The sequence below is a fragment of the Tursiops truncatus genome, chromosome 1 (genome assembly GCF_011762595.2).
Source record: "Tursiops truncatus isolate mTurTru1 chromosome 1, mTurTru1.mat.Y, whole genome shotgun sequence".
Classification (NCBI taxonomy): Eukaryota; Metazoa; Chordata; class Mammalia; order Artiodactyla; family Delphinidae; genus Tursiops; species Tursiops truncatus.
Genome location: NC_047034.1, coordinates 154,374,219 through 154,517,944, shown reverse-complemented (window position 1 = coordinate 154,517,944; position 143,726 = coordinate 154,374,219). Strand labels below are relative to the sequence as shown.

The window sequence follows — 143,726 nt, the reverse complement described above, 5'->3', positions numbered from 1 at the left end:
GGTGGGTAGGCCAGCAGGTCAGCCACCATGCCCCTAGCCTGCTGACTCCTGCAAAGCAGAGGTCAGGCAATGGACTCAGACCTAGGAGGAGCAGCCATAGGCCACGTGTCCTCCAATCCCTAGCCCAGTGTGGCCAGGAGGTTTTGCCACATTCAACAGTAGTATATTCCCTCCTGCTGCATATATTAATTTGGGGGTTTATAGAAAAATCCATACTTTGTGAGTTATCCAGGGAGGCGGTGAGAGGGAGAGGCATGAAATCAATAGTGAGAGATTGTCCTATTTCACAGCTTCTGTAAACAGGGCTGGCCGGGCCACTTCAGGGTAGGTGCAGGCAGGTGAAGGTCAGTGGGCTGCTTCACCCTGTGTGGCCAGCACCTCTGGCTGCCAGCCTGGGAGGCCCATTCCAGCACCTGCTGGGGCTGATCTGTATTCTCCCTCAGCACTGTCAAAGGGCACGGTAAATATTTATTACCACTTCTCTGCAGACGAGAGCGCCTTCTTGGCCGCAGCTCCTTGGGCATCAGACTGTGGCAGCGATGCTCCATCCCACACCCTGTGGCTTGTCTGTGTTAAACAGCAAGGGGGCCCCAGGCAGACCAGGAAATGAGGTCCCCGTGCAGGGGTGGAGCAGTGGCTTCATCATCAGGGAGTGCTGGTGAGGTTTCATAAAGAAGCGAAAGTTGTGGCTGGACCACTGCACCTGCTGGCTCCCTCCTTCCTCCTCAGCTCCCTTCCCTCCCATGGCTGGGCCACTTGACTTCATTTGCAGGCTCAGTCCTGCTTTGGGCCATATCTAGAATCAGAGGTTCTAGAGCAGTGCTGGCCAAGAGAAATATAATGCGAGACACAAATGCCAGCCACATATGTAATTAAAAATTTTCTAGTAGCCACATTAAAAAAGGTAAAAAGAAAGAGGTGAAATTAAGTTTGATAATCTTTTATTTAACCCAAATGGCATCATTTCAATACATAATCAAAATTAAAAATTATTCATGAGACATTTAAAATTCTTTCCATCACGCAGGTCTTTGAAACTGGGAGTGTACTTTACACTTGGTGCACATCTAAATCTGGACTAATCACAATTCAAGTGCTTGACAGTCGCATGCGTGCATCATATTCGACAGCTCAGTGTCTGGGATTCATGTCTCCGCCCAGCACCAGCATAAGGCCAAGCCCAGGGCGGCATCAGGGACTGAGCGGATGGCGTGGCAGTCATTAGGTGTTGCCCATCAAATGTTTCCAGTTCTCTTGGGCACAGGATAGGATTGTATTTGCCCAGCCCCAGAGGGTAGAGGTGAATGCTTGACTCACTTTGACCAGTGAAGGTGAGTGGATGTGGAATGTGTGATTGCAGGGAGAAGCTTTACAAGTCAATGAGATAGTCACCATGCTCTCTTTTCCTCTGCCACAGAGACCGGCAATGCTCCAACGGTGGCGCTCTGCCAGCCTGAGTCTTAGAGTGAGAGGTCCACGACCCAGATGGTCGGTGATGAACCCATGGCATAAGCAAGAGTTAGATCTTTGTTATTTTAAGCCCCTGAAATCCTGGAGTTGTTTGTTGCTGCAGTGCAATGTGGCCAGTTCTCGCTGGCGTAGGTGGATGGTGGGACTTCGTTCTCCATCGTTCAGTAATATCGAGTGAGTGCTTCCTACAGCCAAGAGCCTGGGGGTACCATGGAGAAGTAGCCAGATAAGGACCTTCCCCTCAGGGCACTTCCCCTGTAATGGGGACCCAGACATTAACAACAGCTTCTCAATTATGTGCCTAACTGGAATTGTGATGAGTGATCTGAAGAAGAGTGAGCTGTGAGAGCACCTTACAAGGAAGCAGGGAAGGCTCCTCTGAGCAAGAGATGCCTGAGCCGGGCATTCAGGATGAGGGGAATTAGGTAGGTAAAGGGTCAGGGCGGAAGCACATTGAAGGCTGTGGGAACAACATGTGTGAGGTCCTTGAGGTGGGAAACATGTCAGGGAGAACCCTAGTCCCCTGTCTTCATGTTTCCAGGAGGAAGTGTCTACTGCAGGGAAGGTAACCTTGTTTTTCTGTCCCCTTGCTCCTCCCTGACCCTCCCTGAGGGAAGAGGAGAGACTCGTGTCTCTGGTGAGTTTAGGAGAGTGACTTTGCTCAATTCTGGCCTTTCCTTTCACCAGACTCACACGGGAGTCTGAGACTGAACACAGAAGGAAAGAGGGCGCTATTTATCCTTCCCTCAAGCCTCAGCTGGCCCAGTGTTGGGGGTGGGTGATGGAGATGAAGGTGGAGGGGTGGGCATGGGGAATCCGCAGCGATGTAGAGAAGCAGCAAAGCTGAGCGATGTTAGGAAGTGGAATTAGCAGGACCTGGTGGTGGACTGGGTGGAGGTAAGGGACAGAGAGGGGTCCAGGAGGCTCAGGGCCCTTGGCATCTTGACGTTTCTCTGAAACTGGGCGCACCTCTGAAAACCTGGGCCCTGCTTTCTTCCTTGGGTAGCCTCAGAATCGTTCTTAACGCAGCTTCCGAGCAGCCAACACAATGGACTGTTAGCTCTTGAGCTGTGTCAGGCTTGTGTCTGAGCCTAGCGTATAGGGTGGGTGTCAGGCATCTGTTTTCCATATATACTGGGTGTGCCTTTGCTCTGTCCACCTCTGGGCTTCTAAGATGCCAACCCCAGGGTCCCAGGACCTCACAGCAGGTTGTAGATGTATGAAGTGATACCTAACAAATGAGAAGACTCCAGAGTCGCTCTTGAACTACACTGGGGCCTGCATAGGTGCTAACGCTCAACCACCTTCTGCCTAGTGGGGCTCTAGCCCCTGCTCACTAATGACCGCTATTTGCTAAGACCCCAGATGAGTGCACACCTGGAAAAGCCACATCTGTCCCTGGAACTTTAAGGGGATGGGATTTCCTTGAGTTCTTCAGCTACTTCCCAACCAAAGGCATGCTGGGACTTGTGGGAGTCTGGGTGGTTAGCACACCCGGGGAGAACATCTGAGGCCAGGCTAAAAGCTCAGTATTTACCGTGAGCTATTTGCAACGCCCCTTCTGGAAGCAGCCCCTGGCCCATCAGTGAGGAGGGGAGGGTGCTTCAATGGTGGGCTTCTACCCCATGGAAACTCTCCCAGCCAATGGACGTGGCTGTGGTGATTCTGAGCAGCCCTGGTAACCCCCGTGATAGCTGGCACTGAAGTGGCCCGGATGTGCCCAGTGACTGCAGTCATGTGAAAAGTGCAGAGTGGTCAAGGGAACTTGCAAAACAGAAGGTCTGGAGAGGGGGGATTAGAAACGCTTTTCACTCTCTTTACCTTTATTGTTTGGGGGTGAGGGGTGGGAGGAGCGATCACTTACCACCACTTGGGATTCCAGGTAGAGGCGTTTCTGTTGGAACAACCCTCAGGACCTAGCTCTGCGCTTGCTCAGCCTCTGATCCCTTTGCGAAGAGGAGGAACCCCTTCGATTGGTGGTTTGGGAGGAGGCACTGAGCGTGCTCAGCTCAGGCCCCTGCTCCCTGGGCTCCCCTTGCCTGCAGGGAGGTTTCTCCTGCTTATGGTGGGTGGGCTCTGCCCACAGAGGCAGGTCTGCAGTTGAGGGGAGGAAGTGCAGTGCAGGGAGCTCATCTTGACGGGGCCACGTGGCTCTCACACCTAAACCATGTTCTCCTGTGTATCCGTATTGAGGCTGGTACTCTGATCTCCACTTGTCTAATTCTGGTGGGAAGAGAAGGACGCCATTTATTGGGTTTTCTTAAGCATTGTCAGTGTCAAAAAACGCATCTCGTTAAAAAAAATTTAAAAGGAAATGGCTAATTTTTTTGTAAGTCAGGGATTTTTTCAAAACATTTGGCCTCAGATCGAGTGCCCACTGGGCATTGCCCTTGACATTTCACTTAGGACACCCCACTGAATGCCAAGGATGCCTGGACCACCTTACAGTATGACTGGGCATAATAAAAGACGGCTGAATGTGGTCAGGCCAGACCTGTCACCCAGCCAGCAGGGTGCCAGTCTGCATTCACTGCCACATGACCTGGGACAAGTCACCCCCACAAAAGTGTGGAGTGTGGGCTTTGGAGTCGCACAGACCTGCCGCTGGAGTGTGGCTTTCCCACTTACTGTGTGATCTTAGGAAAATCACTTGACCTCTCTGAGCCTCAGGTTCCTCATCTATCAAATGACAGTAACAAGAATTTCTCCTTCAAGGGATCCCAGCATGCATCTCGTGGTGCTGCGCATGCTGCATGATGGGTGGTGACCTTCACCACTGTACCAGAGGGGTCAGATGGATGGAGGTAACCCAGAGACATGGGCCGAGGGCAGTTCTGGAAGCTCCGGAAATGGGCTGCCTCCTCCTCCCCTGTCCTTTCTCTTCCTCATCTGCCTAACATTCTTTCAAAAACCCACCCCACCACCCACCAGAGAGACACAGGATATGCTCCACGAATAGCGTTCAACCTCCATACTCGGTGTTTTGGGCGAATTTCACACCAACATGTCTTAGCATTTTGACACCACCAGACTGAGTCTCTTTATTTCGTTGCAGAATTGTGGATTTTTCTCATAAAGTGTTTACTGGGTATGTAAAATGTAATCACAGCCTTATGAATAAGAACTAGATTATTTTAATGATTGCAGGTAATTTAAAACTTAAGGGCAATCACATTTCCCAGCCACCTTACGGTGCTTAAAAGCTCGAGCGAGCGGTCCTGAAGAGCCGTGGTCTTGCACGTCCGCTCCGCTCCCCGGCCACATCCCTGCTCCAACCTGCTGTTACAGTTTTCTGATTATTGTAATTGATGACATTAGGAATAAGGAATCTGCACAGAATAATACAGGCACCTGTCATGCCAGAGTGGTTTTATTCATTGTTAAAGGAGTTCATAAAATTGAAAGCAAGCATTGATGTGGGATAGAGTAGCGCCAGGCATATTTCAGTCCTTTCTTAATTTGTAAATAAAATGATTATTTCCCAAAGCCTGCTTTCGCTGAGGAATTGCGATAAGCCCTGTATACCCCCTCCCTCCCTCTCTGCAGCCCTGGGAGTTACTTGCTGTCACTTCATCTTGGCCGGAAACACTTGCCCTGCTTATCCACAGCCAGCACCGGGGCCCCTGCCTTTCCCTGTCCTGAGGTCTCCATCCTTCTGCTTTACTTGTCTTTAGTTCTGCGCTCACCCTCTCCCTCGGGGTACCCTCTCCCCAGTTTGGCTACAGAGCCGGTCTCTTTTGGGTCTGACCACTGATAACAGACACAGGGAACTGGAAGCTCTAGCACCCCAGACCCTCTCTTTAGGGGGCAACTGTAATCTCTATGGATTTCTGCTGTCCATTTTATAATGGAATATAACAACCATCGTTTATGAATGTTACAATGTGCAGGTCTGGTGTTCTACGGCACGTGAATGTTTCAATGTAATGCCTTACCTCGTGTTGAAGATTTTATTATTCCCATTCTATAGACAAGGACACGGTGGCTCCGAGAGGCTGGCTTACCTGCCTAAGAAAGTACATTTTAGTTGGTGGCAGGGACAAGATCCAGCCCCACGCGTGGCTCTTCTTTGCTATAAAGTAGCTTTTCCTCAGAGCTGCGAGGGAGGAAGAAAGGAGGGGTGAGCATGCTGGAAGGTATGGGCGCGGGGCGCAGAGGGGTCAGGGTTTGGAGACAGTCCTGACTAATGGCTTTGGTTTTTCTGGGAACTTGGAGGCAGGTCTTTGGCTGAGCGAGAGAGAAGGAGTTAGCTAAGCGGTGGATTGGAGAGTTTTGGAGAGCAGAGGAATTTTGAAATGTGGAGGGAGGGGGAAGGTGGGAGGGTTTATTGATCAGAAGCACTTAGAAGGAATTGAGAACTGAGGTGAAGGTGATGTCTGGGAATGAGGAGAGACTCCAGGTCACACGGTTGTGGGGAGTTGGAACGGGGAGGGGGGATGGATGGTGGGGAGGAGAGGTGTGCAGCCGCCTCTCGTTCATCACCGCAAGGGTGGCAGGAGCACGTGTCTCATGGGTCTAGCCCACTGATCCTAGGGGACCACACCCAGGCAGCTTCCCCTGCCCCTGCACTCCACCTCCCCAGTCCACCCAGGGCCGCGTTCTGCAGGGTGACCGCAGATTCCCAGCTCGGGGACATGGTAAAGGCACGACGACTTTCCTCTCATTCCTGCTAATTTGCTGCTTCTGCTTAAGCTCGTAAAAAGTTTCCTAGCAAAACTGTTCTGGCCTGAGCTCCTGCTGGAGCCCGCTGAGCTGCTGTAATTAAGCTTGGATTAGCTAGCTATATATAAATTCCCTTCTGGAAGCCAGCATTGCCCTTGAAGGCCTCAGCAGAGCATTCGGTGCGTGTGTGCCCCAGAACCTGGGTCAAGTTTCCCAGGGGTGGTGGTCCGTGAGCAGATGGTTGGGGATGAGGGGGTGCTGGTGTTCTGCTCAGGCTGAGATGGGGACATGCAGGAAAAAGACCCAGGCTGGCCCGGCCCCTCCGGAAGTGGGACAGTGGTGAGCTGTGGTTCTGGAAGCAGAGGATGTAAGTTGACACAGCCCCTCCAGAGGGCCTTCCTTGGCTTCCGTTTTAGAACTCCAAACAATAGGGCCTGGCCAAGTATATTTTTCTACCATCACAAGCTCGTTGCAAAGCTGGTTTTATGGATGTCCTAAACCTGCCTTTTAAGTTATTGTCAAGTGTAATAAAACGGTAGAAAAGAATCAATGTTCCTGCAAAAGTGAGTAAAGTGAAAAGTTAGTTACATGTCAGCGTGGGAACTGTGGTCCAGCTGTGTCTGTGATCGGAAATCAGCCCTGAAAGGGGAACAGCTGTTTTCCCATGGAACGGCCAGGCTTAGATTTTATTCTGAGGAGGTGAAGAGGTGGAGAGCTGGGGCCCTGCATGTGTAAGCTCACCCAGAGGCCAATGAGGAGGGAACGAGGGGTTCAGAATATTCCCCCGCCAAGGTCCCCAACTCCCAATCCGAATCTCAGCCCACCGACTTCTATCCAGGAGCCAAGACGGTCTAAGATGGTCTGGACTATATAATGGGGACCTGGCAGTGGGGACCTCTAAGTGTTTAGCCACTGGCTCTCAAAAAACCACAATACAACCCAACAAAACAAACTGTGATATGCAGCGTTTGCCGGGTAACACGATGTAAATACTCCCACTTTCCAATTACCAAGGTGACGTCATTGGAAATATGGTATTTCCAGATTCAATAGATGTAAATACTCTCTGGATCATAGATAATAGTAAAATAATCAAGATGCGGTGGGTTTTGAGCACTTATTACACTAGTTTATAATAAAGTTTATTTAGTTGTACGTTCACATCATTTAATTTTTCACAGTGCCTATGTTTATCAGCCAGCTTGAAAATTCTTGAAAAATTAACGATCTGCTCTCACGAGCAGGTTTGAGCCTGTGCCAGCACCCCACTGGGAACAGGTCTGGACAGTCCTGCTAGGTTGCAAGGTCTACGAGGCAGGGCCACTGCTGCCTCGTTCACTGCTGGACCCTTGCCACCGAGCTCAGCATTCGGCACTCAGTAAGTGTTTCTAGAATTTATGAATAACAGGTGGCAGGAAATGTCCCTTGCAATGCTTTTCCTGTGGCAGGACTGAGTCAAAGCCAAAGAGCCCTTGCCTCCTACCGCTCAGAGCTGCTGGGATGCCACACCCATCCCCTCCGCTGTCCCCTCACTCACATCCTTGGCTGGGGTCTGCTCCCCCCAGGGTAGCTAATGCCGTGGAGAGAGAGTGGACTTTGGAGTCGGACCATCTGGCCTCAGATCCTGACCCCAGCTCCTCCCTGCTGTGTGACCTTGAGCAGCTTATTGAAATCTGGCCCCCCAGACACATCAGATAAGTAGAAATAATCTCTGCCTCCTTCAACAAATATTTATTGAGCACCTACTAGGTGCCAGGCACTGTCATAAATGCTGCAGACACTCCAGAGAACAGAGCCCAAAAGAAGGCAGGCACGCATGTTTAACAAGCATTTAGGAAGCATCATAAATTGTGATGCGTCCTCTAATGAGGAAATGCTGTGTAGGATGGGAGGAGTTTGTCCAAAGGCAAAGGGGAGAAAGAACATTCTAGGCACAGTGAGCAACCAAGACCCAGGTGGGAAAGAGTCCTTGGGAGGTGTAAAGGGGTGAGAAAGTGCCTGGCATACAGTAGGAGCTCAATAAATGTGCCTTCCTTTCCCTCCTCCCCCCTCTGATTCTCCGTGGGTCTGAGGGAGAAGGACTGCAACTCTCCTGGAGGAGAGGCACCCACCCAGTCGCTGGGCACCAGCTGGAAGGGCCACAGAGGGCGGCGGTCCCTGTGGGCTCAGGTCCCTCGGGCTGGGATGCAGAGCCTGGATCCCTGCCATCTGTCCACCCAGGGGGTCAGGCTGCAGCCCCAGAGAGCACCGCCAACTCACAGGCCCTGGGCAGGCTTTTACGGTGGGATTTTTAAGTCACCTGTCAATAGGGGCATTCGTATGGCTCTGTGGTCTCTAGACCAAGAACATGTTTGCAGCCTGTTTGCTTTTATCCTGTGGACACCCCAGATCCAGCGACAGATCCCAGTTCCTCCTGCTTTGGCCTGGAACCAAATTCCTTCTAGTAACTTTTGGTTTGTATTTTCTATCCCGACCCCATGCTCTGAATATCCTTGTTTTCATTTCCCCTTCCCTTGATGTTTGTTTAATGTATCTATGGTTTTAAGGTGCCTTGGATTCTTGACTTGAATGTGGTAGGAGAAACTAGGTAAGGAAGGAAGGAAGGGAGGGAGGGAGGGAAGAAGGAAAGAAGGAAGGAAGAAGGGAAGAAAAAAAGGAGGGAGGGGAGGAAAGGAGAAGAGGAGGGAGAGAGACTGAGACATGGAGACACAGGGAAAGAAGAGAGTTTATTGCGGTTCAGCTCAAGAACTGTCCAAGAAAGCCAAATACCTGGACCACGTGGGCAGCTCCCTCCATCACCTACTGCAGGTGAAGCCTTTTCTGCACACTGGAGACGCTAGGCAGAACAAGAGACAGAAGAGTTCCCAGGTGCACAGACCGTACATCCTACTGTTCAGAGTGTCTTGAAGATACCACCAGTTTGTGGCAGTGAATGAAGCAGAAGGTAGGTGTGTGCTGCCCTCCGACCCACAGGACCATCCCCCTGCACCCCAGCTGGCTGAGCACTCCTGGAACAGCGGCAGATTCTTGAGCAGACTGGCTGTCCCTGGTGCCAGGAGTCGGTGGGTGAGCAGAGACGGAAGCAGCCTAGGCCAGGTGTGGGAGTGATTACCTGTGCGGCCCCGTCCACGCCTGCCCTGTGTCCCCCAAACCCACATCTAATCTCTTGCCTTCTGAGGTTCACTTCCCAGGTCTGACCTGCCCCTGCTCACCCCAACTTCTCCACGCAACTTCTGGTCTTCAGGTGCCGACCGCCAGCCTCTCACCTCCTGAGCTTAGCTGGGACCTCCCCCATCTGGACCTCCCACAGGTGCCCTGTAGTCCAGCACAGCCAGAGAGTGTCAATGGCTCTCAATCCATTCTCCAAGGATGGATCGCGGGAGCAGGTGGAAGGGTCAGTGACTTTGGGGTGGCCCTGCCTTCCCAGGGTTTCCTGTGGTCCAGTGGCTGCATCCACATAACAGCAGAGCAAGTGGCCCAAGAGGGAAAAGTTCAGCATTGTCATCAATCACGAGAAAAGAACTGGCTTATTTTGACTATATACTTGAACGAATTCAACCAAATGGTCAGTAAGTATTGAACTGAATTGACCTGAAAAATCTAATAACCAAAATTACTGTATATGGAGGACTAATGGGTCTGACCTGTCGGTTACATTTTTCATATAATTCCCATAACTATATCTGGGAGAAGTACTATTATTTCTCTCACATTACAGCTGGGAAAATTGAGGTTCAGAGAGGTCAAGGAACTTGTCCAAGGACACACAGCTGGAAGATGGTAAAGACAGGATTTAACCAACCAGTGTGGTCCAGCGCCCACATTATTAACCTCACTCTCAACTAGTTCCTCTCATTTGAGTCTCAGTTTCCCCAGTTGTAGAAGGGGGATAATGACAGTACCAACCTCACGGGCTGCCATGGTGGTGACTGTGGAATTTCTCTGGGGCTCTTGAAGTGTCATGTAGTCAGGGTGATGCTCTCTTGACCTCTGATGCCAGGCCCAAGCCTGGGCTGGGCACCAGTTGCCTCTGGGTCCTCAGTGACACTGCTTGGCTCGTCTTGCCTGGAACACGCCCTTCCCGTCTCCCACGGCCTCCTCTGGGTTTTCTTTCAAGGGCTGCTCTGAGCCTAGATGATGCTCCTTGTGAAATGTTTGTCTCTGAGCTCCGAGGAGCAGGGCTGCCTGCAGAATGAGACGCACGGCCCGCTAACCGCCCTGTGCCCACAGTTCTGTGCACTCCTGCCACCCCTGCACCTTCTCAGAAATGTTCTTTAAGTGGCAGATGCCACTGATGTCTCCCTGGTACCAAAGGGCACCAGGAGTGCTCGTAGCCAACACCAATGGCTGCCCTGAGACTCAGAGGCTGCCTCTCTGGTCCTGGGAAATGCAGATGCTTAGGGCAGAGATCTTGAGGTGGGGTGGAGTCACGTTCTAGGTCAGATAGGGATCCACTGACTGGCTAACATCTATGGACACCGAAGAGCCCCACCTTTTGCCAAAATTCTTCCCCTATCCCTGTCCTGATCCAGTGCCTAACATCCCCATATCAGTGTATTTACAGAGAAGGGCTCAGCTCCTGAAGGCAGATGAGAAAGCAAATGTGGTACTAAAATGTGACGCAATTAGCAAAGCAGGACCTGGCTTCCTCTGGGTCCTCCCAGGACTGAAAATGCCCTGGGCCCCACTGACAGAGGCACTGAGGCAGGGTTCAGAGCATTGACCTTGAGTTAGAAGTAACCAAGGCCTAACCTGACTCTGCTTCCTACCAGCTGGTGACCTTGGGTCAGAGACTTAGCACTGACGTCACCTCTAAGATAGAGCTCATGGTGGAATCCATCCCAAAGAGCATTGAGAGGAAGAAATAAGAGAGTGAGTGAACATCAAGGGCTGAGCACAGTGCCTGCCTCCAGCTAAGTGGCCAATGACAGGCGGAGATGCTGGAGAGCCCTGGTCCAGGGCCCGCAAGTTCTCTCCTGCTGGCCCCAGACCCCCTCGGCTAAGACACGGTGGTCTATCAGCCTCTGCTCATTTCTCTTGGCTCCAACCCCAGCTCAGACCAAACCTTCCCAGTGGGACAGGGGCTTCTCAGTCAATCCAGCCCTTTTCTGAGCTTTCAGGTTGCCCTGTCCTCCTGCTTGGATCCCCCTCTCCTGTGCTTTCTTCATCTTTGGTTCAGCTCGAACCTGTACCCAAACTCCCTGCCCTTGTGCATCAGCTTCTGACTCAGTGCTGGGTTCTCAGCATCTCCTAGTGTTTGCGTCTCCCACGCCCGGGTCCGGGGATGCGGAATTCACATTCTACCTGTCTGAGGCCTGGGAGCCCTGGCCGCTGGTTTTCTTAGATGGAGACCTTGGGCATCGGAGCTAGAGAGCATCCCCATTCCGAGATCTTCAGGCTCAACCCTCTTATTGTGCAGAGGGGCACACCGGGTGCCTGGACAGGGAGGGACATTCCCCAGGCCCTGCAAAGTGCCGGAGCCTTGGCTTCCTCTGTTGAAGGCGGGAGGCATAGCTCTGGGGTTAGACAGGGAGGATACCTGAGTGGGCCTTAGAATTCCTGGAGGAACTTCCCAGGGAACTAAGGGCTCCGTTGACTCTTCGGGGCCCCCGTCTCCAATAACTCGCTCTCCTGGTGATGTAAGTAGGCAGCTCTGCCTTCATTATCCCAGTTAACGTGCAAGGAGATAAAAACACTTCACTCCTTTGACATGGTTTTTGTGCTGTTTCGCTTTTACAATCATTCCCTTTGGTGCGTTTAGTTTTAAGCTCCTCAAATCCTGTTTAAGTACATGGGGACAAGGTGTCCATGAATGAAGCAATAAATAGAGAAGTAGGAAGGGCTGTGAGTTTGCTCTTCTTCCCCGCTTTGCCTCCCTCTCTCCCTAAAGCTCGTCCCAAATGCCCTGACCAAATGCCACACCAGCTATCGGACAGTCCCCCAGGCAGGGGATCAAAGTTCACCTGAGGCCTCATAGCTCAGTGTCTGGGCAGGAGGCCTGTCTCGCTGCTCAGCTGGGGTCAGCCCCAGGTCATGACCAGCTCCAGGCCACCCGGGACCACCTTAGATCGCATTTCTTGGACTCCCACTTGATATCTGTCTTGGTCAGATTCTCTAGAAGCAGAGCTTGAGATGGGGACTTGAGTGCCCATAACGTGTTGAGAGGATGCTCTCCAGAGAAGGGGGATGAGGAAGCAGGATGAAGCAGGGGCAAGGTCATGGTCTCAGCAGGAGTCTAGCTTCATGCTGGTCCTACTGCCAAGCTCTGGAGCATAGATAGCACCATGGAGTCAGTCCCATCTTAAGGAAACAGGGAGGCCTTTTGTACGTCCACATTGCAGATCATTGGTTGTGAGCTGCCCCAGGTGCCAGGAGATGGGAAACATAACCTCACGGGTAAGAAGGCATCTGAGAATGGAGCGGCTGGGAGCCATCACCAGCCAACACTCACAGAGGCAGAGGAATGGGTGTACCATCCAGGCAAAGGCGATCTGGGTGGAGAACCTACTTTGCCCACTATTCTGGCCCAGCATCTCCAGGACGGGCCTTTGTCTCCCTCTATCTAGGCTTCCACCCACCCCTGATGGAGGCCTTGCTGTGGGCCAAGCCCTGTACTGAACATGTCACATCCATCTCACTGCATTTTTACGAAAAGCTCATAGTCAGGGCTTCTGAGCACTTGTTTACCACGGAGGATCAGAGAGGTTGAGCAATTATTCCAAGGTCACACAACTGTCGGGTGGCAGAACCAGGAGTCAAATCTAATTTCCAAAGACTATACTGGCACTGTGTTCTGGCCCCTGGATTTGTCAGGCCTGCTGGATTCCACTTTGGGGAACCTTCATTGTCTCCTGCAGCCCAACAGTTTAGCATCTTTTAACGAGTTTCCCCTCTGGACTGCTGGCTCTACTTCACACATCATCTGCTCACTTCTGGCTTCTGGTTCCCTGCCCTTCACCCCAGGCAGCCTCACATATCTGCCTGCTGATCCTATCTCCACTACCTTCAGAGGCCTGAGTTCTGCCAGGAGCTGGAAGTATCTGACTTGCCCACACTAGAGAGGGATGTGGTTCTGCCACCACTGTCTTTGCTGACACCTCCATCGACGTAGATCTTCCTAAAGACAACAGACATTTATCCCTGGCAGTCAGAGGCACACTTGTAATCAGATGCTGGAGGCCTGAATTCGGGACTGTCAACAAATGGACGAGGGCTCTTCAGTCAGTGGAGAAGGGGCTGGGGAGCGGGTTGGGGAGGGCTTCAGAAATAGCCTGTCCTCTGCAAGAATCATCTCCCCCTGGGCCAGGGCTGGCCTTTGGCCGGAGGGGCACAGGGTGGCCTGAAGCACACATGACAGAAATCAAGGAGGGAAGAGGAAAATCTTGTGGAGTAGGGCTGGCTCTGGGTCTAGGGAAACAAACTTGGATATGGTTGCAGGAAAGGGAGAATAACAATTAAGGATGATAGAAGATATTACTGGAGTTCACCGGTTTCCAGTCCTTTTCTCCATCCTGGGTACATGGGAGACACACTCCAACCCATTATGGCAGTTAGGTAGAATCTAGTTCTGGTTGTTCTAGTCTAGGAAATGTGAGAGGACTTAATACATGTTACTTCTAGGCTGAGGCAGTAAAAGGCACTCATATGATGCTTCAGTCCATTTATTTCTTTGCTGAGGTGATAACAGAGAAGGTCTCACATTGAGATGCTGGAGCCTCACGATGGAAGCAGCCTGGATCACCAATTTTCACCACGAGGGACAGTCATCCCAGGTGGTTGCCAGCCATGGAGAAATAAATGTACATGAGAAATAAACAGAATTGTGTTAAGCCGTCAAGACGTGGGACTGTTTGTTGTTGTAGCTTAACCTAGCCTAGCCTGACTAATTGCAGTTTCTTGTTCACCTACTGTGTGCCAAGGATTGTGGTAAGTGCTTTACATCATCTCACAAAATCCTTGCAACCCCACTTCCAGGAAGGACCTATTATTAACTACATTTTATAGATGAGGAAACTGAGGCTTAGAGGGATTAAGTAACTTCCACAAGTTATCACACAGCTAGTAGGTGGCAGAGTTGGAAGGCAAGCCCAGATCTGTCTGATTCCAGAGCTGGAATTCTTAACACACAAATTCCAGAGAGGTCACCTTAGTTTTTCTGCCCTTATTGGGATCTAGGCACCAGGGCTTGGTAGGACCCAGGGGAGCATTTGAAAGCTGTCTCCAGAGAGTCCCAGACATTGGTGGAGTCCCTAAATGGTCAGTCAAGGGCCACAGGCACACTGTGCTCCCATGGAGCTCACAGCCTGGTGGGAACCAGCCAAGCAAAAGTGTGGACGTTAGAATGAGTGTTGTGTGTGCGTGTGTGTGTGTGTGTATGTGCATGTGTGCGCATGCATGAGGGAGGGATGGGATGGGTTCAGTGAGGAGGCTGGACTGGCTACGGGGACAGTGTGCTGATGGGGAGGGAGGAGATCACATGGAATCCCCCTGGCTCCTACTGGGGAGGTGCTGGGTTTACTGGGGGCTATGAGTCTGCCCTCTACCCATCAATCCTTCCCAAGGGGACCCTGGTCTCCCTGACCTGTTGAGGAGACAGGGGACTGTATCAGTATACCTCTTCCTGCTTCTCAGGTTATAGAGTGGGGCTAGTGACCCCAGGAAGCAGAGTGATGAACCCATTTGTGGATTGCAGTCCTATCTACACTCTCAGAAGGCAGTGAGCAGTGATATTTGGCTCAGTTCTGGCTTTTGCAGGGTCATGAATGGAGTCCTGAGCTGGGGATAGGATGGTAGGTAGAACAGAAAGAGGCTGACAGATGTGGGTTCAAATCCAGCTTTTACCACTTGCTCCTGAGTGACCTGAACACGTCTCTTTACTTCAATATCTTCATCTGATAAATAGGAACCGTCACATTTCCCTTGAAGGCCACTTGTGAGGACTAAACGGCCTGCAATAGGTTTCTTTCCCTCCTTTCCCTCCCACCCTTTCAGAAATGCTTCCCCCAGCAGTCCCTGGATGACAGAGGCCATCTCCCTCTGGCTAGGGAGCTCTCCTCGGACCCTGCTCTGGACCCACGGAGGAGGCCTTCCCGAGAGGGCCGCCTGAGACCCAGCTGTGGGTGGCCCTGCCCTCATCCAGAAAGAAAAGATCAGCTTGAACCAGAAACTCCCCAACTGCTCCCAGCAGCGCGTCCCTGGAGGGAGTTTGCAGGCAGAGTAATGTATGGCCCCATTTTTAGACGTTGCCGCATTCCATTTGCCGGAGATCTGTGTTTTATTGCCGTATCAGTGTTTCTAAATTGCACTATATTTTCTTAGCTTGATGGGAATTTACAGCACCTGGATTGGAGCGAAATTGGGCTCTTCCCGCAGCTCGGAAATCACGGGGTCGATTGCTATGGCTGTTGCCTCCCCCTCGGACTGTTTCTGCTAATTATTCATATTAAGAAGAATCCGAATCTGAGAAAGGACGCCCAGGAGGCCCACTTGGCGAGACGTTCGCGAAGGCTGGGAGGTCTGTGGCTGCTCCCTATGGAGACCCAGGCCGCCCAGGACAAGGCAGGAGGGCTGTGGCGTGGGGCGCTGAGGCAGAGATGAATTCCAGGCTGGGGAGCAGCCAGCCTCGGGCCTGGCGTGTCCTGGGGAGCACTACACGTTAGGTTGACCACCAGAGTAACAGAAGGAATAATGTTGCACTTTTGGATATCCCTTCAGTGGCCTCAAAGTACTTCCATGTCTTCCTAATTCTCCTGTGAGGAAAAGAGAACAGGGACCATCAACCTCATTTTACAGGTGAGAAAACTGAGGGCGTAGGGGACCAAAGCACAAGGTAGAGCTGGGATTAGAACCCAGGACTGTCTGGCTCCAACCTGGTGTTTCCTCCCTCCCCCACACACTTTGTAGGGTTTGGTTCCCTCTCCATTTTCACACTGGCGACCTGGAAGGGGTGCTCTCGTTTACAGAGCCCTCGTTGTGTGACAGTCACTGAGTTGAAGGTTCCCGGCATCGTCTCATTTAACCCTCCTAGAGGTGGGTATGACGTAATCCATTTTACAGAGTAGCTTCAGGATGTTAAGCCACTTGTGCAAGGTCACACCGGGACTCCTAAGTGGCAAAGCTGAGATTCAGTCCCAGGAATATCTAATTCCAAAGCCCCTTCTTAGCCACCTTGTTCCACTGTTCCCAGGAACACCAGCGAATCCAACTTCTGCTGATGCAGGAATGAGCGGCCCCAACCATGGGGTGGGAATCCTGGTGCATTCTGGGAGTCAGATGGTGCCTGTCTGGTGCTGCCATTCAGCAGGGTGCGACTTACACGGGGAAAGCCAGGGTGCTCAGACTGCACCCTGCATTTGAAATTCACGGTTTCCCCAGCTCCAGCCTCCCAGGAGGCTGCAGTCCCACCCAGGGTGCTGGGCAGGGAGAGGAGGCAGTCACGAGGACCCAGCTGGGGACCGCAGGAAGTCCTGGCCTGTCCCTCTGGCAGGTCCTGGCAGTTTATCTCACTTGGCAGTGATCCTCCGTCTAAAAGCACGTCTGACGTTTTTGCAATAAAGTTAATGGACTTCTCCATCTTAGAGCAGCTGAATTCTCTTGCAGCAGATGTTGAGGGTTATGGATGCTCTAATTAGGAAGCTGCCTTTGGCACTGAGGGAAGGAGGGGAGTCTTTGTGACGTTGGCTGCCCCGTGAAGACCCCCTGCCAAACTGCTTTCCCGTAGCTTGCCAGAGCAGACCTGCTGCAGCAGAGAAGAGAGATGTTTCTCTCTGCCCGCACCTCCCACTTCCCTTCCAGCACCAACCTCACCTCCAGAAGGGCTCCCAAGGTTGGGCCATGGACTCCGAAGTCTGAGCCACCACCAACAGGGTTTAGTGTTGCAATCAAATAAAACTTACACCCAAGTTAATCTGACACGTTTATTGATGTGCATAATTGTTATTGGACTGCACTGCAATTAGGCATAAATGGTAGGTCGTTCCTGTGAGTGGCTGTAATTAGTAATTCTCGTTTTTGGCCCAATCAAGTTTGGATTTTTGTTTTTTTCTATAAGCATGGAAGTTCCCCAGTGTCTGTAAACAACATTGATTATTGACAGTGTTCTGATTCACGCATTCATTTAGTCATTCACTCATTTATCAAATCTTTGACATGGAGGTCCCAGCTGGAATGCCTCATTTTCATGCTGATGCTGGGTAATTGTGGGTGAGTTATTCTACTTCTCTTAGCCTCAGTTTCCACATCTGTGAAATGGGGACGATAGCCCCTAGCTCATAGGGTTATGGTGAGAATTCTGTGAGATGAGGTATGCAAAGTGCTAAGCACTGTCCTAGGTCTAGAGTTGTCGCTCAAGTAGCTAGAATGTATTATTATTATTGTTATTATTATTTTATTATTAATGAGAACTTCTCCTGGAAAAGAAAGAGCGGAGCACCAAGAGCTCTTAACCTTTGGTCCTCAGATGAGAGGGTGATTCTGAGGGCAGAGGGGACCTGTCCCTTGGACTTTGCAGGGGACTGGAGGTCAGGGTGATGCAAGAGGTCACAGAGCCAGTGACATTTGGGTTATGGCAACTGCTGTGACCTTCTTCCCCCCACACCCCCTTCAGGTGAGTGGGGCTGGGAAGCTTCTGATTTTTCACATCTTTCATCTCATCGCTGCCCAGCTCTAAGGAAATACGGGGGTGAGTTAGACCACCTCATAGAGGGAAGTGCCCATATAGGGCAGAAGGCTCTTATTAAATGCTTGACCTGCTCCTGTCCCTGAAGATGCCTTATCAGACTTGAGAGAGTTCCAGAGGCTGAATTAGGCAGAAGGAGGGGAAGCTGGCTCTCATAGTATACTAAAAGTAAAGGCTTTGGGCCAGAGGGACTGGACAGAGGACAGACATTCTCGGAGGAAAACCTGTCCACATCTAGGAGCCTTTGGACTCACTGGGGAAGACATGAGCTTCGCCAACACACCTCACTGGGAGGAAATGTGTGAGGGAGGCTCAAAGGGCCAGGAGGTAGTGAGGCACTGGAGGCTCCTTGAGCCGGGGAGGCAGATAGCCCTGGAGCGTGGGCAAGTAATGTGGCTTCTCTGAACCTCAGGCTGTTCATCTCTAAAATGGGGTCATAGCAGATGCTGTCCGTGTCTTACACACTCCTGCCCTTACCACTTCTGCACAAGCCCCCCAGTTTCCTACTGTCACCACCTGCATTGCTTTCCCTGAGGCTTTATCCTACCCCAGAGCCCACCTTGCACCTGTGGCATGCCAGAAGCACGTGGGATTGCCAACCTCCAGAGAGCAGCCTAGACCAAAGCTCTCTCCCCCTTGAATGGGAAACTGAGTTGCTTATTATATGCTGTTCCCAGAAGTCCCTGGGGGGATGGAGTCCCAGTTGCTTCCCATCTTTTCCCTTGCATCCTGCAGGGTACTGGCAACTCTGTCTTCAAGGAGCTCCAGGTACTGAGGAATTGGGGACAGAGGCCTGGGCCAGGCTGAGCTGACACTTAGGTCTTTGGAAATAAAGGACCAGGGCCCTCCTGTGACAGAGGCAGGACCTGGGGGCTTGTCTGGAAGGAAGTCCTGTGCTCCAGGGCGGGGCAGCTGCTCCGGAAGGCATCTCCACAGGGCCTCCTCTTCCCAGATCCCGTCTGGAGGCTGAGGCAGGTGCTAATCCCCTAGGGGGAGCTGGTCCCAGCATAGGCCACCCTGCAGAAAGGCTTCATCAGTGGCCTCATTTGCATAAGATAATGAAACTGCAGTAAAAATAGTAAAAGAAAAAATGGCCTGGCAACTTTGTTTCCATAATGACAGATGCTTTTTAAACACTCAGCTTCTGTTTCCCAAGGAAGCACCATCAGGGCCCCAGGGGAGCCGCGTGCCCTGGCCCAGCCTGATTCTTGGAATGGCAACCTGCAGCTCCAGGCGTGCCCTGATCTCCCGCTGCTCCAAGCTCACTCCAGATAGACTTGGGGGTGGGGGGAGATGAGGGAGCCGGGGAAACTGACAGAAGGGCAGAGAAGGACCCTCCCGAATAGTAGTAAGCCTGATGTCTCACACTTAACTTGTGCTTTCATAGGAAGATTTTTCTTTTATTCTCACATGAGCACCCTGAGGCAGTCAAAATGGGCATCCCCACAGCACAGCTGAGAAGCTAAGTCTTATGAATGATCCAAGGTCACCTGGTTAAATTAGGCGGGCAGAAGGGCCTTGAAGCTTGTCCCTGATTTTTTTTTTTTGGAATTACTCCTTTATTTAGTGCCCTGGAGGTTTTTATACCCCGGGACTTTGCACATATTAAGACTCAGAAGAGGTGAAAAGTATACGTTTCTTTAAAGATGGGGAAGGGCCCAAAGGTGAAGGAGACTTCTTTTTCAGATTCTTTCTCAGGCAGTTCAGACTTAGGGAAGAATACAGATGGAAGTTTAAGATCTTCCAACGGATTCCCTTGAAACTATCACGGCTTCCTTAGTCACTGAAAAATCTTCATGATTCAGGCCAGAGCTTTAAGACCATTGCTCTCTAGCAGTTAGCACATTCCTGTGTTTGCTAATTACTCCAAAAGGAGTAAATGAGTGCCTATATTAACTAGAACCATGGAATGGAAGTGTTACTACTAGAATCCTTGGGTTGGTAAGTCATCGTCATCAGGGTGGGTTGGTTTAACTCAAGCGGTTACTCCGTCCCATTGGATTGCTGTTCCTGATTCTGAAATGAATGATCAGAGGCCCTTGCCACAGGAGATGGCAGGAGAGAGGGCATGTCCCTGACCTGGAGGCTGGTGGGGACCTGTGGGAGGTCAAAGCCAGCTCAACGGCTCTCAGACCTCTGTGCTCTGGAAAGGGTGAGACAGCCAAGGTCAAAGGGAAGGGAGCCCTTGACATTGAGGGTGCAGTTATCGGGGATGGGACTTCCCCAGACCTAGAGGCCAAAAAGGAGCCTAACCAGAATCTGCTCCAGAACCATCTTGGCCTATCAGCTGCAAGCCACCTGGGCTTCATGACTGCCTGGGGAGCAGAAATGACAACCACCACAGTAATGATGGTGATGAATAAAACAAGGGAAAAGGGGCTTGTTCCACAGCTCAGAGGGAAGTCTCTAGTCTAGTCCCACTTGGTTGGAGGTGGGGAGGTGCCTTGACACACCATCACCTTCCCTCTAAGTGTTCAGGACCGAGCCCTGATTTCCTGATTCAATAAAAGAGGGCTTGGCCACGTGGGCTCTGAGCAAATTCTCAGGTTACAGATGGCTCTTCACTCGTGCAAGATGGCCAGGAGGCGTCACCTGGCTGCTAAGGAAGCTGTCCTTATGGAGTTGCTGAGAAGGATGTCTAGTGGGGCGCACATGCCCAGGTCTATACTGGCCTCATGCAGGTAGAGAATGGGGTCCACTCCCTGGAATTGTCTGGGACTGGCAACCTGGGGGTCCCTCCACGTCTGACTCCATTTCTGTCTGGCAATCCCTCCCCAGGTTTCTTCCTCCAGCCTGTGGAATCTTGAGCCTAATTTGGGAAGTGGTGGAGGGAGAATGGGATCCTATGTCCTTCCAGATGCTTTGGGTCTTACACCAGAACCCAGATCTTTGAACTTAAAACCTGAGTATTTGCCCATCTTTGATTTCTCTGTGCCTTTGCCACTCTAACTCTTGGAATATTGGGGAGGGGTCCAGTTATTCGTTACTTTCCCTCCACGATAAAAGCTGCCATCGGTTGAGCTGTACCAGTGCAAGGCAGCTACAGTGTCATTGAATCCCTACAACAGCCCTCTGAGATGGGTCTTAGCCTCTCTTCTGCAGACGAGGAAACTGAAGCTTGAAGAAGACACAGCAACGGACAGAGCCTAGCAAGTTCAGCTCCCACGTCCCTGATTGTACTGCTTGGTGGGGCTTGTCATCAGGCCTAGAGAGGGGCCCTGAGTGATCTGGTGTCCCCTCCAGCCTAGATATTCTAGGGCTTGATGAGAGGGAGGAAGAGGGCGGTGCAGTGGTAGGACTGAATTAATAAGCATTTCCGATGAGGCGAGTGAAGGGTTAAAAGGGGGCGGGTCCAGCTCTGTGCTGCTTTAGAATGGGGTGGGTGGGCCTGGGTCTTCACAGCTTGGAGCAGGAGGGTGTCCTGAGGCCATGCTGCACACTGCTCCCCTCTAGGGCTTGGCTACTCTCTGTGTGGGCGAAGGACCAGCAGCCCAGGCCTCACCAGGGAGCTTGTCAGCAGTGCAAACTCTCAGGCCTGTCCCAGACCCACTGAGCCAGAGCCTTAGGTTTAACAAGATCCCCGGGGCATGTGTATGCTTAAGTGTGAGAAGTGCGGGTCTAGAGCCAGTTCTCAGATACACCCCTTTGCTGAGAATGTCCCCATCCAGCGCCCTCTGCTGAAGGCGTGGCAGGTGATTTGGAATTGGGACATTTTCATACTAGGTCATTGCTGTTGGGCCCTGGAGCAGGGGGGACTTGAAACCAGATCTGGGGTGGCTAGTTACTGCCGTGAACAAGGAAAAGGGTTGGTGGGGGCGGGGAGAAAGAGAGAGAGAGAGAGAGAGAGAGAGAGAAAGGGAGGGAGAAAGAGAGAGAGGAGCTTGGCTGTGCTTCCAGCAGACCCCATATAATGAAGTCTCTTTGCTCTGGTTGGAGAAGTTCTCTGTTCTTGCCGCAATGATCCCTGACTGAGGAACCTTCTTGAAGGTTTTTCTCCTGGGGGCTCAGTGCATTGGAACTAGGAGCCAGTGTCCTGGTGCCTGGAGATGGAAGGAGCACGAAGGGCATTGATCAAGGAGAGGCAGAGGCAGAAATAGCCCTGCTAACAGCAGCTGGGGACCGAGCCACACCAGCCACCTGGCTGCGCTCCCCCATCCCCCTCCCCCGGCCAAGGCCTGGCCTCCTAATTGCCTTCCCCTCCCTTCTTTGCCATCCCTCCTTCAAGAGGCAGCAGAGAAGGGAGGAGCTTCACATCTTGAGGGGGAATGTCCTGGGAGGAGCAGAATGGAGAGTGGAGAGGGTCAAATAGCCCCTTTTTGTATTCCAGCTCTGCATGTGGAAAGCCACGCTGACTAGCTGTGTGACTTTGGGCAAGTCCATTCACTTCTCTGATCCTCTGCTTCCCTAATTGTAAAATGGGATATAACAGTGTCTCCTTCAGAGGGTCGTTGTTCAGTCCGTGGGAAGCGCGTATAAAGTGCTGGCAGTGATGCTTGGCGGGTACTGAGTGCCTGCTGATGTGGGCTCCATTTCCTTCCTTGGGGCAGGAGCAAGGAGCGCCCCCTCTGTGGGCAGAGAGGCAGCACACCCTGCTCTTGGGGGTGGGAGAGAGGCAAGGCCCAGCATCACTTCCTTATCTCCTACAGACAGAGCCGTGGAGAGAGAGAGCTCAGTGCCAGCCAAGTGGAGATGGGCCGAGAGGTAGAGTCGGGGGCTTCCCAGAGAGGCTGCCCGATCCAGAGACAGAGCAGCCCCGCTATCCCAAGAGGCCTGGCTGACCCTGGTCCAGAGGCTGGAGTGTCACAGACAGGCTTCTGGGCCAGGCTCTGTGTCCCCCGAGGGAGGAGTCTTGCCTCACTGCTCACCACTCTACCCCCAGGGAGGGCTCAGCACATAGGTGCTAATTCTCCTTCTCCTCCTCCTTTTTCTTAATAAAAATTGCTGTCACTTGTTGGCTTATGATACGCCCAGCCCTATACTAAGTACTTAACTTGCTTTTTCTCATTTAACCCTTACAACCACTCCACGGGCGGGTGGTTTTCATGATCATGCATTTTAAAGACGAGGAAACTGAGGCTCAGGGATGTGAAGCTGCTTGTTCAAGGTTATACACGTAGTAGGTGGTAGAGCTGGGACTCAGACACAAGTTATTTAAGTCCTCAGATGATGGAATAGGAGGGTGTGTATTTTAGGAGGCCTGCCCAATCCATAGAGCTGTTTTTTGGAATTTTCCAGTCTTCTCAACTCTCTTAAAGCAAAGACCCTGAGTACCATGATGGTATTATGTGACCCCGCCCCCCCACCACAGCTGATTGGACTATGATTATGATGATGTCGTACATAGGGAAGCATGGAAGTTTCTGGATGCAAATTAGTCTCTGCCTATGAAATCTGTTTGCATGAGATTTGGAGGCAGAAGTGAGGCAGAGCCCCTCTTCCCGCCCCCTTACGGGCTGTTTCAGACACGAGGTTTTTCCAGCGGCATCACTACCGTTTCCTGGGTGATGAGAAGCAATTGTGATGGGGATGGTGGTGGCCTCAACTTCTTGATCCAGGCTTTCTGAACCCTGGATTGTAGCTCTGGTGTGTTTTGCCTCCCAGTTCTAGTACCAGTCTCAGAGGGGGCCGCTCCCCTGGTGGGTCACTTCTGTACTGTTCTGGGAGCTACTGGAGGCCCATCTTGCTCCCTCATCTTTCACTGGTTTTGTAAATATCCATATCCAATCCCTTCCTGCTTAAAACGTCCTGCCCTGAACCCTTTACTCTGTGTACGGTTTCCATCTCCTGAGAGTAACTGACCGAGCACTTTCTCATTTCCAGTTTGAAAAAGCTCAGGCAAGAGCTCTGATTGGCCAAGTTTGGATAAGAGGCTCACCCAGCCTCCCCAACTGTTGCCAAAGGGACAGGGTCACACCAGGACCTGGCAGCTTCCAAGGTAGCTATGTGGATGGAGATGAGTTGGAGAGGAATGTGTCCAAGCGAAGGGAAGACAGAGGTCAGATGGTGTCAATATGGATGTCCCATGTCAGTATCTGCAATGGGAACCAGGAGCCTGGGCTGGAGCCATCCACCTGCTCGTCACCAGGGTCCCTTGCCCAGGACACAGTCAGCCCCGGTGAACGGCACAACTCAACTGGCAGCACCCTCTGGTTCTAAAGAGAGAAGAGAAGCAGAAAACACATCTCAAGGGATTCCTGTTTTCTAGAAACATTTCTTTATTTAAAATTTAAAACCATATTACTTCATACAGCAAACTGTGCACTTTGATATATCACAGTGTCTTAAAAAGGAAAATAATCGGATTTGTTTGGAAATTTATTTACATCAGCCTAGAATGATTGGCAAGTAACACAGTTACTATGAAACCCAAATTGTTACAAAATGTTTACAAAAAACTATATTCATAGAAATTCTGCATGTCCACAAAGGGCATCCCCTGAATGGCCCAGAGACCAGTGTGTGGGAACCATGTTGAGTGGTATTGGGAGGGGCGTCCAGGCACTCTGGTCTGGGTGGTGGGACAGTGGTCTCACACGGGGCTGCCTGGGGGCTCAGCTGAGAGGCTGGGAACCCAAGTCCCCATCGTGGGAGGCCCAGCCAGGAAGCTGGCCCAGGCAGAGGTGGGCTGGGGGCTTGGAGCACAGTGGCACAGGGGCCCCTGGAGCCTCTGATTCCTGTCCTGGAGCCAGGACAGACCCTTCCTCAGGGCGCCGGGTTCAGATGTGCTCTGGCCAGGGCCCCAGAGGCAGACCCAGAGTTAAGTGCAGACCAGTCTGGTGCATGGGGCCGAAGCAGAGGGCAGGCCGCTGACCACACGCAAGCCCACTCCAGACCATTTCTCTCCTGCGTGCTCCAGAGATGCTCTGACCTGTGATGCCACAGGACCACTAGCTAAAGGATTGGAATGAGAATAGATGGATCTGAGCGGGGCAGGGGTGGAGGCCTGCGGGTACTGCAGGGGCGGAGGGGGCACAAGCACCCTGCCAACTGCCCTGCAGGGGGAGGTGCAGCAGGGGAGAAGGCAGACAGATGGCATTGGGCTGTGCTCGGAGAGGAGTGCCTTCCTGGCTTCGCCTCTTTCACCCCATGTCACTGTTCTGCTCACATCTCTGGCTCCCCGGTCACTCCCTGACAGCTGACCTTGGGGTCAAATGGGGCTGGGGAGGTTGTCTGAGGTGGGACAAACTCTTGGCTGGAATTGCTGGGTCTATAGCTGCTGGAGGCCTCAGTTTTGATCTGTAAAAAAGAGACACACTGTGGGGTGATCTGAGGTCTGTTCTAGAAGACAGGGGAGGGGGATAAGGTCCATACCTAAGGGCACAGGGACATCAGACTGGCACGCTGGCAATGCCCAGGGGGCCATTCTCTTTAAAAAGGGTTTTCCTTAGCTGTGAGCTGTGCCTTTGCGTGTGGTTGAGAACGTGAGGCAGAGGCCTTTGCCACCTAGAATACTCCAGCCTTCTAGGGTATTTCAGGCAGAGCCTGACGCCTCCCTGGCAGCTGGGCAGGCAGGTACTGAGAGCTGGTCTAGGCAGTGGACCCCTCTTTCCCAGCCCTTCAGCTCCCTGGCAACTGCCCTGGGACCAGAGCTGTCATATCGACTCAGGACCCAAGTACTGGTGTGACGTTGCTCCCCAGACCCAGGTCCAGCTGTTCTGCCTCAGACCCTCTCAAATGCAGCCAAGGCCCCTGGGCCACTCCTGCCCATCCCCAGGAGGCACTGGCTGTGTATGGGCCATCTGCCGGCCCCTCTCCCTCGGGGTCTGCAGCTCTGATGTATGCAGGCCCTTCCCTTCCCCCACGGGGCTCTCCGCAGCCCCTGCCCCAGGTGGCGTCCATCCCACACGCCGCAGCTGCAGCCCCCATCTCTCACCTGGTCCCCACCCATACTGGCTGGGTTATGTACACTCTGTGTGCAGACGTGCGGGGAAGGGTGTGTATACACATGGGCTACAGGTCATATATACACTGTGCATATATATATACATACAGCATATATATATATATATCTTTTTACATTCATATATATAATGTATAGAACATTAACCTTCTATCAAAAACAGTTTTGTGACTTCCACGTATGGCCTCAGCGCTGAACTTCTAACTCCAGGGCAAAGCCAGGACTGGAATGAAGGCTCAACTCAAACTGGCCCGGGGACAGAGGGCAGGGCCCTTCTACTGTGGCAAGCAGCTGGGCCCGCTCCAGATGTGTCCACCCAGGCTGGGACTGTTCCAGATATGTCTATTCCAGAGGCCCGTCTACAGAGCTGGGCTCACTTCCTGCATCTGTCCACGGGGCCGGGCCCATCTCAGATGTTAAAAGTCCATATAGATGTTTGTCCAGACCGCAAGGCCCTTCCCAGCTGGCTATCCACACAGGACCACGGACGTGGGCCAGAGTGGGTCCTACTTCCAGATGTTTGCACAGAGAGCTGGGAAGGGCTCGGGGAGAGGTGGGCTTCACACTGAGTGAGCAGCGTCCAGCCCACCCACACGCAGCAGGCCAGCAAGAAGATGGGGGAGGGAGCTTCCCACTGTTCCGGGTGGGCGCGTGCCTGCGTCTGACTTCTGACTTCCTGGAGTTTAAGGAAGGGAGTGACTTCCAACCATCTGGAGCCTTCACTCACCACTGCCACCCTCCTCCATCCACCACTGCCACCCTCCTCCATCCTGGCCCGGACCTGCCCTCCGCCGGGGCCCGGGGCCTTGCGGGGAGCCTGTGTGCTCAGCTAGCAGGGGCGGAGTCCTGGCTGTGGGGCGGTGGCTCCCACGCTTCAGAGATTCAGCGTCAGCTCCTCAGCCAAAGGGGCCTTACGCCTCTTGAGAGACACTCGAAGACACCTGAATGGTGACAAAACTCTCAGGGTTTTCTTAACTGTCCATAGAAGAGAGACCAATACAGGTCAAGGGGAGAGAGATAAGGAGCCCTCATGGCCCCAACCCTATGATCTCAGCGGGTAGTGTGTGTCTTCACTGCTGCCCCTCAATATGGCCAGTTTGATCAGGCTGAGGGGAGGCACTGGCTTTTTGGGGGAGGGGATGGGGGTAGAAGGTAGGGGAGTCTTTTCTTCAGGGCCGGCATGCGGGGCCAGACAGGGACGGGCCAGCACCTGCTCGGGCCGGTCTCATCTTTGCTCCATCCAAACCAGTGTTGATGCCTCCATCACTCCCAGCCACTGACCTCAGTGCCTCCGTGTGGGCGTGCTCCCCCTGCCCACGTGCACCTGCTGCGGCTCAGATCCTTGTCCGCGGGCAGGTGGGCCTGAACTTTAATTCCACATGACCCGCCTTGCTGGGAATAGCTCCCTGGCCCCCATCCCCAAGATGCAGTGGCACCTTCAGTACCCCGGGAGAGAGAGAGCTCACATGTGGGCAGAAACAGGCTCTGCTGCACTCTGAACGCTGGGCTGGTCTCAGAGACAAACAGGTCATCTGGCAGAGCTTGGACATTATCCACACACACGGACATAAGGCTTGAATGGGAGGCGAGATCAGGCCGCGTGTCCTCCCATCCCTGTGTAGGACTCGAGAAATCATTTCAGTCCCTTTCAGGGGATTTCCCAAATTGAACTGTGCCTCTGATTTCCAGCATTCTCTCCTCCTTCGATGGAGCTCTTCCTACCCACTCCACCTCCTTGTCGCCCTTCCCATCACAGTCTATCTATGTGCATAGCCTCAGAAGAAATGACACATTCATGGCATGTCACACACAAAAGCACACACACGTGTGTGTGATACGAACATGGATGTGGGCACGTGCTATGAAATTAGACCGGATAAAGAGAGCGGTTCATGTTTGTGGTTGGTGAGAAAAAATCGGCAGATGCCTTCATCAGAATCTGGTTATCTGGTAATTGCCAAAAAAATGTCATTTTCCCTTCAAACGGGCCACTCTACCAAGAGCAAAGGAGTCACTGGCCGTGAGTCCCTGCAGCGTTTCGCCTCCACTTGGCCGGTCTCCCCGTGCCCATGCCTATGTCATCTCGGCAAATCTTTGTGACAATGATCTCTCCACGACAGAAGTGTTTGCACACTCTGGTTCCCTGCCTTCCTGATTGTCCGTCTCTGCTCCTGCTGTGAGCTGGAACATATGCGTGCATTCGAACACACGTATGTGAGCGCACTCACACACGAACGCCAGTCCCATGTGACTTCTCACATACAACATGCATTGCCCTGTGCTACGTGTCTGTCTGGTTCCGCCCTCCACTGCACACACACATGCGCACGCACGCTCACACATGGACCCCTTGATGACATGGCTTCTCCGTTTAAACATATTTGGCAATGTTTGCAGGTGTTATTCTGTTCTCCACCCTCTGCCATTTGGTGCACAAACGCACACACACACAAGCGTACACAGTCGTTCACGCATGCATACATATGTATACTCACCAGAACCCCATTATGACATGGCTTCTCCTGTTTTTACATGTATGGGGTCCTGCGGCTTGTCCAGATATTTGTCTCCCTCACCCCCAGTTCACACACATGCACACACACACGTCAGAACCCAAAGGATTCTCCTATTATTGCATGCCTGGACTCTGTCACCTGCCTAGTTTGCCCTTCATGCCCAACCCACAAAGATGAGACATACAAAGATACACATATATGCGCGCACACACACACAGACACACACACACTCCTACACCCAGGAGCTCACAACAGCATGGCTTTTCCTATCATGACGTGTGTTGGCTACATGGTATGTCCAGCCCTCTTCTCCCACCTCCAGTGCACAGAGCCTATTGGAGCCACTGTGATTCTGGGAACCAGTCGGTTTGGCCCTGCAGCTCAGTTTGGAGGAGGGACGGTATTTATCACAGGAGTCCACTGTGCTCTCCTGCTTTGGGAGTCCTGAGGGGAGTCAGAGATTACCCTTCACCCCAGCTGAGAAGGTTCTTGAGACCTAAATGTAGCTCTTCCCTAACCAGGGTCCCCAAGCAGAAACAGGAGAGTGGTGGAGGGGTGTGGCTGGTATCTCCTGGGTCCCTGTCCAGAGTCTCCAGGCCCCTTTCCGTTGCTCAAAACCTGCCCTCTGCCCTTGGCCACGGGCAGCCCTGCTGGCCCCATCGTGTTCTCTTTAAGGACACTTTGTTCCTATTCCCTCCATGTCTCATTCATCTCCCAGAATCTTAGAGTCACAGACCTGTAGGGTATCTGTCACAGCTAGCTGGAACCCACAGATCACCTGGTCAACCCCTCACTGTACCTCATCTCTGCTGAACCCCCAAACCCCACAAGGTCCCAACTACCCCAGACAAGAGACCAGGGGCCATAAGGGCCTTGTGTCTCTGTGTGGGGCCTTTGGTTAATTCTCCAGGAAGCAGCTTCTCCCTCCCCACCATGGGGGCCCCTATCAGGGAGGCTATTTTGCTCCTGAACACTTGCTTTTCCTGGGGAGCATCTTTAGGTTTGGCAAGTCCAGGAGGCCAGGTGTTCGTAAGGGCCCTTCTGGCTTTCCCCATCTACCCCAGAGTTAGCCTGTGCCATTGGACATGGTCCTCTTTGGAGGAGGGGTGATGACGTTCACTTCAATCTAGGCTACTTTCCTCCTTCCATGATGACAGGAGAAGGTCAAGGTCAACTGGTCAGGAATGGGGAGCTGCTGAAGGGTAGATGGCAAAGAGCTCAAGCTCCCTAATGCCACCAGGGTTTAGAAAACAGCTTGGTAACCAGCGAAGTACAATCTGCAGGCTCGAGGGCCTGAGGGATTTCCATGGGATCCACTGTTTCTCTGGGCTGCAAATACTGTCTCAGTCTCTAGGCATCCTTTGCAAGAGATTCAGGGGGTCTTCTTTCCTCTGGCCGGAATGTGGGGAAGAATTTGCTCTGACCACTCCTCCATTCCTAGAGACCTCCTAGAGGAGTAGGACCCATTGGGACATTGTCCAGAAGAATTCAAAATGGCGGTCTCTGCGTATCCTCCTCTCCCCCAGCCTCCAGACTCCTCTTTTCCTCTATGGGGCTCTCTGCCTTCAACTTTGCCCAAACAGGGGCTTCCATGGGTGGTGTCAAGTCCAGGAGATCAGGACCACATAAGCAGCCCCTGGGGGATGAAGTCTTCCTTCTGCCCAGGCATGCGGGGTGGCCAATCCCCAACTTCAGCTCCCATTGGCAGCCAAACTGTAAGATCCTCAAGGGACCCAAGGTTTGTGTCTCTGGTCTCACAGTCAAGTTCCAGGAGGCCTGGGCTCACGGGGAAGGAGTGGCAATAGAAGAGCTGTTTCCCATTTTCTTTGGCCCCTGCAGGGCCATGGTAGAAACTTCTGACTGGAGAAGAGAGTCGAGGGGCAGATGAGTTTGGCCTGAGAGAGGCATGTGCTTCCTTTGGCCTTGGCTGTCTTGGCTGGCAGCTTTAGAAACCCATAGAAGAAACAAGAGGAGGGTGAAGCCCGAGCAGCTGGCCTGGGGGCCTGCTGGTTTCCTAGTAGGTAAGGGCAGAGGACTCCTGGCCCAACAGGCAGGCAGCAGCTCTGGTCCCCAAGCCCACTATGGGGACTGGGGATGTTCCTTCCAGTGTCCTTTGCTCTCCTCCGCCCTGCCTGCAGGCCTGTGGTCCCCGCCCCACCTGTGCCTAGGGGAACACGGGGGCCAATGATGTGCTGCAGGTCATGCTGTCCTTGCCTGGAAGCCGGCGATCGTTGAACGTGTGCATGTTGATGACGGCGTCGGTCTTGACCATCATGGGAGGCTGCGGCTTGTGCTTGACCCGACGCTGGCAGGTAAGGGAGAAGCGGATCTCGTCGGCCATGGTACTGCAGAAGGAACGCTGGGGTGGGGGTACGGGGTGGGAGGGCAAGGGGCACATGGGTGAGGCCCGACCCTGCAACTCCAGCCAAGTCCCCCCCTTCCTCCCAGAGCCTGTGCTGAAGCTACCGGGTCTCCCTCACACATTTACCCCACCTGCCTCCTGCCCCTTGTAAGGTGATTATCTTGAGTAGCAGCCTACAGAACGTCACGTCCTTGTCTGGAGTCTAAGGTGGTATCATCTTAGCCCCATGTTACGGATGAGCCAACTGTGGCTCTGACTGGCATGCACATTCACGTTGGAGGAATGTACCCGCCTGACTTTTCTCCACTAGCTTCTGAAGGCAGGAACCAGGCAGTTTCATCCCTATGAGCCCGGCCCCCAGCTTTAGGCCTGGCTCAGAGTCAGTGCTTAAGAAACATTTGATGAATATATGGGTAACCTTGCTGGAAGGGCTTCCAACTGAGGGGAGGGTCACCGCGCTCCCACTCAGGGAAGTTCAGTACATATTTCTCAACTGGGAGGCAGGTCCCTGTAGGGCTGTGGGTGGCAGCGGCCTCTTCTGGCCTGGGTCCCTGTGGATATCCAAGAGGGACAGCTCAAGTGCAGCACTGCCCACAGGTATCTGATGACAGTGGCTCCTATGAGACCAGCTGCCAGAGGTTGTCCTGCAGCTTGTCGAGAAGGCAGTGGGGCTGGGAGGTCCGGGCATCAGCACTGAGACAGTTTGTAGGTAGGCTGTGTGGTGAAGGGGAAGGGGGACCTGGCTTTGAATTCTGTCCCTGCCTCTTACCAGCTGTGTGGCCTTGCCAAGTGTCCCCTTTCTTCCCTACTAAATGCAGACATCGTCCCTCCTCGCCTCCCTTTCTTGCTTCTGAGACTATTTACTGAGACCCACTCTGTGCCAAGCACTGTTCCAGGTGTTAGGCACACAGCAGTGAAAAAGACAGATAAGGTCCTAGCCCATGGTCTAGGAGCCCATGGTCTAATGATGGGACAGAAATAGATAATAAACTTGTGAACAAATAATTTCAGAGAGGGATAACTATTATTAAGAGAATAAAGCAGTGAAATGGGATAGAGTGGGGTGGGGAGGGGGGATAGGTGGGGAAGACCACTTGAGCTTCAGCTGAATGACCAAAAGACTCTAAGAATATGGAGCTCTGGGGGAAGAGCATTTCAGGTAGATGGAACAGCATGTGCAAAGGCCCTGAGGCAGAAGTGTGCTTGGTTAAGGACTAAAAATGTGGCCAGTGTGTATGGAGCAGAGTAAGTGAGGGGGGAGGGTGGGAAGGAGGAGGTTGGAGACGTGGGCAAGGACCAGATCTCATAGGCTTTTCGGTGGAATTTGGAGCTCATTCCAATTGTAATGTAATTCTAATGGAACCCAAAGAATTTGATTGTTATTTTTAGATGTATCATAATTTTTTAAACCATTCCCTATTATTGGACATTTAGGTTTTTTTCACATTATAGTTAACACTTCAACAAACAACCTTGTCAATAAAATTGCACATGTCCTTGGCCACTTCCATTGGGTGCATTTCTAAAAGTAGAAACTGGGGCTTCCCTGGTGGCGCAGTGGTTGAGAGTCCGCCTGCCGAGGCAGGGGACACGGGTTCGTGCCCTGGTCCGGGAGGATCCCACATGCCGTGGAGCGGCTGGGCCCGTGAGCCATGGCCGCTGAGCCTGCGCGTCCGGAGCCTGTGCTCCGCAACGGGAGAGGCCACAGCAGTGAGAGGCCCGCGTACCGCAAAAAAAAAAAAAGAAATTGGTCAAAAGCATGGCCACTTTTAAAGACTCTGGCCATACTACAAAGTTACCTTCCAGAAACTTACCCTCTTGGACTCCCCCCAGCAATATGGGAACATGTCCCTTTTCTTATACCCGTGTGAACTTGAACACCGAGAATTATCTTTGCCCCTCCTCTTTGCTAACTCAAGCGTCCTGATTATAAAGGACTCCATTTAATTTTGGATGGATGTGTAAGTGCATCTTATGCATATGACTTAACTGCAATCTCCTTCCACAGTTGCCCTGAATCTCTTTGAACTTTGCTGTGAGAGGAGCTTCCCCGCAGCCCAGTAGCCCTCAACTCAAGGTGCACATTTGAATCATGCCGTACACTTTAAGAAGCCTATTCCAGGCTCTACCACAGGCCAATTAAAACACAGTCTCCGGGAGTGAGGCCAGGGTATTAGCACTTAAAACACTTTCTCCCTGTGATTCCAATTTGCTACTGGGACCCAGAACCACTACCTAACCACAGTTGATGAATTAATCAGACAGGTTGAACCTAGCAAGCTTGGGCCGGCCCTCCTATCTCTTTATTTATTTATTTATTTTGGTTAAACTTTTGATTATGGAAATTGCCAAATATATGCAGAAGTGGAGAGAAGAGTATAATGAACCCCCTATGTAAGCATCACGAAGCTTCGACAATTACCCTGGAGGGGTTTATGCAAGGGAATGACACGGTTTGAATTAAGTTTTAAACAGGGCGCTGGCTGCTGTATGGAGAGCAGCTGATCGAGAGGAAAAGTGGAGGCAGGAAGGCCGGACTGGAGGCTGGTGCATGATCCAGCTGGACAGGATGGGTGTGGCCTGGTGTGGAGCTACACTGAGGGGAAAACATGCTCGGAGTCAGTGCAGAGGTGGGGCTGGCAGGGCTTCCTGGTGGACTGGATTCAGAGTGGGCTACGGTGGGGATGGGATCAGACACCACCTTGCACCTGGCACATAGGGGGTTAGAAACCAGCGCAGACCCCGTTCCGTCTCCTTCCCTTCCCCGCGCAGGCCCCAGCTCCTGGGGGCTTACCTGCTCTCGCTCTGCTGTCTTGCGGAGCTTATATACAAACTCGCCCACAGCCACCAGCACAGACAGGACCAGCCCGGCGGCCAGGACGATGAAGATGCCCCCGATCTTCTGGATGCCCAGGGCGCTGGCCTCTTTGTTTTCCTCCTCGGGACACCCGCTGCCCCGCCACCACTTCTCCTTCAGGACGTGCAGCTTGTCCTCCTCCTGCAGCTGCAGGATGGCGATGGTGATCTTGTCCCGGTATGGGGAGCCTGAGTGGGGGAGAGAGGAACCTGGCTGTCAGCAGCCTTCAGTCCACCTGTGCGCCCCTGTCAGTACCCTGGTGGGTGCCAGACACCACCGCTGGGCCTCTCAGTACGCTCACCCAAAGGGGGACCCTAGTGCCAGGAGGCCCCTCTTGAAATCCACCTATGGTGTCTGGGTGGAAGGGTCCTGATTTGGGGTGCAGAGTCTCCATAGGCCTGCAGAGCATCTGGGCGGCATCAGCAGGGGTGAGGTCAGGGAGAGGAGGCGTGACCTCTGAATTGACCCCCCACCTTTGTGCCTGCCCAGGTCTCCTCTGCTCAGGCCAGGCCTGACCTCACAAGGCTTGTGTCTCTACCTTTCTGCTTCTGGGCTGAGGAAACAGCCCAGTGGGGTTTTAAGGCTCAGTGGGGTGACCTGGGAGAGGGAGCAGGGGGCCGTGTGTGCGCACGAGTGGATGTGGCGGTTTCGCTCACCCTTTGTCACCCGCCACCCTCCCGCCTGCAGCCCCACGCTCACCCATGGGCGTGCCAATGCCGTAGCCCTTGGAGTCGATGAGGCCCCCGATCTGGGTGAGGTTGCAGTTCCTCTGGGTGATGTACTCGATGGTGGTGGACTCCATGAGCAGCGCGTAGTCGGCTGTCAGCGCCCGCTGCACGCCCTCCTCGTTGTTCTTCACCAGTGCCGAGGGCTTACTGCTCATGAAGGCCCACATCTTCTCGAAAGTGGAGATCTTGGATTTCTGGGCCGTGGGGAGGGATGAGGGGTGGTGATGCACACACAGGTACTGAGCACACAGGGATCAAGCACAGCTCACCCCTTAGCAGGGCCCGGGTCACTGAACTTCGTGCACAGTCCTCAGAGCGAGGAGTGCGACCCACTGCGCAGATGTGGAAACTGAGGGCCTGGGCGGATAGGTCCCCAAACGCACAGCTGCTGAGTCATAAACCTGAGTCGAGCCAACCTACCCGAAAGCACTTGGCTCTTGGCCACGGCACGAGTATGTTTCAGGCTGTTCTTTTAAAAATTAATTTTCTCTCTCTAAGATTTATTGAACAATTAAACATGTGCAGGTCCCGTTCTAAGTGCTTTGCCTGTATTAACTCACGGATTCTTCCCAGCAATCATAGGGGGCAGGTACTGTCATTAGCCCCATTTTACAGATGAGAAAATTGAGTTTACCTGTGCCTCAATTTGCCTAATTTACTCAGACACAAAGTGGCAAAACCAGCTTCTAACCCAGGCCATCTGGCTCCACAGCCCATGCTCCTAACCATAGAGCTGCACTGCCTCGCAGAAGCCACTGTGAAGGTGGGGGGAGGGGCAGGGGCTGATGAGGGCAAAGCTCGGTGGATTCTGGGCCTCCCACTCCCACTTCAAGCAGGTCGCTCTATGTACCATGCTACAGGGGAAGATTTGTCTGAGGCAAGTGCTCCTGTCTGTTCTCCTTCAAAACAGTAAAAGAGAAGCAGGGGGCTTCCCTGGTGGCGCAGCGGTTGAGAGTCCGCCTGCCGATGCAGGGGATGCGGGTTCGTGCCCCGGTCTGGGAAGATGCCACATGACGCGGAGCGGCTGGGCCCGTGAGCCATGGCCGCTGAGCCTGCGCGTCCGGAGCCTGTGCTCCGCAACGGGAGAGGCCACGACAGTGAGAGGCCCGCGTACCGCAAAAAAAAAAAAAAAAAGAGAAGCAGGGTGAGAATTGCAGAGAGGGGAGAAGAGTGGGGGCAGTCAGAGCAGGTGGTCCACAGACCCCCTCAGCCTCTCGTTCCAGAGCATCCTGGGCAGGACGCTGCTCCATGAATACGGAACCAGCATCCCTAAGATCAGGCCTGGTGGGTGGGCTGCTGCGCGTGCCCCGCCTGGCTGGGGAGACCCAGAGAGGGCCTGGGGCCAGGAGAGGGGGCCAAGGTTCCATGTTGCTTGCTGCCTGGGGAGACTGGGCAGACCTGGGTGCGTGCACTCATGAGATTTCTTGGGAACTTAGTGCCTGCCGGCTGCCTGCTCCCAGCAGGGATCAGCCTTGCCTCTGCTGATCCCAGGGGAACAGGTGGCTCTGCAGGCCTCATTGTCCCTGGCTGTTTCCAAGTCTGGCTGTGCCTGTTTGTGATGTCAGCCTGTCTGACTGGCACCCGGCCCAGCTCCAGTGTGCGTGATGGCATGGGTGTGCTCAAACAGGCTGGCGCGGGGCTGCGGGCGGGGGGAGAAGCTGTGACTGCCAGGAGTGGCGGGGGGAGGGGGCTGGGAGGAAAGCGGACCTTCTCCTCTCCAGGTGTTTCCTAGCGCTAAGGGCTGTCCCCTCCAAGACTGGCTCCTGGAGACCCAAGCACGCCTCGGGGAGGAGGGAGCCCCGGAGCAGCAGGCAGCACCCCACTCGAGATTCCACCTGAGCCCCGAATCTCTTGAGTGCCAGGGATGCCCCCTTTGGGCACAGGGCCTGAGGGCACCTTCATAGACGAGTTTCTCCCTTGGGTCCATTCTCACTCTGCTACTTTTCCCGCCCTGATTCTCTACAGTCGGAAGCTTTGAACTGGCTCCAATTATCCCCATCCCTGGGATTCATGCCCTGGTGTGATCCCTTACCCTTGAGTGTGGGCTGGGCTCAGTGACTTGCTTTTAACCCCCGCCCCCAGGAGTGATGGGATGTCATGCCTGAGATTAGGTTACAAGAGACTGTGACTTCTGTCTTGCTTCTGCTCTCTCTGGCTCCTCTGGCTTGCTGCTCTGATGGAAGCTGGCTGCCATGCTGTGAGCTGCCCCATGGAGAGGCCCACATAGCAAGGAACAGAGGGCAGCCTCCAGACGACAGTCAGTGGAGATGGAAACCCTCTGCCCAACAGCCCAGGGGGAACTGAATGCTGCCAACCACCACGTGAGTGAGCTTAGAAGTGGAGCCTGGAGATGACCACAGTGTTAGCCAGCACCCTGATCCCAGCCTGTGAGAGGCCCTGCACAGAGGACCCAGCTATGCCAAGCTGATTCCTGACCCACAGACTGTGAGGTCATAATGTTGTTGTTTTAAGACACTAAGTTTGCGGTAATTTGTTATGCAGCTATAGGTAACTGATACACTCTCTTACACACATACTGACGCAAGCTACTTTTATTCCCAAGATCGTTGCTTTTTCAGATGACCAGTTCCAACTCTCCTTCTAATCAGGTTATCCAAGTCCAATCATCACTGCTTGGCAGGGACACATGGCCTCAGACACTCTGCTCTCTTGGTTATTGTAACCAAATACTATTCTCCAATCAGTGGTTTCAGCACCTCAGCTCCTTTTCCATCCCAGTCTCTCCTGCTTTCCAAATTCTCCTTCTTCTACTAGAGGTGGGAATTAGGAGTGTAGGAGGCCATCAGGGCTCCTTTTACATCTCCTAATGCATGCAGGCATGCATCCATCCATCTATCCAGCCATCCGTCTACCTATCCATCCACCCACCCATCCTCTCATTCATCATGTTCATGTTCTCACCCCTTCACTCACACACTATCTACACACTAATTTATTCAACTAACTATCCAACTATCCACCCAGCCTTTTACTTATCCATCCATCCTTACATCTCACCCATCTTACCCACTCATTCTCCGACACAACCAGCCATCAGTAACTTGAAAATGAACCACACAGGGAGCCCTGTCCCACTCCTTCTGTCTAGAAGAGGATGAGAACTTCTCCTCTTTCTGCAAACGCCTCCCTGCATCCTCTCCCCAACACCCCATTCCTTCTATACATAGGCATGCCTGACATCAAAATATATGCTCTTCCCAGTAACACCCCATCATAAATGGAGATAGAAATTTCCATTGGAGGCTGGCGAGGGAGAGGCTGGTATTGAGGCTGATGGGCTTTGAGGAGAGACACGTGAAAGCCTGAAGCAGGTGAAGGAATGGAACGGGGAAGATGGGTAAAGACACCAGAAAGCTTGGGCCAGTTAAGATGAAAAGTGACGATAAGGCGGGAAGCTGGCTGTGATGCTGATTTCAAGAGGTTCTGCTCTCCCAGCTCCAGTGTCAACTAATTCATTACCTTCTTCACCTTTAGGCAGATGGGTCTGAAATCTTCTTCCCTAGAAAGGTGGCCCCTGTGTTTGTCTCATATCTTGGGATCCCCATTTTCAACAAAACCCACTGATAGTTTCTGATTCCCCTTAGGTTCTGTCCTTGAGTGATTCTGTGATTCTGAGAACATCCCTGAAAAGCTTCCCTGTGCACCTCTGAGGCAGGGAGGGATACAGCCAGGGCCCCTCCTGGAATCTCAGTCCCCTCTCCTATCTTCCTGGGCCTCGTCACAAGATGCCTGAGTTCCGTCACTGGCCTGAGTTACTTACCACCCCAAGGAATGGAGTCTCACGTACCTACGACTCTAATGCCATCCTCCCTGTCCCAGCTCCAGTGGGAACCTTAATAAGCATTGCTTCAGGGCCAGTCACCCAAATCAATTAATGGAATCGCTTGGAGCAGCCGATACAGGGCGACATGCCAGGACGGAGAGGATTTTTTTATCAGTGAATTTGGCAAGAAAGTAAGTTTCAGACTCACGACTTTCAATTCTAGCCTCCTCAAAGAAGTAAATTGATTTTCCCCCACTGAAGATATTTAATCTTGAGAATTTAACATTTCTGCACAAGAAAATGTATATAGGTATATATATATATGTATAAAAATATATATCAATTCCAAAGAGAGCTGAATCTCAGGGAATGTGTGTGGGGAGGCAATGTGATTCCATGTGAGACCTTGAGTATTTTCCATACTGGAAAAGAGACCTTTTTCCAGATTAACTGGCTTTCTTATCCCTGGATGTGGAGTCTTTGGCCTTATTGGATCCACGTACCCGAGCAGTTAATCATGTCTCTTGGGTTATTTTCATGGGGACCAGGAGGCTCCCTGCCTCTGCCCACTTCGCCAGGGCAGACTTGCTGACCCTCTGGCCCAGCAGCTGCCTCTGCTGTCTGCATGTGCCCCTGAGGCTTGCCTGTGCGGGGGCTGCAGGCTGGCCCCTGAAGGGGGAGTTAGGAGGTGAGGGCTGCAGGCTGACCCTTGCAGGGGGGAGTCAGGAGGCGAGGGCTACAGGCTGGGGATGGAGGTGGTGGGAGGGGTCGGCTCCACTGCATGGACTCTGGTGTCACACCTAGCTGGGTTCAAATGCCAGCTCCTTCTGTGACCACAGGAAGTGATGTCACATCTCTGAGCCTCATTTTCCACATGTGTAAAATGGGAATCAGCTTAGCCCAGAGCCAGGTTCCTAGGCAGTGCCTGATAAGTGGCCAGCGTCATTCTCTGTCTTCAAGCCTCCTTTATTCTCTTTAAGGTTCAGTTTTCTCATCTAGAAATTGGGGATAATAATTTCTAGAGTGCAGAGTTTCTATAGAAACTAAATGACATAGTACTCAGTGGCAGAAAATTCCAGTGCTGAGACGGGCTAGGCAGAGTACTGTTAATAAGTAAAGACTGCTGAGTGGAGTTCTGATAAGCGGGAGACGGCCGCCGCCTCTTGGCACCTGACAATCTCTCTTCGGGAGAGCCAGCTCAGTGATGCCCCTTCATCTTTCACATTTTCGAGAAGCTGGATATGTGAATTTTTTAAATGCAAAAATCTCCCCATTTTAAAATGCTGGCCACTAATTAAAAATATATAAGAGGGCTTTCCTGGTGGCGCAGTGGTTGAGTGTCCGCCTACCGATGCAGGGGACACGGGTTTGTGTCCCGGTCCGGGAAGATCCCACATGCCGTGGAGCGGCTAGGCCCGTGAGCCATGGCCGCTGAGCCTGCGTGTCCGGAGCCTGTGCTCCGAAAGGGGAGAGGCCACAACAGTGAGAGGCCCGCATACCACAAAAAAAAAAAAAAAAAAAAAATATATATATATATATGAAATATGCTGCCCCCAAAATCGTATCTGTGAGCTAAACAGGGCTGTGTATCACCAAGAATAAACAATAAAAATAGTTAACATTTATTGTATGCATTCTCTGTGTCAGGTATGGTTCTAAGTTTTCTATATAAATTATCCCATTTAATCATCTCAATAATCACCTCTACAAGGTGTGTGTGTGTGTGTGTGTGTGTGTGTGTGTGTGTGTGTGTGTGTGTGTGTACTATTATTATACCCATTTCATAGGTGAGAAAACCGAGGCACAGAGAGGTCATCAGTAACTGAGTCGTTTTCAATAACTTTCCATCATCCCCAGGCCTCCCCTGCCCCTTTTGCTGCCTTCTGCCTGCCTGGTCTGGGTCTCTTCTATTCTGAGGACCTCTGGGCTCCCCCTGAAGTGTTTAGCTCTGTGCAGGGGTAGACAGCCATCCTGTGATAGAGGCACCAATGTCCTCCACAAAGCCCCCAGGCCCAATCTGGAGGGACCTGGAAGAAGAGAGGTTCTCCAGGTGTCCACTGGCTGGAGCTTCTCCATGGGACTCCAGTTAAACCCTTGCATCAGGAGGGGACTACATGGCAAAAGGAGAAAAGGGGCCAGCCAACTTGCCCATCTTCTGGGTCAGCCAAACAGAGGGGCATCCAGAGGAGAAAGCCTTTGCCTTAAATGTGTTGTGTGCCTAGCTCTGGCCTAACCACTGTGTATACAGTGGCTGACTGAATCTCCTTGCTAATTGCTGCATGGTGGGAATCAGTATCCATGTCATCCAGGTGAGCAAATTGAGGCTCAGAGAAGTGAAGTGACTTATCCAAGGTCACCCAGCACAGACAACAGCCAAGACTCAAGTCCTGGTCTGTCTGACTCTGAGACTGCACCAGGCTGCACCACAATGAATTCTGCCTGGTCACTGCATTTCTGTCCTCCTATCCTGCTTCTGCTTGAAAGCAGGGCTAAGGCTCTATCAGAGAGGCCAGCAGACAGGTCAGGAGAAACTGGGAGCTGAGCTTGGGAGCACCCTCCTGAGCCTTCCAGCCCAGGGAAGAGTCTGCTGAGCAGCTGGAAGGTAGGGAGATGGACTGGATGGCCTCTCCAGGCACCTTCCAGGCTCAGTTGCTAGGATGGGGCAAAGCTGTGCAAGGGGTGGGGCTTGACGGTGCCAGGGACCTGGGGAGCCTGGAACTCTTGGTCCCCAGCTCTATCTCTTTCCTAAGTGGCTGTCACTCACACACAGTCCCTCCCACGTGTGATGTGTCTCTCCCACCGCAACACCAAAGAGGGCTAAATCCTTGGAGAAGCTGTCTTCTGACATCCTCTGCCTTCAAAGTTGCCCAGCCCTCCCCGCCAAGAACACGCTTTCCCAACGTCCTCCTTTCCATTTGCCTACATATTTTTACAGCCAAACAACACTTTCAAAGGCCTCCTTTTTCTTCTCCTAATTAATTTTTATCTTCCAAGACGGAGGGAGGACAACACGGGAGACATTGTTTGTGATGTTTGCTGCTCCCTGACAACTCTTCAAATGAAATTTCCTCTGGAATGATGGGCTGCCACTAGCCACGCGTCTCCCAGGCTACAGAGTGGGGGAGCGAGGGGTCTGGAGCCCCCCGAGAGACCGGCGTCTCGCTTCCTGCTGTTGTCATCTTTGGATGGAATGGGCTCTCTCCCTCAAGTGCTACTCTCAGCCAGGGGGGCTTTTTAAGACAGTTTGCAGCTTAACCAGGAAACATGCTAACTGCAGAAATGAAGTTCATTTGCCCTGTGCTCTGGAACCTTCAGGGGTGCTACCTGCTGGGTTCCTGTCCTCAGCATGGTCTCCTGTATTTGCTTTACTTGGCCTCTGCTGTCTTTTAATTCCATCCTTTAATTCGACAACGGCATCCACTCAACGTGATTATTTAAGCAACTACGATGTGCCAGGATGGTTCTAGGCTGGGGATACGGCTTCACTCTTCCCCAAGGAACTCCTGGACTGTGGCTGGCTCTTTAGAGAAACAATATGGACACGGAGACAAAGAGCACAGGCATTAGAGCCAGACTACTTGGATTCCAATCCCAGCGCTGCATTTCACCAGCTGTGTGACGTTAGGCAAGAAATATGAACTCAGGTTACTTTCTGAGCCTTCCTTTCATCATGTGTTAGAGGTGACAATAATAGTCTCAACCTTCTAGGGATGTTATGAGGATGATAGGAGTGAATACAGGTAAAGTACTTGGAACGTTGCCTGGCACACAGTAAGTGCTCAATAAACGTTACTATAGTTTTGACTTTGCCAATGTCTCCTAGACATCCTATGGCAACCTCTGGAGCTGATTCCTGTTCAACCCTAGTGCCAGTCTTGCCGTATACACTCACGGGTGGGAGAGAGGACCACCCCTCCAGGAGAAGACCCTGGAGTGGCTGCGGGAGAGGGCAGTGTGTGTGCAAACAAAGTATCTGACTGTACATCCGGCTCCATTGATCCTTGATCTGCTGTTTGATCACCCGCAACTCACCCAGCCCCTCTGGACCTCTGTTTCTCTAGGTTAAACTCAGGTTTCCTTCCAGCTCTAACTTGAAAGTGACCATAAGGAGGCTACCCCCAGGCCCAGTGCAGGGGTGGGGAAGGGGGAGGGCTTGAGGAGGGAGGTATGACTAAGGAGGGTGGGCTGGGGGTGGGGCAGGGAGGAAGAAAGTTTGTCCAGGGACCTTCTAGGAGGGTCTTTTCTTCTAGCTCATCATCCGAGGTGGGGATAATGCATCCACACTCAGGTTCCTCTCTGCCTACATAACAGTCCCACCGCTGCCGCCGATGGAAGGGAGCCTAGGCAAGAGGGCTTTCATTTGAACTAAAGCAGGAGACAAGGTGGCCAGAGAGCAAGCGGAATTCACTGGTGATCAGGAGGGCAAGGAAGGGGAGTTGGTTCTGCAGGGGGATGTGGAGTTGCTGTTTCTGGCCAAAGGCCCTTGCGAGCCTGGGCCCTTAAGCCCCAGCATCCCAGCTGGGTGGCAGCATCTGTGTCCCTCCCCTGCCCTCCTCACTGCACCATTGGCAGGGAAGGTGGGTGAGGGTGGATCGGGCTGCGGGAGGTGCTGCTTGATGCCGAGGACAGCAGCTCAGTGGGGAGCAGGGACCAGGCTCTTGGAAGCCAATCTGAGCATCTTAGCGTGGAGGGAGGCAAGGGCATCCAATCAGTGGCAATGAGCCTGCACTGGGCTTATTTATGCTGCTTCCCTTTGATTGGGAGCCCTGCTTAGAGACGGGCTCATCTGTAATGCATGAGGAATGCTCTAGCACAAAGGGCTGGGCCATAGCCTGCGGACAGGCAGAAGCAGGCGCAGCACACGCGCACACACACACACACACACGCCCATCCCCCCACTCACACTTATCTAAGCACACCTGTTGGGACATTTAAGCAGACAGACACGCGTGCATGTTCCACCTACGTATCCACGTAGACACTGGCACACACCTGTAAACAATCATAGGCACATCTCCACATGCCCAGATCACAGAGACACATGCACACATATGCTGGTCAGTACATATATGCAGACACACATGTCCAAGCATAAAGACACACAAGCACCCAGACAGGCTGGCTCTGGTGCATGGACACACGTGTGCACACATACACACATGAATGTGCCTTCACACGTCGTATACCGCTACACGCGCACGTGAAGGCATTCACATACTCACATCCTTGCTCGCCCTCATGAACACACACACCGGGTCCCAGAGAGCCCCTAGCGTGCTTAGGACAATGCTTTATCTTCCCCACACTCTAAATACATGGTGGTGACCTTGTAGGAAGACCGAGTTTGCCAGAGGCAACATCCTGGAGGGGAGTCTGTTTCCTCTCTTCGCTCTTCACTAAGCAGCTGCTTCTACCCTTAAGAAGAGGCACAGGGGAGGCCGGGGTGGGGGGAGTGCTACTGGGGCTCCACGCCCAGGAGGTAGAAGGCTTTCCCACACAACCCCTTCTTTCTGTCCTTACTCAGACCCCATTGGAGGCTCAGTCTGTCACTCAGAGGCTTAGCCTGGAAGGAGGCAAGGGCTGGGGGATGGGGAACCAGGGCCCGGAGGAAAGCAAACCCCCCCAGGCTTTCAGACGGATTGACTACTAAACACATACATGAATGAATGGACCCATAGCCACAGAATGCCCAGATCCTGACCATTTCTGAGAAATCATTAGAGCAGTGGTCCTCAAAGGGTGGGCCCTGCACCAGCAGTCTCAGCCTCACCTGGGAACTCATTAGAAATGCACATTCTCAGGTCCCCCAGGACCTACTGAATCAGTAACTTCAGGGGTGGGGCCCAGCAATCTGGGGGTTCCCCAAGCCTTCCGGGTGATTTGGACACACACTCAAGTCTGAGAACTGTGGCTCAGAACATGGGCTTTGGAGAAAGGCAGGCCTGGGCCAGCCTCGGGCTCCTTCAGCCGTGAGTCCTTGGACAACCCGCTTAATGCTCCAGGCCTTAGTCTCCACACGTGTAAAGTGGAAACAACTGCAGTACCTACTCCACGGGATTTATCACGAAGATTAAATGAGACCAAGCATGGAGCACCTGGCCCACTGTGAGCTCTCAGTGGTGGTAGCTATAATTATTATTACTTTAATTTCCAGAAGAACATTTACAGCTATCGGTGGTCAGGGTCATTCAGTGTCCTAAACCCTCAGCTACTCTAGTAGAAGGTGAAAAAACAGTAAGGAACTAAGCCAACGCTTTACAAAACAGGGGGGTGCAGCAAAGTCAGACCCCCATGAGAGCAGTAACCTGAGCAGCTGACAGGGGCTTTACACGGACACCAGCGTTCCACGAGTGTAACATGCTAAGGAATGCTTGTAAATGCTTGTTCAAGTTTTAAGCCTCCTTCCTTCCCTGGAGGATGTTCCCCCTGCTGCTCTCTCAGTGGCGGAGAGCTCACCCCAAGCCCAGGCCAGCCTCTTGGAAGTGGAGGCTGCTGAGACGCAAAGCCGAGGGCAGGGAGCCCCCTGGCCCCAGGGCCTGTGTGTGTGTCTGGGCCATGCTTCTCCTTCCCCCTTTTCCAGCCTCTTCTCTCCACCTGTCCTCCTCTGATGATTTAAGGAAACACAGCATATTCATGCTGCTTGTCCCAGGTATGGAAACTTCTAGGATTCGTGCTGGGACCAGCCCAGATGGCCACATCACTACAGCTCCTCAAAGTCAACTGGTCCCAAACAGGGATGGGCGGAGCCCTGGGGATTTCTGGTCCTTTGGCTCTGTGTGGTTAGGGAAGGATAGTGAAGGGAGGGAGAAGGTCTCACCTTGAAGAAGGTCATGGTGGCCCCGTCCTTGACAGCCCCATACTCGATTTTGGTTTGCTTGGCCAGGTCATCGGCAGAGTCGATGGGCGATTCCATGCGCTCCACGGTCAGAAAGGCAGCCAGGTTGGCCGTATAGGAGGAGATGATGATCAGCGTGAAGAACCACCAGATGCCACCAATGATGCGCGTGGACAGGGCTTTGGGCATCAGCTCAGACCCTGGGAGGAGGGAGGAGGAGACTGGTGGTCCCTGACGATGCCCAGACCAGGGTTGCTCTGGTCCTCTGGGACACGGACTCCACTGACAACCTAGTAACAGCGGAGACCTCTTCCCTAGACCAGTGGTTCTCCAAGTGTAGTTCCTGGACCATCAGCATCACCCGGGAACTTGTTAGAAATGCACATTCTCAGGCCCCGCCCCAGGACCTAATGAACCAGTAACTTAGGGGTGGGGCCCAACAATCTGGGCTTTGATAAGCCCTCCAGGTGATCCTGATGCAGGCTAAAATTTAAGAACCACCGCTCGAGAAAAACACGCACATGCACAACATTTCCCAGGCTTGTCAGACCCTCTGATGCCTATCCGTGAACCACCTGTGTGGTCCCAGGTTCTGAACACCTGGAAGTCTTGAGTGAGTCCTGCTCTTAGCTCTTAGTTCTCTGTGTGATCATGTGCCAGACAGCTTCCCTCTCTGGGACTCTGTAAAGCATCGTCCTTCCTCTGTCCCAGCCTCATGCAAATACCACAATGCTGCTGTAATGATATAATTTGAGGAGGAACTGTGTTGGAAATACGAGTGGTACACAAATATAAGATTGCTATAGGATGCTTTGCAGGAGGAGAAAAATCAACATTTTTTTGAAGCTCTTCGCCGAAATAGATCATTCCTCCTCCCCGACCTTGCGTGCGAAGCACAATTTAGCTGAAACCTTCTAACTGAAGTAATTAACTAGGTGGCTTTCAAGAGATTTAAATAGCAAGTGACTCGTGAACTTTCCAGAACATTCGGCCCTGCCGTCTGAAAAGCGTCTGCTTTGATATGGATGAATTCTTTTCTCAATCACTCAAGGGAGAGTTTTTCAAATACATAACTATTTTTCTCCCTCCTAATCAAAACCTTGTGGGGAATACATCAGGGGCCAGTGCTTTGAATAAGCAGCAGGAGGTGAAAGGGAAGCTATTACTGCATTGAGGGGTCTCCAGGTCCTTCCCAACTGTCAGTGAACAAAGATGATGAATGAAGAAGCAAGGTGAGGCTTCAGGACACTCATTAATGGTGGGGACGGAGAGAGGCACTTCCCTGTAAAGCTGCCTGTCACTTCCCAGCTGCTGGAGACCACGCCCCCGCCTCCACCCCCAGCTTCATCTGCCTGGCCCTCCCCCAGGCAAGGGGCTAGAGTTGCCCCCAAAGGGAGAATGACTTATTTTACTTGTTTGCTTGCTGAGCTCTGCCAGGCTCTGTTGGGCCCCTGACCCGGCCTCTGTCGTGGCTGGGAGTTCGCTCAGGTCAGGGTCCTTCATTCAAGTGCCCAGCACAGGGCTTGGCGTGTAGTGGGGACTCAGGAGACACTGAGATAACATCAGTCATTCATTCCTTTGGCATTTGCTAGTATATATCTACTGAGGACCAGGGTTTGTGCTGGGCCAAGAGGATACACACAGATGAGTGAGGGACAGAGACATTCTTTGCCCCTTGGATCTCCTTCCCTCCCTGGTGCCCCTGTTGCCCACTGTCCCCCTGTGGGTCCCTAACCCAGGCAGAGGTAATGAACAGAGGCAATGAGCACTTGGCTCCTGGTCATCAGGGCTTGGGGGTGGGGTTCTTCTGGGGGTCTTTCCTGGCTGGGGTTCCCTCCCCCTGTGCTTGCCCTCCAGCCCCTGGTGTTTCTGCACTGTGCTGCTTGTAGGTGCTCAGCTTTCTGAGATATTTGAGCAAGTGCAGATCCAAAAGATGGGCTACCAGCCGGGGGGAGGTGCAGCATCCCAACCTTCCCTCAAGAGGATGTAAGAAAAAATGGCGTCCTTCTGTGTTTACCAGCTCTGATGCACTGAGGCTAATGTCCCCACCTCAGACATGCCCTTTTCGACTACCAGGCTCCCCAGAGTCCAGTTCTCGCTACATTCTGAAGTTTTCATAATCCATCTCTGTCCTCCAGCCCCATGGCCACTACCTCGGCTCAGGTACCATCATCTCATTGCTGCAATAGCCTCCCACCCAGCCTCCCTGCCTCCAGCCTCCCCTCATGCTCAGCCCAACTTTGCTCAGCCAGGTTCTGTGGTGGAGAGGCCATCGGTGGGGTTGGCCCCAGCAGACAAGATGCTGTATGTCCATTGCAGCTGGAGCAGGAGGGGCTGGGGATGAGCCCTGCGTGCCATGGGGGGGCGTGGCTTATACGCTTCAGCCTCAGACCCTGAGCCGGTCCAGCCACAGTAGTGATGGAGCTTGGGGACCTGGGAAAGGGCACACACCTAAGCATCCAGGTGTCTCCAACCTTCTGAGGGCTTGGCAGTTCCGAGGCTGCCCTGGAGGATGGGGCTGGCTCTGCTGACACTGGAGAGGAGGCTGCCTGGGGAGGGCACACGTACCTTGCTGCATTAAGGACCCCATTCCAAACCAGAAGCTGTTCAGCAGAGTGAAGTTATTTTCTACCACCTCAGAGCCAGGGTTGCAGGGGTGAGCATCATACCACTCATAAGGGCTGAACCTGCAGCAGAAAGAGGGGGGCAATGAGGCGAGGCTACGGGGAGACGGGAGGGAAGGAGTGTCCAAGCCACACAAGCCGGCGGTTTAGCAATCAGTGATATGCCGACAACTTTAGCATCAATTCCCTCACCGTTCTGCTGGGAAGGCAGGGAATGGGAAACCAGGGCCATTTTCCTTCTCATTCTTTATTGTTAGTGCCCTTTTCTGGTGATAAAAGTAATTCAGCAGTATCTCTTAGAATTAAAAGTGCACATGCCCTTCAACCTAGCAATTCTGCAACTCATTATCCATCCTACAAAAAACACTCCCACAGGAGCACAAAGAGAAGTGTGTGAGGGTGTTTATCAAAGCATTATTTGTAATAGTGAAAAACTGGAAACAACCTAAATGTCCTTCAATAGAGGAATGATTAAATAAACTCTGCCACGATCGTACTTTGAAATATCACGCAGCTGTTAGAGGAGATGTACCAACAGGGAAAGATCTTCAACACATATTGTTTGGTTTTTTACAAAAAGTGATAAAAATAAGAACAATATGATCACATCTGTATAAATAGGTTCCTGAAGACATCGTTGCATACCTATTTATGTACCTTTGTACATAAACGCATATAGAGTCTGGAAGGATCCATATCTAAAAAAATATCACTGTTTACCTCGCGGGGGGGTTGTTAAAATGGCAGAAGAAATTTCATGGAAGCCTGTTCCTTTGTATGTATTACATGAATTTTGAAAAATGAGAACAGGCTTTTGAATTACTTGTATACTTAAAACAACCTTAAAATGGAGAAATAGTAAAATACACTCTTCACAAAATAGTAAAACAGTACAGAATACAATGGGAAAATGAAAGTACACCATGATCCCACCCTCTGGGGAAAACAATGTGTTATATATTTTTTTCAGATTTTTCTCTCTGAATATGCAAATACATGCATGACAGGAAAAAATGTTATTTAAAGCTCCCCACTGCCTTCTAAGGAAGAGAAGTCCTGATAACTGTTTACTGTGTGAATTCCAGTTGAGGAATTGGACATGTAAGCTGGAGGAAGCTGGAACACTCTGGAGAGATTGAGAGAAAGTCCCCACCAGGCTGGAGTGGCTGCAGGGACTGGGGTGACTGGAGTGGCTGGTGTGGGGTCAGATGCTGAGATGAGAGACCCGGAAGGAGAGACATGTCGGATAGAATTTTGTTTTGTTTTTTAAAGTGTGATGAGCTTTAAGTGTGATGTTGTGACTTTCCATCCCCCTTCTAAAAGCTTTAGTCAATTAAACATTGATCACCAATGCTCACATGAGAAGAATTTTGTTTTCACAAAGCAGGAAGGTCCTCCAGATAGGAAAGTGCAAAGTGAGGCTTCAAACCAAGATGGGGATTTTCAAAGTGAATGACCACGAACAGGTTAGAGGCTCTAAACATCCACAAGAAAGAGACAGAGGATGAAGAGAGTAGAGATGAGAGACTGTTGTGAGAAGGGTTTTCGAGAAAGCCTTTGGAGAGCTGTGTGTTCAGGGGCCCCTGCATTGAAGTCTAGGGAGAGCAGCTTCCACAGGGCGGCTGGGGGAGCTCGGGGGTGGCTCTGGAAGGAGCAGATGTGGTGGACACCATCTGGGAAGTCTGGAGGGCAGGGGTCGGGCTGATACGTGCTTCTTAGGTGAGGCAGGAGGGTGAGTCCTTGCTGCACGGCACCGGCCTGCAGGCCCAGACATGGCCAGGGCTAAGGACGTTTCCCTGGACCAGATGGGCCCATATAGAAGAGAGATCCAGCCCAGATCCACCTTGACTCCTATCCAAGAAGGGCGATGGGACTCCAACAGGGAGAAGCCATGGAGCAGGGGCTGCTAGAGGACCAGATGCTGAGCGGGGGAGTGGGCCGAGCAAGGAGGCGCTGCCGAAGGCGGCCTCCATGGGGGCGAGGGGAGAAGTCTGATCTGTGAATGAGGGTAGAAATGTTGAGGACTATACCAGACTTAGCCTTCTAACTTTTGAGTTGGAACAGTGTGTTTGTGCTTTAGAGAGAGACCTAGGGTTTCTGAGCTCTGGAAGCAAGCCAAAATGACAGGTCCTGGCAGGACTTTCACTGGGGCAAAGAAATTCACCTCTGAACGCACTGGAAGGTGGGTGAGAGACAAAGTAAAGATGATGTCTGATGAGCTCTCATGAGCCCTGATTTTTAAACGTACACACACATATACAAAGTATATACATGATATATGGGATAATCTTTTAACACACACACAAAGTCATATCATATATCTTGTCTTAGATCTTGGCTTTGCACTTAATAAGTCACCAGCCTCTTTCCAGATCAGTCCTTCCTGATCCCTTTTATTCTCTATAACTAGTTAATAGGTGTTTTTTAATACATTTTTAAACTTGAGGTATAGTTAATTTACAATGTGTTAGTTTCAGGTGGATAGCATAGTGATTCAATTCCATATATGTTCTTTTTCAGATTCTTTTCTATTATAAGTTATGACAAGCTACTGAGTACAGTTCCCTGTGCTGTACAGTAGGTCCTTGTTGCTTACCTGTCTGATATACGCTAGTGTGTATGTGTTAACCCCAAACTCCTAATTTATCTCTCCCCCCCACCTCCCCACCACCCCCTTTGGTAACCCTAAGCTTGTTTTCTATGTCTGTGAGTCTATTTATATTTTGTAAATAAGGTCATTTGTATCACTTTTTTAGTCAATAGGTGTTTTTAACCATTCCTCTCTGACGGCACTTAGGCTGGCCCTATTTGCCACTGTGGTACACTCTGCTGAAAGAAACATCCTTGGCCACACTTCCGTGGGTACCTAGGCCAAAGGGCAGCCTTGTCTAGGGCTTTGCTGAGAAGGCTTTCTAGATTTGGGGGAACTGTAAAGTGGGGCTCAGTGGTGACTTTCAACAGGATAAATTCCCAGAGGTGGAATTGCTTACCATGATAGAAATAACTGGTCTCAAATGGGCCTCTTGGTTATCAAGTACTGTTATAGACCTGGGTCCTCACTACCCCTCGAGAGGCCGACAGTGCAGCAGGCGCCCACTTTACAGGGGGGGAGGTGGCTTGGAGCAGTCTAGGTGACTGCAATCTTGCGGTCAGTGGGTGGAAAGGCCCAGATTCGAACTCCAAGGCCACCGGAGGGAAGAGGATGGGATGGGTGCCGGAGGGCGCCACCGAAGTGAGTGATGGATCTCGGACTTATGGCTTTTGTGGCTACAACGGGTTCTCTCAGTCTTGCAAGTAAGTCGGAGCTGGTAGAGGCTGACCTGGAGATACTCTGTGTCCCCTCAGAGGAGAAGGCTAAACACCGGCCCCTGGGTAGAAGGGCAGACAGAGCACTGACTGGCCGGGACCATCTCTTCCCTGGGACTCTCATCTGTACTGGATTTGGCCGGAATGTGACTCCTGGGGGCTGGACTGGCGGCTCGCCCCCGGCCCTGCCTCTGGGGTCAGGCACTTAGGATTATCTCCTCGTCATGAGTGCCAACTGTCCTGCTCTCTGTGGTGAGAAGCATCCGCCCTCCCTTCCTTTTTTCTCACTGAGCATGAAGCAGAATATCCTGGTGGCAGAGAAACGCCTTGGTCAATGCCTGGACCCCTGATGCTAGACAGGCACAGGTCAGGCCAGTTTTTTTTTTTTTTTTTTTTTGTGCTGTACGCGGTCCTTTTACTGTTGTGGCCCCTCCCATTGCGGAGCACAGGCTCCGGACGCGCAGGCTCAGCGGCCATGGCTCACGGGCCCAGCCGCTCCGCGGCATGTGGGATCTTCCCGGACCGGGGCACGAACCCGTGTCCCCTGCATCGGCAGGCGGACTCTCAACCACTGCGCCACCAGGGAAGCCCCAGGCCAGTTTTTAGGATGGACAGCCCTGTGCCCTGCTGGAGCTGCCCGGAGGGGGCCTGGACACCTGCCCACCCTTCGCAGACCCCATCTCTTGGGCAGCTGTGTCCAGCTCTCCGGCAGCCAGCAAGGAGTGGTCCAAAGGACACAGGCCACGTGGAGGCGAGGGGACAGAGGGCCACATCCACACTACAGATGTGCTGTGCTCGACCTCAACAGTATTGTAAAATATCAAATTAGCGGCTACTTATAAAAGCCATGAGGCTTCACATGAAAATCTGAACCTCTCTCTAAAATCATGGACCCCGCAGCACTGGTCTGTGTTCCTGTTTATCACAGTCGGTTGGAGCTGAGTGGTAGTCACCCTTTTCTCCACGTGTGTGCTCGAGTTTGCCTCAGTCCCCACTACTCCCTGCCGCCTACCACCCAGCCTGCTTCACTCCCTCATGCTTCCTGTGTGTGCCACCCCTGATTTAAAGTCGGGCAAGTCTTGGTTTGAAGCCTAACACTCCACGGAAAGGCTTTCTGACTTTGGGCAAAGACTTAACCCCTGTGAGCCTCAGTTTCTGCTTTTGTAGAGTGGAGGTAATCGTACCGACCTCACAGGACTGCTGTAAGGATTTGACAGGATGGGTGTGAATTGTGTCGTCAGAGTGTTACACTGTGTGACAATTGTCCTACGATGCTGTTCATGGCTCTGTGGCCGAGACCCTTGTCCCTCTCCTCTCTCTCCGGCATCCTGTGTCATTCTAGCAGCTCCAGAAATCCCATCTCTTCCAGAAAGTCTTCCCAGCCTAACCTTGAGAGGGGGGGCTCCTACCTGCCTGGCCAGGAGGTAGTGGGTGGGAAGGAGGTTGGGCTGCCAGCAGCTGATGAAAGGCCAGGAATTAGAGGGGGATGGGAGGCACATCAAATGAGCAACGCTGATGCTGGAAAAACTCCAGCTGTTTGCAAGGGGGTGGGAGCCAAGAGGCCGGCTGGAGCTGCTAAAATTATGGTGAGAGCTCTGGAGAATGGCTCCTGGCTTTCAAAGCCTTGTTAGACCATTAGAGACAAGAGGCATAATGAAGGTCTCTCTGTGGCAGGCTGGGCTGCCGGCTGGGCGAGCAGGCAGGCAGCATCAGGCCTGCCGGCAGCAAAGAGCTTCGGAGGCAGGACAATTTCCTCTCTCACATCCTTCCCTTTGGTCTGTCTCTGTGTGGGAGGAGGGAGTGAAAAGAAGCAGGGTTGGGGGAAGGCTTTCAAAGAAGACTCAGGAGAGAAAAAGGCCGAAACACCAAGTCCTTGGATCTCAAACTGCTTCTCCGGAGAAGTCTCGCTTCACACCGTGTTAGAATTTAGAGAAAAAAGAACCAGGGCAGGGGCAGGGGCTGGGGCTGGAGCCTGGAGGCAAGAGGCAGAGGGCCCAGGAGCCACCAACTTGGGGCGGGAACAGAACACGCATGTCCAGGTGGCCAGAGATGTGGGTTGCAGATAAAACACTTGGTGACCTGAGGTCACTTGCCGGATGTGCCCCTTATTGCTAGGATGGCCTTGGCGCGTACTGAGCCTTTCTGAGTCCAGATGTCTCCCCTTCATGGGAGGCTGTGAGAATTAAGATAATTGGCTGTAAAGGACAGAGCATGGCGCTCAGTAAACATTGAGCTAAACCTGTTTCCTAGTGACCTCTCCCTACCACCCACCAGTAAGGATGTGCTGTGTCTACTTCATGTGAACAACTAAATATGCAAGGGTATTGCTAGTACGTGTTAGAGGCAGGTATGTGCGTGTGCCAAGTTTCTGCATGTGTGCATGTGTGTGAGTTTATGTGGCACTGTTTCCCCTGCTGTTGTGGACTGGATGGACACAGTCTGCTTGCCAAGTTTCAAGCTACCTGCTGGGCCACCCAATGCGCCTGGGTCTGCTGTACTGGGTGCCTGGCCCAGGTGGTGCAGCCTTGGGCAGTGACTTAACCTCTCCTTCTCATAGGACCTGGGATACAACTGCTGCCTCTCAGAGTCATGGACGCAGACCAGGGTGAAGACTGGGGGATTCAAGCTCAGAGGCCATGGAGTGATCCCTGAGCGATATGAAAGGATCTGAGCCTCACGGAGGGAGGCAGGAGAGCAGGTACAGCAGTGGCCTGAACCTGGGCCTTCTGTGCCAATTGCTGAGGATGGGGGGACCTGCCCGGCTCCCTGAGCCTCTAACCCTGGGCCAGACCTCTGGTCAAGGCATTGCCCTTACCTGGCGATGACAAAGAGGACACAGCTGACACCCAGGTAGGCGAGGAGCACGTACATCCAGATGTCTGGGGACAAGGGGTTGAGGAAGGAGAAGACACTGGGGTTGGTGCCATTGGGCTTGCGATAGAGGATGCTCACACCGAGGGTCATGAAGGGCTTGGAGAAGTCGATGGCCTTCTCGCGGACATGGGTGATGGTCAGGGGGGCCACAGCCAGATCTGCCTTCTGCAACGAGAGACAGACAGACTATGAGCAAAGCCTAAGGCTAGCAGGGGACAGAGCACCCCTTCTTGAAGGGAGGAGAGACGAGGGAGTGAAGTGGAGTCTGTTGCCTGAGCCCTGGATCACTTCACCACTCTTTTGTTTCAATATTTACTGACCCTTCTTCCGGGCCAGGCCATGCCCAGGGTGCTGGGAGACAATAATGAATTCGATCTAACCCCTGTCCTCCAAGAGCTCATGGCCTTGAGGAAAAGGACAGTGGTATCAACATGCAGAGAATGGAACCCTATTGCAGCTGTAACCCATGTGGTCCATTCTCAAAATGGTGCCTTTCAAATACAGTTCAGCAATCTTCAAACATTTAAAAATAGCTGGTGTTCTCTCTTTGTGACTATCAAAGGTCATGAAGAGGACACAGAATCCACAGCAACCCTTATTTATATCTAGTTTCCTCTCCTATCTACTTCTTGCACACTTCACGCCATTCTGGATATTCTATATATCCTCAAAGCCCCCAAAACCGGTGGGGCAAAAATAATACTCTCTTTGGAGGGAAAGGGTGGGGAAGAAACTAAACAGGCAACTTCAGAGCCCTCTTTAATAGGAGAGGGGAGGCAAGAGAACAGAGCAGAGGAGGAAGGGAAGGGACTGGGGAAGGCTAGGGATGCCCATAAGTTGATCAATCTTAGCCCATCACAGTTTTAACAAGGGGTATGATTAAAGGTCTGTATCTCTGGTCTGAACTTTTTCTGACTAAAAATCTACAATCTCTCATTTCCATCTTTGCAGGCTTTCCTCACTGCTCTCCTCTTGCACAAGGCCCCACTAAGCTGCTTCCTGTTTACCACATTCCCTTCTTGACCTCCATGCTTTGCACACACGGTGCCCTGTTGAGAATGTCTCTTCCTGCTGTCTAACTCTCACCGCCTTCCATATTCCTTTGCATAGGCTATGTCTTCCAAGAAGCCCTCCCTGATATCCTCCAATTCTAAACTCCCATGAAGCTTGCGCTGTCCCACGGTAAGGTCCTAACCTGCTCAGTTGAAATGGCAGTCTGTGCAGCCGTGTGTCTTTGTGTCATATCTGCCTATTTACCTATGAGTTGCTAAGCGCAGTTGGGACTGTGGCTGACTCACTGCTTTGTTTCTCTACTCCCCAGCCCCATCTCAGCCTTTGCGATATTTGTTAACTAATAATGTGTCCCTCTGAGAGGCTGTGCCTTGGGCCCCTGTGGGTATTTACACACCAGAATGTGAACCAAGTTATCACTTCCCTTCCTCGGGTGGGGCAGGACAGAAAGAGGCTGAGTCCTAAAGACCAGCACTAAAGACCCTTCTGCTAAGGGCGGCAGCTGCCTCTGAGAACCTCCTTCCAAACAATAGTCTCTAGGCAATCATCCACTGACTTGGTCCAGCTTAATTAATTCATTGAGTATTTAAACAATTAATTGTTTTGTGAGCTTCACTAGGCACTAGGGATACGCAGCTGAGCCACACAGACGTGGTTTCTGCCCTCCTGGGGCTTATAGTCTAGTAGGGCAGACAGACGTTAATCAAATTGTTTTCTAAGTGGTAGCTATTAACACATCTCTGACTACACCGATCCTAGAATAGGAACCAGCAACCAAGTTGAAATGAAACTTCAAGACAGGGAGGACTGGTATGGGTAGAGCCCCAGCTCCTAAATGACTCTGCAGGTGCTCCAGGCTGCGGGGCACTGGCACTGGCTGGGGGGCACTGCTCCAGGCTGGGGGGCACTGGCACATAACCCCAATGTTTCTCCTTCTAATGTCAGCCCCCACGGCTGATTATTGACACTAGGAGCCCAAGGATTCGGTGAATCTTAGAACCTGGGAAAGTCAGGGAGGAGGGGCCTATTACAAGGGATGTTTCATACTGGGACCTTCCTTTCGTAAGCTTCTAAATGTGTGAGCTGGAACTTGCCTAGCTTTGAAGGCAGAGGAAGAAGACACAGGCAGCTCCTGCCACCCTAGCTCCCTGGAGCCCTCGCATTTCAGGGTGTGCACAAAGGAAAGCAACAAAAGGAGAGAGAACTGTCGGGGAAGGTGCAGCGGGACTAATGTGTATTTGCTCAAGACCTACTGTGCACCAGTGAGCAAGAGACCCAGTTCTGCTCTCATGGAGCTTCTGGTGAAGGGGGCCCCTGTTGGAGGCTGTGGATAGGACTCCAATTGGAGTGGGAGCTGGGGTGGGACATTCTGGAAGGTCCCTTTCAGTCCTGAAGTTCTAAGATCCTCTATAATGTTGGCATGACATCATTCTAGAACTTGGCCTCCCCTAGCCCTGCCCCTTCAAAGCACATTGCTTTGGGAGGCTCTGTTCTGACTCCAGAGTCATCATCACTGTTCAGAATGCATTTGGAACTGGTCTCTGGGAATGGCTTCTGGGGCTTGTAGTGGATTCTTGGGAAGAACCTCAAAGTCAATGGTGACAAATCTTCCTTGGGCTTTTGATGGCAGGTTGGATGACAGTGTTAGTAACTGAGGGGTCAGTGTGTTTGCAGCCAATGTCTTTCCCACCACGAGTGTTCCAGGAGTGGCAAGGAAGCCAACCACAGGGCCAGAGGCCCTCTTTCTTCCCCCAGATGGTTTCAGAACCTTCAGAATCTCCCCACCAGCCTTTCTGCTCTCAGGTTCTAATGGTGTTAGAAGGCACCTGTGCCTACAGCAGCAAGACAACTGGTCAACCTGACCTTCTTCACAGGAAGTTTTGATGTGTGTTCTCCCTTGGGCTTCAGGAAGGCTGGAGTTCTCCACTTTGCTTTTGGTTTAGGCAGGAAATACTGCATTTCACCGTTGGTTATGATTTCCCTGAAAAAGGCCTTATTTTGTCCAACTTCCCTTGAAAGAGCTGAACAGATGTCAAGCCTTTGTTGTTTCAGTTCATTACTCAGAATGAAAGGCCCAATCTTGGCAGGCTCTTCCCACTTGTGCAAGTTTTCTTTGAGGATGATTCATAAAATCATAGGCTGTCAGAGCTAGACCAGAGACCTTTAGCAACATCTATTCCAACCCGTATTATCTATGGAGGGAAACTGAAGCTCACAGAAGGTGCAATGTCTTTGCTCTCGTATTTACAGTAATCACGTCCTTGAACAAACCGAACCTCTGGCTCGTGCAACACGTTCATTGGTCTTAGGGGTGATTTGTTAGCCCTTCTGCCTCACTGAAGACCTTTCCATACCTTTTTAAAAAAAATAAACCTCTGGACCAGGTAGGACAGCCCATCCAGGACACCACTTCATCCCTATAAGCAGCTTTCCACTTCCCAAGAATCTGTCCCCACCCGCCTGGCTCCAGCTGTCCTGCTCTCCTCCATGCTTACATAAGGTCAATTGGCACCATTTGCCTTACCACGTCTCCACAACCAGAAGTGAAGGCAAGAATGACTTAACTAGCTACAGCTCCACATTTCTGCCCTTAGTATCCAGGCACTTTGGCTGCTGGTCGGATGCTATAGCCGCATACCCCAGAGCGAAACCTGGCAAGCCTCAGCTTGCTACCTGTGTCTGGTGGCCCAGTTGGCACCTGCCTACTTGGGTTCCCAAGTATGCTCCCCACCAGATTCCCCATGTATGTGCTCCGCCTCTCAGTTGGGGATCCCCCAGGGCGTCTGCTTGCGGACTGGTATAGTTAAAATAGTCAGAACTACTATCTTTCATAGATGCTTCTTATACGCCAAGCATTGCTAAGTGTACTACCTACGTTACCTTATGCGACCCTCCCGGTGGCCCCATGAGGCACTAAACACGATCCCCACATTCCAGGTGAGGGTACTGTGGCTCGTCAGGCTAGGAGGTTTGGTCAAGCTGGTGAGTGGCCAGTGGCGTTCGTGGTACGGTGATGAGCGTAGCCACCTTCCAAGCTGGGGAGTGGCTGAGCCAGTACTTGGACCCAGTTCACTGTGACCTCAAACCCCGATGTTTTACCACTCTACCATACCAGCCATGTGCAGTGTGGGGTGCATTGGGCACCCCCTCCCCAAACATGTTCAAGTCCTCACCCTGCGTACCTGTGAACGTGACCTTATTTGGAAATAGGCTCCCCCGCTCACCGCCACCTAAAACAGTATTTTATTAATTGCCACTGGGACTAAACAACCTTGGAGAAATTCCTGGGTAGCGTAGCTGGGGCTGTGCCTAGGGAGGACACACTTTCTCTATCTTCAGTGGGCATGTCCACTTCCGCATAGATCTGTTTCTCCCTGACTCCCACTGAGCGCCCCTAGAGCCATCAGTGTGCAAACACCCTCTCCTGAATGTGCAGCCTTGTGGAAGGCTCCTGGCATGAGCCTGTTTTTTATTCAGACTCTCTGTGTCACCGTATTTCCCTCATATGTCCCCTAGCAACACTCCCCAAGTGGTTTAAAATTCCCCTAATACTACTGCATACCTATCAGAAGAGCCAAAAGAAAACAATGTTGATAATACCAAGTGGCGATAAGGATGCAAAGCAACTGGGTGCCTCGTAGGTTGTGGGTGGATATGTGAAATGGTGCAGCCACTCAACGTTACTGGTTATTATAAGAGCATAGAACTCAGGAAGAGCTAGATGAAGAAGATACACAGGGAAAGTTATGCGGGAAAGGGTGCGGAGCTTCCATGCTTTCTCTCTTTCTCTGGGCGTGCCACTCTCCCCACATCTCCGTGTCCACCAACCCAGAAGCTCTGTAAATTAGGTCTTTGTGGAAGTCATCAAGTTACGATGAAGTCATACTGAATTAGGGTGAGCTCCAAATCCAATGACTAGTGTCCTTATAAGAAGAAGAGAGGACACACGGATACACACAGAGAAGGCCACGTGATGGGAGGCAGAGACTGAAGTGATGCCACTTCGAGCCAAGGATGCCAAGGATTGCCAGCCACACTAGAAGCTAGGAGAGAGGCCTGGAGCAGATGCTCCCTCCAAAGGGACCGACTCTGTGGACACCTTGACTTCTGATTTCTGGCTTCCAGAACTGAGAGAGAATAAATGTCTGTGTTTTGTTTTTTTTTACATTTATGTGTTTTTAAGCCCCTAGTTTGTGGTCATTTGCCGTGGCAGCCCTAGGACACTCACACACGTGCCACCTAGGACCCTGGGCAGGGTGCATGCAACTCCCTGCGCCTCCCACTGCCAGCCCTTCCCCTGCACCTGTCCTATTCTGATAGGCAGGCTTTACGGTTGGGCCCACCCTGCCCTGCGTGAGCCCACGCCGCATTCCCAGAGACCTGAACTTGACTCTGCCTTCTGACCATGACTGCCTGGGTCTCCCCAGCATACACTTCACATCACCTGGTTAGGCTTGGGAGCCCTATGGCTACAGGAACATGCTGACCGGCCCCAACTTCTCTCCAGGTCCTTGTACTTCTACTGCCAAAGCCACCCAAGAAACCTAGTCTCACTCTTGCCACATAGGCAAGACTTGTCCCCAGGGCTCTGTCTGCTGGCTGTCTGCCCACATCTCTGGTGTGTGGGATCCATGGAATTCACCTTCCAGTCTTTTCCCAAAGTTTTGTTTCTCCAACTAGAATCTTTTCTGATTCCCAATGCTGCTTAATATATGTCAAGACTTTTCCCTCTGCCCTTCAGATAAAAAATTCTTGTTATGGGTTCATTAAGCCATTCACGATCTACCTAGTGCTGTCTAATAGCACTTTCTGCAATGATGGAAATGTTCTGTACCTGCACTGTCCAATATGGTAGCCACTAGCCACATGTGGAACTTGAAATGTGGCTTGTATAACTGAGGAACTAAATTTATACTTTGATTTCATTAATTTTAAATTAAGGAATTTAAATTAATTTAACCAATTGATTTTAATTAATTTAAGTTTAAATTTAAATAACCCCATGTGGCTGGTGGCTAGTGAATTGGAAAGTGCACATCTAGCCCTGCCTGCCTCTGCAGCCTTACCTCCCATCTTGTTTTCCCCTGGTTCTCTTCCTACTGGCTTCTTTCAGACCCTCCAGTCCATGCTCACCTCAGGACCTTTGCACGATATTTTTCTCTACCTGGAACTTCTTCCTCTCTGAACTCTTTGTTGAGCTAACGCCTGCTTCTCCTTCAGATTTCAGCTCCAACATCACTTCCACAGACAAAATCGCCAGGTGAAATCAGGCCTCCCTGGTGATGACTCTCACAGCACCAGGTATTTGCTGTCCTAGCACTGATCTTATTTGCGATTTTATAGGTATTGGATGATTTCTCCCCCCACTGGGCCATAAGCTCATGAGAGCCGGGCCTGAGCCTGTGTCTTTTCACTATTCTATTGCCCCCACCTAGCATAGTGTCTGGCTCACAGCAGGCCCTCGGTAGAGATTTGGGGACTGAATGAATGGGGCGTTGCTGGTTTAGGAGAGACACCCAGCAAGTGTGTCCTCAGAGCCAGCTGGCTGGGGCACCTGGCACTTTCTAAGAGGGCAAAGCCAGTCACAGACAGTATCTGCTGATGAACCCTGGCCTCTCCAAGCTTAAGAAAACACAGTGCCCCTTGAAAGGCCCTGGACGTAAGTCTGGCAGCCAATGGCCTTAACAACCCACACGTCTGAACAGAGGGGAAACGAGTGCAAGTAGATTCATGAGTGCCAGCGGATGGGTCAACTACCAACGCCTGTGATTCACAAGCCAGCTTCCTGAGCCGACAGCAACCTCATGGCCTGGTGGTGAGGAATGATGCCGTGCCTTTCCCTGGCCTGGAGAACTGGTGATTCCCGAGTCCCAAAAGGCTCCAAGCTGTGCCTCTGTCCTCCAGGAAGGATGGGCGGGTCCTCCCTGCTTCATAGCCACAGGGCCCTGGGGATGGATGCCCCACGGCTCCATCTCCTGTCTCTGGGGGCTCTCTTTCCCCATCCCACAGGGCCCTGAAGATGGCACCTGCCCAGAGAGGCCCTGCCCAGCCAAGCCCAAGGAGCTGGGGGCAAGGAGCCCCCTCCCTCCACGGGCTGTGAGGTCCCAGTTGTACATTCCCATAGCCCCTGTGCTGGTCCTCCATGCCCTTACCACACGTGAATTTTGATCTATAAGTCATTGCTTAATATCTAGCTCCTCTGCTGGTATATAAGCTCCAGGAGGGCAGGGACTACATTTATTTCACTCACTGATGTATCTCTAGGATTAGCACAAAGGCAGGCAAAAAGAAGGGGCTCAGTAAAGTTTTGTTGGAAGACTGAGCATCAAAGTACCCCCAAGAGTCCTGATCAACCCTTACTCCAGCCTAACGGGCTGAGCTCTGGCCTCTGTTTCCCTGTTCAGCTCCCCCATTCTTCCTGAGGTCACTCTGACCCCTGCCAGTCTGCCGGGGTCTGGCCCAGCCTGCCTGTCTCTCATCAGCCTCCCTGCAGTGTTTGGACCCTGCACCCTGTGCCCTTGTCCTTGATGGGTACCCTTACTTATGACCTATCAGTGGTCCCTAGCATTCATTGATAGCCCTCACTGGTCCTCATGGCTCTCCTCAGGCAGGTCCTGGTGACATCTTCAGCTCCACAGCATCCGCAGTGGCAGCCCTGGGCGACCTGGCTGCCCTGGGGATGGGGCCGTCTCTGCGGTCCATCTGTGTCCTCTACTCCAAGCCTGCCCCACTCCATCTGGGACTCTGTCCTGCCCCCCAGGTGAGCTCCCAGCATGCCTTGCTTTGAAGTGCCCTGTTCTAGGCTGAGAGAGGGGACTTGGGCAGAGCCTTTCCTGGCCTTGTAAACAGGGGTTGGGTCCAATGCCTATACGCCAGAACCAAGGTCTGTTCCCCAGCTGGGAGGAAGGTGGGACACAGTGAGGTAATGGTGGTGTCTTAGACACCAGATCTTCCCGTCACATCTGCCAGCCTACCTGGAGGCCGGGAGACCAGAGTGCACAGTCTAAAGGCCATGGCTGATGTTGGGTGACATCTTTCCAAGTCTATGTCCTCCTTCATCTGTCCCTCATGTACCATTTTCTGTTACCCGCCAGGGAGCCAGAAATGACCCAGACCCCTTCCCTGGATTTCTCTGAATGCTGATGAAGGAGGACAGGGAAGGTATTTCCCACCTCTCACAAGTCTCTAGGACCTTCCTCCAGGACTCCCCACTGGTTTCTGATGCGCAGGGCCTCTCAGCTCAGGCGCCAGTCTGCCAGCCAGGGAAGCTCTTTCACCGGCCACACTCCTCTTGTGGAATACTTACGTCTATTCATACATTCATAGATTACTGCCTGCCTGTTTCCTCCGCTAGAATGTAAGATCCTGCGGCTCAGGGAAGGGATCCTGACCGTTTAGTTCACACTGTATCCACGGTGCCTAGCACGGGGCTGAACTGAACCAATTGAATGAACAAGTGAATCCCTTAATCAGTGGGAGCATTGGCTCGATCCACCCTCTGAGGTTTAGAAGAGGTCACCCAGCGAGCCCTCCTTCAGGGCCTCATGCACTGCAATTCTTTTGGGGGGTACCCTGAGTCCCAGGTGGTGTCCACTCATGTCCCACCAGCCGGCCAGCGCCACACTTAACACTCAGCACTGTAGCCACCGATAACCTCGGAACAGCCCACATGTATCTAAAGACATGGGACAGGTGCTAGAAAATTCCTAAGTGCTGACCGAGGGGTCGTGTACCCGTGCTTCACACATAGGTTTCCTGAGCTAACGGATGCCCGGCAGTGAGACGTGAAGCCCGTGCCTTTCCCAGGCCTGGGAGAACGGCCGGTTCCTGAGTCCCCACAGGGCTGTCTTTCAGGACAGCTCAGCTGGCGTTCCCCGCTTCATGGCACCTCCATTCGCATCTCTGTAAGATCCCCACTTCTCCACTCCCTGCCTGTCCACAAGGCTGGCGTCCACCCAGGGTCTGCCCCGGCATGGTCCTACCAGCCCTGCAGGACCCCTGATGAGGGCGGAGACTTCAGCAACCTCGGCGACCCCACCCAGGTCGGTACCCCCATCTAAGCCCTGCATATCTCTTCCTCATTCTTCAAGTCTCAGCTCCAGAGTCACCTCTGCAGGGAAGCCTGAGTCATTTCCCTGTTTCACACTCCCAAAGTCCCCTGTACATATACCTCCTCGCAGCACCGATCAAAATTTTACTGAAATTTAACTTGGTTGATTCATTGCTTGTTCCCAGAGGGGCAGGAACCACGCTGACCTTGGTTGCTCCTATATCTCCAGTCACCGCCCCGGGTCTGGCCCGTCATGTGTGCTTGGCTCACCCGTCTCATGCACCAGGTCAGACCCTCTGGCCATGACCAACCTCACGCAGGCACAAGCTGCCAGCATGTCACCTCCTGCCCACCTGGACACCTCTTGTCCCCTTCTTTCCTGTCTCTCCTGCCCCGCTTCCCCCATAACTTCCTGTGGACGCTGCTGCAGGGCCCTGATTGGCTCCCCTGCCTGCCCTGCCAAAGCCAGAAATGCATGAACGTCAGGTGCCAGTGGATAAACCTGTTCCCCCTTTTCCCCTCACCCCGAGAGGTGGTCCTGAGACACACTTTGCCAGGCTTTTCTGGGGTGCAGACTTGGATCAGTAGCACTCAGTGGTGACCAGCTCAATGCTGCGTCCTCATGTCGGCTTTCCCTCCCCTCTGCTCCTCTTCCGTGCCCTGACTCTCCCCGGCATCCCCCCCCCAACCCACGCAGTAGTAGCGTCTGAGCCTCATCAGCCCCTGCCCTCCAGAAGCCCAGGCTGAGATAGGGTTCCATAAAGCTTTGTGGAAGGAAGGAAGGCATGATCCTCAGCGGGAGGGCCAGCTTCTTCCCGTTGCTTCTCCCACCCTTGGTTTCCCTCCAGCAACCCCCTCACCCCTGCAGCTCTGTTGCTGCTTTGCTCCTTGTCCTTTCTTGCACTGGTTATCTGGACCCTGACCTCCTGCCAGGCTCTTTCCAGGTCTTTCCCAGGCTAGTCTCTGCTTGCTGGGTCCCGGCAGCTGACAACCCTGCAGTGAATCTCAATGTAGCCCAAGTCCTTCCTGCATCCCTCACCTGCTTACTTGATCATCTTCAGGTAGATCCTAAGCTTCCCCAGAGCTCCTCAGTCATTGCTCTGGGCAACCTGGCTGCCCTGACAAGAGGCTACCTTTTCAGTCCATCTGCTTCCCTGCCCTCACCTGCCCTGTCCCATCCAGGCTTCTGACCTACCCCAGGTGAGCTCCCAGCATGCCTTGCTTCGAAGTGCACTGGCCAGCCTGAAGGACGTGGCTTGGTAGAGCCTTTCCTGGCCACCCAAACAGGGATTTGGGGCCCCTCCTAAGACCCACGCATGCTGGCCAGAACTAAGATCTGGTTCTTGGTTGGAAGGCAGGGGACACAGTGCGTGACGGGGTCGGTCACGGCCTTGACACCAGACCCTCTGCTCGCACACCTTGGGTGGGAAGCTCAGTAGTCATGACCCCATGGCCGTGTCTCTGGGGATGGTGTGCAAGTCCACATGCTCACTCACACATCCTTCGTTCATGCCTGCTCTGCGTGCCCGGCCCCACGCCAGGTGCGGGCAGCGCCAGCACAGTCCAAAGGCACTGTCTGTCTGGAAGAAGAGTCAGGAGGGGAAATGGGTCCTTGGAGCTGTGCCACCTTCTCTGCTCTGCTCTCAGTGTTACACGGCGACGGAGAGGGACACCTGGGCAGTGCTATTTCTTTCACAGGGGAAGGGAAGTCACGCCAGGGCTAGCCATGACCACTCCTTGTCTCAGCCATCTTGGTCTAGCCGCCTCCATGAGACAGGGAAAACACCTTACATGCTCTAGTGAGATGTAACAACTTCGAGATAAAAGAACGAATGGCTTAAGGGAGAGGGTGGCATGGACATATACACACTACCAAATGTAAAACAGATAGCTAGTAGATAGCTAGTGGGAAGCAGCCGCATAGCACAGGGAGATCAGCTCGGTGCTTAGTGACCGCCTGCAGGGGAGGGATAGGGAGGGTGGGAGGGAGGGAGACGCAAGAGGGAAGAGATATGGGAACATATGTATATGTATAACTGATTCACTTTGTTATAAAGCAGAAACTAACACACCATTGTAAAGCAATTATACCCCAATAAAGATGTTAAAAAAACAAACAAACAAAACAAAACAAAAAACAAACAAACAAACAAAAAACAGATAGCTAGTGGGAAGCAGCCGCATAGCACAGGGAGATCAGCTCGGTGCTTTGTGTCCACCTAGAGGGGTGGGATAGGGAGGGTGGGAGGGAGATGCAAGAGGGAAGAGATATGGGAACATATGTATATGTTTAACTGAGTCACTTTGTTATAAAGCAGAAACTAACACACCATTGTAAAGCAATTATACGCCAATAAAGATGTTAAAAAAAATTTTTAAAAAAATGAATGAATGGCTTCCTGTGGCCTGGAGGGCGTTCATCCTCGCCTCCCCCTCTCTGTTCACAGGCCTGGGAGAGCAGCCAGGACAGGACTCCTCGGCCTCCGAAAAGAAAGCTTGCAAGAGACCAGGCCAGGGGTGTTCAAGGAGCCTGTGTGGGGCCTGACCCTGCACCCCCAGGAGAGCACACTTGTGCCAACTCGTGGATGCTGTTCCGTCCTCGTCTCCCTCCGCCTCCCCACCTGCTGCTTGAGACCCTGTGTCCATGCCTTCCCAGAAGCCTCTCCTCCTTTGGCCTCCATCACCCATGCTCTCTGGCCCTCCTCCCTCCTCTCTGGCCTTGCGGGCTCGGGCATCTTGTTGAGGCCTCTTTTTCATCCCCTCCTCACACTTCCATGCCATTCAGGGTCCCACCCCAGGTCCTCCTCTCTTCTCTCCCCAGCAATCCCCGCCTCTGTTTCTGTCTGTGTCCCAAGGTTCCCCCGAGGCTGTGTTCGTGACTCCAAACCTCCACCTCCAGTCCTGCCACCTCCTCTGAGTGCCCAGCCCTACGGCAGCCACCTCCTGAGACCCCAATCCCAACATGATGTCTGAACCTCTACCAAATCCTGTGGGGATGACCTCACCACCGCCCCAGCCATCCAAGCTAGAATTTCACAACTTGTCCTTGATTCCTCCCTCCCTTCTCCTTGCCTCCTTCATGCCGCCAATCACCAACCTCATCAATTCTACCTTCACGTCTCCATCCTATTCCATCTACTTTCCTCCTTTCTGACCACAACCATCGGAGGCCACCATGCTCTCCTCCACCCAGGTCCCAGTGCTGGCCTCCAGACTGGCCCCAGCTTAGCCCGGCAGCACAAGTCCCAATTTGATGTCACCCCCTTGCTCTACGTCTTTCAGCTGTGCCTTGTAGCTCACAGGATTAAAACCAAATTCCTCACTTTAGCACCCAAGGCTTTTCAAGGCTTGTCTCTTGCCCCCTTCTCCAGCAGCAGCGTGCCCTCTTGGCTTCAGGCTTTCCATACTTAGGGCTCCGTCTCCATAATCCCTAGCAGGATCCCAGGCTCGTGGTGCCAGGACAGAAGCTCTTGATGGTAGGTGTCAGGAAAGGCCCCTAGTGTAGAAAGGGGGTGATGCCTTGGGGGTGCCTCAATCCCCCGTGAGTCTGATCAGTATGAGTCAGTTCCCTGAGGCTCCAATTTGGATTCAGAGGAGCAAGGACTAGATCCCAGGCCACTGTGGCCCACCAGGGTGACCACGGCCGAGGGGCCAACTCTCCCACTGCCATCACGACCACCCATGTGCACACTTTTTTTTTTTTTTTTTGCGGTACGCGGGCCTCTCACTCCCGTGGCCTCTCCCGTTGCGGAGTATAGGCTCCGGATGCACAGGCTCAGCGGCCACGGGTCACGGGCCCAGCCGCTCCGCAGCATGTGGGATCCTCCCGGACCGGGGCACGAACCCGCGTCCCCTGCATCGGCAGGCGGACTCTCAGCCACTGCGCCACCAGGGAAGCCCTATGTGCATACTTTAGACAGGAGGAAATGGGGAGGAGCAGGATAGCTCCCGTGTGCTGAGCGTGTTGTTCTGTAGCTCATTAAATCTTCCCAAGAACCCTAGGCAGAAGGCTTTTAAAATTATTCCCATTTCCTAGAGGTGGAAACAGAGGCCAGAGAGGTTCAATAACTTTCCCACTGTCAGCTACAATGTGCTAGACCCTGAATTTGAACCCATCTCTATTGAATTCCAAAGTCATTAAAATACACGGGAGTAATTTAAGGCAGGGACAAGAGTAGGAGACTTTCGGGGGAGGGGGAGTGAGAGAGAGCAGGAAGTAAAGATGGAGAGAGTGATGATCGGGGAGAGAGATGGGGTGATGGATGGAGAAATCACTGCTCTGTCCAATCACCTTTTTTGTTCCCATAGCTGGAGGCAACTTCGGGGAAGGCAAGTATGTGAGCAGGAGAGGGACACACCCTCTAGGTACCCTATCTTCCCCCATAACCCTGGCTCCTTGGAAGGCCTGTGGCATGGGACAGAGATGAGCAGAGTGTCAGGGAAGGACTTAAGTCCTGTTGGTCAGAGGCTCCATCCAGGGCCTCCAAATGGGCCTCGGGGAGCAGATCCTTGCAAAGGTGGGCATTCATCATTTTTACATCTTCGTTCAGATCCCTACTAAGGAAGTAATAATATTGCCAAGCTTTTACCACGCTTTCTATGAGCTAGTGAGAAGACTAATTACCTGACGACACTAATAAATGGTTACGATGTTATTAAAAATGGCACCAAGCTAGGATTAACAGGCTCATCAGTTGTAGGGAATCGGGTTTAACAAGGTGCCCGCATGTGCCGTCAGGGGCCACGGTCTTGATGGATACCGGGTTGCATGGAGGCCAGGGATGAGACCCCCGCTTTTCTCCAGCTGAGGGTCAGCTTAGGAAGATCTGGCTGCTGCTGGATTTTCTAATCCACCCCTTTGCAAATGGCTCTGCAGAGCTCTCGGGCCCCTGGGGATGCTGTGGGTTGCAAGACTGGCATCAGCCTCGTTTACTTCTGCATGTGGCCTCCACGGTCCACGGGATCCCCGCTTCCTCCCCAGCCCACCTCACCTCTGCAAGCGACAGGCTCAGAACCCACCCGGAGCCCCATGCTCCAAAGCCCCACTCATGAAGCTCGGAGGGAGGGGGGAGCTGATAAATGGAGATGCTTGCGACTAATTTCCATAATAATTACAGTTATTACCAATAACGGTGACAACACCACTCCCTCCCATTTCGACTGAATTCCGCCATCTAGGAGCTGTTTCCCCACCAGTTGTCGCCTCTGACAACAAGTGGGGAAGAACACAGGGCAGGTATCATTATTCTCACCGTTGAGTTAGGAAATGAGCTCAGAGAGAAAAAGGGACTTTCTGAAGCCCCCTCCCCGGCCTCAAAGGAATAGCCGTAATGATAAAAATAAAAACAACAGAAGCAAGTACTGACACGGTACTAACTATGCAGTACACATAGGTGAACTTAGTCCTCACAACAGCCCGTGGGGGAGGGGGCTATGATTATCATTCCCATTTTACAGCTGAGGAAACTGAGGCACAAAGAGGTTAAGAAACTTGTCCAGGAGCACACAGCTAGTAAGTGGGAGAGTGGGAATCAAATCCAGCCCCAGTTCACGCTCTTTACCATTAGTCTCCGCCGCCAGCCTTCCCTGGGAGACCCGCTTCCTAGGGCCGAGGAAATGACTCCACCAGTGAGGCTCTGCTTGAGCCTTCTTGCTCTGAGCTCCAGCCTCCTTCCCTTCCCAGCTCCCCTCTGACAGGCGCAGGAGGGCTAACACAAGAAGGCCCTGATGCTGCCTGTCTGTACCTGGAGAGGCGAAGTGATAATAATCCTTTTGGCTGAGGCTTTCCAGGTTGCAAAGACTTACTATGTGAACCTTCCCTGCCCTGGGTCCTGGGGTCAGATGGCTTTCTGCAGAGGTCAGAGCCCAAGGCTTCAGAAGCGGAGAGCCTCCAAAGATTCTTTGAGTCCCAGCTCCACTGCTTACTAGCTGGGAACCTTCACCTCTCTCTGCCTCAGCTTCCTTGTCTGTTAAATGGGTGGTAATAACAGTACCTACCTCACTGGGTTGTTGTAAGGATAAACGAGAGAAGGAATATGAGGGGTCTGGTGGTACAGATCCATTGCATTCATTAACAGGTATTTGATAGAAAATGCTTCTGGAAAGTTGAAGGCCCTGAGCTGGAAGGCAGGCAATGTTTAGTCTGTGCTGGGTGAGCCTGTACCAATGGCTCCTTTGTCTCCATCTCTCCTTCCCCCAGGGCCACTCTCTGCCAGGATGCCCCACCCTGACGTGCACAGAGGACTTAGCCACGCCTCCTGGGAGGTCCTTGGTCCCTTGTGCTCCCGCCTCACTTACGTGGTCAATGAGCTCCTTGATCATGCCGTTCCACTGACCCTTGTCGTCCTGTGCCCCATATTTCCCGTCCTCCACCAGCCGGATCTCGTAGGAGAAGCCCAGGATGTGGGCCAGTTCCTTGAGCAGGTCGATGCAGTAGCCCTCGAACCGGTCATTCCCGAACAGGGTCCTGTCGGACTTCCGGAACATGACAAAGGGCTCCTCCTGCGGGGACAGATGGGAGAGGGGCAGACAAAGGCTGAGTCGGTGGGGCAGGTCCAGCTGGGGCCAGAAAGCTTGGGCCAGGTCCTCTGCAAGGGTGTTCTAAGCCATCTTTAGGGGTTGCTCAGAATGGCCTGCTAAGTCAGGAGAGGGAAAGCGCACTTCCTGAGAGCCAACTTTGTGCCTCACAGATGGCCACCTACTGACGTGCACACAGCACTTAGTAGGTCCTTATTGATTTGATCGTCCAATGATCACAGAGCTAGAAACTAGTGGAACTGGGATTCGAACTCAAGACTATGATTCTGAATCCCACGCTCTCTCTGTTGCACTGTCAACACAGGCCAGTGGTCCCCAAAGTGTGGTCCCCAGACCAGCAGCACCACCCGGGAACTTGTCAGAAAAGCACATTCTCGGGCCCCACCCAGACATACTGAACCAGAAACTCTGGGGTGGGGCCTGGCAAGGTGTGCCACAAGAAGCCCTCCAGGGGGTTCTGATGTCTGCTCCAGTGTGAGCACACTGCTGCAGAAGGCCCTTCATCATTTCTTCCCTGACTGCTCCCCAGCTCCTGTCTAACAGATGAGATCTCCCTGCTCCCTGACACCTTTCTCTCTTTCCAAGGATCTAGTCCCCAGCGTTAGGACCTGCCAGTGAGTGATTCTTGATAACTATGGTAGTTTGCATTTGCACGTGCCAGGCGTCAGCAAATCAGCAGACGAGACGGTGCCCGTGGGGGTCCAGTGCAGAGCCCAGCAGATTAGGAGGGTTCAGTGGACAGTAGCTGGTATCGCCTCCCTTAGCCTGAGTTTCAGCCTTCTGGGGGTAGCTCCATTCTGTAGATGTACAAAGTGACTCCACGAGGATAACGTAACTCGTGGGAGGTCACTCAGCTGCCAGAGAGAGAGGATTTGACTCAAGTCGGTGTGGTCCCAGAGCAGGAGCTCTTAACCCCTTCACTGTGCCAGAGGCCCTGAGTCACATGGTGCCTCTCCCTAGTGGGCAGGGGGTCCTCAGAAGGTGGCCTGTGGGTCCAGAGCATAGGTGACAGCTGTCCCACATTAGGTTCCCTCCCTCCCACGTGATAGGGAGCCAGTGAAGGGCTTTGAGCCAGTGAAGGCCTTTGAAAGGGCATGACTGTCTGATCTCTCATTTAGAAATAAAGCCCTGGCAATCCTGCGAAGAATAACTGGGAGTAGAGGCAGGAAAACCTTGGAAAGAAGCTACTGGCCTCGTCCAGTATGAGATACACAGAGTAAGGAACGGAGGTGGATGGGTTGAACTCTCAGCAAACTCATCATCTACTGAGTTCTTACTATGCACCAGGCATTGATTTAAACTCTTTTTCGGAGTGAAAAAGGCTCATGAGCTTTCAAGATAGGTGACATTACTGTATGCTAACACATATATATGGAATCAAAAAACCCAACAAAACTGGTTCTGAAGAACCTAGAGGCAGGACAGGAATAAAGACGCAGACGTAGAGAATGGACTTGAGGACGGGGGGAGGGGGAAGGGTAAGCTGGGACGAAGTGACAGAGTGGCGTGGGCTTATATATATTAGCAAATGTAAAATAGATAGCTAGTGGGAAGCAGCCGCATAGCACAGGGAGATCAGCTCGGTGCTTTGTGACCACCTAGAGGGGTGGGATAGGGAGGGTGGGAGGGAGACGCAAGAGGGAGGAGATATGGGGATATATGTGTATGTATTGCTGATTCACTTTGTTATAAAGCAGAAACTAACACATCATTGTAAAGCAATTATACTCCAATAAAGACGTTAAAAAAAAAAAGATAGGTGACATTATCCCCATTTGATAGATGAGAGAACTGAGGCTCAGAGAAGGTCAGTAAGTTGCCCAAGGTCACACAAGAGTTGAATTATAGTCTGATGGAGTTCAGTCTCAGTCCTTCCTGCCTGTAGCTCCTTGGTCTCTTTCTGGGCCTTAACCTTCCCCCAAGCCACCTTGGCACCCCCTCGTGAAGGAATGCCTCGAGCCTTCAGCTTATGGGGGGGACCTTCCCCCCGCCTGTGGGGGTAAGCTCACGCCCACACGCCCATAAGAAGAGCACACACCTCATCTGGAGGCGCATCATTCTCTCAAGCGGTGGGGCCATTCCCTTGACACTGTGGGCCCCTGAGCAGTGAAGGGCCCTCGTCAGGGGTTCTCAGGCACAGAAACCCACCGGCAGCCTCTTGCCAGGCTCCTGCCGCGGAGGGTGGGCTAGATCCTCTGGCCCTGGTTCCCCGGCAGCGCTGCTTCTCAAAATCCCATCCCATGCCTGATTCATTCTCGGTTTTCAACAGTCCTTTGGGATGTTGCAGAGAAAGGGCAAGGGAGTGTCTGAATCCCCAAGGGGTTCTGAGCAAACCACCTCTCAGTCTAATTGGGTGAAAAGCTGGGTCCTTTGGCTAGACTCTGTGCTAAATCTCAGTGCCTCCCGTCCCCAGCTCTAAGCAAGCAGCTCACAAGTTTGCAGAAAAGAGTTGAGGAGGTGCCGGGGAAGGGGCTGAGACTACACGGAGGGAAGGGAACTTAGGCTACTGTGGACCCTGCCTTCGTGCAAATTAATCTCTGGGATGGTGCTGCCCTGAACCTTGGCACAGGGCCTGGTGAGAGGGCCTGGGTGAGGCTTCAATCCCATCTCAACTGTTAGGTCAGATGCTCTTGAGCAGTGAACGAACTGTGCCACGGCACCTGGTAGCCCTGATGTTAGCTCAAGGAAAGAATTAAAGAGAAGGTACCTTCTTTGCCAGGTGAACCACCAACCACATAGAGATTCCGAAGCAAAATCGACCTCCTTCTGTAAAATGGGGATAATAATAGGATCTACCTTACAGGAGTGTTGTTAGGATAAGACGGGTCAGTCTGTGAAAAGCACTTAGTGCCTGGCAAATGTAAACTGCAATATCATTATCATTATATTATTAATATCATTATCATCTTTCTGGGCACGGGGTGACCTGTTATTGAAGTGACCTGTCCAGCCTAGAGACCATGCCCAATGTCACCAAAGGTTAAAAATCATAGCTAGCAGCGGAAAGCTATTTCAGGAAAGGTCCCTGAGATAGCTCACTTCCTGACCCTCTCTCCGAGACCCTCCCAGGCCCTATCCTCTCAAATTAGCACTTCATTTGCGAAGCCACCCCAGCCCCAGAATCTATACATCTTCATATAAATACGCTGCCTTTGGAGCAGCTGTAAAATGCCATTAATTTCAGGAAGTGCTTTGCGGATGGCATACATATTAACAGCCAAAGCCCAGAGCATTAAAACGGTGCTCGCCTTAGTAATGGGTCTCTAGACCTGCAACATGTCCTAGGGGGTAATTCTGAACTCCGCCAACTACTTATTCATGGACTATTTCACAATTTATTACTGGAAATGTCCAGACAGCCAATTCACGAGCTCTCTCGGCTGCTAATCGATTGCTCAGTGAAGGTGCCCTCAATTTCATGACTTCGCTCTCTCCTATTGCTCTGGGAGAACAGCCGTAGGAATGGGGGTAATATTTCTCTGCAACAAGTCACAGGAAACAAGAGGCCAGAAAAAGAACCTTTTCCTACTTTTCATTGCTAGGGCTTTTAGTCTAGTTTCTTAGTCTAGTTTCACCAGCATGAGAGCCGAGTGACAGGACCTGTGGAGTTGGAAGAGGGTGCCTTGCGGGGGGGGGGTGGGGAAAGCCAAGGGTTACCTACCTAAGAGCCCCTCCTGGCTTAGGCCATCTCAACACACACCTGCACACGCATGCGCTGTGTATGCACACAATGCCGCTGGCACGAATACACCGCATTCTCGGATGGTCTGACCTGCTCAGACACGGAAGCCAAGGACCCCGGCCCCCAGGCCTCGGCTTCTGCCAGTTAGAACCAGGACAGAGCATTAGGAGTCCAGTCCTCCCAGCAGGTGGAGCCTAGAGTGGCTCCTGGCCTGGGATGGTTCTCCCGGCCCACATCCTGGTCTCCCCAGCTTCTCCTCTCTTGTGCCAGGTGTGCAGGTCCGGCTTGCCTAGCAGTTGCACCTCAATGGGTTACAATGCGCACATGGCACAAACACACCGGACGGTGCTTGTCCAGACACCTGTGTGTAGCCAATCCCACACCTGCACAGGTGCCCACATGCGTGCCGACACCACTGCTCACTTCAGCAGCCACAAGAACCCTGAACCTTCCAAAGCAGGCCCCCCAGAGCGAGTTGAGTGTGTTTTCTTGGTGTGTGAGCAGAGCTTTGGGCAGATGAATTTTTCACGAGCTCACGGAAGAGCGAACCTGAGCAGAAGCTGGGGCCTGGCAGGGAGAGGGTGGGGAGGGCAGGCTTCCAGCCTCTTGCTGCTGCTGCTGCTTCCGCCTCAGGAAGGGGGAAGAGCCCGTGGCTCTGAGGGGTCAGAGAGGGCAAGGTCCGGGCTCTGTCCATCTGTCTGTCCAGGGTAATGCGACCTTAGCACCTAACCCCGGGATTCAGGATGGAGGAGGAGAGAGGGGCCTTTGGGGGCAGCCCCCGTATCTCCCTGTGTTCTCTGCCACATCCAGATCCCAGGGACCAGAAGAGGAGGAGAGACTCCCTCATCAGGGTCTCAGGTCCAGCCCTGTTCTCCAGGGCAAAGCTGGGGGATGTTCTTGCACCCAGGCTTGGTACCTGCCTGTCACTCAAAGCACTGTTGCCCTGACAACACACTTCCAGAGAGGCGGGGCCAGTGCTCTCCGTGGGAGGTGCTGGCCCTGCTTTCAGGCTGCCAAGCTTGGGGTTGGGTTTTCAGCCAGAGCGTCTGGGCTGGGCCGGGCTGGACACTCCCCACAACGGGTGCTGCTGTCCCCAAAAGCCCAAGCTGAGAGCACTGTACCCTGACCAACCCCTCCCAGGGCTCTGGGACATGCAGACCACGCTGAGACTTTTAGGAGACTCTGAGGACATTTTCAGCTGGACACACAGAGTTTCTTGGGGACCAGTGTAAAGGCTGTGTGTCACATCCTCTGTCCCCGCTCTGCCTCCGGGAAAGGCTGGGCTTCTCTCAGGGAAGAAGTAGACCCCACCATCCATGATCTCTGGACAGTGGGGCTGGAGGAAGCTGGATCATGGGTCACTCTCAGACCATGCGAGTATCTGACCCTGGATAATGGGGTGAGGATGGTGGGACATCTGCTTCAAGTGGGTCAGCAGCCATGTCAGAGGCCAAGGCAAAGGAGCCCAGGGGTAGGGGACTATCACAGTGTCAGGGTCAAGGGCTCAGACCTTGAGGTGGCGGTTGGGATGTGGAGCTTTATGTATCAGCAGGAGATTAGAGCTACGAGGGGCTCAGGAGGTCACAAACCCTAGCGCTTGCAGGGACCAGTCAGGAAATGCCCGTATAAGAAGCAGTCAGGAGTAAGCAGTATGGAATGGTGGGGTCTGTGGTGAGCCAGGGAATGCCCACCAGGCCTTAAAGACATTCAAGTCCAAGCTCAGAGTTTATAATGCACCCTGACAGAGATAAGCTCTGTGACCATGGTCGGGGGTCAATCTTCAGTGAAGTTCAGGGCCCTGGTTATGGATGGAAGCAGAGGTTTTCTCGAGAACTCTCATTCTGCTTACTTAAAACCCGAGCTTACTGGGGACTGGATTTATAATCAATAATAACAAGAGCAGCCATTACTTAGACAGCACACACTCTGTGCCATTTATTGTTATTAATCATTCATCCTCTCAACTCCACGAAGTAAGGACAATTATTATCACCTCTCTTTCGCAGATGGGGAACAGAGACACCAAATGACTAAGCAGTTTTCCAGGGTCGTACAGCTAGTGAACAGTGAAGCCGGGACTCAGACCCAAAGGTTTGAGTCTCTTAACCGTCACAGTCTGGCCCTTGTGTCCTGGTCACACTTGCGTGTCGCCAAGAGCTGCTGGGCTCCCGTTTGCCCGGATGAAGGGCAGGGGAACCGACGGAGCTGCGTCCAGGCTGCCAGCCAGCGGGGCTTCTCTCCTTCCTTGGGGTGCTGAGAGCCAGCTGGACGATGTGGGCGGGGCCCTCAGTGAGCAACTGAGTGCAGCAGGTCAGGACCTTTGCAAGAAGCTTCCAGTATTGCCCAAGAAACTGTGAGAAGAGCACAGAATAACTGCGCGGTTCTACCTCTGCAGCTGAAGATAAATTCCCTGTGGCTTTGCAGAAGGGTCTTATGCCCTTGAAACCGGGCTGCTGTCACTTTAATAAAATTTAACCCTGTGGTCACTGGAGGTGTGTGTATTTTGCACCCTTTTGGTATATTATCTTTAGCTCCCCTCTTACCGTTAGAGTATTGTTTTGTGGCTGAATCAACTCAACTCATTTAATTCTCTCTCCTGATCTCTCTGAGCACCTCCGTTTTACCTTTTTTCAATCTCGTCTTCTGAAAAGTGTTTTCTTTATATCTCGCATTGTATGCAGCTCTGCTTTTAATCTCTGACCGCCTTTTTATTAGTTTATTTTTACCCTTTTATATTTTAGCTTTCTCACACTTTCGTCCTTTTGCTTTCTGACATTTTGGGTTTACATTCTTCGCCTTCTCTAGCCAGAGCTGTTAATTATTTATTTTATTTTTTTGTCTGTCTTGGTAGCTTTCCTTTTAATCTCATTCCTTATTTTCATTTTTCTCTTTATTATTTTCCTTGTCACCTTTATTTTGTTCTCTTTCAACTTTCCTTTTATCTTTTCTATTTTATCCACATTAATATTCCTTTAATTGCTCATCACACTTCCTTCTAATCCCTTTGCTCTTTTCATGTCTTTTTAATCTTTATTTTTTGCTTTATTCTTTTTCATTTATTTTTTATTATGTTATAGGTGTACAATATAGTGATTCACAATTTTTAAAGGTTATATACTCCATTTATAGTTAGTATAAAATATTGGCTATATCCTCCATGTCATAAACTACAGACTTATTTTATTTTTCATCTCTAAATTTTTTGTTTTTACAATTTTTTCCCCTGTTCCTGATGAGATCTTTCGACTTACTGGTTTTATAGCTTGATATTTATATTTTTTTAGTTAACAAAATGTCAATCAGGCAGGCAGGATGTCTGGTTTTGGGGAAGATGCCAGTGAGGGTCTCACTCCCGAAAGGTGGGTGTTGAGAGGTGTCTCCCCAGCCATCTCCTCTGGCTCTATCAGCAGCATGTTCAGAACTGCTAGGTCTCCATCAGCTTTAACGTGGATGCTCTTAATAGTCATAAGCCTGGAGACTGGGGATGACAGCCATAGGCTACAATTGCTCCCTGGAAGCTGACGGTGCCCCTGGAGTCTGCTGCTCACTAGATTCTTGGGAGGGTGGGATTTAGCTATTACATCCCTTCTTCCTCCATGGTGTCCGCCACCCAGCCACTGAGCACATACCTGGCCCTAGAGGGAGGGCATAGGACCGTCCAGTAGGGCCTGGCCAAACCAGCTTGAGCCCCCTTTTTTGGTATAAAGTGACCTCAGCACATGGTCCTGACAATCATATTTGCTTCATTATAAGGAGAAGCTGACCAGGGCCAAAATTGTCCTCGAAGGGCCTTTGGTCAGAATCCACCGGGCTGTGATCAGGCTGCCTCCCCACTACATGGCCCAGCTTGGGCCCCAAGAGCAGTGCTACGTCTCTGAGAGGGTGAGTCCTGAGCCTCCGGACACCCTGGAGGCCTTCCAGGTGGGGCTGGTGCACGTGGAGTGGGCACAGCACTGGCCAAAGGAGGCTAGCAGCCTGGGTGTCCTTCTGCTCGCCCTGAGTTTCAAGACTCACAGAGCCTGGGAGACCCCAAAAGCCATTCCTTGGGTTGAAATGGTCAGAAGAAGGAAGCACTATTCAGTCCTGGGCAGTGGAGGGAGGGTGGCAGGGAGAAAGGTCATAGCCGTGGCCAGGAGCACTCGGGACAGGACACTGTGGGCGGTGGCACGTGTGTGGGCTCCCAGCACCTGCCGGGCTGGGGGGACCAGTGGGAAGGGCCTTTTTCCTGGGAACTGGGGTGGAAGAGGTGGACCCCAAGTCCTGGTGCAGAAGGCAGGTCACCCCTCCTTCCTTCTACCCATCACAGTTCCTATCAGGCATCAGGGGCTCAGGGACTGGGTGAGAGTGAGATGCAAACACACAGGCCTCTGCAGCAGGGCTGGCCAAGCAGGTCCCAGAGAGGCAGGAGGGCTGGCCTGCTCTGCCTTTGGGAAGAGGCTGCTCACAGCCACCTCCTGGGGTCTCTGGCCTGTGGCCACGAGCAGCGTTGCTGTCTCCCATCTGCTCGCTGGGGGCTTTCTGAGGGACCCTCAATGTTTCCACCTTCCTCCCCCATCTTCCAGTCTCCCAGCAGCCTCATAAGAGATGCCTGGCCTGTGCTGGGTGGGGTGATGGAGAGGTCTTTCCAACCCCGACGGCCAGCCCGCCCCAGCTCACAGCCCCTCCTGCAGGGCTGCAGCTCTTACCAGCACAGTGGTGACGATGAGGGACCTGTTCGTCAGAGAGTCGGTGACGTTAGGGCCTCGGCCTCTGGCAACCTCCGTGATGTTAAGCCCCTCGGCAGGACTCCACACCCCAACCTGGATGGACAGACAGATGGAGAACAGGAGGCTGAGTCCGTGGTCTCTCCGTCCTTTCTCCACGCCAGCAACCTCCTCGTCTCCTTCCCATCCTTCATGAGTAGCGTCATTGCTAATGTGTTTCGAGCCAACATTTCTGGCAACCCTGCTGCCTCCCTCCTTCCCAGAGGAAGACCCCAAGGTGTTCAGTCTCCTGACTTCTGCCACCTCCCCATTTGCTAGCAAACCCGCCACAGCTGGAAGGGAAAATGCAGAGGGAGAAAATGAACATAAAGACGGCCCAGGGAGCACAGCGGAAGCCGGCCTGGGATGGAGCAGACGCCATGAGGAAGTCAGTTAGGGTTAGGGCCAGGTCCTGCCCTGGGACAGAGTCACCCTGAGCCTGGGGGGCCTCCCGCCTCCTGGGGAAGACCTGGGCACCCAGCTGCTCACTGGGTCTCAGCGTGTGCCAGCTCTGGGGCCAGATGCCCTCCAAAGCCCAGGACAGGGCCTGGGGCGAGGGAGATGTCTCCTAGGCATCTGTGGAAGGACAACGAGGTGTGTCACGTGCACGAACGCAGGCGTAGCAGGACGCTGGTCTTTGCAGCTACTTGGGGGCAGAATAGAGTAGAAAACCCTCACTGGGGGCACTGGATGCCACTCGCTTAGAAGGCAGTTTGCTTTGTGGTTTTACACCTAATGGTGGCAGACACTCTGGCCGAGGTGGCATAACCTCTGTCCCCATGGTGCCCTTGTGGATACGAGGCCTGGGGCTGGAGGGAAGCAAGGGAAAATCAAGTTTACAAATCGTTCTAAAGCCCTGGGCCTATTGAAGATCCTCTGGGACCCAACTCTGCCCAGCTCTGTGTCCATCGCAGTTCCTCTCTCTCAAGGAAGGTTCTGGCCTGCCCATTCTGTCCTTGTCCCAGTTGGGGTGGGGTACTCAGGAAACTTAATCAATTAAACAGGGAGGCCGAATGCAAACATCCCATTAAGAGAGCTATGCATAGCAGAGAGACATGTAATTATGCTTGCGTAATTCTGCCTTAATCCCCCCAAAGCCACCGGCTGGAGCTGGCTGGATCAGTTATGACCCGGCTTAGCAAACAGAAGTGATGAGAGGCAGAGCAGCTGTGTTTGGGGGCTCAGCACCCTCTCCGGGCAGCATGTCTGTCTATGCAGACCCCGCCCCCAGAGCCAAGAGGAGAGCAGACAAGCAGACAGCGTCAAAGAGGCTCTTCTCTCAAGGGGGCTGAGCTCAGAGCCCAGCCCAGCACGAGGGACCCTAGCGGCGGGCCTGGGTGCAGGAGGTGCTCAACAGACAGCTGGCTGGCGGCCAAGTGACCAGCAGGAGCCCTCACCCCAGCAAGCATCTACTGAGCTCCAACTGCAGGACCTGCTGGACACCAGGTGCCGTGGGATTGCGAGAACAGTTAAGACTGAGGAGGACCCAGGCTTCAGAGGCTCTCCGCCCTCAATCTGGCCACCTGTGTCTAGGTATAGTAAAGAGTTTTTCTCGAGTAGTAGCTGATTTGTGTTGTTGCTGGAGGGCTGGCGGGAGCTGCGGGTAGGCTCAGATGGCAAGAGTGCTCTGATGGGCAACTACTGATGCCTGCCACAGGTGCAGGAGTGGGAGGTGGTGGCATACCTGCCATCTAATTGCCATCCTTAGAATTTTAGGCTATCCCCAGAGATGGAGAGCTGAGACAGCGACTGAGACAGACTGAGTGACAACTATTGCAGTAGTCCTGCCAGAGGAGGAAGGGGGCTACCTGGCACTGCAGGAGTTTAAATAGGAGCTGGCAGAGTGCTTGATAAGCTATAGTTTGAATAGGGTTGGACCAACGGGCCGCGATCATCTTAGGAGCAGAGGGCACAGCGCCTGTCCTTAGGGGACTGATGCTGTATGTGGCTGAAAGAGTTGCAGAAGAGTGGTTGCCCTGGCCACCCGGCCCCAGCACAGTGGCCCCATGAGTCCGTGGGAATCTCAGGATTGAATGAAGTCACCTTGGCCACAAAGTGCAACACAGGCAGAGCCAGGTCCATGACTGTGGGAATGAACCAAGGAAACAGGCTACTCGTGCAACTGGGGAGCTCGCAAGGGCAAAGGCCTGGAGGTGCAGGAGGGAGTGGGTATGACTGGGCCATGGGGAACGTTTGTGGATGGGGCAGTGGAGACTAGGCCTGGAGAGGCAACCGGGGCGTTTCCTGGAGAGCCTTCAAGGCCGGGTGAGGGACTGATACTGAATGCTTTGGTACTGGGGAGCCATGCTCATTCCCAGGGCAGGATAGAGCTTCATCTGTTTGTACACTCAGGATGGCTGGAGGGCCCGGGAGTGGAGGTGGGAAGCCAGGTTGGGGTGTTAAAATAATCCAAGGAAGAGGCCCGGACCAGAGAGGGCAGAGGAGGAGAGCAGAGGAATCAAGGGTTCCTGAAGGATCAGGGGTGGCCGCTTCACTTCTGGCCTCTTTGCATTTTAGACACCCCCCTCTCCCAGGGTTGGAGAGGTGCCCTGGGGGCTCCCAGAAACCAGCCTGCTGTGGGAGAGGGTGTGGCTGAGCCCCTAGCTCCGAGGTCCCAGGGAATGCTGAGAATCAGGGGCTAATGTGAAATTCCCTTCTCAGGTCAGCAACCTGACTTTGTCAGAATATGCTGAAGGTTCCCAGGGATCAGAATCGGCCCCATTACAAACATTTCTATGGCAACCAGATGGGAGGCCCAGCCCCATGGGCTTGCTTTCTGCATTGAAATTCCCCGGAATCACAGAGGCCTTAGAAGCGTACAGTGGGGAGTTCAGAATCCACCTGCTTCAACCTCTCTCCAAGAGTAAGAATCACCTCCAGGCCCCCAGACAAGCAATCGCTTTGTTCAGTCTTTGCTTAAATGTCTCCAGTGACAGTGAGCTCATTACTCCCCATGCAGGCATCCCCTAGTCATTAGAAAGTTTCTCTTACCTAAGGACATGTCTGTCCCTCTGCCCCATGACAGCCCTGCAGGGACTTAGTCCGTCTGCCCCTTGAGCCTCCCATCTCCTTTCCAGGGTAAGCATCTCTGATGGCCCTTGCTCACAGGGTGATGGTTTGGGTATCTGCCATGGACAGGCCACTGGGTTCTGCCCCCCTCCAGTCTGAGAAGGCCTTCATGTTCTCTGATGGGCCAAGGCACTGGCCACACTGGGTCATGTTGAGTCCCAAGGGGGCAGATGGACTGGGTCTTGCCCCCTCGCTCTGGGTCTCTGCCTGGGGTCTGGTTAGGGGATTTAAAGAGCCTCTGCTTGTTGGCCTGCCCTCCCACTCCTGAGCCCACACACCTTCTCTAGGCCATCTTCCTTCAGGCTGATGATGTCCAGATCGAAATCCATCCGTAAGCCACTGGTTTTGTTGAAAACAATCCTTCCCGTTAATCCTTCCCATTGAGCCTGCCGGAGGGGAGAGGGCAGAGCAGCAATTCCTCGGGCTCATAAATCATCATTCGGTACAACTGTACAATGCTTCATTTTAATTACTCCTTGCACTGATACTGTTCCCCCAAGACCATGATTAATTAATAATCACCTCCATCATTGCTAGGGCTGTGGTACGAGCCAGCAATTTCCATAAATTCTATTATGCTCTTCAGCCAGCTTTACACTCGCACCTTCTCATGTACAACACCGATCATAGATGCGCTCAGATGAGCCCCCGCCTTGAAGCCACGAGAAGGGGGAGTCCATGTTAGGTCCCCAGAGACAGGCAAGGAGGCAGGCAGGCAGGCCGCGGCAGGCAAGACCTGCCGAGGGGCAGAAAGCCAAGGGGCCAAGCCAGCTCTGGCTGTAGGACCAAACACTTGGGAGTAGCCCCCAGAGAGCCGGGGGTGACAGAGAAGGTCTCCCACCCCTGCCCCTGCTCCACCCATGCCCTGGTTAAGAACTGGGGTCAGAATACAGGGTCCAACCCCAGTTGGACCTGGGATTTCATTTCACCTCGCTGCCTCAGTTTCCTCATCTGTAAAATGGAACTAATAATATTACCCATCTTACCAAAATGCTATGAGGGCGAAATGAGTTAAGTCCCTTGAAAAATGGAGAACAGTGCCTGGTACAACCTAAGACCTGAATAAATGGTCCTTTTGCTACTTTTTCTTGCCTTTAGCATCATTAACACAGAGAGGGGCAGGCAGAGGTTCAGAGAAGGAACAGGACCCAAACTAAGAAGGGCTCCATCTTCTAAAGCAGGGGTTGGCAAACTATGGGTCAAAGCCCAAATGGGCCCATTGCCTGTTTTTTTTTTTCAGTACGCGGGCCTCTCACTGTTGTGGCCTCTCCCATTGGGGAGCACAGGCGCCGGACGTGCAGGCTCAGTGGCCATGGCTCACGGGCCCAGCCGCTCCACGGCATGTGGGATCTTCCCGGATCGGGGCACGAAGCCGCGTCCCCTGCATCGGCAGGCGGACTCTCAACCACTGAGCCACCAGGGAAGCCCCATTGCCTGTTTCTGTAAACAGTTTATGAGATCACAGTCGCGCCCGTAGGGTGTACCTATTGTCTTTGACGGCTTTTGAGCTGCAACTTTGCAGTTGAATAGTTGCAATAGAGACTGGTCTGCAAAGTCCAAAATATTTACTACCTGACCCTTTTTATAGAAAAAGCTTGCCGACTCCCCTTCTAGATACACCTTGCCTGCAGGCCCGTAGCGTTAGCAATACAAGGGGCTTCACACTGCTCGCCTCATGCAGCCTCCACAGCAGCCTCGGTGTGTGGGCCCCGTGGGTTCCTCACCCCCCTGGGGTCATGAACCTTGCAGATCCTGGAGAGGGCTCCAGAGCCTCTCCATGGCTGAAGGTTCCCCTTGCACTCACAATACGACCCACAAGTTCACGGGTTCCCAGATCCCTGGAGGCCTATCTATAGATTCCACATTAAAACCCACGGGAGGGCTTCCCTGGTGGCGCAGTGGTTGGGAGTCCGCCTGCCGATGCAGGGGACACGGGTTCGTGCCCCGGTCCGGGAAGATCCCACATGCCGCGGAGCGGCTGGGCCCATGAGCCATAGCCGCTGAGCCTGCGCGTCCGGCGCCTGTGCTCCGCAACGGGAGAGGCCACAACGGTGAGAGGCCAGCGTACGGCCGAGCACTCGGGCAGCTGTCCGGCACTGTCAAGTCTTGTGTATTAGCGTGTAGACAGGCATGTGTTATATTAGCTCAGGCGGAGGGGCACGCCTAGGAGGGTTCTGGGACTCTGGAAATCAAAAGGGGATGGAAGGAGTGCTTTGCACAAAGCATCCAACCTCTCTGAGCTTCGGGAAGAGGAAAATGACCTATTTCACGGGTGGTAACAAAAGTGCATAAAGGGCTTAGCACAGTGCCTGGCATATACAACCCCGGCTATTGTTTTTCCTTAGTCAGCCTCCTTCCATAGGGCTTCCGTGGATTAGGGCTGGCCCTTGGCTGGAGGGGGAGGGATGGTCACTTGGGCCATGGCCTGAGGCCTCAGGAAAAACCCTATCACAGAAGGCTCATCCGTGATTAGCTTCCCTGCATGAGCTCATCCACTTCACATCACAGTCCTGCAAGGTGGGTGTCATGATTGCCCCCATTTTACAGTCATGGCCACTGAGGCTCGAAGAGGGACTGAACTCTGTGGGTCCCAAGTAATGGTGGTGCCGGGCAGATTCTCACTGTGCTCAGTGGAGCTGAAGAGCTGGGGTCATCATGCCCAAGTTGACTGGGGAGAGTTTATGAAGCCCAGGGAGCTGGAGATTGGGGTTGGGGACGGAGATTTAAAGATGCATCTGACTCAGAGAGCAGATTGGTGGTTACCAGTGGGGAAGGGGGTTGGGGCATGGGCACACAGGGCGGAGGGGTCAACTGTATGGTGATGGATGGTAACTAGACCTTCAGCAGTGATCGCTTTGTAATGTATACAGATGTGGAACTATAACGCTGTACACCTGAAACTTACATAATGTTATACATTATTTTACTTCAATTAAAAAAATGCATCGGTGACGGTGAAGGCCACTGTATATGACTTCACAGGAAGGCTCAGCTTCCTTGAGGCTCGCTCCCCAGCCCCTCTGCCTTCCCCCTCCTCTGCCTGGGGCCCCTCCCCCCTTGGGCTACCTCTCAGCCCCCAGGGAAATCACAGCAGGTGCCTTCAAACCTGCACTGGAGGGAAGCCTTCCTCCCTGTCAGCTACAGAGGAATTAAATGTCAGCAGGTGCGTGGCCTGTCTGTGGGCAGTCGGGCAGGGGCAGGGCCAGGGCAGGGAGCCGCTGGCAGCTCCTCCCCGTGACATTTCCCAGCCCTCCCGCCCCTTCCAGCTGCCACGCAGGACTTGCTAAATGAAAGACGCTTCACACGCTCTGAACTCCGGCCTGGTATTTTCCAGCTCCTCTCGGAAATGCCAAGTCTTTAAAATGATTTACTGTCACGCAGGCAGATGGGGAGACAGGCAACTTGGGAATGGTCTGAGGGAAGACGGTGTACTGGGCTCAGGCAGGGTACCTGGGTCCCGGGGGTGGCCAGCTGTAGGGCCATGAGGGAGCCCCGCAGCTGCTCTGGGCCTCGGTCTCCACTTCCCTAAAATGGACTGGAGACAAAGTTGTTTGTGAAAGGACTGTGAAGAAGAGTGAGTGGTAAGGGCTGTTCACTGGGCCGGGGCCAGGAAACAGGAGGGCCAGGTATGCCAGTGTGGGCCGGTCGGTGCCGGTGCCGGGTTGGGGGGTGGTGGAGAAGGAGGCTACCCTTTCTGTGGCACGACAGTGACTCATCTGCTCCCTTTAGGGCTTCAGAACTGAGCCTCGAGCGCTGCGGGGGGCAAGGGTGAATGGGTAGGGGACGTCCCTGAAGCTCTGGGGCCTGGAGATCCTCTTTAGCTGGAAACCCACCAGGGAGCAAGAAGCCAGAGTGACGACAGTCGTGATGATAGAAATAATAGTAAGAGCAGCCAATCAGCTTGGCACTTGCTCTGTGCCAGGCGCTGCCCTAAGTGCTTCACACACCACAACTCACTTACACCTACAACAGACCTGGTATTATCTCCATTGTATGGGAGGACCTGCAGCACAGAGAGGTTCAGTAGCTTATCTAAGGCCACACAGCTAAAAAGTAGTTAAGCTTCAAAGACACTTACGTCTGGCTCCTAAGGGTCCTAGGGTTGTGGCCTCCGTCATTGAGAAACCCATGCCAACCTCTAGCGACTGGGTTGGAGCCTGCCGAGGAAGGAGGCTCATGGGGCTGGAAATCAGGCTTTCGAGTTCCCAGAGAACAAGCAGGTGATTGCCCAGGCCAGCCAGGCCTCGCTCAGGGCATCGGACAATCAGACTTCCTCCGCAGTTCTGAGGGGTAGGATGAGAAGGGACTCTCGTGGTCCTCTTCTACCATAACATCTGATACTGGAGCCCCTTCTAGGGCTGAGGGGACTGGTGCCAAGGATAGAAGTGCTCCCTCATGATGACTACTAGCTGGTGTTTGCCAGGTGAGGCAACTAACACTCGGGAATGTCCAGGAATTTATCTAAAGCCGCACAGCTGGTAAGAGGCAGAGAAAAGCCCAAAGGCAGTGCATCAGACTTTAAAGCCGTATGCCTTTTAGTGTCTTTCTAAAACACAGGAGGTGTCACTGGCCTCGTCCCAAGCAGTCATGGTGAACTGGGACCTCCGGACAAGCTGCTCTGTCTGCTGAGTGGTGGGTTTCTTTGCTATTTACCCTCACTGTGTTGCCTTCCTTTGCATATGGGATTACGTTCATTAATGGGATGACTTGATGGACGTCTCCCTAGGCGGTGAGCTCTGTCCGTGCAGGGGCCCGTCTGTTTTAGCCCCATTGGATCCCCAGCGCATGGCTCAGTGCCGGCCACCCAGCAGACCTGCACAAATAGGTAGTGAATAAATGAATGAACTCTCAAAGCAGACTGCTTCGTTCCTGGTCCATCGTGATGGCTGCAAAGAGGTGGTCTATATGGAGCCCTCCTAGAGGGCTTCCCCTAACTGCACTTGTTGTTGCCCTGGACAGGTCACTCCCTCTGACCCAGAGTAACCCTGCCTAGATCTCGGCCCCCTGAGCCTCCCTCACCTACCATTACTGGGACTTGACTCTGCCTAGCCTTGGGCTACATGCTTCGCACATAGTTTTTCACCCTGTTTTTTCAACAATGCTTTGCAGCAGGAACTCTTACTATACCCATTTTACAGTTGAGGAAACTGAGGATCAAAGAGCTAAGCATCTCACCCAAAGTCATGCAGCTTGTTGTGATGGAGCCAAGGTACAAGCCCAGGCCTGAGCATCCCCGTCTGTAAAATGTGAACAATAAACTCTGCCATCCGTAAGGAGAACAGTGATGGAGAGTCTGAAACTAAACTCTGGCACTGTGTATTTCCATGGTCATCCTCTCAGCAGCAGGACAGATTCTGCTCTCTGGTTCCTTTGAATCAGCTCCATGGATGGGACTTCTTCATGGTTGCCATGGTGCCAGGAGAGCCGGGTCCCAGCAGGGACCCTGGCTGGGAAGTTGGCCGATGGGCCTCCTCTGCCCTCGGGACTAAGCACTGTCCACATGGTGCCTCATTTCGTCTTCACAGCATCCCCATGAGGCAGCCAAGGCTCAGCAAGTTTCCCTAGATTGCCTGAGGTCACACAGCTGGAGGCAAAGACCCTCATCTGTTGTCATTTAAAGCCCACTCTTTGTCCTGCTGACAACGCCGACCGCCCACTGAACGCATACTATACGCCAAAGACTCAGCCCCTTAGTCATCCTCTAGATTGGTCCCTATTGAGCCCATTTTCACCCTAGGAAACAGGCTCAGAGATGTGAGGCGACTGGCCCAAGTTCACGTGGATTGGAAATCAGTGCTGTCTGACTCCCAAACTTGGGCCCTTGACTGCTCTGCGGCCCCCAGGATATGGCCCTGGCGCCGTCCTGGTGAGTAGGGGGCACTCACCTCCTTGATGAAGTTCATGAAGCGGCCGCCAAAGCGCCACGCCTTGTGCCGATGGCACTGCAGGGAGTTCACGGTCATCTGGGGCGCCCGCTGGTAGCACACGGACACGATGTGGACGGCGTCGTACAGTAAGGCCGCGTCAGTCTGGAGGGGAGGCCCAGGGTTGCCTGAGAGTAGCTCGGGCCCGAGAGTCCCCAGCTCACCCTGCCCTGTCTCCTTTCTCCTCCCCGACCAGAGGCAAGGGGGTCCTGGTGAGGGAAAGGCCCTGAGACCCTGGAGGTGACCGTGTCCCTGCTCCGAGTGAGAAGCCAAGCTCGGATTGCCTCTGCAACTCTGCAGACACCGGACTCCCTCCCTCCGCAGCTCAGACCTTCTCTGCCAGGCCCCGCCACCCCGTGCCGTTGTCCCTGCTATCGCCTGCCCCATGCACACCTTCAGTTTTCCGGCCTCCCCAGCCTCCTGCCAGCCACAACTGAAAGTCCCCCGTGCCCAGCACCCACTAGTCCTTATTCCTACTCTCTGTAACCATCTGTTTCCGTGCCTGCACTCCCACACTTGGGGTGGGACTCTGTCTGATTCCTTTGTGTCCCTGGCCCCTGGCCCAAGGTCTGGCAGATACAGGGCAGGTCTTAAGAAGGAAAGTAGTGGGAGGGAAAAAAGAAACAGGGAAGAAGGAGAGAAGGAAGGGAGGAGGAGAGGGAGGAGGGAGGGAGGGAGGGAGGGAGGAAGGAAGGAAGGAAGGAAGGGAGGAAGGAAGGAAAGAAGGGAGGAAGGAAGGAAGGAAAGAAGGGAGGGAGGAAGGAAAGAAGGGAGGAAGGAAGGAAAGAAGGGAGGAAGGAAGGAAAGAAGGGAGGAAGGAAGGAAAGAAGGGAGGAAGGAAGGAAAGAAGGGAGGAAGGAAGGAAAAGGAATGGAAAGAGGGAGGGAGGAACAGAGGGGCAGAGGAAGGAATGATGGGAAGGAGGGAGGGAGGGGAGCCCCCAGGTCTGGCCCTCCCGGCCGCAGTACCATCATCACTCCATCCAACAGGCCAGACTCTGCCCGGGGAGCCGCCTGCAGCCGCTCCATGGACCACTTCTCCACGATGGCCGAGACATGGGGGTTGTCCACGTTGAGGATCCGGAATCCCGTCAGGTTCACCCCTGAGTAGCGGTAGGGCTCCAGGTCTAATGCATAAAGATCCTTGACAGAGAGAGTTTCAGTAAACAAAGGTGTGGCCTGGCTGTGAGTTCCAGCCTCACCTCCCACACTCCCTGCTGGGGCCCCAGAGCAGCCGCAGCTCCCTGCAGAGCCCTGTGGAGGTGAGGCTCAGCAGTGAGGATGGAGCACCCATGGGAGCACTGCGCTTGGAGTCAACTTGAGCGTGGAGGAGTCCAGCCAGCCTGCCTGGTGGCTGACCCCACTTACTCTGCTGGACCTCAGACACACTGCTCAGCCTGTTTCTTCATCTACAAAATGGGGATCATGCCTCCTCTTTAGGCCCCAGTGAAGCAGTAGACATCAAATGCCCAGCCTGGAACAGCAAAGGAGCTTGATAATGGTCATGACCGTCATCCTCTGTTGGGGGACGTCCGCTTTGGGAAGACAAAGGGCATTGCGTCTGGGCATCTCCAAGTTACCCAGAGGGAGGGTGAAGGGAGGATTTTATCCCCCCAGAGAGGGTATTTTAAAACAGTCTCTTCTGAAAACAAACTTAGGGTTACCAAAGGGAAAGGTGAGGGAGGGATAAATTAGGAGTTTGGGATTAACAGATACACACTACTGTATATAAAACAGATAAACAACAAGGACCTACTGTATAGCACAGGGAACTGTATTCAACATCTTGTAATAACCTACAATGGAAAAGAATCTGAAAAAGAATAGATATATAGATATACATGCATAACTGAATCACTTTGCTGCACACCTTATACAACACTGTCAATCAACTACACTTGGATAAAAGAATTAAATTAAAATAGTCTCTTCTGCCTGAGACTGAAGGAGTATAGCTGTCCTCTGCTCTACCCTTGCCCCACACCATCAGCCAGGCCCCCTCACCCCCTGCCTCCTAGGAGCAGTCAGTCTGTCTGTCTGTGGGCCAGGTCATGTCCCGTCTGGTGCAGTGGCCTAAAAGCCAGGAAGACAGGCCTTAATGCATGGGGGCAGCCCAGCTTCAGCCCCTCCTGCCAGCTTTAGCTCTGGGGCACGGTGAGCTGGGGAGGGCAGGGGGCAAAGGGAAAGAGGGGGGTTGGCTGAAGAGGGAGGGGCCAGGTGCTAGGCTGAGAAGAGCTGGCACGAGGTGGGGGCTGGTGTGAGGAGCGGAGCAGAGCTCTGTCGTCTTAAGAAAAATTACCCAAACTTGGAGATAAGGCAGACGGAGAGCAGCGCGTCCTTTCAATGTCACATAGAAGCATCGCTTACAGGCCCTCCCGGGATTGTGCAGTTCTCCGGGAGAATGCACCCGGGTTTGACTTCACTGTCGGCTACTGGTTAAAGGCCCAGATTCTGAGCTAATACGTAGATTTTTGCCCATAGAAAAGATAGTCCCCAAGGTGGTGGTTTTATTGTCCTGTAGAATATTAATCCATTTTTCTGTCTAACTTAGCCATCTTATCTTATGCTCCCCCTACACCAAATACCTATAAATACTCAATCCTTCAAATGCTCTTTGAGCCAGCGTTGTCATCCTACTGGTTCCTTTGTTCATGACTTGAATACCTTTCACACGTGTTCATTCTATATTTGCATAAGAGTCGTGTTATTTTTTTTTTTTGATGAACATAGGTCTTTATTACTATTGCTGGGTCATATGGTAATTGTGTGTTTAAAAAATTTTTTTTAAACATCTTTATTGGAGTATAATTGCTTTACAATGGTGTGTTAATTTCTGCTTTATAACAAAGTGAATCAGTTATACATATACATATGTTCCCATATCTCCTCCCTCTTGCGTCTCCCTCCCTCCCACCCTCCCTATCCCACCCCTCTAGGTGGTCACAAACCACCGAGCTGACCTCCCTGTGCTATATGGCTGCTTCCCACTAGCTATCTATTTTACGTTTGGTAGTGTATATATGTCCATGCCACTCTCTCACTTTGTCCCAGCTTACCCTTCCCCCTCCCCATATCCTCAAGTCCATTCTCTAGTAGGTCTGCATCTTTATTCCCATCTTACCCCTAGGCACTTCATGACCTTTTTTTTTTCCTTTCTTAGATTCCATATATATGTGTTAGCATTCGGTATTTGTTTTTCTCTTTCTGACTTACTTCACTCTGTATGACAGACTCTAGGTCCATCCACCTCACTACAAATAACTCAATTTCGTTTCTTTTTATGGCTGAGTAATATTCCATTGTATATATGTGCCACATCTTCTTTATCCATGCATCTGTTGATGGACACTTAGGTTACTTTTTGAAACGTGTAATGTTGGCAATCTAGATGGGCCTCATCCCACTAGTGGGGAAAGTGAGTCTTCAGGTCTGAGCTCCTCTTCATCCATTGTCTATTCTTATGTACATTCCCCTCTCATCCAGCTGCCTTCCATTCTGCCCCCCACTGCCTGTCCTCTTTCCCGGGTCCCTCAACTCAGTCACTCCCTCCCATGCTGGGACAGAGTGGCCAGGGACAGTGTACTTGTCTCTCCATGGCTGCAGATGTCAGGAGTAACATCTGGCCCCATCACAGTCCCAGCTTCAGTTAAATCAATGATGGCTCATGGAAAGATAATGAGGGATAAAACCTGGAGCCCACAGAGCAGCTCTTTCACACCGTGCTGGCTTCCTCTGGTCTCTGAGATGTTCCTAATTCGTGCTGATCTCCTGCTGTTCCTCCTGTAACTCCAGCTGGCCTCCGTCTGGAATACACTCTGTTGGTTTCCTCTTTAAGGGTTTAGGGATTAGGGGAGAGGCTGAGAGCAGATTTGAGCCAAGCAAGAAAGTCTAGTCTCAGCCTTGCCCAAACAAATAGGGCCCTGATTCAAAGCCAGGATTTGGGCTGGGGGAGGGGCTGGTCGGGAGTAGATGGCGGAGTCTCCATGGAATTGACCAGAGGGTGTCTCTGTGGCCCCAATCTCAGTGGGGAGTGGAGGGTGGGCAGTGTGCTCAGCCCCACGCAATGGAGTGTATCATCTGATCTTCACAATCCCCTATAAAGTAGGTATTTAATAGTATTCCCTTTTAAGAGAGGAGGAAACAGGGCCAGAGAGGTGAGGTGACTTGCCTAAGGTCATAGAGCTCACGAAGGCAGCGCAGAAACCGTTCCCAGGTCCATCTCAGTGGCTTGTAAGAGCTAAATGTCGGCACTTCTTGACTCTGCGATCAGTGATATTCATTGGTAGCTTGATATTGGCCATGGTGGGAGTATTTACACCATGAAAACTGGCAAGCACTATATATCTGTGTTTTCCCCCTTTTTGGACAGCTGGTTGTACACGTTTACTAGTACACCGTGTCTGTCCTATTTAAAAATCCCCGTGCTTTATGTCCCCAGTGGTTGTCAGGCACAAGATATGCACCAGAATTGTTTTTGGAGCATTTTTTGGAAAGTATGGGCCATAGAGAATGTGGGGTGGGGCCTCAATCTGTGTTTTGAGAAGCCGCTAATCTAAGCTATTACTCCTAACTGGGAAACACACAGAGAGGGGTCTGGGCTTAGACGGGGAGACCTGTTCAATCAGAGGGAGAGGGGGGAAACACATTGGAAGGAGGCCTCTCTTCCCACAGCTCCTCCCTGAGAACAGCTCACTGGGCAGACCCAGGTGATGGTTATGAGCACAGACCATCAGGCCAGGCCATCTACTCTCCTTTCCTCAGTTGCCTCATCTGAAAAATGGGAATGATAATAGTACCTGCCATATAGGGTTGTCACGAGGAAGAAACGGGTTAATAGATGTACTTAGAACGTGTCTGGTGCGTGGTAGACACCACGGAAGTGCTGACAAACATTCAGGTTCTGCCTTCTCTGGCAGCAGGTTGTGACAGCTATGGACTCAGCCCCCAGGGACATGACTGGGTTATTGGAAGAGAGGAGCAGACATGAGTTGCATCCTCCTGACTTACCTCTCTTGGCAAAATACAAAAACAATCGCAAGGAGCTAACACTTACTGAGCACCTATAAACCTCAGAACAGTTTCTATGTGCCTTAGGTGTATTAACTCGCTTCATTCCCATTTTCACCTTACAAGGAGGGTGTTATTATCACCCATTTTAGAGGAAGGAACTGAGTCACAGAGAGGTTAGGTCTTTTGCTCAAGGTTACACAGCTGGGGAGCAATGGCGTCAAACCCAGGCCACCAGCTCCCGAGCCCTCCCTCTGTCCTATGACCAGCCCTTGGTTCCCACCTCTGGATAGCTCAGTCACCCACCACACAGCATTCAGAGGGGTCTTTCTGAAGAATAAACCCAACCCCGTCACTCCCCTGCTTGGCATATTTCAACGGCTCCTTCTTGCCTTTTCAGAAAAAAGCACAAATTCCTTAGTCTACTCTGCAAGGCTCTCCACCCCTCTGGCCTCACTTTTCTTCCCACCCCCCTCTCATATTTGCCCCAGGAACACCAAATTGCTTTTGTCTCCCTTCCCCATTCCTCGCTGGCCCCTGCCCCCATCATGCAGCTTCTCTAGGCCAGTGTCTCTGTGCGTGCTCTATCCCTGGGCTGGAATGCCTGTCTTCTCAATCCTCCTTGGGTGGCCTCACTCTGAGAGTCAGCTTGTCACCTCTTTTGGGAAGCCTCCCTTGACTGCTACTCTACTACTATCACACAATAGGGTGGGTCAAGGGCGCTTCTGCTCTTATCTTGGGACCTCTTTGCTTTCACCCCACTGATAACAACTGTCCATGTCTGCATCTGTGCCCCTAGGAGCCCCTGGGCTCCCATCACCCAAAGTGGAAAGAAGGGTCAGCCAGCTGCGTAGCTCTCTAGGGTACCTAAACAGCACTGGGAAGAGCCTGGAATGGAGAGGCCAGTGTTTTACATCCTCCTCTCAGGAGGAGATTTCTATGGGGCTACAAGTTAGGAGTGGTTTGGCAAATTGCCTGAGGTGGAGGATGAGCCCCTCAAGGGTACTGCTTTAGAGACAAGAGAGCTTCCCTAAACTGCCTTTGAAGGAGGTGGGTCTGGGGAGATGGAGGGATTTTGCTGTGTGGGGCGGTGAATGCAAGTTTGGGGCCAGAGCTGAACTGCTGGGGCCACAGAAGAGAAGCTGAGCTCTGCCTCCAGGGGGCGCCCTCCTCCCTCTACCTCTGCACGGGGCTCAGCCTCTTCTCCAATTCAGTGTTGACCTGATACCTAAGGCCTGAAAGATGCCCAACATGAGCCTGCCTAGAGCCTCCGTGACTCAGCTCACTTCCCTGAGGACTAAACACCAGTCGGACTCAGTGAGAAGGGCAGCATCTCTGGCTTCGGTGGGGACTCGGGTGCTGGCGACATCAGCCCTTCTGGTTTCCAGATGCAGCACTGAGCTGGCTGACACTCACACAGTGGCTGTGGCCAATCACAGCCCGGGAGGGGGCACGATGGGGTGTCACTGCCAGAGTCACCTTCATCCCTGTCACCCTGAGCCTGTACTTAGCTGCAAAGTGTTGTAGGGCTTGTGGCACTGAGTACCACCATCCCTGTGACATGAGGGCAGTGATCATGTGGAGCTGGAAAAGAGGCCTCTTTGTCCGGCTCCAATTTTTTGTCCAAACTGCCCTGGGCTGAGACCCCATGTGCTGTACACAGTGAACTGTGCACAACCTTGCTGCTTGGCAAAAAGTTGCTGTTCTCCATGCCAAATGTTGACACATTGAATTCAGTATCAACGAGGGACCTTTTAGAAACATTCAGCATAACATAATAGACTAATTCATTAGCACCCCATGGGTCTGACTGGGTAGAAGCTGCAGCTCGGAAAACATCGCCTTAAGGAATGACAGATGAAAATATCTTTCCCATGATATAACTGTTATTGCCGAGAAGCGGCATTAATTGTGATTGCTTATCTATTAATTTATTATAATTCTCTTTTCACCTCCAGGCTTTTACCTACACATGACATGTACCAGGGGCTCAGCTGGGGCTGATTAACGCGGGGTTATCTGGGAATGGCTCAAAGCTGGCTGGAACAGATAATGGCAGCTGGGGTAATTAAAATGTCTTCTGCATGGGAGAAGCAAGTTTGGAGAATTTTTTAGACACAAAGAATTGGTGACGTGGGTCTCCTAAAGGGAAGGCGATAAATGCCAAATGCCACTGCCCTCCCACATACAGCCACGATTGACCAATGGGCACAGAGGGGAACAATCATGAGGTAGACTCTCAAGGCAACGGGGCTGGAAGGAGGAAACTGGAGCTGGAGCCGGAAGCAGGACACGAGGACCCAGGCGACATAGCTGATGCCCTGGCATATGGGGAGCTGCTGGGAGATACCCTGGTACCCGCTGCAGCCCAACCCCCCAACACACACACGTATTCCACTGCATGAACTATTTGTATTGCAGGGACTGTGCCTCTCTGGAAGGATCGGCTCTTCCTGACCCTCAGAGAGGCATGGGGAGGAAGGGCAGTGGGCTGGAACAGAAGCCAGGAGCCAAGGCTTTTATCACTGATCTGCTGGGAGACTCCAGGTAGTTCACTCAACCTCTCTGGTCCCAGGTTTCCCCATCAGTTAATGGGGAGCACAGACTGCCCTGTGAAGAGGAAAATCAGCGATGTGGAGAAAGGGCTTTGGAACCTGTGAAGTGTGGGTGCCGCTGAGATTTGTGGAGGCTCTGTTCCCCGCATTAGTGTCAATCACGTGATGCCTGGACCATCACAGCCTGTGGAATCCGAGCCGGAGCCAGACAGAGGAAGCCAGGCGACACTGCGTGCGGCTCTCAGCACAAGCTTCAGCAGAGGGCTTTGGAGCTGGACAGGTCCCAGCTCGTCAAAATCCTTGCTCTGCTCCTTTTGTTACTGAGTGACCTCTCTGAGCCTCAGTTTCTACTTTTCTGTAAAATTGGGAAAGTCATCCTCCCCTTGGAGAGTTGTTCAGAATTTTGGATGAGATGGGGTATACTGAGCGCATAAAATATATAAGCAGGAATCATTTAATTAATCAATTTAACTCTTACATAGTACCAAGTAACACTTTCCTTAGTGCTTTACTGATGTCAACATACTCGCTTAATGCTCAGCATAAGAGTCCTATGAGATGGTACTGTTCTTGTGGCCATTTTACAGATGGGGAATGAGGCAAAGTGACGTGAAGTAACTTGCCCAAGGAAGTGGAAGAATCTCGATTCTAACTCAGGCGGACTGGCGCCAGAGTCGGTGGACGTCACTGTTGCTATGATGAGGATGTTAATTTCACTGATTACTTTCTACTTTGTATTATATTCATTCATTCATTCATTCAGGCATTAATGAGCACCTACTGTATTCCAGGTGCTATTTGGGCACTGGAGATATAGAGGTAAACTGGGCACCGTCCTTGATCCTCATGTGCACAGAGGAAGCTACCAGCTGGTGAGCTTTGTGTTGGATCCAGCTCTAGACACCCCGTCTCACCCAAGTGCCTAGCTTGGTACCTGGGACCTTGAGAGCATATGTATATGCCTGCTGGATAAGTGAGTACATGAATGACTGAATTAAGGAAATGTAAAAGTGAGGAAAGCAGGGACCTCCCTGGTGGTTCAGTGGTTAAGACTCTGTGCTTCCACTGCAAGGGCTACAGGTTCGATCCCTGGTTGGCAACTGAGATTCCACATGCTGCGCAGTGTGGCCAAAAAAACAAAAACAAAAAAACCCCCATAAAAAGTAGGGAAAGCAGACACTCTCTTGGGCTAGGATACTGCCCCAGGGTGCAAGGATACTGCCCTGCCCCTCCTCCCGAGAAGTCCAACCCTGACCTCACGCTGGCACCGGCATTAATGTGGAGAGCCACTGGCGTACTGGGGTGGTGCCTTCTCCAGAGTCTTGTCTAGAAGGTCAGGTCGGGCCTCAGGGCTAAGAGCTCCCTGAGGGAACACTCCCTCTGGCCTTGGAATGAGGGCACGAGCCAGGCAGAGATGCTTTCAATTGACTGTCCGGAGCTAAGACCGGAAGCAAAGCACAAAGAGGACTTAACCACAGGCCCTGTGTGGACACAGTGGACGGGGGGTCAATACTCGGGGTGGGTGAATGAGATCTGTGGATTTTGCTCCTGCCGCTTCTGAAGGGCTCTCCCAATGCCCCAGCCCTTCTGCTTGGTGGCCATGACTTAGATTCTGTGAGCCCATTGTACTCTGCCCCCCACTGCCAGACCTCGGCTGACCAGCCGAGGTCTGGCAGTGGGGGGTCACCTCCCAAGGGGGGGTTGCTACAGTCTGGCTGATGACTCAGCCCCTATCCTGGGGACATTTGAAAATGTGTGGATCGCATTTATTTATTTGTCACCCAGCCTGGAAATTAGTGAGCAGGGACAGGGATGCTAAACACTCTATAGTGGGCAGGACATTCCGGAAGGATTAATGTCCAGCCTCAAATGCCTATATAGTGCCCTGTTGAGAAGCAATGGCCGGTGCTTGGTCAGTCCGAAATTTGACCTGGGGAAGGTGGGTAACACTCAGAGAAAGCGGTGGTGAGAAGCAGCAGAGGCAGAACGGATGGTCAGCTGGGGTGTGATGATCCCAGGGCAGCTGTGATGAGCTGAAGTTTCCAGGGAACAGAGACTGCGAGGACGGAGCTGAGGCCGAGAGCAGGGGGAGGGAGCAATGGGCAGAGAGAGGGAAACGGAAGAGGCTGGCTGAGTCTCAGGGCAGAGGGTTGGAACCATAATTCTCGTGATGTCCACAGTTGCTCTGGATCCAGAACCACTCTCCACATCTGCTCTTGTGGCCTGGTGGTTCATTCTTGAGTCTCTAGTGACTTGAAGTTACTTGAGTGAGCTCTGCTCCTTGAAACCAAAAGAGGCCGAATGAAGGATCTGAAGCCCAGAGGCGTCACAAATGATTCCCATTTTAGAGGCAAGGAAACTGAGGCCCAGGGAAGCTAAGCAATCTGCCCACGTGCACAGTCCCTGGTGCTAAAGGGACTCTCAACCTTATCTATGCCTCCGAGGCCTGCTCTCCTGCCACTGAACTGGGAAGTAATGTGGAGGGGGGATGGGCACGGTCTGCAGGGGGACCACAGAGGTCCCGGGAGGTCTGCCTGCTCCTCCCTTGTCTATTCCTGCATGGACGCCAGGGCTTTGTTACAGCAGCTCAGAGCGGTGAGGACTCAGAGAGGTAAGCCAGCAGGATGGAAGTGTGGGAAGAATGCACTGAGCTGGCACAGGGCTGGTGGGGACCTCTAAGGGCCCAGAGGTTGGACTCAGCACCCTAGGAGCCCAGGGCTGCCATGCCTGGAGACAGGGCCTCGGGCGCCTGGAATGTGCCCCACCCCACCTTCCCAGCCTTTCTCCTCTGCCCTGCTCCTAGCTCCATACGGAGGTGGAATATTGGGGATCTGATGACCTCATCCTCCAGCCTCCAATGACTTTCCCAGGGGAGAAGCTCGCTTGGGTGGATAGAAATCCAGAAGGGACCAGGGCAGAAGGTACCTGGTCTCAGTCACCAGCTTCCAGCATCCCTTTCTCCCACCAAGGCTCCTGGCAGGTCTCCAGGTCTGGGCTCTGGATCAGAAGAGTGGGCAGGGTGGCCCCTGAGCTCTGCCATGGGCACAGGGTTGGGGGTGGAGAGAGGGTAACAGGCAGTTGTTTGCTGGGAAATGCTTAATAACCAGCTCTCAGGGGATGGCGAGGAGCAACCTCTTATTTGTAGCATTTGCCAGCTTCTGTGGTGTGAATACTCCCACCTTGGCCAATCTCAAGCTACTTGCATGATGTCACTGACTGAAAGTGGAGCCAGGAAGAGATGAACACAGCTGGCTCTGGCAATCAACCAGAGTGAGCCTTGAAGAGCTAACCTGCCTCCTGGCCTTTGCTTATGCTGTTCCTTCTATGTGGAATGCCCTTCCTCTCTCTCCTTGGTGAACTCCTATTGATCCTTCAAGGTCCAGTTCAAACATCTTCTTTCCTGTAAAGACTGCCTGAAATTCCCCACCTTCCACCAGCTCTGTGGCACCCGGCGTCTCCTTCTGCTGTGCCCCGTGGCCATCTGATGTGATGGCTTGTGATGGCACAAGCCGGCCGAACGAGTTACACATAGAGATGCAGACTGGGCAGGATGGGAGCTCCTTGAGGGCAGGCCTCAGTGCCAGTCGTCTTGAGATACTCAGTTGAATACAGGTGCTGGGTAAGGAATGTTAGCTGGGTGCTGGGTGAACGAAGGAACACAGCTAGAGGCTTGCAAGACTGCAGTGGCAAGTCCGACACAGATTTCGGGAGCTTGTTTCAGCCACAGGATGTTTAGTGATGCTGTCACTTGCCCCATATCTGGGCTGGGTAAGAGTCTACCCGGGGCCGCAGTGACATCCAGGGAATCTGGCCGCAAGGCAGGGTGGCTGGGGGTTGGTGCCCCTTTGGCACAGGGATCTCTTCATTCTGCTGATCTCAGACCACAACTAATTACCCTAATGGGTTTAAATGGCCCTCAGTGTTCTCAAGGTTTGGAGAGGACCCATCTGGAGCCCGCAGGTGGGCTGGCCCCAGCTGATAGTGAGTGGGCAGACCTGAGCGTGGATGTCACAGGAATCCAAAGTGGCAACTCCCGTTGTTGCGTGAGGCCTGAGGCCTGGGACCTGTGTGGGGGCGTGTGGGCTGGGGCCAAGGGTCATCGTCATAACAACAGCCCTTCACACAAGCAGGCACTGCTCTCAGCGCTTTAGTTCACAAACTCATTCCGTTCTCACAACAATCCTAGGAGGTAGGAGCCATGATCATGCCCATTTTGCAGAGGGAGAAACTGAGGGAGGTTAAATTATTTCTGCGAGGTCTCACAGCCGGCAAGCAGAGGGGCTTGTGTTCACACTGGCAGGTTCTAGAGTCCCTGTCTTTAGTCACAACAAGATGTCACTTCTCAAAGTGGGCAGGCCACAAAGACAAATTTGTGCCCTTGCCTGGGGCCACACCTACAGCCTTAGGAAGCAAGTCCAGCCTGAATCTCCTCTAGCTGCTGCAACTGTCTCCCCCGGGCTGACCTTGTTCTGAGGGAGCCCCACCCCGACCCGTGCCAGGACTCGGAGGTACGTTACCAGGGTGGTGAAGATGAAGTGGTAGTACTCGGTCATCATGCCCATGGCCATGGCCTACGGGAGAGCAAAGCGTCAGCACCCTGCAGGGAACATCTGAGAAGCCCCTCCCCCTCTCCACCCTGGCAGGGGGGATGAGGGGTGGGAAGGGAGTGGGGAGAGAGCGGTGAGGACCCGGGGCAGCACAGGCTGGCGGTGGGTTGGGAGAGGCTGGCCGCTTGGAGCGGGGCACCCTCTGAGACGGGGAAAATGACTGTCTGGCAGACAGCAGTGGATTTCACACTGGAGTGTGCAGCAGAATCATGGGTGACACATTAAAATGCAGAATCTTAGGCCACGCTCTCCAAATATTCCAAATTCTGCAGGGCCAGGTTTGCCTTTTTAGTAAGCATCGCTGGGCCTGCCACACTTGGAGAAATGCTGCTGGAATCCGCCCAACATCGCCTCCTCAAGTGCCCTGACTCTCCTCAGCTGAACTCACTGTCCTGGCTCCAGAAAGACGTCTGTGGGAGCTCGGCTCCCAGCAGCCCAGCCAGGCCCTACGAGGAGGGTCTGTCCTCAGTCTGAGCCTCCCCCGGAAGGGCTGACACATCCCTGCGTCTTGGATCCTGCTTGGCCACACAGCGGGCCACATGGCTGCTGTGAATTACTCTTCTACACCATCATGAAATCTAATGTATTTTATTAGAAGCCGATAATCTATAATACTAATGACCATCATGCATTTTCCACAGAGTTCTTCAGAATGCGGGCCCACAAAGTGCTCCAGGAGGAGATGTCACTGGGTCAAATACACTTTGAAAATGCTTCACATTCCCTCCCGGTCTTGGAGGTTCACAGCCCGCATTCGCAGGTGAAAGGCTCAAGAAGTCCTCAGTACGCAGACATGCTCACCTCGGTTTAGTTCAGGGTCAGGCTGAGCACAGAATCTTCATTTTCAGTTCTAGGAGTTTTCATGTCAGCAAACTGGGGAGTGAATTCTGACTTTCTGGCTGGATGACCTCAGGCCCAATCCTTTCCCCTGGAGCCTCAGTTTCCCCATCTGAAACCGAGCACGATAATCGCCCCCACTTCCCAGAGCGGCGATAAATGAGGAGCTGTGTGTGTACCCGGCACCGAGTAACTCCTCAGTGAACCCAAGTTGGGATTGTCTTTATTACTCAGTTGCACATGCCTGGAAGAGGAGGGAGGCACTGGGCGCCGCTGGCCGGGACACTGAGGGTTAAGGGATTTCTGGGGAGCATGTACTTCCTCCACGCTGAGCGTAAAGGTTGCCGCATGCATGCTGACTGTGCCCCGGGCACTGGGATAAACGCTTTCCTCGCCTCATCTCACTGAATCCTCCAGAACAGGGCAGGGAGGGATCCTTCACTCCATCTACAGAGCGGGGGATGACTCCGGGGCCACTTGTTCTTGGATATATAACACCCATGGGCAGAAGCAGGATTCAAGCTCTCAAATGACTTTTTAGCCCCTGTGTGAAGGGTCCTGGGGTGGGACTTCCTCTGGGGGAAGACAGAGGCTGCCGTTCAGCTTGGGCACCCCTTGCAGGGTGTGCGGGGCAGGCCTTGAACATATTCCTGGCCAGCTCAGCACCTCTCCCCCTGTATCCCTGTGACCCTTCCCTGCCACCAGCCTCTGCCGGGGTCATGTGTCAAGGCCCCACAGAATGCCTCCTCCAATCACCAGGCTCACTTTCTGGGGCCACATAATTGCCTTTCACACAAAGCACTGGTTCGAATCAGAGTGGTTTTGTTTTCGGCTGCGGCACCCTCGGAGGGGGGCTGTGAGCGATTTCGCTGTTTGTTTCTTAGGGGGCTGGCAGAGCTCGGCCTGGTTCCCAGCACGCCACCCTGGGCTGTCGGGAACGGAGGCGCGGCCAAGGACCGAGAGCCATTCTCCTCCGCCGCCGTTGCTGCAGAGCTGAGCAGATGGTGCACAGAGCCTCGATAAACCTCCCAGGGATGGGAGAGTGACACCGAGTGCCACGGGCTGCAGGGAATCAGTGGCTGGAAGAGGAATGCTGGGGGCTGTTCCCGAGACCCCCAGGCCTCCCCGTGCTTCCTGCAGCGTTCTATTCCCTCTCCGCAGCCCCCGCCTCCCACCTGCCCCGAGGTGGCGTGGAAACTAGCATTTGCTCAGCACCCTCCATGCGCCAGGCCTGGCTGGGGCAGCTCAACCATCGTCTCATCCCATCCTCACACCAACTCAGAGTGTCAAGACCACTGTGTCCGATTTGCTGCTGGTGAAACTGAGGCTCACAGAGGCAAAGTGACCACCCAAGGTCATACAGCCGCAAAGAGGCAGACTAGAGGTTGAACTTGGATCTGGTTGACATCATGGAAATGGGGGGAGGGGGGAGAAGTGGCAGGCAGACCCCAACCACCCCTCCCGCTGGCCGGTGCTCACGCACCTGCTTGAGGATCTGGGCGGCCATGGTGTGGCTGCAGTCGAAGATAATGCGAAATTCCCGGCCTCGCTTCATCTCCTTGAGCAGCGGGCGCGAGTCATCAGAGTCAAGGGGGAGCTGGCGGATCTTCAGGCGGATGCTGTACCTCGATGGGGCCATGATGAGCTCCTGCAGCCGGATGAGCCCTGAGAGGTCCCGGGGCACAAAAGACACATGTGAGCCCACGTATACCTAGCTGCAGGTATCCACAGACTCGTGTGGCCACAGGTCTACAGACACACATGGACACTGACATGTGGCCCACGGAGATAAGTTCATGGACTCAGCCACGCATGTGCAGACCCAGGCACTAGCAGACTGCGGCACAGACACGTGCCCCCAGCCGTGCATGCTGGCTCATGCCCACAGGCATGTGTGCACATACAAACACATGCTTACACGCACACACAGGACATACACTTGGGCTGATAAGCACATGTGTACACAGGTAGGTAAAGGTGTGTACACACCTGTAGATTCAAAAGCAGGCACGGACTGCTAGCGAATCCCCCCCGAGTCCACCCACCTGCACCTCTCTAACTCAGTCGGTGTAGAGACTCATGGAGCCTGAACCAGAGGCCCCCCACTCTTCCTCCCCCTGCCCCCTGCAACACTGTGAAGCATGGGACATAATCTTCCTAAACAGTCCCAGCAACCTGCTTCCAGGATGCGGCCCAAGTGGCAGCTCCAGGCTCAGCTGTACCAACGGTTGGACCAGGTAAGGAAGGCCAGGTGGCATTTGTGCCCGGCCTCCACCCCCAAGGGCAGGCTACCCCCGAACACCTTAACCATTCTTCCGGGCTCAGTGCAGCCACCTCCTCCATGACGCCTGCCTCTACTGCTCTGCCCAGACAAGATCTCCCCACCCCACTCCCATCCTGCCCCTCTCCCCCGAAACTCGGTGGCCTCGTCCTTCAGCACTAGCGTCTTCTGGCCTCATCTCACTCTCCTGGTCCTGTCACAGACTCCTCAACATTAGGGACTGGGTCTCCACATGCCCTAGCACGGGGCCTGGCACTCCGGTTGTGCTCAACACAAATTTCCAGAATTGGATTGACTACTGTCTTTTTTTCCCCCCACACTGAAAAATCCTCCACCTTGGCATTTTGCAAAACCACTTAATCTGGGGACTTCCAGGGAAAACTGAATGTCACTTCTTGGAGACAAATGGCTCGCTTAGGTCTAATTAAGTTCATTTCCGTCCTTAGTACAAGGTCCATTCTTGCTGACTCCTCTCTGCTTAGCCTGGAAGCAAGCTTGCTTGCTGTTCTCTCTCGCCCTACCCACTGCAGGAAGAGCGGAGGAAGCACAGGCCCAGGGCCCCAAGCAGGCCCTCCCCTCCCACCTGCCAGGCTGCCCGCCCATACTCAGGGCTCGGTGTCTGCATCCTGGCTGCACTGTCCACTCAGCCATGCTCTATTTCCCCGCGAACAGCACTCTGGTTTTCCTTTGGGGAACAACTCTTCCCCCATGCTCAGTCCATGTGACCCAAGAGTCCCCACTCCAGGGACACAGAATCTGGCGCCAGCCTGGTCAATCAGCACACGCATTGCTCTAGGCAAAGGTATGGGCTTAGCGATGGATGTGTGACACCAGCTGGTTCTATCAGATGACTCCCAGGAATTGTGCCAGAGCAACTGTTAAGAGACAACCCTCTTTCCATTTAACTCCAAATGGGGAGGAAGCAAGTCTGGGGTCATCACTTAGAACCTGTAAAGGATTCCCACAGGGCAGAAGTCAGGAAACATAGAAAGAAAATAAGCCCTAAAGATACTCGTTTGCACCTCTAAAGCTAAAACTACTCCTGAACTTTCCAGTAAATGAAACCAACAAAATCCTCCCCCCACCCTCGCCTTTTTCTTTTTTTTCTTTGCTTAAGCTAGTTTGCGATGGACTAAAGTTCGCAATCAGCTGTCGCAGGGCCCCCTATCCGGACAGAGTCCCCACACACAGAGAACCCACTTCCTGAGCCTTCCAACAAAAAGTCTGGATTTCCAAAGCCATTTCTGGTACATACACCTGGGTCTGTCCAGCCTCTCATTCCCACTCCTGAGGGCTGGCCATCTGGAAAGCGAACCGACTGGTATCCATCACTCCACTCTGCTGGGGAGGACAGAGATATTTCTCTGGGACCTAAGTCTCCCAAAGAGCTCTCAAACAAGCTTCGCCATGGCTGTGGGCATCAGGAACCCCCAGCCTCCTAGAAGGTCTCAGATCCAGGTGTGTGGGCTGGGAGAGGGCTCTGGAGCCCTGGAGTGGTCTGGACCAAACAGGGGCCCCAGTGCTTTCTAATACCAGACTTGCTGGGGGCAGGAAGAGGATATCAGGTGACCTTACAGAGGAAGGAGGGGTCACAAGCTCCCCCCAAACACACACACACACACCCATCCTTACCCTCCCTCCTCAACTAATCCCAGAAGTTCTTACTTTGGCTGAATGATGCTGCCCGCTCACACCTGTTACCTTGCGAGGCCCTGAGCGCATGCTTTGTTCCTACTCGCTCAGTTTTCAGACCCACGCACAGCATCAGTAGGCACATGGGATTTGGGGACCCAGGACATGAGGACAGGGACAGTCTGGATGCTAGAGCAGAGGCCACCAGAGCTTTCTTGTCAGCCAAGTTCATTGCCCTGTGTAATACACAGTGACCCACCTTCTCCAGCAGCAAATGTCAGACCTCCTTCCCATCAGTGTATTCCCAAAGGAGACCAGAGGCTCGTCTTGGTCCACCCCAGCAGAGGACCAGGCTCTTTGTTTGCCTGAGATGAGTCCTCCTTCCTGGCTGCTTCCCTAATCAATCTCTCTCAAAATATCTGCAGTGAATCATGGTTGTGGAAGTCATGCTTTTCACTTACAAAGCACTTCTGCTTTCATTACCCTATTTAAACGTCTCCCTGTCCTAGAAGGCATACAGAGTAGGGGCTTTTGTTCCAATGTTACAAATAAAGAAACTGAGGCCCAAAGAGGTTAAGTGAGCCTCCCAAGATTTTGCAGCATGCCAGCAATGGGATCAAAATTCGAGACCCATTCTTTTTGGCTCTTAAGCTGGGCCCTTTTTCATTAGCCCAGCATTTTCTGAGCCCCTCCCTTTCATTGTTGATGTAAATCCGTCTTTGTGCACGGGTTAGGCTAGGAAGGTGGCTACGTGGCAAAGCTCATATGGTAAACACTGCTGGTCCCTGAAATAATCACTCTTGGTATTCTATAACTGATGAATTGGCATCCTGAAATCACGGGCCAAACTAATGACCAAAGTTGTTTGTATCCCCGTTATCACTGGGTTTTCCTGGGCACACAAAAATCGTATTATAAACTCTCCAACCACAAGCCCTACAATCTGTTTTGCTTCCTGCCCCACATGGCACGTTTGCACCTAACAAATTCCACCTATAGTAATAAGTAATTAATAAAGGCTCTTGCCCATGATTTCCCCTTGCTCCTGCCTCCTGACCAACCCCCCATGTGGCCCTGGGTGCCATGGTGTGCCCCCTTCTTCTAGGGAACTGTAAGTAACAACTCTTCTTTCTATGCTATTGGCCTCTTCATATCATCACTTGGTCGTATCTACCCTTTAGATCCCAGGTACATTTTAAAGCAGTTCTCCCTGCAGTGGATTGCAGTGATGACCCCAATTCTTCACCCCTCTCTACATCCCCATCCTTTGCCATGTAATTTTGCAGTGCCCTCCAGCTGCGGGGGCAGGTGACTTGCTCTACCCACGACGTTGGGCTCAACCATGTCAACTGTTTTGGCCAATGGTGTATCAGCAGGCATGACATAAGCAAACACTTGAAATGGAATTGCACACTGGGTTTGTTCTTTTCACCTCTGCCATCGTCATGACGACACGCCTGGGCTAGCCTGCTGGAGGATTGAGAGCCCAGCTACCCCACCATCTCAGCCAAGGCCAGTCTAGATCAGCCAGCAGTCAGCCGACCCCCAAGCAGGTAAGCGATTCAGCTGAGACCAGAACAACTGCCTGGCCAATCTCAGTCGGTCACCGACCCCACAGGCTTGTGAGCTAAATAAATGCTTATTATTTTAAGTCACTAAGTTTTGGGGTGATTTGTTACACAGAATTATTATAGAGATAGATAACTAACGTACCCTTTTCAAGCATACTGAGAGAACCATGATTTTTTTTGGGTGGCCACGTGCCAGCCCCAAGACGTGACTCGGGATGGGTGAAAGCCAATGAGTGGCAGTCCCATCCCTATCTGAATGTGTTTAGGGTGGTAGGTGCAGACCCAATGAGCTGTAGAGTGTGGTCTGTTGGAAGGTTACGAGGCAGATTTTCCTCCCTGATAAGAGGCACGAATCACATTAAGAACAATCCCTTTGGCTTCTACCTCTTTCCTTACCACTTCCTGGGGTATCATCATGTGAGGATGTGATGCTTGGAGCTGCAGCAACTTTATTGTGACTATGAGGGGGAAAGTCAAGAGAACTGCGGTGATACTGACCCAGCACCCTGACTCTGCTGAACTGCTAAACCAGCCCTGGAAAGGCCCATCTCCAGACTTCTTGTCAGTGAGATAACTAAGTGGCTACTGCTCCAGTCGATTTGAGTTGGGTTGTCTGTTACTCACAGACAAAACATCCTAATGGAAACAACCCTCAAAGCAAACATAGTCAGTCTGCTATAAAGTGCTTCCCATTCCATGGGTTTGATGACCCACAAGCTGTCCTGTCCCTTTGAAATATCCTGATTCTGGAAGCATACTTCTTACTACTCACTATTCTTCATCAAATTTATACTATGGTTTGACTGAATCCAACCCTGAATCCCTAGTACTAAGTTCTTCTTGACCAAACCAGCTCCATCACTGACTCCCCTAAGTTTTAAAATATTTGTTGAATTGAATATCAAGTTGAATCAAACTATAATTAAATACTACAGGAAAGAGTGTGTTGGGCACTGGAAAGGGGGAAGAAATGAAGATGTTATTCCATCTTCTTTTGAGAAGTTAATAGGGGAGTGAGTGCCCACCCAGAGGTCACTGGTCATCAGAGCTAAGAATCAAGTGATGTGTACATACAGTCAGAACTAGACATGCTTGGGAAGAGGAGGCTCCAGGCCTCAGCCTCCGCTCTGACCAGTCTCACTGGCATCCACCTTCATGCCACAGCATCTTTTCCTCTGCAAAGCCTCCCCCGCTACCCCCATCCAGCCTGGAGGCACCAGGACTGCTGGGCCGTGGTTTATGCCAGTGTCTGTTCTGACTACTCTGTGCCCGTGACACTCCTACAAATCTTCAATATTACCTGCTCACATCTAATTCTTTTCTTCCATTCTGGCCACCAGTTCTCTTCCAAGCAGCCCCTTTGTTCCTGCCTGGACCAACATGGCCGCCTCTGCCTCAGTCTTCCGGCTCCAGGTTCTCCCTCCAACCCTCTGTACACTGCTGTCAGTGCCACCTTCTAAAACTCTGCTTTTATTATTCTCTTTCTTTGCTCAACAACACTCAATGGTCCCCGGCTGCTTACAAGGTAAAGTCTGAACCCTGAAGCTAGACAGCAGAGACCTTGCCCACAGCCTCATACGTGCTGTTTATCTGACCTTTTCCTCCTCCCCTCCACACTGGGATCCTTTTCCCTGCCAGGCTGTGCTCTTGATGAGACCGCCATGCACAGTCCCACCTCCTCATCTTGCTCTCACTGTTCCCCCTCCTGCGATGCCTTCATGACTCCTCTCCTTGTCCATCCATCCTCAAGGCCAGGCTCATGTCTCTCCTCCTCTGGTAAATCAGCCCAGACTAGCCAAGGCCATGGAGCTTCCTCTCCCCAGGTGCCTCTAGCTCTGACTGTATGTACGTGTCACTTGGCTCTTAGCTCTGATGGCCTAGAAAGACCAGTGAGCTCTGGGTGTGCACTCACCCCACTTCAATATGACTAACTTCTCTAAAGAAGATGGAATAGCCACATCTTTATTTCTTCTTCCTTACCAGTGCCCAACACATCCTTTCCTGCCATATTTAATTACAGTTTATTTCCATTTTATTTTCAGTTCAATTCAATTCAATTCAACCAAACATTTAAACGTCTACATTGTACCAGGTGCTGTGCTAAACCCCGGAGGTACCAAAGACCCATGGTCCGGAAGCAGAAACTGGCTCAAAGATAGACAACCATTCATAGTGGTATGTTAAGACAGGCAGAACGACAGGGTTGCAGCAACACTGCCAGGACCTGGAGCTGGGCAGAAGTGGCTCTCAATAACTGGGGGCACTGAGTAGGGCTTGGGGTCTCTGCCGTCCAGTATCTACTGCCTGGCGCTTTGGGTATAGCAGGAATTCAGGACATGCTTGTCGAATCCTGAGTTAACTAAATCTCTGATCGTCTTTTCTGAGGGATTCTCTCCCCACTATCCCGACTCCCCATTAGGAGGTAATCAAGAGCTGACATTGAATCACAGGCAGCTGAGAGCTGGAGGGCTCTCTCCAAGCTGGCTGCTGTAGCTCTTGACTTGTCATGTGGGAAGAGCAGGGCCAGATGGGTTAAGTGACTCGCCAAGGTCACTCTCTTAAGAGGCAGGGCTAAGAAATATCTTGGGACTTGAGTCTTTGGAAAGAAAGAGGAGGAGAGGAAACAGCTCTGTGCTGCCCAGCTAGTAAGCGCAGAGCCTGCGTGCTCATGTACTGTTTGGTTTGAGTCCAGAGTGTGCGCTCGTAGCCAGCACAGAGTTGGATGCGTTTGCTGCAGAGGAGAATGTGTGAATGGAGGGTGCTGGTAGGTGTGGGCGTGGCCGTGCGGGCGTGAGTGCAGATTACAGCATGCTGCTGGGGTGGAGGCGGGAGTGTAGGGCAGGTGTGAAGCGGGCTGGGCTGGGTGAGTGTGTACCGGGCTGCAGGGGAGTGCAGGGCGAGCATCAGTGACTAGATGAGGCTTGGGTGTAAGTGTGGACTTTTTCCCCAGGGGCAGCTGAGTTGAGCGAGCAGCAAAGATCCCGATCCTGGGGCTCTGCCACCCTCATCTCCTGCCCTTGGCCCAGCCAGGCCTGGCTACCCACCTGTGCTGTCGTCATAGACCACGGTGGCCGACCGCCACTTGAGGTACTGGACCAGGTCGAGGATGGCATGGCTGAGAGAGGCGTAGTCCGGGTACAGGTTCACATAGAAGGTGTCTTTGTTGTCCAGTGGGTGGTGCTTCCAGCGCAGCTGGATGTGGGGCACCTCCAGCGCGTTGCAGATGGACTGGACGGCATTGGTGCAGGAGCCCTGGGATGGCCCAAAGATCGCCACCACCCCCAGTGCCAGCTGGTCACAGGCTGCAACAGAAAGAGGGAGGGAGGGATGGTACAGGGGTCAGTGCTGTCTCATCAGGCATCTGGGCATTGGGGGCAGGGGAGCAGTGATCTTGAAAACCCCTCTGAGGTGGGTGACTGATGAGCTCTCTGAATCTCAGTTTCCTCATCTGGAAACTGGGGTTGTAATAGCCCCCACCTTAGAGAATCATAGGGAAGTTGAATGAGATTATGAGTATACACTGTTGGTGGGAATATAAGTTGGTGCAGCCACTATGGAGAACAGTATGGAGGTTCCTTAAAAAGCTAAAAATAGACCTACCATACGACCCAGCAATCCCACTCCTGGGCATATATCCAGAGAAAACCAAAATTCAAAAAGAGTCATGTACCACAATGTTCACTGCAGCTCTGTTCACAATAGCCAGGACATGGAAGAAACCTAAGTGTCCATCGACAGATGAATGGATAAAGAAGATGTGGCATACACACACACACACACACACACACACACACACACACACACACACACACACTATGGAATATTACTCAGCCATAAAAAATGAAATAATGCCATTTGCAGCAACATGGATGGACCTAGAGATTATCATACTAAGTGAAGTAAGCTAGACAGAAAGATGAATATCATATGATATTGCTTATACGTGAAATTTAAAAAAATGATACAAACGAACTTTTTTACAAAACAGAAATAGACCCACAGACATAGAAAACAAACTTATGGTTGCCAAAGGGGAAAGAGGGGGAGGGATAAATTAGGAGTTTGGGATTAACAGATATACTCTACTAATATAAAATAGATAACCAACAAGGACCTACTGCATAGCACAGGGAACTATACTCAATAGTTTATATGTATGTCTATATATATGTGTGTGAGTGTGTGTATAACAGAATCACTTTGCTCTACACCTGAATCTAACACAACTATACTTCAATAAAAAAGAAAAGACACAGCACAGCACTCGTGAAATAGAAATGACGATTACTTTTATGTTACCATCTCTGTGATTAGCATCACCAGCTCTGTACCTGGTCCTGTTCTGGGGGGAACGTTGAGAAACATATAGGAATAAAACACCTACCTGCTGGTGACTCTTAAACCTCCAGCCCCACCTGTTCCCTGGCATCCAACTTGTACATCTCACCTCTCACTCACCATCACTATTTGGATGTCTAATTTGCATCTCAGATCTAACGTGTCCAAAATGTCACCCCTTATTCTCCTCCCAGCCTCCCGCATCCCAGTAAATGGCAGCTCCACTGTCTCAGTGTCTTATGTCCCAAACCCTGGTTTTGTCTTGACTCCTTTCCTCTCATATCCCACATCTCAGCCCATCAGCAACTCCTGCTGCCTCTCCTTCAAAGCATATCAGAATCTGACCACTTCTCTCCACTCCCACCCCCGTCCAAGCCACCATCATCTTTTGCTTGCCTTACTGCAGAAGCCTCCTCACCAGTTCTGGCTTCCTCCGTAATCCTCCTGCCATCTTACCTTTCACCACCTAAGGTGGATGACATCACTCCTTTGCTCCAAGGGCTCCCGCTTCACTCAGTCTCGAAGCCAAAGTCCTTACAGTGATTAATGAGGCCCTACTTGTTGCAGCTCTTCCCCACCCTATCCCCGTCACCACTACCACTTTCTGGCTTCCTCTCACATCCTTCTCCCCTTCCTCACATCACTCAAGCCCCACTGGCTTCCACGATGCTCCTCAAACATGCTTAGCACACTCATGCCTCAGGGCCTTTGCACGTGCTGTCCCCTTTGGCTGGAATGCTCTTCCCTCAGGTATCCACATGACTCCTTCCTTCCCTTCCTCCAGGTCTCTGCATCTTTGTGTCTTATTAGAAACACATCACTACCCAACCTGTAATAGCAATCCCTGTCCAACCACACTCCTGAAAACCCACACCTGCTTTGTTTCTTTATCTATTAAATGACCACTGAAGTCTTGGTCATTTGTTGACTTTCTCCTCCCACTAGAATGTGGTAAGCTCCAGAGAGGCAAGGGCTTGATCTGTGTTGTTTATTGCTGTTTCAACAGTGCTTAAATCTGGTCTGAGTAGGTGCTGAGTGAATGGATGCTGAATCCCTGCCTTCAAACAGCTCACATTCCTGGGGGAGGCCCAAGGCCTCAGGCAGGTCAGACTGCAGATGCTTCTGGGAAGGGCAAGCATCAGCGGGCACAGCAGCGCGTGAAATGAGCAGAAACGAGGGCAGCTGGGCCTCAAAGCGGGGCATAGGCTTGCAGGGATTGTGTCTAAAAGATCCATAAAGTGGGACCTCTCAGGGGCAGTCAGGGGCTCCCCAGGAGCCACTGCCCTTTCTCTGGCAACTGTCTCTAGTTTTCCTTTGGGCTCCACTGCCTTTCCCACTTCCAATCCCGGAGGGGTAGTGCTAGGGACCCAGACCCCAGCCGACTGCTCGCTCACCGCCCCCAGGCCACAGACATTGGTTTGGAGGATGGTCATGTGACCAGTTGGAGCCAATGGGATGGCATGAGACCTCCCACTGAAAAGGGGGAACTTCCTGCTATAACTGGACCTGGGAGGAGGTAAGATGTGGAGGTGGAATAGCCCTCTGTGCTCACAGAAAAAGCACAGTGCTTGCGTGTGAATGGAGTCAGTGTGGGGGACAGAAGAGCTAAGAGAGAGAAAGAAATGTGAGACCCATGATCAAGTGGAACCCTGGACTTTGGTTACATGGACCAATATATTCTCTGTTTGCTTAAGCAAGTTAGGATTTGGCTTTCTGTCACTTGCAACCATCAGTGGAGCATCAGTACACCCACCAGCCTGTGGCCATGGGAATGACACCATGTGCACACATATGAACATATGATGCATGTAGGAGGAGGCAAGACATGGACACACAGTGGATTCAGACACATCCTGGCTGCCTCAAGAGCCTCTGGGAATGACCTACTGGGCTCAGGCTCACCCCTAAGATTTGCAAGGCCCAGGGCCAAAGAACAAAGAGAGGTCCACATACCAAGTGGCTAAAGATTTAAATGTTTTTAAGTCAAGCTAACAAACTGTTATATAAAACATGCGCTTTTCTCCTACCTTGGCAAATACGCCTTCCTAACAACCTGTAAAGTCAGGTGAGAACGGAGACTTCTCCTACTCAGTGATGTGGGGAGACAAGGCACCAGCCTCTACACTGCCCCCTCCTCTTTGACCACTGGTTCCACCCTGAACCATAAAGGGCCTTGAACTTTCCATGCGGACACCCCACTGTCCACACTCCTTGCAAACAGCTGTCTCTTGGTCACCCCTACATAGGGCCTAGGAGTGTGACCATGGGAGTGTGGTTCTCCCTCCAGAGGACAGGCCAGGGCAGAGGCTCGTGCAGGCCTAGAGATGGGCACAGAGCCAAGTGGGCAGGAAATTCAGGGTTCTAGATACTTGGAGCAAAGACTAGAAGGGCAGGGCACAGGCTCCTGGTGGGCAAGTCCCCTTGGTCTGACTGACCCCTTGTACTCAGAGGAGACATCAACCAGGGGAGGGTTCGGGAAGCCCCTCCAAAGCACAGGCCCTGGGAAAGAGCCCCTCTTGCCTGGGCTACGGGATCCAAAGATACAGGGTGGTTTGAATCGGTCATAATGTATGGTCTTCAGGGTATTCTTCCTCTCCACTGACATCCACCTCTCCTCCCTTACTGCCTCCTAGGAATAGGAGATATTGTATAATTTAGTTATTTCTCCTGAAATTTGTACTTCCCCCAAGAACATCAGAGAATGCCACTTATGGTCTGGGTGAAAGAGCACTCTGGGGGGTAGGCTAGTTACTGCCAGGAGTCTGATGGAAGCCCCTGGAACACGGGACAGCACAGCCATGTGTGGAAGGAAGCAGGCCCAGCACAGAGGGCATCTCCTGTGTGACCAGGATTCCTCATGGCCAATGCCAAGTGCAAGAGAGGACATACAATGGGGCACATGGTGCCTTCCTGGTGCTCCTACAGTGGTGGGACTGGAGATCAAGTCTGGGAAGCACTGTTTCGTCCCTGCTATTGTCACCCTAGAGTGACAGCACTCTGTGTGACTGTGTGTGACATGAACCCCAGAGATAATAAATGCTTCCAAAATTGGAACTCTAGGTTTGTTGGTAAATGGTCCAATTTGGGGACAGTTCTCCTTTTCAGGGCCTGTGCCCCAAGGAGGCCATGCCCTGACCTATACTCTCACTGCCCATTCATGTTGTTCTTCTGTTCTCTGGGTTTACTGAATGTCTCTCTGACCACTCGTCCCCTTACGAGCAGGTGCTCCCTGAGCATTTTGTAGCCATAGAGACTGGACACCAATACGGAAGAGATGATGATAGTACGGGACAGCCATCCAGGCCTGGTCACTCCCTCTTGCCCAAACCTGAAGATGCAGGCACCCTGTGAAATCTGTAGGTGTCTCTCATGCTCTACCTCCTCTTTCTGTTTTGAACCTCCTAGCGGTCCTCTGATGTCCCTGGTTTCCAGTCTACTATCTACTGTCTCTACTCTTTTTCTTTTCCTTCTAGGACCTTCTGATTGATGACTTGGTTGAATAACTTCTGCGTCTCATTCCCTCCCACTACCCCCTCCAAGAACCTGTCTTTTGCATTTTCTGCTTTGATCCATACCCTGAAGCAGGCAGACAAATGCTGCCCTGCCACCTCCATCCTCACCCAGCCCAGCTGCTTAGGTCATGCCCGCTGCTCAGGCCCAGGGTCTGGGGATCCTGTTTGACCGAGAGTGGACCCACCACAAATTATGATGATGCAGAGGATTGTAAGAGGGATCTTGAAGGAGGTGATTTTGATTTTGACATCGATTGTGATGATGATGAAGGTAACTGTAATGATAGCTGTGACGGTCCTGACGGTGAAGACCATATTGCGAGGCTGTTGATGATCATGGTGATGGCACTGGTGAGGGTGGAAAGTGATGATGTTATAACAATGGTGGGATGGTGGTGAGGAGACTCATGATGATAAATATGTCAATGTCACGACAGTAATGGTGATGATGACGGTAGGAACGATGACGGTGATGTAAGTGCTGATGAGAAGGAGGTGATGACAATGTTGATGGTGATGACAGTAATGGTGGTGATGATGTTGGTGGTGATGAGAGGTGATGATGAAGATGCTGATGCTATGACAGTGATGGTGATGTTGGCAAGGATGTGAATGGGGTTGGTAACAATTTTGATGGTGTTGACAGGATTGGTCATGATGATGTTAATGTCATGACTGTAACAGGGATGAGGATAGCAGGAATGGTGGTGATGATGTGCTGGTATTGATGAGGTTGGTGATGATGAAGATGTTGCTGTCACTGCAGTGATTCTGATGATGATAGGAGGGGTGATGACAGTGGTGTTGATGTGAAGAGTGGAGGTGATACCATGGCTGACAGTGATAACAGTAACTGTGGTGACACTGCATTGGTTTTGATAGTGGTGACGACAGTGGGATATGATCATAAAGACCACACTAGGTTAAAATTCTCCCAGAGATGCAATGATTAGATCTCACTGCTGGGCGGCAGGAGGCATCAGTCCTGCCCTTCACCTACTTCTTCTCCATGGCCTCTCTCCACATCCCTTTTCCTATCCCTCCCATGTTCCTTCCACCCTCTGAGGAGCTTCCAGCCTGGAAGAACATCGCTGCCCCAAAGGGACCAGGGTAGGGTTAGAGCAGCAGCCGCCGCGGCAGCTTTATCTCCAGATGTTTCCAGGGCAGCAGCCAACTCTTGTTCTGGCAGCCCTGAGCACACACAGTGGTAATTACATTATTTGTGGCTTCAGTTTTGAATCCATTTTCTGGTCATTTTATAGTAACTCAGTGGTTCACAGTCATTGCAGGAGTCTACAGCCTGAATGCAGCTCCCCCCCCCCATACCCCCTTTGCATGGCAATTGTAGTTATAGCAAAAATTATCCCGATCAATTTGTGTCTTAAAAGGAATTGAGCAGCCCAGAGAATAAATGGAGGCAGAGGAGCCTGGGGAGGGCTGGGTCGATTCCAGCCCCACTCCGGTCAGGCTTGGAAGAAAACACAGACGTTCTCTGGGTTGTTGGCTCGGGCACAGCCTGGCAGTCACTGATCTTTTAATTTTCCACAAAACATTTAAAACTAAAGACAATAAGTGAAAGTCCCTGTTAATGGGGAAAGGCCTCCTGGGCCTCATGTGGAGGAAAGGACTAATTCAACCAGAGCTGGCAGGGCAGGTGGTGTCAGGCCTCTGCATGCCCTCAACCCACATGGCCCACGGTGGCTGGATCCAGCTGTGATGAGAACCTCTGCCTAGGGAAAATGAATCTCATTGGGTTAATTAGAATGAGGCCCAAGCTCACCCCTCTGGAAGAGTCCTAATGATGCTCCCGAGGAATACATTTTTAAAAACCAAAGATCAAAAGAAAAAATAAAGATCACAGAACACGGGGTTCCCCGAGGGATGGAGGGTCCCCAATGGGCAGCATAATCCAACAGCAGAAATGCCTCCAGGGTCAGACAGGGGTGCTTCTCACCACAGGAGGGGTCTGTCTTAGGTGTATTATCAAAAGGACATTAAGGGAGAGTGACAGTGGAGAGGAGCCACTTACATTGTTTTATTGAGATATAATACAATTCAGTAAAGTGCATTAATTTTAAGCACAGAATTTTATGAATTTTTACATATAACTGAACTCATGTAACTACTACTTAGATCAAAACACAGCACATTTCCAACACCTAAGAAGGTTCTGTCTTCCCCTTTCCAGTTCATATCCCTCTTCCAGAGGTGATCACTGTTCATTCACTCAAAAACATGTCTGTGAGCCTCATCTGTGATGGTGTGCATAGCAAGAGCTGGTTCTGTTTTTATTGCTGATTCAATTCCATTGTATAACTGTACGCCCCACCTATCCATTCTTCTGCTGACGGACCTTTCATTTATTTCCAACTTTTGGCTATTATCAAGAAAGTGGCTAGGAACAACCTTCCAGACATACATTTCACTTTAGTAGATACTTCCAAACAGTTCTCCCGAGAAGTTGAACCAGTTTTCATTCCCACCAGCATTGTGTAGAAAAAATAAACCGCACCTCCTACCTCCCACCCGACCCAGAAAATCAATCTGAGATAGATCATAGAGTTAACTATGAAAGATAAAACAATAGAGCTTCCAGAAGAGAACGTAAGAGAATATCTTCATGACCTTAGGATAGACAAAAACAGAACACAAAAGGCAATAGTCATCATGGAAAATATTGATAAATTGGACTCCTTTAAATGAAAACGTTTGCTCCTCAAAAGATACTGCCAAGAGAGTGAAAAGGCATGCTCATCTGTAACAGATATATGCAATACGTATATCCAGCAAAGGACACATAGCCAGAATATATAAAAGACTCACACAAATCAATATGAAAATGACAAGCAACTCAATTTGCAAAAGTGGTTGAAAGCCTCCAAAAGGCCCTCCAAGGAAGGGAAGCTCCAAATGATCTCTCAGTATCTGAAAAGATGCTCAACATCTCTGGTCATCAGGGAAATACAAAATAAAACCACAGTGAGACAGCCACCACATAAACCACCGAAAATAAAACGGACTTTACCACGAGTTAGCAACGATGTGGAGCAGCTACCACCGTCTTGCATGACCGGGGGGAGTGCCAACTGGTACAGCAACTTTGCAAAACTGTTAGGCTGAACATATGCACATTGGATGACCTCACATTTCCACTCCTGGGTATGTATCCAACGAAAAACGTGCGCGTTTGTGCGCCAAAAGACATCGATGAGAATGTTCATAGCAGAACGACTCTGTGGCCTTAAATGGAAACAACTCAGATGCTCAACAGTAAATTTGATTTTTTAAAACGGTGGTCTATTCATATAACGGAACACTACACGACAATGAAGAACAAGAGACTACTGTTACATCCCACAATATAGATGAATCTCACAGATCTACTGTAGGGTGAAAGAGGCAAGACTCAGAAAGTACACATTGGTATTCTACTCGTGTAAAGTTCCAAAACAGGCAAAACTGGTATATGGTACCAGCAGTCAGAACCATGATTCTACAGTACGGTGGTGAGGAGGCAAAGGGACGTGCAATCTAGCGGAAGACATGGACGATAATCACATAATTATACCCACACGCCCACACCCACACCCACACCACCAGGGGTCAGGGGTGTGAAAAAAAGGTCCAGGGTGTTATAAGATGGAAGCAGGGAGACCTGACCTTGTCCAGAGACTTGCGGAGGGCTCCCCTGAGGACCAGAAGGCTGAGAGGAGGAGTTCTTTAGACAAAGAGGTGGGATGGGGAAAGGGAATTATAAGCAGAGGGAACAGCATGTGCAAAAGCCCTGAGGTGGGAGGAAGCATGGCACCTGAGGATGGCAGGGATGGCTAGAACCCAGAGCTGAGGGAGCCAGTGGCACAGATGTGGCTGGAGGGTCACGTCAGTGCTGGACTAGGTAGGCCCTCCAACAAACAAGGCATGTCACCTGCTGTAGGATGGGGAGGGGCTGTGGCTTTGGTCACTTGGACCCATCTGGCTGGACTTCCGGAGCTGAGTGTTTCCGTCTCGGGTCTCCACATAGTGTGGGATTGTGAGCCCCTGCTGGAGGAAGTGTCTCAGCAGGCTCTGAAGCCCTGTCCCGGGCTCACCGCCGGGGAAGGTCCCTGTGCTGAGTGGCACGTGCACCGCTCAAGAGTCATCTATTCCTTTAGTGAATTTTAGACAAAAGGGACAGAAGACACAACCCAGCCCTTAGCGGGCTGGTGTCCATGCGGGCCTCTCTGTTCCGTCTCCGGGCATTTGTTCTGTGTCTTGACCTTTTCACTGAGCAGTGAGTTTTGATTGAGGTCAGTCATTTTCTAGCTGGACAAGGCTGGGCAGAGGGTGCCAGCATGGTCTCTCAGCAGGGAGATGGAGCCCTGACCACACGGTGCTGGCCGCAGTGCATGTTGGCCAAGAGCTAGGAGGATGTGGGCAGGGAGGAGTGCACGTCAGCACGGGGAGAGGAGGGATGGAGTGGTGGGCGAAGGACCACTCTGCAAGGCTAACAGGGTGGGGTGCCTCTAGTTTCTGTGCAGCTTGGCCCTGAGGCAGCGGCCTCTAAAATGTCAGTGACAGCTGTGTTCAATGCCAGGAAACCCTCGACCTTCAGCACACCAGGCAAGGAGAAGCAGGGCGGGCGAGGCAGGGACCAGCAGTGGGAGAGCGCCTGAAGGTGTGAGGCCCCTGACCTGATGGCTCAGGGAGTGGAGAGCAAGGCAGCCAATGTAATAAGAACAAGGCCAATGGTATTTCATATGTGCCAGGCACTGTCCTAAGCACTTCACAGAGGTGTGCCTATTCTGTAGACGAAAAAAAAGCTGAGGCACTGGGTGTTTTGTGCAAGGTCACACAACTAATATCAGAATGGACAGGGTGCAGCTCCAGGATGTCTGGCTCCAAGCCCGTGCTACTCTGCCTTTCTATACTGAGGTGTTTACCCACAATGGGGTTTTGGGAAACAGAGATGGCAGCAGGCAGCACCTTGGCAGGTCTGTACCTGAGAGCCCAGGACACCTTGATTAGCCACTGGGAACCCCTTAGAAAGACCAAGGGGATCTTGTGGATGGGCCTTTCTCCCCAAGATGCATGGATAATGCTGTCATCTCAGCTGACAAGGATTCCGGGCAATGATGCTCAGCCCCTCATGCCCCATTCTCACACTACTCATTCATTGATTCATTCAATGGTCATTTCATTGAACACTTAATATAGACCAGTCTTTTAGGTGCCAGGGCTATATCAGTTAAGAAGAAGGAGCCTTCCTCTCAGCTGTGTTGGCGAGGAGGAGAAAGACATTAAATACACACAATTATTTAATTACAAATTGTGATAAGGGCCTTGAAGAAGAGAAGCAAGGGGCTACGATAGCATACGATAGGAAGGATGACCCTGGGAATGAGATTCCTTAGGTCTGAGGGGTTTTTTTAATAGAGTTCCATGGAACTCTAGGGTTCTCTGGAAGTTATTTCCAGAGTTATCTAAGACTTTAAGTTAAATTCCAATTACACATATATATGAATGATATTTTTAAAGACAGCGAAAAAAGAGCATACTGGTATACTCAAACGTGCTATATGCCACATTGGAACCTGCTAGCTCATTCAGGTGTCGACAAGTTACCTTGTTTTTTTAGTGAGGATCTTAGAATAAAGTTCTTCAGTCCCTTCTGTGCAGTCATTGGAGTTTATTGTAAATGCGTCATTAATGCGAAAGAACACAGCCCAATATTTTATTTTTGATTTCTTAAAATTCAGGTATGGGGAAAACTATGATTGGATTTACTACAGTTATTTTTGTGAATTATGGTTTTCTTGTTATTATGCAGCCAAAAAAAAAAATATGGAAACGTACTGAATGCTGAGGCCAATGTCAGACTTCAAGTGTCATCCACAGCTGGGGTCAAATTGTTGTACCCATAGCAGCAACTGTTTTTGTTTTTAGTAAGTCTTTTTATGGCAAGTAAGTGTTGCATATTTGAACTTCTACATAATCTGTTTTATATATATTTTAAATACTGATATACTGGGCAGGATTTCAATGAAAGAAAAACTAAGTTTGAAAGTGCTGGCTTTGGTTCAGAGGCTTTGGAGACCTGGGCTGGCCTCCTTACCCATCTCAGGAGCCCACCTCTCATACCCCACCCCTTCCCAAGGCCCCCTCATTCCCTCATGGCCTTTGCCTGTGGCCTGGAAACTCCTGATGGACAAACTGCCGCCCCTGAGACATGACACGGCCTAAGCGAACCGCGCCAGAGGCCGGTCCTGAAACCATGCAGAAAAGGCTCTAGGCCCCAAACCCAACCAGAGCTTTGGCACATTTTAAGGACCTTGGACAGCAAACACAGCCTTATCCCTCCCAAGGCCAGAAAGAGCAGTGGGGGCGGCCCACTCACCCTTCTTGGTGGCCTCGAAGCTGTCGTGGAAGTGAATCCTCTGGATGTCGTAGGTCAAGGTTGTGTTGGGCAGCAGTGTCCTGTTTCTGTTGATGATGTTGGCAGAAAATCGAAAGGCATGCTCCTCGGCGTTCATGATCTGGGCGTTGGGGCCGTCTGCATACTCAAAGATTCCTCCTGCGAGAGATGGGTAAAATTGTGTGTGCTGGGGAAGGAGGAGGGCTGCCAAGAAAGACGCTTGGTTCAGACGGTTTTATGGGCAAGATTCTTCCCCCAAATGTTCAATAATATGCCAGATTACTCCCATACATAGAAATTGTGTTGGAGCATAAGAAATATGAAAATCCTCCGAGTTCATTTCTCTTAGCTAGCAAATTCCTAATAACAGAGACTGACAAACAGAGCCCAGATAAAATGACCAACTTATGAATATTGCTATGAAAATTCTCAATACAGTGCTGGCAAGTAGAATCTACCAGAATATTATTACAAGGATAACATGCCATGACCACAGAGTTGTATTCCAGGAGTATAAGCGTGGTTCAGTATAAAGACATCTATGAATATCATTCCATCACATCAACAGTTCAAAGGGAAAAAGATATGATCAACTCACAAAATACAGGAAGGCATTTGATAAAATTTGGTGGGAATGTAAATTGATACAGCCACTATGGAGAACAGTATGGAGGTTCCTTAAAAAACTAAAAATAGAACTACCATACGACCCAGCAATCCCACTACTGGGCATATACCCTGAGAAAACCATAATTCAAAAAGAGTCATGTACCACAATGTTCATTGCAGCACTATTTACAATAGCCAGGACATGGAAGCAAACTAAGTGTCCATTGACAGATGAATGGATAAAGAAGATGTGGCATATATATACAGTGGAATATCACTCAGCCATAAAAAGAAATGAAATTGAGTTATTTGTAGTGAGGTGGATGGACCCAGAGTCTGTCATACAGAGTGAAGTAAGTCAGAAAGAGAAAAACAAATACTGTATGCTAACACATATATATGGAATCTAAAAAAAAAAAAAAAAAAAAAAAAGGTTATGAAGAACCTAGGAGCAGGATAGAAATAAAGAAGCAGACGTAGAGAATGGACTTGAGGACATGGGGAGGGGGAAGGGTAAGCTGGGACGAAGTGAGAGAGTGGCATGGACATACATACACTACCAAATGTAAAACAGATAGCTAGTGGGAAGCAGCCACATAGCACAGGGAGATCAGCTCGGTGCTATGTGATCACATAAAGGGGTGGGATAGGGAGGGTGGGAGGGAGACACAAGAGGGAGGGGATATGGGGATATATGTATATGTATAGCTGATTCACTTTGTTATACAGCAGAAACTAACACAACATTGTAAAGCAATTATACTCCAATAAAGATGTTAAAAAAAAAGAATGCTTAATAATCTAGCTCTAGAAGAGATACTTCCTTGAAGCACCTTCAGCTGAAATTGGCCTTTAATATCCCTAATGGTGAAACGCTAGAGGCATTCTCATTAAAGGAAAGAAAAAGAGGAGGTGTGTAGAGTCACACCACACCATCAACCAATGAAATAAGAGGGAAAAAGAAGTTAGAGGCACATCCTTTGGAAAGAAAAAAATTCTTATTTGCCAGTGATATAAATGCCTTCCTAAAATCTCTTATAATAATCCCTAAACATGAAAACTAGTAAGAACTAGTAGGAGACTCAAGTTCAATGACCAGTTAGCACAAATTAAGTGTTTCTTTAAATCAGCAACAAGTAAAAACTTAATGGCAAAAGGATTTCCTTTACAATATCAACAAAATAGTAAATAACTAATCATGAACCAACTCCAATATTAAAAATGACAAAAAACCTTAAGTGAGAGACATAAAAATAGATTTAAACGAGGAGGCATGTCATGTTCCTGGGTAGGTAGGGTCAAGGGTAGAGGTGTCAGTTTTTCTCCAAATTACTTTTTCAGCTTAATGTAATTCCAGTCAGAATCATAGAAGAATATGTGTGTGTGTGTGTGTGTATGTGTGTGTGTGTATATATATATTTTTTAACTTGACAAAATGACTCTAAAATACATCTGGAAGATTAAACAGAAGACAGCCTAAAAAGAGACGAGAGATGGTTTGCACTGCCAGTTTTAAAATATATCATAAAGCCAAAATACTTAAAACCATGTCCTAATGGTATATGAGAACACAGTTAGGCCAATGGAACGAGATAAAAGCCCCCAGAAAAAGATTCAAGTAGAGATAAGTATTTAAGACATGATAAAGATGGCTATTTCCAATCAGAAGGTAGAAGATGAATTATTCATTAATTGTGCTGAGACAATTATTCAATTATTTGGGAGAAATTTAATTTAGATTCCAATCTTAAGCTATATATCAAAAGAAAAAAAAAAGTTCCAGATGGAGCAAAGATTAAATAGCAAGAAAGTAAGGGAAGGAAGGGGGGCAAATAACTCTACAAAACTACCTAAAAAGACAATATAGGAGAATATTTTACAATATTGAGGTGCAGGAGGCCTTCCTGGACATTCCAATAGTCAGAAACCATAGGAGAAAGATTTATAACTCCACAGAAATAATATAAAATGTGTCAATTTCAAAATTTTCATAAACAGAATTAAATAGCAAACAACAAACCTAGAAATAATATAGGTAACATATATGGCAGTATAAAGGTTGATGTTCTTATTTTATAAAAAGCACTTAGACCCTTAAAAAAGACAAATCCTCCAATACAAAAACGTACAAAGGGCAAGGATGGGCGTTTCACAAAAGAAAAAAAAAATAATACAAAGGAGCTATTAACACATATGAAGAAATGTGCATCCACTCTAATAGTCAAATAAACTCAGTTTAAACCAACAGTGAAATACCATTTTTGCCTGTCCCAGCTTTGCCGAGGGCGCTTGGAAACAATCATTGGCTTAACTGTTGGTAGAAGTGGGAACCGGGACACCCTCCTTCCTTGATGGCCTTTAGAAATGTATCAAAAGCCTTAAAAATGCTCACATATTGAACTCACATCTCTGGTTTCTAGGAATTGATTCCAACGATGGGCACACAGATCATGTGTGAGGAGGCAGATCTAGAGATGCTCAACCCCAGAGAAACAGTAAATAAATGGCAATTTGCAATTTGTTATATATTCCCAGATAAGAGCAAACATGTAATGATTGGGAAGTATCCATGATATATATATATATATATATATATATACTTTTTTTTTTTTTTTGCGGTACGCGGGCCTCTCACTGTTGTGGCCTCTCCCGTTGCGGAGCACAGGCTCCGGACGCGCAGGCTCAGCGGCCATGGCTCACAGGCCCAGCCGCTCCGCGGCATGTGGGATCTTCCCAGACCAGGGCACGAACCCGTGTCCCCTGCATTGGCAGGCGGACTCTCAACCACTGCGCCACCAGGGAAGACCCATTATATATTTTTAAGTGAAAAACAAAAGTTGTAAAGCAGGAGATGCAGTGTGACCCCACGTTAGAAGAGGAAGAATAGAAGGAAGATGAGGAGGGATTCATATCATTGACAAGAGGAGGCATTTCAAAACAACACAAGTGTACAGTCCTATGTAATAGATTTCTTATTTTGTTCTTTCTGCTTATTTTCCCAAAATAAACCTCTATTCTTAAAAAAAAATCAACTTAATTGTGGTATTATTTACATGAAGAAATTTCACAAAATTCACCGTTTTAAGTGTACAATGATTTTTAGCAAATTTACTAAATTGTGTGGCCATCACCACAATGCAGCTACTGAACATTTCCATCACCCCAGTAAGATCCCTGGTGCCCACTTACAGTCAATCATTGTTTTCACCCACTACCTCTGGCCTCAGACAACCACTCATTTACTTTCTGTTTCTAGAGATTTGTCTTTTCCAGGCATTTCATTTAAATGGAATCATGCAGTGTGTGGTCTTCTGCATCTGACTTCTTTCACTGAGCATAATGCTTCTGGGGCTCATCTATGTTGCAGCACGTAGCAGTACATCATTTCTTTTTATGGTTAAATAGTATTACTTTCTATGGATGTACCACATTTTATTTACCCATTCACCACCAGTTGATGGGTATCCGGGTTGTTCAATTGTTTTAAATTGTTTTAAAAAAACTGTGACTATTTAAAAAAGTAAACAAATAAATCTGCTGCCCTCCCACCCCCGTGGGTATTCCAGCAGGCTTACAGTTTGTAACATATAGTGTGCATGCATGTGAGTCTGTGTGGGGATGCAGAGACATGCTGAGCACATCTGTAAAACGACGAGCAGACTGCATCCCCAAATGTTAAGAGGGGGTCTCTCTGAGTGGGAGGATTACGGGTGATTTGAATTCCCTTCCTTGTGCTTTTTCTGTATTTTCAAAAAGTTCTGCAGGGAGCATGTGTTATATTTCTAATCAGAAAAGCCATCATGGGATTGTGTGTATGTGTTTAAAGGAAAATAAGGGATCAAAATACCATAAGATCCAGTAATTCCATTTCTATGGATACAAATTTAGAAAAAGTTAGAGTAACATAAACATTTATGTATAAGGATATTCTTGAAATAGTATCTTGAAATAATATTGAAAAAAATAGAAACAACTTGATGTTCAAAAGCAGATTACTCAATATATTAAAACGCATCCATATGGAAGAACAACTTGCAGGCATTAACAGTCAGGGTGTTGGATGGCAGGATACGGTGTCCGGGATTTGCTTCAGAATAATATGGGAGGGGTGGATGTGAAGGGAATGCAGATAGGACAGGAAAGGCCATGGGTCACTGATTGCTGGGGCCAGGTGGTGGGTACACAGGGATTCATTATACCATTCTCCCTAAGTATATATGACAGACGTCCTCCATAATAAAACAGTCTTTAAAATCATAGTATATAAGGCAAAAATAAATCGTGGTCATGCAGTCAGAGAAAAGACACATTATTTGCAGATGCTTAATACCATTCTCTTAAAAACTCAAGAGAATCATATCAAAACCTAGTAGAAAGTAAACAGGAAGCTCATCAGGGGACCAGCATATAAAACATATATAGAAAAATGTACAGCCTTCCTCTAAATCAGCAATAAACAGTGAGGAATTACAAGGGGAAAAAGAGACCCTATTCACAAAAGCAACAACAAAAGAATAAGATACTTTACAATAAATGTGCTATTCCTTTATCAAGAAAACTACAAACCTTTACTGGGGGACATAAAAGAAGACTTGAATAAATGGAGAGACATAACTTTCTCCTGGAAGGGAAGGCTCAGTATTGTAAAGATGTCAGCTCTCCTCAAATTAATTTACAAATTTAATGCAATTCCAATTAAAATCAAAAAGGACATACCAGAAGGGCGTACACCAAAATGTTAACAGAGGTTCTTTCTATAAAGTAAAAAGATAATGGATTGCTTTTGCTTAGTGCTTTCCCCCCCAAATGTTCTGCACGGAGCTTTGGTAATAAGGAAAAAAGCTTTTAAAAAACGCTCTTAAAACATACTTAATGATACAGGAAATGCCCACCCCCAAAGGCAACAAAATAATATTACAGTATGAAACCTATTTATCAAATAAAAAGCACATAACTATATTTACAGAAAAAAGGCTGGAAGGATTTATACCATGGTACCAGTGAGGTTCTCTGGGAAGAAGAGGTTTATGGATACTTTTAATCTTGCTCTTTGTAGTTTCTTGATTTTTCCATATTATTTACAATGAATATTATTTTTAATATTTTAAAATGTAAACATCAAAAAAACTTCTTCCAAGAAAGGCTGAGGAGAAATCTAGTCATTAGAGAGCCCCATCCCAGATGAGGATCAACGGTCATGGGACAATGGGCCATTTCCTAGGGCTTCACACATCCTTGCTTGCCTCTCAGACCTTGGCAGGTGGGGAGGAGAAGAGAGAGGGGGTCTCAAGCCACTGAGACCCAAGCCCAGAGGATACACAATTCAGTCCCATGAATACCCACCGGTCTCTGCCCACTTGTCACTGGGTGCTGGGATAAGAGAAGTCAGTCCTGGGCCTCTGCTCTTAAGGAGAACTCAGCTGACAATAAACAGATGACCATAGATGACCATAACCAGCATGTACGGTAATCAGCTGTTCCCAACTCAGGTTCCAGAGACAGTCAGGCCTCAGTCCAAACCCTGGCTCTACCCACTGAAGGAAGTTACTCTCTCTGAGACTCAGTTTCTCCATCTGCAAAATGGGGTACACACTTCCAAGGGTTGATTGTTGCGTGGAAGAAAGAACACAATGCAGCTAAACGCATGGACATGGTGAGGACTTAGTAACGGGCAGTTATTAAAGTAGGAGTGAAACAATGCTAAAAACAAAACGAATTCTGAGCTTCTACGTTCTAGGGCAGGGGTTGACAAACATTTTCTGTAAAGGAGCAGGTAGTTAATATTTTTGGCTTTGCGGGCCAGAAGGTCTAATGGACTCTTCCATTGTAGCATGAAAGCAGCATATGTAAACAATGGATGTGGCTATGTTTCAATGAAGTTTTATTTACAAAAACAGGTGGTGAGCTGGATTTGGCCAGTGGGCTGTGGTCTATGACCTCTTCCGGGGGAAGGGAAGCCTTTATCTCAGAGGGAAAAGCACCTTAGGGCCTGGATGGAGAAGATAAGACGATGATGGTACTGAATTGCTGTGCAAAAGAAACAAAGATGGGATGTTGAATTTTTGTGTGGGGAGGATTGGAGAGAATGGCCCAGGAGAAAGGGAATAGACAGGAAGTGGGCCCAAAAAGAGAGAAAGAAGAGGACAATGTAGCCCAGGACCAAAGGCGGGTGAGGCCACGGCAGGAAGGGTCATGGTAACACAGTGATGTCTGGTTCTTAGTGCCCAGTTAGCCTGATCTGTGTGTGCTGTCATCTCCCTCCTTACAGGAGCCCCATCATTTGGTAAAGTTGGTCACAGAAAACTTACCCCAGCTTGTGTTCTTTGGGGACAGTGAAGGGAGGTGGGCAGAGTCCAGCATAGGGCGAATCAGGGTAGAAAGAGGACAAGAGGTGCAGGAGGTGGGATGAGAGGGGATGAAAAACTCAGCAGAGAAGGAAGTTGGAACAAGAGGTGATTAGCAGAAACCAGAAGCCCTGGGGCATCTCAGAGATGTTGCTGGGGAGAGGCTGTTCCCCCATCTCTATCCCCCAAACACAGGCAAGGATGGGTCATTTTACTTGAACATTAAGGGCAAGATGATGGCCCAAATTTGAACGTATTGGGACACCCAGGCAGCAGATATTTAGACACAGTGCAGAGGTTCAGAGAGTGGGTTCTGGACGTAGCAGACATGGGTTTGAGTCTTGGTTCCATTCACAGGCTGCCTTTCTCTCTAGAGAACTATTCTCACTTCTTCCCATTGGGGCAGTGTGTAGCCCATGACTGAATGATACTGGGACTCAAAAGGGTGGTCCCCTTGCCTTAGGGTGGGTATAACTCTGTGGTGCAGGTATGCTCCACAGCCCCTCCCAACAGCCCCACCCTGCATCAGACGAAGACCAGATCTTACCCAAGGCTGCATCTTGGTCCATCCCTGTCCCCTTCCCTATCCTGCTTTGCTCACTCCCCGACAGGGTTTTCCTAAAGAGCGCTCTTCCCTGCTATCGACCCCAGGTATCTGAATCCTTGACTCAGGCTCTGCATCTGGGGAACCTGACCTAAGATAGAGGTGACGTTGCTTCAGGGAGAGTATCAACCACACTTACCTTTCAGTTCTTTTGGAGGAAGGGAAGGGCAGCACCAAACCTCATCCACTGAAAAACCTTTGAGGGTTCCCCTACCCTCTCCCTTCTGGGTCCTCTTGCCCCCTTTCTCTTTTTTGCAGGGGGCTCTATAGATCAGGGAGCTTTGGAAGCTCAGTGTCTGATGGGCTGGGGTTCTAATTCAGGCTCCGCCCCATGGAAGAAAGGCTGCTTTGGGTCTTGGCTTCTGGAAAGAGCACCCCGCACCGCTTCGAAGCAGCTCCCCCATTCAACTGGCTCCTCTCTATTCTCTTCCTTCCCATACATTCCTCATGATCATTATTTAAAGAGGCTAATAAGTAGGTTGGCACCGTTGATTAATGCATAATCTTAATCATGATTGCATAGCGTAATTGGCATTAATTTGAAGAGCTAGTTCATTATGAAAATAATTGTCACTGCTTTCTGCTTTAATAAAATGGAGCAGAGACGCCAGGGCTGCTGAGGAAATAGGATTGTGTGTGTGTGTGTGTGTGTGTGTGTGTGTGTCTGTGTGCGTGCGCGCTGTGTGATGGGTCCCAGAAGATGTTAGCAGGGGTGGAGCACAGGTGCAGTTGGATCATTTTCTGCCAACAAAATCTTAAGTGTAAGCCGAATGGGTAAAACAAATAACAATAATAATAATAACCATAACAAGACTGATTATGTGCTGGGGATGATGCTGAATGCGTTCTACCTGCTGCATTTATTACAAGAACCTGTACAACCCCATTAGACAGAAATGATTATTGCCCCATTTTACACAAGAAAAAACGGAGGCCCAGGGAGGTTAAAGGGGTTGTGAAAACTACTGTGTGGTAAATTCTCTTCTGCAACCAAAGCCAGCTTGTTAGTGTCAACTGTTAACTTTTTAGGAGTTGTGAAAGTGAGTTACTAAACCATTGGCAGCTTGAAAGCAGCCACAACGAGAATGTTTACACCACAGAAATAAGCAGGTGCTACAAATGAGAGCTTTTTTTTTTTTTCCCCCCTGGAGAGTGTGATTACCAGCACACCACTGCCCAAGCCCATTTCCATCATCTGGACTCTTAAAGACTGGATGCCACAGTTCCCGAGAAGGCTCTGTAACCCCCAGGGCTCCACCAGGCGCAGCATGAAAACCACTGCTCAGAACTAACCTCATCTACAGACAGCGAAACGCAAGGCCGGGGGTGGGGGAGGAACGCTCGAACTAGCTGTGCCAACCGGAACCGACTTCCTTCTTGCTCCTTCTACAGTGACATGTTGTCATATGTTTCGAGAAACATTCTGACTGCCCTAAGCATAAACACCCTTATTTTTATTTTTATTTTTTTTGCGGTACGCGGGCCTCTCACTGTTGTGGCCTCTCCCGTTGCGGAGCACAGGCTCCAGACGCGCAGGCTCAGCGGCCATGGATCACGGGCCCAGCCGCTCCATGGCATGTGGGATCCTCCCGGACCGGGGCACGAACCCGTGTCCCCTGCATTGGCAGGCGGACTCTCAACCACTGCGCCACCAGGGAAGCCAAACACCCTTATCTTTGAGATTGCTTTTTCTGTCTCTGGACATGTGCCCAAGCGGTGGCATTGCCCTGCCTCCCAGATGACCTATGGTGGCCTGTGACCTCAAATATGCGGAGCTGTCCTGCCACGTCTCATCATGAAGAGCAAGGAGGCACCGCCCACAGCCCCTGCTGTCCCAACACACACTCCCTCTGGGCAAGTGGCCCTAGAGACCCTCCAGCGCACAGGGCCCAGGGCAGATGCAAGCAGAAGACAGTCCCCTGATTAAGCCCATGACCTCGTGACTGTCTAGGGCTGGTCTGGAGTCCTGAGATGTTCCTTTCTCTTGAACAACTTTGTGCTCTTGCATTTGGCCCTTGCAAAAGCAGCCCAGCCAGCCCAGCCCCAACTGCAGTGAGCCTGGCAGACTCCGGCCGAGCCTGCAACATGCCGCCACCTGTCCGTCTGGCAGCCAAGTCCCAGGAGACATTCACGTTCCCAGCACCAGGCCCAGGCACCGTCAGACCTCTGGGGCCTAAGTCTGTTCTTTCTTTTCCAGTCTGCTTTGTTCTTTTTCTGAGGTTTCCAAGGTGTCGTAGAGATTGAGACGCTAATCAGTGAGATTGTTGCTACAGCCTCTTCCCGGCCGCCTCCCTGTCTGTTCCGATCAGCGATCAGCGTTCAGCGTTCTCTCTTCTCCCTGCCAGGGCCCCTGCGGCTCTCTGTAGCCCGTGGGTCGGAAGAACCAGGTTCTGCTTTCTACTGCCCCTTAGCCAGCTCTTCAGGGCCTCGGCAGTGCCTGGGGTCTTGCTTCTGGGCCTCTCTGTGCCCTGGTCTCAGCAGAAGGAGATGAGGGGACACACTGGCTGACTTCCCCCACTGGGCATAATAGGTGGTTTACAGAAGGTAAGCAGTGCCCAGTGGAAAAGTGCCAAGCACAGGCTTTCTGAGGTCCTGGGCGAGGGAGAGGAGACAAGGAGGCTGTGTGTCTCCCCCACCCTGGGTTTGTTGATTCGTTCGTTCATTCATTCATTCCCCAAGCAGTTTACAGGCTACAACCATGAACAAGGAACCATGCTGAACACTAGATGAGTCAGAAAGAGATCAGGCATACTCCCAGGCCTTCGGGAGCTCACAGCTCGGAAGAGGAAATGAGAGAAGGGGCCACACATAAAATCGCTATGGGTGAAAACTCTCCCTGGGATCAGAATGTCTGGAAAGGTGGAGAAGAGGGAGAAGACGGAGTCATGGATGTCTCCGTGGATAAGGCAGCATCTGCCCTGCTCCGCGCTGAGCTGTGGAAGGAACATGGCACCGGCGAGGGAGAGAATGGCCGTGGGTAGGTTCTTGAGGATGAGGGCTTGGGCTAGGGCCAGTGGGGAGGGAGTGAAGCAGGGGCCAGGCAGGAGGGGAGCTGCTGGGTTTGCTTCTCTAGGACTGATCTGTGATGAGATGAAGGAGGGAGGTGGGGGCCTGCGAGAGGGAGCATCAAAGAAGACCCTGGAGTCTGGACCAGAATGGGAGTGCAGTCAAGCCTGTGGACTCCACAGTCAGGCTGCCTGAATTGGAATTGACCCCGCCATTTCCCAGCTGTGCAAACTTGGGCAAATCCCTTCCCTGCCCTGTGCCTCTGTTTGGTAATCTGAAAACAGGGATATTAGTCGCACTTACAACATAGCTCTATTTTGAGGCTTAAATGGCATAAATCATCTAAGGCACATTGTAAGCCCTCATGAGGGCAAGAAGTTACAATTTTGTAGTGACAGGGAAGCTGGGGGGCTTTAAATTAAATGGGGGTATGCGGAGAAAGAACAGATCTGAGGAGAGGATTGCAATCCCAGAGGGCCCCAAGGGAGGCCTCCTGATGGAGTCCTGGAGCCTGGTGGCAGTCGTTTTAATTGATCTGATGATATGCGGAGCTTTGTCTGTACAACTCAGGGACGCTCAAGTCAAATAGTGCAGAATCCGGGCTTCCCTGGTGGCGCAGTGGTTGAGAGTCCGCCTGCCGATGCAGGGGACATGGGTTCGTGCCCCGGTCCGGGAAGATCCCACGTGCCGCGGAGCGGCTGGGCCCATGAACCATGGCTGCTGAGCCTGCGCGTCCAGAGCCTGTGCTCCGCAACGGGAGAGGCCACAGCAGTGAGAGGTCCGTGTACCGCAAATATATTGCAGAATCCACCATGTCGGGAGGATGGCTGGAGGCTCCCGTGCTGCCCGGAGACCCTGATGACCGATGGGCTGTCATCAGGTGGAAGAGCAGCGGCCCAGGGGCAGTGAGCGCCCTTGCCGGAGGGGCCAAAGGAAAGAAGACCCTGAATCTCGAGTCCCTGGTGGGGCTGTCCCACCTCCTTGATGGGCAGAGCCGTCACACAGCCCACCCCCATGCACACCTGCCCACAGCAGAAAGGCCAGCCATAAGCCTGGCATTCGAGGCCCTTCCCGGGCCAGCCTGACCTCCTCCACGCAGGACATCCTCCACTCACACTGTACTTGTCACCCTCCCCTTCGTTCCTCTGTGCTTTCGAGTGTGCTCCCCTTCTGCCTGGATCGCCTTTCCTTCTGTTTCCTCCTTCCAAAGCTGGCTTCCATATTTCTCTTCTGAGCCTTGTGTAGCAAACACTGTCCTTGTGTCCTCCTCCCTCCCCCATGCCCCGCCAGGGGCTGCCTGCAGACATTTCCTCTGCCCCCCTCGGAATTCGCTGGCGATGGTGCAGCTGTGGTGAGCGAGGGACAGAACACAACAACCAAGGAGCTGAGCTCAGCAGAGCCTCAGCTGAGGAGGCAGGGAGCAGGCGGATGAACCCCGGCTTCCTCGCCCCTCAAAGGTGCAATTCCGAGACACGATCTACCCAGTTGTTCAAAGGGCCCCAGCGGGGCTGAGCCCCAGTTACCCACGGCACAAGCCACCTGCGGACACACCTTCGCTGGCTTTCCTCCTTCCCCATCTCACTTTCCTGCTCCAGCGCCATACTTCCTGGAATCGTCTCCCAGGTAAACTACTCGCACCCTAACTTTTTGCAGGATCCGCTTTGGGGAGCTCCCAACTAAGACACCTTCCCTAAGCTCCAAATTCATCCTCTGTACCCACCCTCACCTGTGTCACGTGTCATGTCCCCCACTCCCTCCCTGTTAGGCTGTGGGCATCTGGAGGGTGGAGACATACCTTAGTAGCCCTGGCATCTCTTTCCCGCTCCAGTGTCTAACACTAGCACAGAGAGGATGCTGAGACATGTTTATTAAATAAATACGTCCATAAGTACGTGAGTGCGTGCCTGTACACACACACACACACACACACACACACACACACTACTTGCTTTTAAAAGCTAATTCCTGTTCAGGACTTTGCTACTTAAATGACAAAGCAAAAAGCACACAAGTGTCCTCCAGACCACCTGCCATGAAGACGCCCAGCAGGGCGGGTACCCAGGTCCTGCAGTTTGCAAGCTCCTACGTCTCCCCATCTCTGGCCGTGATCGGCTCTTACTAGAGGAGGAAGCTGAGGTTGGCGTGCCCTCAGTAGGCAACCTTCCAGGCCCCTGCCCCTTGCAGGGGTAGATAGGGTGCCATGTGCCTGGTGACATGGCTGGATGGCTGTAGAGAAAGGACCTGATTCTGGCTGGGGGTGGACCCTCAAAGCAGCCCTAACCGAAGCTCCTCTGCGAACCCGGGGCCCCGCTCCACAGTGGTGTCAGCATCTGGAAGATAGCCCTCCCTCGGCACCAGCCTGCCTGCCCACAGCCCTGCCCTGAGGAGGCCAGGAGGCCAGTCTAAGGCCACTGGGATGCGGTGTGGGCAGAGGCAAGGGGCAGGGGCAGGGGGAGTAGAACCTGGGAAATTAGCGGAGGAAGGAGCCAGCCCAGTTCTGCATTATTAATCCCATCCTCATCTGTTTTAAATATCAATTGCTATGCAGGTTAAATACTTATTCAGATGCCTTTTAGCTTAAAAGCAAGCTAATTGATCTCTGGAGATCCTGAATGAACAGTGAAGAAAGTGCACTAATTATAGAATCAACCTCCACTTCTCTGTTTTGTTTCTTCTCTGACAATGCTGCTGGAATGACAGAAGGGGGTCTGGTGGAGCAAAACACGTGTTGTTTTGATTAGGCCGCAACACAAAGTTGACCTGCAGGCCCCGCCCCCCCACCCCCTCCCCCATGGCTCCTGACTCTGGGATGAGCTCTCCCAGGTGGGCCTCCTGGGCACACCTCTCCCAGGTGGGAGCTCTTAAAGACAGGACTTCAAGATGCTGAAAATATCAGTATGGTTGTCTGCCCTCGGCCCACCCATCCTGCAGGCCTGCCCCCCATTAAAGAAAAAAACCAACACAAATGCAGCCCACATCTCTCGAAGTCCACTTTCTGCTCACATACCCTGACCTCCTCTGGGGTCTCAGCTTGTGATTTTGCACTGGCCTCCTGGAATTAGGCAGTACAGCCCAGCTGACCTTGGCACCCCTCTGGTCCCTTCCAGAACTCCCTATTCACTAGGGACGCCCATGCTGCAGCCCCGTGGTGCCTGGACCACCCCAGCTGAGGGAGCCGGGGTTCCTCAGCCAGCAGCAGTAGATTCCTCTCTCCTGCTCCGCAGACGTGTCCTGTCGCTTCCTCTTCTCTCCCTGTCCGGGTTCCGACTCCATCTACTAAGCTGCCTTGGGTAGAACCGAGAATGGGCACCTCTGTTTTGACTGGAGGGAAAATGGTGTCATTGCTGTTTCAGCAACGCTGGGAAACTACCATCAGCGTGTAGGGAGGCTGAAGTCTTCCATATGTTTGGGAAAGTAGAAGTTAAACAAGATCGAGGACTTCCCTGGTGGCACAGTGGTTAAGAATCTGCCTGCCAATGCAGGGGACACGGGTTCGAGCCCTGGTCTGGGAAGATCCCACATGCCGCAGAGCAACGAAGCCCATGTACCACAACGACCAAGCCTGCACTCTAGAGCCCGCGAGCCACAACTACTGAGCCCACGTGCCGCAACGACTGAGCCCACGTGCCGCAACTACTGAAGCCCGCGCGCCTAGAGCCCGTGCTCCGCAACAAGAGAAGCCACCACAATGAGAAGCCCGCACACCGCAACGAAAAGTAGCCCCCGCTCGCTGCAACTAGAGAAAGCCCATGTGTAACAACGAAGACCCAACACAGCCAAATATTAAGAAAATAAACAAACAAAAAACCCCCAAAAAACCCCCCCACAAGATTGAGCAGGTTCCTTTCCTGCAGAAGTTCTCTGGGCATTTGCTGTGCTCACGGGCAGCCTCTGAGAGGTGGGGAGCATAGACAACATTCCCCAAACTTACTTGACAACCATGGAAACCTCTTTTGGCAGAGCACCTCCCTGAAAACACGCTTCGGGAATTGCTGCGTCACGGTGATTTGGGCAAAAGTTTCTTTTCCCCTTCTGAGGAATGAGCTATTTGAGGTTCAGGGCTAAAGCCTTCACATCTCAGTCTGCCCCACATAACCTGGTCCCCAGCCCTGAGCACCAGAGACACACAAAGATTCTTTAAGAATGAAGAAATTATAACGAAGTATACTTTGAAAGTATTTGGTCTACTTACAGTCAGGGGGTCCATGTGATGGGTTTTGTTTTTACTGGATTGATTCCGGGACACAAGTCACAGGTTGTTTTAACACAGCTTAGAGGCGTGATTACTCTGCTAGGCTCTCATTAGCATGTGTCTATGTGTGCGTGCGCACCTAGGCAGGTGTGGGCACTCAACTCACAGGGGTGGGCGCACAGCAGGGAGGGAAGCACGGGGAGCCAATTCACCAGCCAAATGCTTTGTGCCTCTCTGCCCAAGGCACTGGGTTGAAATAAGAGATTCTGACTTAATTATGATTATCAGCAAATGAGACTGCTTGCATCTTCACAAGCTCTCAGCTCCTACAAAGGAATTCCAAGTGACCTTGTCCCCCCACAGACACCACTGATAGAGCTGCTCATCTACTCAGCCCTTCCTTCGTTCTCCAAACACTCAGGAAGCACCTCCCATGTGTCACGCACCAGGCACACAGCAGATGAACAATAGGGGAGACCCCTACCCCTGAAATACCCTGCTTATTTCCCAAAGCTCTTAATGCAGGTTGAAATGATCTCAAATATCTGTTATCTAGTTTATAGTTTGCCTCGTCCTCCACCCTTATCACTATAATATAAGCTCTTTGAGCATAAAGAGCTTGTTCATTATTTTCTCTCCAGTGCCTAGAACAATGTCTGGCACATAGTAGGCACTTATAAGTATTTCTCAATTATAAAGGAATACGTATGGAACGTACAAGTTTAAGCAAGCATGAAATGGCTAAACAACAAAACTTCAGGGAGGGAACACATGGATGGTGGCTTTTATGCATTGACGTGATAGGAGGGGACACCACAAAAAGTAAGAATGTAATTTGGGGCTTTAAAGTGGTGGGGGAGATTCCTTATAGGAAGGATTGAGATCAGAAAGCTGAACACTTCTTACCAAAATCCTGAAAGACTCATAATCCCCTCTAGTCACAGCCACTCGGAAAAGCCCAAGTTTACAACAGGCAGGACAGCAGGTGCATTCCCAGGACTGGAGCAAAATGGCACTCTCTTTTATTTTATTGGTTTATAATATTATATAAGTTTCACACATACAATATTATATTTCGACTTCTGTATACACAACAGCATGCTCACCACCAAAAGTTTAGTTTCCTTCTATAACCATACAGTTGACCCTCTTCACCCGTGTTGCCCACACGCCTTCCCCTCTGGTAACTGCTACTCCATTCTCTGTATCTATGTGTTTGTTCTTGTTTGGTTTAGCTTGTTCATTTTATTTTATTCTACACTTGAGTGAAACCATACAGTGTTTGTCTTTCTCTGTCTGACTTACCTCACTTATGTTAACACCCTCAAGGTCCACCCACGTTGTTAACGAATGGCAAGATTTCATCTTTTTTTTTTATGGCTGAGCGGTATACCATTCTATATACAGTTGACCCTTGAACAACACGAGTTTGGACTGCATGAGTCCACTTACATGCAGATTTTTTTTCAATAGTAGATATCATAGTACTACATGATCCACAGTTTGTTGAATCAGCAGATGTGGAATGGCAGATACAGAGGACCCACCTATGTGGAGAGTCGACTGTAAGTTATACTTGGATTTTCGACTGTGCGCTGAATCCCTGCTTTGTTCAAGGGTCAACTGCATATACCACATCTTCTTTATCCATTCATCTGTTGATGGGCACTTAGGTTGTTTCCACATCATGGCTATTGTAAAAAACGCTGTGGTGAATATTGGAGTGCGTGTATCTTCCAAATTAGTGGTTTTAAAAAATTCTTCAGTTAAATACCCAGAGGTGGAATTGCTGGATCATATGGTAATTCTATTCTTAATATCTTGAGGACCCTCTATACTGTTTTTCATAGTGGATCCACCAGTTTTCATTCTCACCAACAATGCACGAGAGTTCCCTTTCTCCACAGCCCGCCTCTCCAACACTTCTTTCTTGCCTTTTTGATAACAGCCATTCTAACAGGCATGTGGTGATATCTAATTGCTTCGATTCACATTTCCCTAGTGATTAGTGACGTTGAACATCTTTTCATGTTGGCAAAAATTGGCAAATCTGCCAATTTTTCAATCAAGTTCTTTGGTTTTTTTATTGTTGAGTTCTTTACATATTTTGGATATTAATCTCTTATTGGATATATGATTTGCAAATACCTTTTCCCATTAGGTAGGTGCCTTTTTGTTCTGTTGATTTCCTTTGCTGTGCAGAGCTTTTTAGTTTGATCTAGCCCCATGTGTTTATTTTTGCTTTTGTTTCCCTTGCTCGAGGAAACATATCCAGAAATATTGCTAAGACTGATGCCAAAGGGCGCACTGTCTATGTTTTTTCTAGGAGTTTTATGGTTTCAGATCTCACATTCAAGTCTTTGATCCATTTTGATTTACTAGCAGAAAGAAAAATTAAGAAAACAATCCCATTTTCCATTGCAACTACAAAAAAATAAAATATCTAGGAATAAATTTAACGAAGGAAGTTAAATCTATTAACCTGTACACTGAAAACTATAAGCCATTGTTGAATAAAATTGAAGAAACACCAAGAAATGGAAAGATATTTCAGGCTCATGAACTGAAAGAATTAACATTGTTAAAATGTCCATATTACCTAAAGCAATATACAGACTGAATGCAATCCCTATCAAAATCTCAATGACATTTTTCACAAAAATAGAACAAAAATTCTAAAATTTATATGGAAACATGAAAGGCCAAATAACCAGAGCGATTCTGAGAAAAAAGAACAAAGCTGAAGGTATCACACTCCCTGATTTCAAATTATATTACAAAGTTATAGTAATCAAAATAGCATGGTATTGGCTGGAAAACAGACACATAGATCAATGGAACAGAACTGAAATCCCAGAAATAAACCCACACATATATGGACAATTAATTCATGACAAAGAAGCAAAGAACATACAATGGAGAAAGGAAAGTCTCTTCAATAAATGGTGTTGGACATTTTCTTTCATTTTATTGAAGTAGATTTGATTTTCAATGTTTCAGGTATATAACAAAGTGATTCAGTTATATATATATATATATATATGTATATATGTATGTATATATATATATATATATACACACACACATATATACATTTATATATTCTTTACAGATTCTTTCCATTATAGGTTATTAAAAATCTTGAACATAGTTCCCTTTACTATACTGTAGGTCCTGGTTATTTATCTATTTTATACATACTGGTGTGTGTCTGTTAATCCCAAACTCCTAATTTATCCCACCCCCACCTTTCCCCTTTGGTAACAATGTTTGTTTTCTATGCCTGTGAGTCTGTTTCTGTGTTGTAAATAAGTTCATTTGTATCATATTTCAGATTCCACATATAAGCGATATCATATGAAAAAAAATATATGGTGTTGGAAAAACTGGACAGCCACATGCAAAAGAATACAACTAGGCCACTATTTCACATCATACACAAAGTCACAATCTTAAAATCTGCATAGGTTGTCAGCAGCCATGGCAAAAAGAAATAGCTTGCATTTTTAAAATACTGGTTTAATAAACAACCTAAATGTACACATAAAGGAAATAGAAAATGAGCAAACAAAACCCAAAGTTAATAGAATAAATAATAACGATCATAGCAGAAATAAATGATATAGAGACTACAAAAATGATAGAAAAGGTCAGTGAAAATAAGAGCTGGTTCTTTGAAAAGATAAATACAATAGATAAACCTTTAGCCAGACTCATCAAGGAAAAAAGAGAGAGTGCCCAAATAATTAAAATCAGAATGAAAGAGGAGAAGTCAAAACAGAAATAGAATCATATGAGATTACTATAAACAATTATATGCCAATAAAATGGACAACCTAGAAGAAATGGATAAATTCCTGAAAACGTATAATCTCCCAATACTGAATCAGGAAGAAATACAAAAGATGAACAGACCAATTACCAGTAATGATATTGAATAAGTAATTTTAAAACTCCCTGTAAACAAAAGTCCAGGACCAGACAACTTCACAGGTTAATTCTACCAAACATTTAAAGAAGAGTTAACACTGATTTCTCTCAAACTATTCCAAAAAATTGAAGAGGAAGGAATGCTTCCAAACTCATTCTATAGGGCCAGCATCACCCTGATATGAAAACCAGAAAAAGAAACCACACAAAAAAAGAGAAAATTACTGGCCAATATCACTGATGAACATAAATGCAAAAATCCTCAACAAAACATTAGCAAATCAAATTCAACAATACATTAAAAGGATCATATACCACGATTAAGTGGGGTTTATCCTGGCAATGCAAGGATGCTTCAATATCACCACAAATCAGTAAATGTGCTACACCATATTAACAAATTGAAGAATAAAAATCATATGATCATCTCAATAGATGCAGAAAAAACTTTTGACACAATTCAACATCCACTTATGATAAAAACTCTCAACAAAGTGGGTATAGAGGGAACATACCTCAACATAATAAAGGCCATATCTGACAAACGTACAGAAATATCATACTCAATGGTGAAAAGCTGAAAACATTTCCTCTAAGATCAGGAACAAGACAAGGGTGCCTACTCTTACCACTTTTATTCAACATAGTATTGGAAGTCTTAGTCCCAGAAATCAGACAAGAAAAAGAAAAAAGGAATTCAGATTGCAAAGGAAGAAGTGAAACGGTCACTGCAGATGACACGACACTATATATAAAAAATCATAAAGATGCTACCGAAAAAACTATTAGAACTAAAAAATGAATTCAGTTAAGTCGCAGAATATAAAATTAATATACAGCAATCTGTTGCATTTCTAAACACTAACAACAAAGTATCAGAAAGAGAAATTAAGAAAATAATCCCACTTACAATTTTATAAAAAAGAATAAAATACCTGGGGGTAAATCTAACTAAGGAGGCAAAAGGCCTGTAAAGGAGGTTAACTATAAAACGCTGATGAAGGAAACTGAAGATAACACAAACAGATGGAAAGATATACTATTCTCATGGAATGGAAGAGTTAATATTGTTAAAATAATCACACTAACGAAGGCAATTTACATTTTAAATGTAATTCCTATCAAAATACCAATGGCATTTTTTTCACAGAATTATAACAAATAATTCAAAGATTTGTATGGAAACACAAAAGACCTGAATATCTGAAACAATCTTGAGAAAGAAGAACAAAGCTGGAGGTATCATGCTCCCTGGTTTCAAACTATACTACAAAGCTACAGTAATCAAAACAGTATGGTACTGACAAAAAACAGACATATAGATCATTGGAACAGAACGGAGAGCCCAGAAGTAAACCAACAATTATATGGTCAATTAATCTACAACAAAGGAGGCAAGAATATACAATATGGGAAAAGACAGCCTCTTTAATAAGTGGTGCCGGGAAAACTGGATAGCCACCTGCAAAAGAATAAAACTGGACTACTTTCTCAGACCATGTACAAAAATAAACTCAAAATGGGTTAAAGACTTGAATGTAAGACCTGAAACCATAAAACTCTTAGAAGAAAACATAGGCAGTACACTCTTTGACATTGGTCTTAGGAATACTTTTCTGGATATGTGTCCTCAGGCAAAGGAAACAAAAGCAAAAATAAACAAATGGGACTACACTAAACTAAAAAGCCTTTGCACAGTGTAGGAAACAATCAACAAAAGGAAAACGCAGCCTACTGAATGGGAGAAGATATCTGCAGGATTAATATCCAAAATATACAAAGAACTCATACAACTCAACACCAAACAAACAAACAACCGATTAAAAAATGGGCCAACAGGCATATGAGAAGAAGTTCAATATCACTTATCATCAGGGAAATGCAAATCAGAACCTCAGTGAGATATCACTTCACACTTATCAGAATGGCTGTTATCAAAAAGACAACAAATAAGTGTGGCAAGAATGTGGAGAAAAGGGAACCCTTGTGCACTGTTGGTGGGAATGTAAATTGGTGCAGCCACTGTGGAAAACAGTACGGAAGTTCCTCAAAACATTAAAAATAGAACTATCATATTGTCCAGCAATTCCACTTCTGGGTATTTTTCCGAAGAAAACAAAAGCACTAATTCAAAAAGATATATGCACCCCCACTGTTCACTGTAGCATTATTCACAATAGCCAAGATATAGAAGCAATCTAAGCATCCACTGATAGGTGAATGGATAAAGAATGTGTGTGTGTGTATATATATATATATATGTGTGTGTGTGTGTATATATATATATATATATATACACACACACATATATATATACAATGGAATATTAGCCATTAAAAAGAATGAAATCTTGCCCTTTGTGACAACATGGATAGAGCTAGAGGGTATTATGCTAAGCAAAATAAGTCAGACAGAGAAAAAGAAATACTGGATGATTTCACTTATATGTGGAATCTAAAAAACAAATCAAATGAACAAACAGAACAAAAGAGAAACAGAGTCATAGACACAGAACAAATAGGTGGTTTCCAGAGGGGAGAGAGAGGGGTGGGGAGATGAGTGAAATAGGTGAAGGAAATTAAGAGGTACAAACTTCCAGTTACAAAAGTCACAGGGATGAAATGTACAGCATGGGAAATATAGTCAATAATTCTCTAATATCTTTATTATGGTGACAAATGGTAGCTAGACTTATCATGGTGATCATTTTGTAATGTATAGAAATATTGAATCACTATGTTGTGCATCAGGAACCAACCTAACTGTAGGTCAGTTATACTTCAAAAATAAACAAACTCGTAGAAAAAGAGATCAGTTGCAGATGACACTGATACTCTATGTAGAGAACCCTAAAGACTCCACACAAAAACTATTAGAACTAACAAATGAATTCAGCAAGGCAGCAGGATACAAGATTAACATACAGAAATCTGTTGCATTTTTTTACACTGATAATGAAATATCAGAAAAGAGAAAGTAAAAAAAAAAAAGCCATTTAAAATTGGGTCCAAAAAAAATACCTAGGAATAAACTTAACCAAAGGGGTTTCAAGATTATACACTGAAAACTATGAAACATTGATAAAGGAAACTGAAGATGATTCAAAGGAATAGAAAGATATCCCATGCTCTTGGATTAGAAGAATTAATACTGTTTAAATGGTCAAACTACCCAAAGCAATCTACAGACTTAATCTGATCCCTATCAAAATATTCATGACATTTTTCACAGAACTAGAACAAATAATACTAGAATTTAGATGGAACCACAAATGACCCAGAATTGCCAAAGCAATCCTGGGTAAAAAGAACAAAGCTGGAGGCATAACCCTCCCAGACTTCAGACAATACTACAAAGCTACAGTAATCAAAACAGCATGGTATTGGCACAAAAACAAAACTATAGATCAATGGAACAGAATAAAGAGCCCATAAATAAACCCACACAGCTATGGTCAATTAATCTATAGCAAAGGAGAAAAGGATATGCAATGAAGAAAAGGCAATCTCTTCAACAAGTGGTGTTGGGAAAGCTGGAAAGCTACCTGTAAATCAATAAAATAAGAACACTCCCTCACACCAAATACAAAAATAAACGCAAAATGGTTTAAAGACCTAAATATAAGACATGACACCATAAAAATCCTAAAAGAGAACATAGGCAAAAAAATTCTCTGACATAAATCATAGCAATATTTTCTTAGATCAGTCTCCCAAGGCAAAGGAAATAAAAGAAAAAATGAACAAATGGGACCTAATCACACTTAAAAGCCTTTGCATGGCAAAGGAAACCATCATCAAAATGAAAAGGCAACCTATGGAATGGGAGAAAATATTTGCAAATGATGCTACCAACAAGGGGTTAATATCTAAAATATACTAACAGCTCATAAAACTCAATATAGAAAAAACAAACAGACCAATCAAAAGATGGGCAGAAGACCTAAATAGACATTTCTCAAAAGAAGACATACAGATGACCAACAGACACATGAAAGATGCTCAACTTTGCTAATTATTAGAGAAGTGCACATCAAAACCACAATGAGGTATCACCTCACACCAGTCAGAATGTCTATCATCAAAAAGTCTATAAATAATAAATGCTGGAGAAAAGGGAACCCTCCTACACTGTTGGTGGGAATGTAGATTGGTGCAGCCACTATGGAAAACAGTATGGAGCTTCTTTAAAAAATAAACTACCATGTGATCCAGCAATCCCACTACTGGGCATATACCCTGAGAAAACCATAATTTAAAAACAGTCATGTACCACAATGCTCACTGCAGCACTATTTACAATAGCCAGGACATGGAAGCAACCTAAGTGTCCGTCAACAGATGAATGGATAAAGAAGATGTGGCACATATATACAACGGAATATTATTACTCAGCCATAAAAAGAAATGAAATTGAGTTATCTGTAGTGAGGTGGATGGACCCAGAGTCTGTCATACAGAGTGAAGTAAGTCAGAAAGAGAAAAACAAATACCGTATGCTAACACATATATATGGAATCTAAAAAAAAAAAAGGTTCTGAAGAACCTAGGGGCAGGACAGGAATACAGATGCAGATGTAGAGAATGGACTTGAGGACATGGGGAGGGGGAAGGGTAAGTTGGGACGAAGTGAGAGAGTGGCACTGACATAAATACACTACCAAATGTAAAATAGATAGCTAGTGGGAAGCAGCCACATAGCACATGGAGATGAGCTTGCAGCTTTGTGACCACCTAGAGGGGTGGGATAGGGAGGGTGGGAGGGAGATGTAAGAGTGAGGGGATATGGGGATATATGTGTATGTATAGCTGATTCACTTTGTTATACAGCAGAAACTAACAACACTGTAAAGTAATTATACTCCAATAAAGATGTTAAAAAAAATAAAATAATAAAATGAGGAAAATGATTAAAAAAGTAAAGATACATCTCTCAGGGGTGGTGGGATGAATTGGGAAATTGGGATTCACATATATACATTCATATGTATAAAATGGATTAATAAGAACCTGCTGTGTAAAATAAATTAATTAATTAAATTTAAAAAAAAAGATACATACATCTCAATGTTCATAGCAGCACTATTTACCATAGCCAAGACATGGAAGCAACCCAAGTGCCCAACAGACGATTAGTTTAAGAAGATGTGGTATATTTACATAATGGAATATTACTCAGCCATAAAAAGAATGAAATATTGCCATTAGCAGCAAATAGATGGACCTAGAGAATATCATACTAAGTGATGTAAGACAGACAAAAACAAAACAGAAATAGACTCACAGATGGAAAACAAACTTATGGTTCTCAAAGGGGAGAGGGAGTAGGGGAGGGATAAATTACGAGTATGGGATTAACAGATACAAACCACTATACATAAAATAGATAAGCAACAAGGATCTACTGTCTAGCACAGGGAACAATATTCAGTATCTTGTAATAACCTATAACGGAAAATAATCTGAAAAAATAACTGGATCACTGTGCTGTACACCTGAAACTAACGCAATATTGTAGACCAGCTATACTTTAATTTAAAAAGAAAGAAAGAAAGAAAAAGAGATCAGATACGTGGTTACCAGGGGTGGGGGTGGGGTGGGTGGAGGAGGTAGAGCTGGATGAAGGTGGTCAAAAGGTACAAACTTCCAGTTATAAGATAAATAAGTAGTAGGGATGTAATGTACAACATGATAAATATAAT

General features: G+C 50.5%; 1 protein-coding gene across 1 annotated transcript; it reads right to left on the bottom strand.

Annotated features, from left to right (window-relative positions):
- Positions 1 to 24,008: 24,008 nt before the first annotated feature.
- Positions 24,009 to 131,504, bottom strand: GRIK3 (glutamate ionotropic receptor kainate type subunit 3). The gene is made up of 16 exons (XM_073803606.1): positions 131,486 to 131,504; positions 119,323 to 119,499; positions 108,144 to 108,401; positions 101,099 to 101,280; positions 98,689 to 98,742; positions 87,579 to 87,752; positions 86,572 to 86,715; positions 80,965 to 81,072; positions 77,561 to 77,674; positions 68,954 to 69,157; positions 53,537 to 53,760; positions 47,360 to 47,478; positions 44,774 to 44,991; positions 34,144 to 34,366; positions 33,382 to 33,632; positions 24,009 to 30,584 (listed from the first exon to the last, which is right to left on the bottom strand). Exons 1-16 carry the CDS (start codon positions 131,502 to 131,504, stop codon positions 30,390 to 30,392), a joined length of 2,664 nt encoding a protein of 887 aa, XP_073659707.1. The 3' UTR covers positions 24,009 to 30,389.
- Between the last annotated feature and the right edge of the window lie 12,222 nt (positions 131,505 to 143,726).

Coding starts and splice junctions, on each gene's coding strand:
- GRIK3 (XM_073803606.1), bottom strand. Junction 86,716..87,578: donor TGTTGGATGGAGTGATGATG/GTACTGCGGCCG, acceptor CCTCCCCTCCAG/ACTGACGCGGCCTTACTGTA. Junction 34,367..44,773: donor CCACCATGACCTTCTTCAAG/GTGAGACCTTCT, acceptor CCCACGGCCCAG/AAATCCAAGATCTCCACTTT.